We start from the raw sequence: 123,246 nt of genomic DNA, 5'->3' as shown, positions 1-123,246 counted from the left end.
TGCATTTATTTCTTTAAATACTAAGAGTAAAGCCCACAGACCGAAGACTTTTTATCTTCTCTTTTGTCCTCATTTTTTTTTATGGAAAAGATGGGTATTTTCTTTTTTGACTCTTCATGTTTAAAGACTAGTCAGCTGAATCACAAAAATTGCAAGCAAAAATAATAAGGCAGATTCAAGTGATTGTATAGGGCAGTCAGAGAAAAATATACAAATGAGAATAAAAAGATGTATAAACTAAGGGCATGTGGAACCAGGGACTGTTACATAGAGTCCTTAGGATGTAACATGGTGACAACATTTCATCCAATAAAAGGCTTTGGCAGGAGAATAGCAAGAAATTCTTCACTTTTCAGACAAGGACACCAAGGCCCAACAAGTTGTGTCTTTCCCAAGATTTTCAACTCCAGTGTCCTTCCCGGCATGAAGCCAGTTTTAGTGATTACGTTTGGGTCATGTCAAATTTTGCCTGGAAAAGTGCTATGTTAAAAAGTCCACTATATAAAAAGAAGGAAAAAAAAAAAGAGAGAGAAGAAAAGTCTATTTTAAAGTAATGTGTGTGGTATTATACTATTTTAAAATGAAAAAAACGTATATATAAGTATATAAAATACTGGAAGTGTAAGCTGATAGGGTAGGGGGGTCCCCAGAGAAAGAGAACCAGATACAGCCTTTTGACACGAGAAGCCATTTGAGGCTTAAGTCATTTTGCGATCTAAGTCTGGTCACAGTGCTTGCCCTTGAACAGGTCTCGGTAATAATGATCTTAAGGGAACAAAAGAACAAACTGTTATCAGGCAAGATAAGTAGCAATATTAAAGATAATAAATCAGTTGTAAATACTGCAGGTTCTGTTTCAAAGGTAAAGATTGGCCTGAAGCACTTTCTTGAGCTGTTTTGCAGAATTCAAACCCTGGATTCAAACCACCCCCACCACCCCCACCCTCCCCCATCAAGCGCTCATCAGATCAACTGGAATCTTAAGGGATGATGATGTTGACATCTTCTGACCCTCTTGGCTTTAATCAACTAAAGCTTGAACTCTGTTGACCTTTGTCCCAATTCTATGCTGACTTCTCTGCTCAGACCCCTTCATGAATATGCATGTACCCTTAGCTTAAACTCTTACCCAATTTTGCTGTTTGGGGAGATACTGCTTTGGGAAAGATCCCTAGTGCTCTCCACTTGCTGCAAGTAATAAATCCCTCTTTCTCCCTATCTTTGGCCTGGGTGTGTCTTTTGGCTCAACACCCACTAAGAGGCGAACCCAGTTTTCAGGTACCAGGAGGAATGACACTAGTAATATGTCTGCAGTAGTTTTTTGGGTTTTTTTGTTTTTTCTGCGGTACACGGGCCTCTCCCGTTGCGGAACACAGGCTCCGGACTCACAGGCTCCGCGGCCATGGCTCACAGGCCCAGCCGCTCCGCGGCACGTGGGATCTTCCGGGACCGGAGCACGAACCCGTGTCCCCTGCATCGGCAGGCGGACTCCCAACCACTGCGCCACCAGGGAAGCCCAGCAGTAGTTATATTTGCATGGCAATATTAAGGGAGATTTAAGTAAGTTCTTTTTTGTTTTGTGCATTTCGGGGTTTTCCAAGTTCTCTGTATTGAGTCCATATTATTTGCATTATTAGAAAAATATTTAAAATGTACACTGTTGTATATTACTGTAGCACAAATGGAAGAGATGGAGAAGGGTTGAAAAGGTGTTTTGGATATTTTTAAACGAGTATTGTCATAAACTGAAATATAGCAATAAATAAATGTACTCAAATATTTAAGCCAGTTGATAGCTCTGTCTGGGAAATTATGAGGTGGAGGAACAAATAGCACAGCAGTTAGTGGGCACTATGCCCTTTTCCCAAAATTTTTTTCTGATCTCCTTTCAAAAGGAGCCCTCCCTCAAGATTAGTTTTTAGAAAGGTGTAGGATTCTGAATTTTTTTTTTTGGCCTAATGGCTTGTGGGATGTTAGTCTGGGCAGTGAGAGCACAGAGTCCTAACCACTGGACCACCAGGGAATTCCCCAGGACTCTGATTTTATTACCCCTTAGATTGCATCAAGCTCCAGGCAGCTATACAAAAAAACCCCTGAGATAGTGAGAATTCAGATATGAAGGGACTAGCTATTGGCTCCCACTCTCAGAAACCAACTCAACCCCAACTGGCAATAAATTTTTTAAAAATTGAAGTATAGTTGATTTACAATATTGTGTTAGTTTCAGGTGTACAGCTAAGTGATTCAATTATATATATTTTTTCAGATTATTTTCCATTATATGTTATTAAAAGATATTGAATATAGCTCGCTGTGCTCTACAGTAAATCCTTGTTGCTTATCTATTTTATATATAGTGGTGTGTATCTGTTAATCCCATACTCCTAATTTATCCCTCCCCCGGCTTTCCCCTTTGTTAACCGTAAGTTTGTTCTCTATGTCTGTGAATCTGTTTCTGTTTTGTAAATAAATTCATTTGTATTATTTTTTAGATTCCACATATAAATGACATATAATATTTGTCTTTCTCTGACTTCACTTAGTATGATAATCTCTAGATCCATCCATGTTACTGCAAATGGCATTATTTCATTCTTTTTATGGCTAATATTCCATTGTATATATGAAGCACATCTTCTTATCCATTTATCTGTTGATGGACACTTAGGTTGCTTTCATGTCTTGGCTATTGTAAATAGTGCTACTGTGAACATTGGGGTGCATGTATCTTTTTGAATTAGAGGTTGTTTTTTTGTCGTTGTTTGGCCGCATGACTTGTGGGATCTTAATTCCCGGACCAGGGATCTCAAACCCGTGTCCCCTGCAGTGGAAGAATGGAGTCCTAACCACTGGACAGGCAGGGAATTCCCTGAATTAGAGTTTTCATCTTTTCCAGATATATGCCCATGAGAAGGATCGCTGGATCATATGGTAGCTGTATTTTTAAGTTTTTTGAGGACCCTCCATACTGTTCTCCATAGTGGCTGCACCAATTTACATTCCCACCAACAGTGTAGGAGGGTTCCCTTTTCTCCACACCCTCTCCAGCATTTATTATTTGTAGACTTTCTGATGATAGCCATTCTGGCTATCTGTGTGAAGCCATTCTGTGTGAAGTGATATCTCACTGTGGTTTTGACTTGTGTTTCTCTAATAACACAATAACATCTTTAATAATAAAGATGTTGAGCATCTTTTCATGTCCAAATGGCAATAAATTTAATCCCATATTTTATATTTTATAATTGAATTATTTGGGCTGTACTTTTAGCATTGTGTTGAGAATTCTGGAAAATGGTTTTGTTTTAAAAATTAAGGCCGGGCTTCCCTGGTGGCGCAGTGGTTGAGAGTCCGCCTGCCGATGCAGGGGACACGGGTTCGTGCCCCAGTCCGGGAGGATCCCACATGCCGCGGAGCTGCTGGGCCCGTGAGCCATGGCCGCTGAGCCTGCGCTCCGCAACGGAAGAGGCCACGACAGTGAGAGGCCCGCGTACCGCAAAAAAAAAAAATTAAGGCCAATAAGTCACAAACTGGGAGCAGATATTTGCAAAAGACATGTCTGATAAAGGATTGTTACCCCAAATATACGAAAAACTCTTAAAATTGTAAGGAAATGAACAACCCAATTAAACAATGAGCTGAACAGATACCCAAGAAGATATACAAATGGAAAATAAACATATGAAAGATGCCATGCATCATATGTCTTCAGGGAACTGCAAATTTAAACAACATTCAGATCCCGTTACACACCTATCAGAATGGCCAAATTCCAAAACACTGACAACACCACATGCTGGGGAGGATGTGGAGTAATAGGGACTGTCATTTATTGCTGGTGGGAACACAAAATGGTACAGCCACTTTGGGAGACAGTTTGGCAATTCCTTACAAAACTGAACATATTCTTACCATATGATCCAGCAATCATGCTTCTTGGTATTTACCCAAAGGAGTTGAAAACTTATGTCCACACAAAAACCTGCACATGGATGTTTATAGCAGCTTTATTCATAACTGCCAAAACTTGGAAGCAACCAAGTCCTTCAGTAGGTGATAGATAAATAAACTGTGGTATATCCAGACAATGGAATATTCAGTGTTAAAAAGAAATGAGCTATCAAGCTACAAAAAGACATGGAGGAACCTTAAACGCATATTGCTAAGTGAAAGAAGCCAATCTGAAAAGGCTACATACTGTATAATTCCAACTATATGACATGTGGAAAAGGCAAAACTATGGGGACAGTAAAAAGAGCAATGGTTGCCAGGGGCTAGAGAGGAGGGAGGAATGGACAGGCAGAGCACAGAGGATTTTTAGGGCAGGGAAACTATTCTGTATGATACTGTAATACTGGATACATGTCATTATATGTTGTCAAAACCCTTAGAATGTACAACGCCAAAAGTGAAACCTAATGTACTTTGGACTTTGGGTGACAATACTGTGTCTATCAAGTTTAACAAATGCAACATTCTGGTGCGGGATGTTGATGCTGGGGGTTGGATGGGGGGGTGGGGGCAGATGGAAAATCTCTGTACCTTCCATTCAATTTTACTGTGAACCTAAAACTGCTCTAAAAAAATTAAAAAGTTAAGGCCAGCACTTAGTCTTTAATTCAGGAACACTTTCCCAGTTAAAAAACTAGACTTTCCAGATATAAAGCAGTCAGGTAAAAAAATATATATACATGCATTCCAGGTTGTGTGTGAGGGTGTGAAAGTAGATGAGCATTTGTACCCTTGTCTTTTAGAAGACAAAAATTAAATGTTCCAGAAATGTTTAAAAGATACTTTAAGAAAAAATTTTTTTCTGTTCTATTAAGTACTTCTTATCAGATCTCATGAATGCGACACTAACAGCGATTATTAAAGCAAATTTTGTGTGCGTAGTTTTGGGGGGACAGTCATTACAAAACACGGGACAAGTATGGAAAATACTCCCCTGTGGGGAAAAAAATACTGCTAAAAAATTAATTTCAAGATGGTCAACTCAGATGGCTTGATTCATTTGGAATGTTTTAGAAATTAAAAACACTGAAATTGGGGAAACACTGAAATTGGGGAAACTCAGAAATCTATAATTCTCATTAATGACTGAAATTACTAAGTGAACAAGCCACAGGATCTAGAGAGCTCACTGGCTACTGAATAGAGTGCATTTCAAGTAGAAATAGGTTCTGTAATTTTCCAGCAGGTGACAGCAGAGAGCTGTGTAAAATTTAATGTTTTCTTAAATGAGGAGTGGAAATCCTCAAGGTGGGGAATTAGAAAGAGCTTTAGTTGTCACAGAACACCTTCAGTTTATAGATGAAGAAACTGAGCTACAAAAGATTACCTGACCTTCCTAAGGCAAAACTCTTCGCTAACATAAATTCCTCGAAACACATCAGGCTATGCAAATTTCACTTATAATTACATTATACTCAAAGCAAACAAATTTAATTAGATATGAAAAATATAATATTTCACGTGAAATATTAAGGTGTGATAGAAAAGCTTTTGGAGTATTTCCCTTTTTGATTAAACCTTAAAAAAAGAAAGAGGGGCCATCTGAAAGCTTTCTGATGGGAGGTGCACTGACAGGGAAAAAGTACAGATTTGGGAAGCAAACCTGAATTTGATTCTTCATCCATCTCATTTCGTTGTCTCACCTTGAATAAATTATTCAAGCTTTGTGTTCACTTTTTTAAAATTTCCTTTAAAAAATTATTTTGTATATTTAAACAAATTTTTAATTGAAGTATAGTTGATTTACAATGTTGTATTAGTTGCAGGTGTACAGCAAAGTGATTCAGTTATACCTACATATATATCTACTTTTCTTCAGATTCTTTTCCCTTCTAGGTTATTACAAAATATTGAGTATAGTTCCCTGTGCTATACTGTTCACTTTTAAATGGAGTGATAATAAGTATCCCATAGGGTTGTTGCAAGGTTTAAATGAGATCACACTTGCAATGCGCTTGGCTCATAACATATGACACTCAGTAAATATTACCTCCTTTTTCTACCCACTCCGGGGCACTCAGAGGTGGAGAAGCTGGGTACTTCCATTAACGGGGCTGCCAGGTAAAATACAGGACACCCAGTTAAATTTTAATTTCAGGTAAATGACAAGTAATTTTTTAGTATGTGTATGTCCCATGCAAAATCTGGGACGTACATACACTAAAAAAGTGTCCGTTTTTGCATGTGACATACTCATACTAAAAATTACTTGTTGTTTATCTGAAATTAAAATTAAACTGGGTATCCTGTATTTTTCTTTGCTAAACCTGGCAGCCCTAATTTTTAAAGGCTCCTGATTTATTACAAAATGAAGAAACACCAAAGCAGTGTTATACAATTAATGGTAAATTTTAACATATTTACATTTAATAAGTTAGAATGCCAAACCAAGAAATATATTGCAATATAACTGCTAGTCAGAAGATAATGGTGGGACTTATAATAAATATCAACTCACAGGGCACTACAGGAATCATGGTCTGATATTGGGACATGCACTTCAAACTACATAATAAATGTCTTTAAAAAATCTTTTTTGTGTGCCTTTGTGACTGTATTGTAATCTCATTTGGAGATGAGGTCAAAGATCTAAATTTGGGGTTCTTTGTGGCTATGAGGGCTCTGCCAAACAGCCCTCTGCGCCCCCATAATTAGCCTTACTCACTTTCTAATATAATAGTAGAGATGCTTGGTACTTTATCCTGGAAAAATGTTTCCTTTGTCAAAAATGACAGGATCTTTTATGTGGTTGTATTTTATGTATTATTCCTTTGTTGATGCTGGGGAAAAAGGCAGAGAAAGCTAATGGGATGAATGCAGCCAAGGGACATAGTGGCCCAATTTCTACCCTGCAAGGAACTGGAGGAGCTGCAGCAAAACTTTAATATACCCCAAAGGAGGGCATGTTCTCCTTTTAACCACTTGCATAAAGGAGAGTTATGGTTTATTATCTACTAGAGTTGTCTGTTCATCACATCACAAGTACTTCTTTAGACCACGGAACCACAAAGGTATTAGGAAAGAAGTAGCCTAGACAAATCTAGTTAAGTAGCTGGCCTCGGTGTTTGACACTGTGCCAAACTTACAAATAAAGCCAAAACTCTAAAATATATATTGTTAAGGATCTCAGTAAAAATTACATTTATTAAACACTGAATAAATTTAAAAGAATATTTGAAAAATATGTGTGAGGATAGAAGAATCGTGATGCAACAGACTCCTGTGTATACCTCACCACTCAGTTTTAGGAAACAAAACAAAACATCATCATGACCTCTGAAGTCCCCTAGGGTCCCCTCCCAGATCCCTGTCCTTCCCTCTCCCTCAGAGGGAACCATTATCTTGAATTGGTGTTTATAAATTCCCTTGCTTTTCATTACAGGTTTACCACATACATTTATTTTCCTCATATTTATATGTATATATGTGCTTAAAATTTTAAGAGAAATATGGCATGCATACAAAATCAGGTGTGAAAATATATATGTTTAGTTTAAACAACAACAATGAATACCTGTGAATCTATTAGCAGGCCAAGATAGAACACTGTCAAGACCCATGCCTACTTCTCTCCAACTGCATCTCCTCTCTTCCTCCCAGAGATGAATATTATCTGGAATTTTAGATTAACCATTTTTTGTTGTGGTAAAATACACACGATATTTACCATTTTAACTATCTTTGTGTGTACGGTGCAGTGGCATCAAGTGCGTTAATGTTGTTGTACAACACCACCACCATCCATCTCCAGAACTTTTTTATCTTCCAACTGAAACTCTGTACTCATTAATACTAACTCTTCATTCCCTCCTCCCCCACAGATCCTGGAAGCCATGATTCCACTTCCTCTGAGAATTTTACTACTCTAGTGCCTTATGTAAGTGGAATCATACATTATTTGTCCTTTTGTGTCTGGCTTATTTAATTTAACATAAAGTCTTTGAGCTTCATCCATGTTGTAACATAGGTTACAATTTCCTTCCTCTTAAAAAAAGGTTTAAATTCATCTGTGGAATGGGATTGCATTGAATCTATAGATCTATTTGAGGACATCTGACATTTTTATTAATGCAAATCTTACGGTCTATGAACATAGCAAAGCCCTCTGTTTATTTTGGTATTCTTTAATATCTCTTAATAAAGCTTTATAATTTTTCCCGATAGAGATCTGGTGCACCTTTTGCTAGATTTATTCCTGGGTATTTCATATTTTTAATCTATTAGTAGCTGGTGAATAGAAATGCGCTTGATTTTCATTTATTGATTTTGTTTCTAATACACTTGCTTGCTAAATTCTCTCTTTTTTAAATATAAATTTATTGATTTTTGGCTGCGTTGGGTCTTCATTGCTGCACACAGGCTTTCTCTAGTTGCGGCAAGCTAGGGCTACTCTTCGTTGCGGTACCCGGGCTTTGCATTGTGGTAGCTTCTCTTGTTGCGGAGCATGGGCTCTAGGTGTGCGGGCTTCAGTAGTTGTGGCACGCGGGCTCAGTAGTTGTGGCTCGCAGCCTTAGTTGCTCCGTGGCATGTGGGATCTTCCCAAGGGCTTGAACACGTGTATCCTGAATTGGCAGGCGGATTTTTTTTTTTTTTTTTTTTTTTTTTTTTTGCGGTATGCAGGCCTCTCACTGTTGTGGCCTCTCCCGTTGCTGCGGAGCACAGGCTCCGGACGCGCAGGCTCAGCGGCCATGGCTCACGGGCCCAGATGCTCCGTGGCATGTGGGATGAAGAGTGTGAGCCACTCTTCATCGTGGTGCGCGGGCCTTTCACTGACGCAGCCTCTCTTGTTGCGGAGCACAAGCTCCTGACGTGCAGGCTCAGTAGTTGTGGCTCACGGGCTTAGTTGCTCCGTAGCATGTGGGACCTTCCCAGACCAGGGCTCGAACCCGTGTCCCTTGCATTGGCAGGCAGATTCTCAACCACTGCGCCACCGGGGAAGCCCCTGCATGTATCTTTTTGAATTAGAGTTTTCTCTGGATATATGCCCAGGTCCCATTTGTTTATTTTTGCTTTTATTTCTATTGCCTTGGGAGACTGACCTAAGAAAACATTGCTACAATTTATGTCAGAGAGTGTTTTGCCTATGTTCTCTTCCAGGAGTTTTATGGTGTTCTGTCTATATTTAAGTCTTTAAGCCATTTTGAGTTTATTTTTGTGTATGGTGTGAGGGAGTGTTTTAACTTCATTGGTTTACATGAGGCTGTCCAGATTTCCCAACACCGCTTGCCAAAGAGACTGTTTTTTCTCCATTGTATTGAGTATATTCTTGCCTCCTTTGTTGAAAGTTAATTGACTGTAGGTGTGTGGGTTTACTTCCAAGCTCTCTCTTCTGATCCATATGTCTGTTTTTGTGCCAATACCACACTGATTTGATTACTGTAGTTTTGTAGTATTGTCTGAAGTCTGGGAGTGTTATGCCTCCAGCTTTGGTTTTTTTTCCTCAGGATCGCTTTGGCAATTCTAGGTCTTTTTTGGTTCCATATACATTTTAGGATTATTTGTTCTAGTTCTGTTGAAAATGTCATGGGTAATTTGATAGGGATCACATTAAATCTGTAGATTGCTTTGGGTAGTATGGCCATTTTAACAATATTAATTCTTCCAATCCAAGAGCATGGTATATCTTTCCATTTCTTTAAATCATCTTCAATTTCCGTTATCAATGTTTTATAGTTCTCAGCATATAAGTGTTTCACCTCCTTGGTCAGGCTTATTCCTAAGTATTGTATTCTTTTTGATGCGATTTAAAAAAGGATTGTTTTTATACTTTCCATTTCTGATATTTCATTGTTAGTGTAAAGAAATGCAACAGATTTCTGTATGCTAATCTTGTATTCTGCTACCTTACTGAATTCGTTTATCAGTTCTACTAGTTTTTGTGTGGAGCTTCACATTATATTCTATGGGACAGTGCTGGTTTCAAATAATGATTAGTCCTCATGTTTTAGATGCCTAACTAAATGCTAAGCACTTTATGTGCATTCCTTATTTAATCTTTTCATCATCTCCACAATTTCATTGTTATTCTATTGAATATTTTACAGATGAGGAAGCCATGGCTTAGAGGAGTTAAGTATATAACTATGAAAAAGGGTAAGTTAAAACTAAATGTGGGGGCTTCCCTGGTGGCGCAGTGGTTGAGAGTCCGCCTGCCAATGCAGGGGACACGGGTTCGTGCCCCGGTCCGGGAAGATCCCACATGCCCCAGAGCTGCTGGGCCTGTGAGCCATGGCCGCTGGGCCTGCGCGTCCGGAGCCTGTGCTCCGCGACGGGAGAGGCCACAACAGTGAGAGGCCGCGTACCGCAAAAAAAAAAAAAAAAAAAAAACTAAATGTGGGACTTCCCTGCTGGTCCAGTGGCTAAGATTCTGTGCTCCCAAAGCAGAGGGCCCAACTTCGATCCCTGGTCAAGAAATTAGATCCCGAAAAAAAAAAAAAAGAAATTAGATCCCGCATGCCGCAACTGCTGCAACTAAAGATCCCACATGCCGCAACGAAGATCCTGCGTGCCGCAACGAAGACCCAGTGCAGCCAAATAAATAAATTAAATAAATAAATATTAAAAACAACAAAACAAAACAAAAAAGCTAAATGTATTTCAATGGAAAGTGTCCACAATAAATTGTGTTTGTTTTTTTTTAAACAGTGATCAACCATGATCAGAAAAATAAAATATGCTTATATCATTTATTTTAAATAAGACATTAAGTGACTTGCCCATGGCCATCTAATTGCAGGGCCAGGACTTGAATCCTGGGCCTGGGATGACTCCAAGTTCATGCTCTTATCCTCATGAGAACTCATAGAGGTAAAAAGGCTTTGGAGGGCAGAGTAGCTAAACTCCCACCCATGACAGGTCTTCTCTCTGTAATATTCCTGGAAAGCAGCTAAGTAGCGCCTGCTTGAATACCTATAGTAATGGGGAGTTCATTACCTTGCTAGGCAGCATGCCCCATTGTTGGCTACATGGTTATTAAGATTTTCCTCCCTTAAATGAGGAGGAATCTGTTCATCCTAAGTTCTGTCCTTGAGTTTGGGATCCTCTTAGTGGAGGTGGCCTCCTTGAGCTAGGCTGAAAGGATGGGCTGGTTTGCACTGGTCTCTAAGGAGAGACCTCAGGAAAGGGTCCAGCAGGTTACCCACTGCTTCACAGGGAAGGGAGCCCAAACCTGGCTACACCCCTCCTCGCTCCTCGAGGCCCAGCACTTCCTGCAGACTGACCCAGGTAAAACTTGCCTGCTTGGTGTGCACCGCCTCCCTGATGTGGGACCACAGACGCAGCGAACACCTGAATGTCCATTCACGGTAGAGCCTCCATCCGCTGAAAGGACAATCATCTGCCTGCTGCTCTGACAGGTTCTCATCGGGTGAGGGCTGAATGCTGGGTCTTTAGAAAAGACACAAGAAACGGCAAGCTCCTGTCCTGGCTTTGGCAGCTTCCCTCAGCTACCCTAAAGGGAAGAAAAGAAATTGCTGGGGTTGTTGGGGGTGGGAGTAGGCACAGAGAGGGAAGAAGAAGAATTTGGGATGCTAATGAATTCCTTGTGATCTCACTTTTCTTCTTCCAGCGCAGGTCCCTCTGCAAAAATTGATGGGGCTGCTTTGCCAGCCAGAGCCTGAAAATGTGCCCAGGTAGACAGAACCCCAAGTCCCAGGACAGCCTGTGAAATGCTGGCTGCCTACAAACATATAAAAGGGCAGGACAGGGCTTCCCTGGTGGCGCAGTGGTTGAGAGTCCGCCTGCCAATGCAGGGGACATGGGTTCGAGCCCTGGTCTGGGAAGGTCCCACATGCTACGGAGCAACTAGGCCCGTGAGCCACAACTACTGAGCCTGCACGTCAGGAGCTTGTGCTCCGCAACAAGAGAGGCCGCGACAGTGAGAGGCCCGCGCACCGCGATGAAGAGTGGCCCCCGCTCGCTGCAACTAGAGAAAACCCTCGCACAGAAACGAAGACCCAACACAGCCAAAAATAAATAAATTAATTAATTAAATTAAAAAAAAAAAAAAGATACAGGCAGGACTTCCGTGGTGGCACAGTGGTTAAGGATCCACCTGCCAATGTAAGGGACACAGGTTTGATCCCTAGTCCGGGAAGATCCCACATGCCGCGGAGCAACTAAGTCCGTGCGCCACAACTACTGAGCCTGCACTAGAGCCTGTGAGCCACAACTACTGAGCCCACGTGCCACAACTACTGAAGCCCAAGTGCCTAGAACCCATGCTCTGCAACAAGAGAAGCTACCTCAATGAGAAGCACACGCACCACAATGAAGAGTAGCCCCTGCTAGCTGCAACTAGAGAAAGCCCACGCACAGCAACGAAGACCCAATGCAGCCAAAAATAAATAAATAAAAGATAAATAAATTAATTTTAAAAAAAGATACAGGCACCTCAATGTTTATAGCAGCACTGTTTACAATAGCCAAGACACGGAACCTAAGTGTCATTGACATTTAGATAAGTGGATAAAGAAGATGTGGTATATATATATATATATATATATATATATTCCATCGTGTGTGTGTGTGTGTGTGTGTGTGTGTGTGTATGTATATAGATATACACACACAATGGAATACTACTCAGCCATAAAAAGAATAAAATAATGCCGTTTGCAGCAACATGGATAGACCTAGAGATGATCATACTAAGTGAAGTAAGTCAGAGAATATCATATGATATCTCTTATATATGGAATCTAAAATATGACACAATGTTACAGAACAGAAACAGACTCACAGACTAGAAAACAAACTTATGGGAGGGATAAATTTGGAGTTTGGGATTAGCAGATACAAACTACTATATATAAAATAGATAAACAGGGCCTTACTATACAGCATTATATTCAATATCTTGTAATAACCTATAATGGAAAATAATATGTATATATAACGTATAACTGAATCACTTTGCTGTACACCAGAAACTAACAGAATGTTGTAAATCAACTATACTTGAATTAAAAAAAGAGAATATAATGCATGTCCCATATGTAATTTAAAATTTTCTAGTAGTCACATTTAAAAAGTGAAATTAATTTTACTAATTTATTTAACCCAACATACACAAAACATTATAATGTTAATGTGTAATCCTAAAAATTATTAATGTGATATATTTACAATAATTTTTTTGGTACTAAATTTTTAAAATCCAGAGTGCAGATTGAATTTATAGTACATCTCAGTTTGGACCAGCTACATTTTAAGTGCTCAGTAGTAGCATGTAGCTAGTGGCTACCAGACTGAATAGTGCAGCTCTAAATCTTCCATCTTAGTTCTCCTTTGAGCTACTGTAACTTTGAGAGTTTAGTCAGCTTACCAATTTAGGCCATAAATATGGATTCGATTGTATTGTTTTCTGTCTGGAAGGATCTTATCTTGTCTCACTGACTCTACCATGAGTACCATAAAGGCAACTACCTCCTATGTTCTGTTTTTTTTTGTGGCTGCCCCACACAGCTTGTGGGATCTTAGCTCCCTGACTAGGTATTGAACCCCGGCCCCTGGCAGTGAGAGCACCGAGTCCTAACAACTGGACCTCCAGGGAATTCCCTATATTCTGTATTTCTAAAGCTCCTGCTTTGCTGGGCCCAGGTTGATGCCTAAAAAGTGCATTTTGATTGATGTCCTTGGGAATCCAGCAGTGAGTGAAGGTCACTGCCTTCCTTTCCACTTTCTGGCTGAAATGCCTATGAGATGCTTAGTACTACTTGGACTACGAAAGATACTCCATAAACTTTAGCTGTCACTGGTATATTATTAGTGGTGGGTGGAGTTGAAGTTCTGATGTGATCTCCTGGTCCGAGGCAGCGGGGCCTGGGAAAATCATTCAGTGCTCTGAGCTTCAGTTTCCTTTATCCTTAGTATGAGATGTAGGTTTCCACCCTGTTAATCTCAAAGGAGAACTAGTATGCTCAGATGAGATACCATATTGAGAAAGTGTTTTGAACACTAAGAACATCTATCAATATAAAGTATGGTTATTCTAGTACTGAACTCGGCATCTTGTTTGGCATTGGGCTGGGGGGAGGAATGGCATCAGGAGGTCCCGACGCCCCCCGTGGCATGACTTGAACAAGTGAAAGTGTTTTGAGAGCTGTAAAGCCCTAAAGGAGCGATCCTTTCATTACGAGTGAGAGTGGAGGTGGGAGAGGGAGCCCCTTGTATGTCAAACTGGTGAGGACCTTTGTTTTATTAGAGCATAGGGAAATACAAGTGCTGTGAGAGCTGTACTCATTTAGGTTCTTGTAATTGCTGGTTGTCAAATCTACAGCCTGAAAAGAAGGAACTCATGGAACTAACAGAAATCACTGTGGTGGATATATCTTCAACCATCACTTCCAAGTAGAAGAACTAGGAGAAAACTTATAGAAGGCCCATGGGAGCTTTTCTGCTTCTCTGAGCTCTGAGAGGCAGAATGACTTCCTCAAAGGGACTTTTCAGTAAATCTTCATAAACACAGAAAAGGGGATATTCCTTTGTAGCCCTTTGGTACTTGATTCTGACCCGCCCGGGGCCATGAACCCTTCCATGCCTCCCACTCTGCTAGCGGGTTTCCACTGCAGAAAGCGATTTTCCCAGAAATTGAAAATCTGGATTAGGAAGACCTGGGCAGGAAGGAGTTTGTTCCAGAAACGTCTCTGACACTTTGCATTTCCTCATTTTGTGTCCTTTCTTTATGCAGCAGGCTGCCTATGAGTCATATATTTGGGTGCTGAGGTCTGAGAGTTAATGTGTGCCTTTTCCCCCCAAATAACCAGAAACTGGCAGACCCAGCCCTGGGGCCTGTGTGAGTGGGAAATGCTTCCATGTCCAATGACCCATTGTCCTGCTTCTGGGGTTGCCGGGAACTTCAACAGTCTCCCCTCGTGAAGGAGAGGAAGCAAGCAAGAGGGAGCGTGGAGTCTTACCCACTGACCACCAGGGAAGTCCCAAGAGAGCCATTCTCATAAACTGGGCTCTTACAGATGAGAAAACATCCGGTAAGAGTCTCTTAAGATGTGTGGCCCAAAGGATGGGAGGAGCACCCCCAAGAAGGTTCATTCCTACAGGGCTAAAGCCTAGTGAACTGGAGGTCACCCCATCTGTGGGGCCTCAGAGATTTAAAACTTCTACTTGAAACTAGGTCAGTGATGCCTCTTCCCACCCAATTTCACTTCCTGGCTGGGAAATGAGTCTTCCACAGAGACAGGGTCCATAGTGCCTTTGACAGAAGACGGGTCGAGGTGTTGAGGGTAGGAGAGTGGGCACGCTTTGGCCTCAGGAACCAAAGCTGAGGGCCAAAGTCCATCTGACTTCTAGTTACCTTTGCCGAGTTCTAGTTACATTTCCTGAGTGACCTTGCTGGTGACCTTGAGCAAATTCCCTCTCGCTCTGAGCCTCAGCGGCCTCCTCTGTAAAGTAGAGATAACAGTAGCATCTGCCCCATAGGTGATAATACAAATAACTCTCATAAAACAGTGCCTGGAACACAGTCAGCACTTAGCAAATGTGAGCTGCCACGCCCCCATCATCATCATGTCAGAGGACAAAAATAAGTAGATCGGGGCCTTTGTAAGTAAGCATTGCTAATGCCCAAAGTTGTGAGCACAGAGGCCTTGGGGCAGAAGGGCCCTGTATGGGTGGACCACTTAAGATGGCTGTTCTCTTGCTCTCTGTACATCCCCAGCCCGACCAGTGCCTATGCTTCGCCTATATCTTACACACATGACTGACCTTCCTAGGTACTTGGCCCAGGCCCCAGCTAGTGATTGTTCTAGTTAAAGGGGCAGTGAGGGGCGTGCCCTTCTACTGGTTTCCCTGGTGACTAATGAGCCCACCTGATGTCAATTTCCCTGTAACTGGCAACTCCTTCCCCCTGGGAGCAAAGACTGCCACCATGGCCTGCCCGTCTGCTGCACGTGGTGGGGTGTCGCTCCAGGACCCTGCTTCAGACGTGTAAGCTCCCCCATCCGTTAAACCATCGATGTCTCTGTTGCTGACTCCGGGCTCTTTCTTTGGTCTTGAATCTGGGCAAGCACAGGCCTTGTAGGCCTGTGGGGTGCAACCCAACCAAACCCAAGGAACAGAGAGGGGTGTCTGCAGCTCTGGCCACTGGAGACTGTGGGCCCTGGAGCAGGCTGCCCTTCTGACCTTGAGGGAGGCTCTTGGAATTACTTACTGCTCCTTGGGAGAGGGGAGTAAAGGCAAAACAATCACCATTAGGCACTGGACCCACTGCGTCCAAGTTTGTTGAGAGCAGCAAAACTGTGTATTCAAAATGGGGTCTAAACTGAGGGGAGTGTAAGGCGGATCCGTGGAGGAGAGATGGGATCTGTTATTTTTATTTATTTATTTATTTATTTTGGGGGGATCTGTTATTTTTTGAGGCTTTTCAGATCTTCTCAGCTGGACACGATGAGACATACATTTTGGCTACTCCATCTGAACCCCCGGTGGTGACAGTCAGTTTCTGAATAGAAAAATTTGAAGAGGAAACGCTGAAGCTGGAAGGAAAGGTTCTCACCCAAGCCTGGGAGTGTATGATGAGGTTTTAGTGGCTTATATTTAGATGTTTCTTTTCCCATGCTTTTAGCTTTGTGGAAAACTGTGGGTATGAGTTAGCTATCTCTAGGGACCAAATGTAAAAATGTTTTATGAACATCAGAAAAATCGTCCCCAGAAGAATTTCTCTTTGGTGTTAGCAGTTCAAGTAAGGATTCTCCCTCCCCTCCCCATCTCCCTTCTCTCCAGCCCCATGGGAAAAACGAAGGAATCAGTTGCCGTCCATTCAAGAAAATAAGCACCGAGGGGTGCCTTGGTGTTCTCTAAAGCCTTACGGAGAGTGTTTCCAAATCTTCACGTCGGAGGGTCATTGGAGTGGGGGATCTGGGTGAGAAGGAAGCAGTAAAAATGAGGATATTTTTAAGCTCTTGGGCTGTGTAAATAAATAGATGATAAGCTCATGGTTTCAGGACCCAAAAGTACATACTGTGCCGCATGGCACGCAGGATCTTAATTCCCCAACCAGGGATCGAACCCGTGTCCACTGCTTTGGAAGCGCCAAGTCTTAACCACTTGACCGCCAAGAAAGTCCCTAGAGTATGTATTTGACGTCGTTGTTCTACATCTTCTTGAGACTCTCTACAGGCCTGGAAGATCAGCTTCCCTGTTACACTGTGGCCACGTGGTTCTGGCGTCACCCCACAGTACCCGGGGAACAACCCCGGATGGGAATCCAAAGTCCTGGGTTTGGGGACTGTCTCAGCTACTCACTAGCCGTGTGACCTTGGGCAAGTCACTTAATGATGCCTGGCACACAGTATGTGCTTAATGAGTATTGATCAAATGAATAAATAAATAAGTAAACCACCTGAGCCTCAGTTTCCTCATCTGAGAAATGGGGGAATAATTCTGCCCCCCCCCCCACCTGACAGGCTGTGATCATGTCAGTAAAACTGTTGCCTAGAAATGCTTCTCAAATGTTCATGCGTTTCACTTCAGTCACCTGGGGAGTTGCTCAAATGCAGATTCTGACTCAGTAGGTCTGGGTTGGGTGGGCCTGAGTTCTGCATTTCCAGCTGACCCCCAGGGGATTCCTGTGTGGACCACACTTTGAATAGGTAAGTCCAAGACTCTGATGCTCTACAAGTACTTGAGCTTGTTAACATCTCTTCAGCCAATGGGGTTGGGATAGACTCCAAGGATAGACTAACCAATTGTCCCAGCGGGCTCTCGACTAGGGGGTTTCCTGGGACACAGGGCTCTCAGTGTTAGAGCCAGGGAAGTCCCGGGCAAACAAAGTTCATCACTTCACCAAGATAATGGAAGCGAAAGGGATGCTTCCATCTGAGCTGCTTGTGAACTAGAAAAAACCAAACAAAACAGAAACAGATGAGCGTATTTGCTAAGGAGAGGAAAACATCCCCTCCTTAGATCAATAAGTCCTCCACCCCCTGATTTCACAGAGGCTCAGAGAAGTGGGGTGACTTGGCCGACAACACACAGCTCCTCAGGGGCAGGGCTGGGGCTGCAGCTCCGCCTCCTGACGCACTGTGGAGCAGCTGGGGGGCTTTCTCACCAATCCACATGGCCTTCTCCAACACATTCCTCTTTCTTTGGCAAACACAGCATGCTTATTTATAAATTGGCTTGTTTTTGGAGCCTGAAATTTGGCATAGCTGATTTTGGCTGTAAGAAGTTCAAATTTTTCCTCTTTTTGTTTTGGTTTGCTTAACCATGTTTTGTGAGCAAAATATGCAAAGTAATAAAAACGACGAGGCTACTAAAGTGGTTCAAAGGCAAAGCCTCCAGAAATGTGGCAGTGTCAGCTTAGCACATTTATTCTGTATTTCTAGATAGTAGATTAGAAACCCATGAGGTTTACTTCCGGGGACTTACAAACCACGAATAAATAGCTGGAGTCTCTTTCCAGGCTGTTTCTCTTGAGGTGGGACAGGAGTTTGGGAAGAGCACCCCTGGTGGGCAGATTGCTGGAGGCTGTTCCTCTGCTCCTTAGCTCAGTCCTTAGAGAAGCTGGCAGTCATCAGGACTCAAGTCTGTGCGAGGATTTGTAGAATGTCACACAAAATCCTTTGCATTTAATTTTGTACACGGCAGAAGTCGTAAATGAACGTTGCCTTTTATTAACACTGAAATCCGTGCAAGGAATTTTCACGCTGAATATGTGAATACATTGCATTTAGAACAGCTAGTGTGCCCTCAGATCCCAGATCCTTCGAATTGTGCTGTAAGTTCAGGTGACTTTTCGTTGGGGGTGGGGTAGGGTGGAGATGGTGAGAGACAGGCTGATTTTATTTGTGACTCCACCTGGTGTAGGGAGTCTGGGTGTGGCCCCTGATCAGGGCTTCATGCAAATCTCTTATCTGTTCCTGTACCCAGAGAACAGAGTCTTAGCTCTGCCCACAACGAAATAAGTGATCAGCTCTGGTGGTGAACACTCTTCTTTTCACATAGTGTGATTGGCTGGCAGCTTCTGCCACTGTCTTAATATAATACAACAAGCTACAGGCTGAGCACAGCTACAAGCTTCATCCAATGTTCTTAGCAATAATCTATCTATCTATCTATAAATATAGATAGACACCGAAATATATACATACAAGAACACGTGACACAGGCAAGCCCTGGCAAAACACACACATTTTAAAGATTGTTTCCATAGGCCCACCGAGAACCTCTAACAGGGACAAAAGGACATTTTCAACCTCAGGCTCCAGGCTGAGACCTGAAGACCTGAAGAGGCAGTTTCCAGAGTCAGGGGCCGGCTGGGGTGAGTGGCTGGTGATACCTAATTATGGCGGAAGGGAGACGGCCAGTTAGTCAAGCTTGAAAAACCCCATCTGCTCTTCCTGGGGCATTTCTGGGTACTGGGGTTGGTGGCTGGGCTTATAGGCACCCATGTTCTAGAATCAGAAACCCCAGGGGCCTGACTGGACAGATCCACAAATCTAGGGGCAGCTGATTAAAGGGGAACTAAGTTGTGCTCACAGCCTGATCCAGGGGTCTCCTCTCACACTTGGCCTCTGCATTCTTCTTCTTCTTCTCATTTTCTTGTTGGCTCTCTTAAGAGTTCTGGTGTAAAACAGAGCCTCCCTGAGAGCTTCTGATTTCTGGGTACAACACAGACAGCTGTTTCAAGGGGTTGAAGCTTCCTGTCACAGTCATTGTATCTGCCTGTGGGGTGGAGGGGACCGGAAGTCTGCAAGCTCTCTGTGGTTGACTGTGCACAGAAGTACCACTTCGCTGGTTGACCGTGAAACCCCTGTCTCCTTCTGGTCACTCGCTGTGCAGGTGAGTCACTCTCTATAGTTACCCAAAGAACCCGCTCTAAACCTTGGAGTAAAACTCCTGGGTCTAAGAGATGCTTGATCTTGTGAGAGATCCTAAGGATATCTGGGAACCAGTGTTAACTCTGCGAGTTGCTGGCTGTTTCCTAGGAGCACTTTGTTGTGGCTTGAGGGACTCTTAGTGTCCAGGGGCCTCTCTTAGGGACACATCTTTAGTTCTTTGTTGCTGTTAACAAACCAGGCTACCTGCTACCAAACAGCTCCACTGCCCTCACCACTGTCATCCCAGGCGCCAGCTAGGCTTGCTGTGACTGGTCCGAGCTATCTCATGCTTTCTCTCTCTACCTGCAGTGTTACCGGCAGAGACCTCAGGACATCACCGCCCGTTTCTTCACTCTTGTGTTCTTCCCCTCCAGGAATCAGAACAATCGGAAGGGCTCCCATTGGGAAGAAGTGTGCTGGAGTTTGGGAGTGGGATCCACGGAGCTGTGCACTGCATTTGGCCACAGTGGGGACTGCCCCACTGGCCATTTTAGACACACAAAAGTCATAGATGCTCTGCTGGTCCGGCAAGGGCAAAAATCACCCTCCTGCCAGCCAGCAGTGCTGGGAGCCTGGAGTATTTCAGTGCCTGGCTGCAATTTTCCCATTAAGAGAGCTCTGTTTCAGACCTTTCTGTCCTTCAGAAGCTTGAAAAGAATCCTATTCTCTTTGCTGCATTACCTTTTCACTTTCACAAATTCTGATACGATTTCTCAAAACCATAGCTATTCCTTTGCCTGGTTTATGAAGAATTCATATAGATAGCCGAGGTCCAGCACGTTTCCCACTCTGATTGTTACCATCCTCACCAAGGATAAACCATGAAACATCTGGAAAACCTTCAGCCCAGTGTTTGGATGTGCCTGGTTATTGGCAGATTCCCTACCCCCGCCTCAGGAGGCCTTGTATTTAAACTAACTTCTTTCTTTGGCAGCATCCCGGTGACATGCATAAAAGGATGTGACTAAGTGGAGACTGTGATTTAATATTTATTTGCTGATGATGTTTTTTTACTTTGAATGAGGGTGAACTATAGGTTTTCACTTGAAATGCTCTTCAGAAGCAACCCCAACTCATCCCTGGGACAGAACTCCCTTAAAAGCAGGTTAAGTTTAGGAGCCTAAACTCTCTGCCCCAAGAACTTCCGGCAGAGCTGGGGAGATGCAAGCAACTTTCCAGGTCAAGGTCTTACGTATAAAGTCCCTCTTTCCCACACCAGCTTCCTCTATCCCAATCCCTCTGGAGGCTTTGCTTTTCAACTGAAGCTCCCTGCTGGGTATGTTTCAAGAAGCCCTCTCTCCACCTTGTTTCTCTTTAATGGCTATAAAATTCCAGCTCAGAGGAGGAAAAATATTAATCAGGCAGGCCCTGCCTTTGGAGGTACTTACTGGCACTGACAGAAGACCAGGCCAGTGAATACAGTGGACACCAAACGTGCCATTGGAATGAAGAGCCCGCAGGGTAGACGCGGCCATGCACAGCACGGCTTGCCAGGCCCGGGCTGGGCTGCAGTTGGATAAAGCCCGCAACACAGGCAACACACATGTTTGTTGCAGAAGTACTGGTTCTCAGCAGAAACGTCAAGCTGGGGTAGTGAAGCCTAAAAATACAATCTTCCCACAAGTTCTTTCTTCTCTCCTTTGGCTTTCTTCTGATGCCGGCATGCCGGTCAGTGGCTTGCCAAAAGGGCTGGGAGCAGCCACACCTGTGTTTTAACAGATGGAGAGAACTCCTTCTTCAGACTTCCAGAGCACGGAAGCTGGGGCAAATTATGCTGCATCCATAGCCTTGAGGACCAGCTCTTGAGTCTATGGACCCTGGAATACAGCGGCCCCAGTCTAGAGCTGGGTTCTCGCGTGTCATATGCAGGGGCGTTAGGTGACCGGAGCAGGGCATCTGGCCGTCTCCAGGTGGGAGGGGATCTCTGAGGCAGCTACAGAGTAGACCATTGAGAGACTCAGAAGGGGAGACCCCTGGCATCAAAGCAGGCTGAAATTAGGTTATTGTTCCTTAAAAGTTCAATGTGGTTGCTTTTCTGCCTCCTGCTTCAATAGTTGGGGTGTAATGGCCAAACTATAGCTCTGGCGCCACAGACCATGGGCTCATCTTCCCAGCCAGGGTGTGTTCAGAGGAGGCCAAGGAAGGTCACTTCTCTGCTTTGCTTTGACTCGTTTGCTGAGGTCCCCGGGTCTTCCTTCCTACCCTTCCACGGGAGACCTGGCGCTCTCAGCACTGCTCGGCCTCCACGAAGCCCTCCTTCTCGTGGCCTGAGGGCTCAACTTCTGTGTAGGTGGAGTGGTTAAGGTGGCTGCGGAACTTCATGGCCGGCCAGCGGCGAGGTCTCCGCTGCGGGGACACAGGCGCAGAGTCAGTGGGCGCGATCCCTCCCCTGGGACCCTCCCCTCCCTCCCCCTTCCCCCGGGGGACGGCTCTGAGCACTTCTCAAAGGTGCTGGTGGAGGGTGAAGTTTAGGGCCCTCTCCCCCAGAAGGCTCCCGGCTGTGATCCTTCGCCCCCCTGGGAAACCTGCTGGGAGCCCCAGGAGTTGGGAAGGAAGAGGTCATTTTATTCCTCGCCGTGTGGACTGCAGGACGCAAGGTGAAAAGCGCAGCAGCACACTGAGTGGAGTCCTGAGACTGTGGAAAGTGAGGGAGTGGGTAAGAGACGGAATGATCTGGGAGGCTCTGGAAACGCTAAGATAACCCTCCAGACAGTACAGGTCCTGCATCAGAGCTGGGGAGCTGGAGGAAATGCAGATTCCCAGGCCTCCATCGGACCTGTGGTCAGCATCCCTGTGGCTGGGGATCTGCAGGTTCCCCAGGAGAAACAAGGTTGGCCTTAGCCTCAGTAGGTCTTAATCTTAAGCTAAGAATGACTGGTTAGAATTCATAAGAAACGGGGGGCATCTAAACAGAGAGGAGGGGGCTTCCCTGGTGGCGCAGTGGTTGGGAGTCCGCCTGCCGATGCAGGGGACGCGGGTTCGTGCCCCGGTCCGGGAGGATCCTGCATGCCGTGGAGCGGCTGGGCCCATGGGACGTGGCCGCTGGGCCTGTGTGTCCGGAGCCTGTGCTCCTCAGCGGGAGAGGCCACAGCAGTGAGAGGCCCGCGTGCCGCAAAAAAAAAAAAAAAAAAAAAGAGAGGAGGGAACGACCTAGGCCTCTGGGTGATGAGGTTGGGGCTTGTGACCCATGTGGAGGACTGCAGTCCCAGAGGCCCCATCACTGTAGGATTCAGAGAGCTGGTCAGATGCCGAGAGTAGGGGGCTGGGGCAGGGGCTGCTGAGCACTGTGGCCCAGAGTGAAGGGGCGCAGGCCTTACTTCCCATGCTGCACCTCAGGCTGACTCTTCTGAATCCTGAGATGTTGCAAACTGCAGCATCCTCAACAAAAGCTCCCAGACAGAGCAACTCTTATGATTACTATGGCCTGTCAAATCGAATCGAAAATCGCACACAGCAGGCCAAGAGGCAGAGACCTCAGTTCCATTATGGCTTTGAATAAGCACTAGGCCTGGAAGTTGGGTGTGAGAGACCATAAATCATTAGGGATTGTTGCACAACACTCAAGGGGCATGTGAGGCGTTTTTGGCCTCTTTCTTTCTTCTGGGGACTGTTCTGATTTCACAAATGGGAGCGCAAAAGCAGAGGCTGTTCAACAGGACAAGAGGGCTGGAGGAGTCCTGAGGGGTCAAGCCCTGGGGGGTTAGGGACTCAGAGGGTGCCCGCCAGTGCAAGATGTGCCTGGATGGAGTCAATGAAGTCCCTCAGGTGGAAACAGGAGGCCGGCACGTGGCGGGTGAGGGATGAGATGGGGAGAGGCAGGTATTGAAAGGCTGGGGAAACACTGATGCAGATGCAGACGCCAGAGCGGTAGCTCAATCCTGCACTGACCTCGATGAAGAAGAGCGCAGTGTTGGAGGTGGGGTGGCCATTGATATAGATCCCGGCCAGGATGATGGCCGCCAAGAGGAGGACGGCCAGCACGATGCCCACGATGGTGCCCAGGTGCAAGGGGGGGCCCTTTGTCTTGGGGGACAGGTTGTTCTGAAGGCCTGTGGAGAGACCATTAGGTCAGGGGAACAAGGAAGGTGGGGTCATGGGGTCCTGGGTTCTGACAAAGTCCCAGAGATGAAAGCCGACAGAACCTTCAGGTCTACTTATCAAATACATGAAAAGGTGGAGTCGGTGGAACCATTATGAGTATGACATGAACTTTGTTCTTAGCACGGTTCAGGTGGTTTTCCGAAATCGCTTAAAAGTTGCCCAAATGTCTACTAAGGATCATAAAATTTCTCTCCAGTACCCATCCCATATAAGTTCTTTGAAGGAATTCACAAAGGGCATGTGATGGTTAAGACTTGGGATCTGGAGCCTGGCTGCCTGGATTCAAATCCAGGCTCTGCTACTTACGAGCTGTGTGACCTTGGGCAAATTATTTAACTTCTCTGTGTCTCGGTTATCGTTTCTGTAGCACAAGGATAATAATGTTAAGTACCCGGTAGGGTTATTGAGAGGGTGAAAATGAGATAATTCATGTCAACTGCTGAGGATCACGGCAGGTATCTTGGACAACTTTAAAAAGTGTTAGCTATCATGATAGCAAAATGACCACATCTTTACCTGTCACTGTCCACTACCAGATTGTGACCTCCTGTAGGGCAAGGACAATGTCTTAGTCATCTCTGTGTTTTCAACTCTTAGAAAAACCGGCAGACCCATCAGAGGAACTCAATAAAAGAAATGAACTAGACACTCGGAGGGCTAAGAAACCAGCAGACACTCTTTGTGAACATTCCAAGCATTTGAAATACATTCCCCAGGAGAAGACTGGGTATTTTCCATAGACTATCGAACTGGAAGCTCATCCAGTCCAACCCCTTTCTCGTACGGCTGAAGGAATGGAAATACAGAGAGATGAAGGGATTTGTCCAAGGACACAGTTAGTGCCAGCCTCCAAGAAACCTAGTTCCCTGATATTACCTGGGGTGGGCTTTTGCTCCTTCTCCCTGCCCTAAAAGGATGTGGAGATAACGACACAGAGAAGACAGATGAGCATGTAAGCAACACAAATGTTGAATCCACTTTACATCGCTGGTGGGTGGAATGGGAGTCAACAGTGGGTAGAGATTTTTAATAAGATGTTGTGTGCATCCACAATCATTATGTTCCCCATCCCCGTTTCTCTGTCAGCAGAAAAATAAACCAGGAGAGAAACCATCCTGGGGCACTCCTGTGCGTGGTTCATGCCTCCATCTGCCAAGAGCTGGGGGAGCTGTGATGACACGCCCCAAGCTGGCCTCTCCTGAGCTGGCCGTCAGACCTCAGCCTTCAGTGACCCTATGATCTGAGGGGCAGAGCTTGGGCTGATGAGCACATGGTGCAGAGTAAGGGGAACGTGGCCCAGGGCCCCCTGCTTCCCCACAGCCCAACAGACACACGTGTACATTCACACCCACAGCCCACAGAGCAGCAATGGCTCCGTCTCCCGTGGGAGACCCCATTAAGATGTGCTGCGTTAATAGCCCCTCCTCTCCTGCTGGAGCCCAGGTAACAGTCTCCCAGCCCCTGGGGCCGGAAGGCTCTTCCATCTCCCCTTTGTGGTAGTTGCAGCAAGGGCTTGAGCTGGCTCTGGGCAAAGGGCAGGGGAGGGGTGGGGTCACCCCATGTCCCCAGAGAGGAGGTTATCCCCCAGGCAGTCCTGGGGAAAGGGGACCCCACCTTCTGGCACCCTGTAAAAATTGTGGTGGGCAACGTTTATGTACTCTCTGGCAAGCCACTTGAGTGAGAGAAGCTGCTCTCCACCCCTCATTGGCTGGGAGGCCCCTGGAGACAGAAGCCAGGGCCACAGGCCACACAGCCATGCCTGCCCTAGCTTAGCCCTCACTTCCTCCTCTCACTCCTATCAGGGAAGCGGATACTCAAGGGCACAGAGGCCGGGAGAAGAACCACAGGAGGTTCCTGGCTGAGATGAGAAATGTCTAGATGTAGATTTGCTCCTTCAGTCTAGGGGGTCTGTTCCTGCCTTCCCACCCAGCAGGAAGTCTGGGAAGCGCAGGCTGCTGTTGTTTCCCCCTCCCCCACTCAGAGTAAAAGCAAAGAGGCCAGGTGACGGCTGCACCCTCTTCCAGGGTGGGTCCAAGAGGCAGTGGTGTGTTGAAGAGGGGCAGGCAGTTCTGTACTCACCCTCTCCTTCTGCATAGGGATTCAACTTGGTGTCATCTTCAAAGGGAAAGGAGAGAAGGCACAAGATTAGTGGAATCATGATGGTCTCTGTCACTAGGTCTAGATGAGACTTTAGGGAGGTTCAAGTCCAACCCTTCATTTTGAAGGCTGGGAAACTGAAGCACAGAGAGGGGAGGTGACTTGCTCAAAGTCACACAGCAGTGTAAAGGTAGAAGGCCAAGACAGACAAGCCAACTTTTCGTAGTGTTCATACATTCAACAAATATTTACTGAGTGTTTACTAGGAGTTGACTCCGACTGGGGGCCTCGCCCAGACAAAGGGAGTCAAGAAGGAGGGATGAGCTATGGGGCTGGGAGAAAGGGTCCCAGACAGAGGAGAGAGCGGGGCAAAGGCTGGAGTCAGCAAGAACTTGGCCATTTGAGACAAAAAAAGCAGTTCAGTGCAGCTGGAGGGTAGCGAGGATGTGAATGAAGGGTGGTGAGAGTGAAGCGGGGGCGTGGGGGGATCAGCTGTCTGGAAAGCCAAGTTGAGGGCCTAAGGGGCAGCAGGAAGCTGAGGAAGGATTTGAGGAGAGGTGTGTGTGTCACAAGATCGAATCTGCTTGGAGACTTCCCAGGGTACAACACACTCCCTCTACACCTCAAGGAGTGTATCTTGCAGCCTCCTAAATAAGTTCCAGTGGGTGACCCTTCCTGTGGCTCTTCCCCACAGATTCCTATGGGGAAAGGACAGTGAGAATTCCACGTCAGGAGAATGTTCTAGATGACTGGAGCTTACTGCTTCAAGCATCAAAACGTTAAACCAGCGGAACCTTCCACAATGTAGGGCCTGCAACACGCGCTTCGTTCCTCCTTCCCTTCCAGCACCTCCACCATCCTCCTCATTTTAAAGGCTTCCACTGGCTCCCCTTTGTTCCCAGATGTTCAAGGCCCTTCTCAGTCCCAATCTTCTTTTCTCCTACCACTGGCCACAACTCAACAGCATGTCAGTGTCTGTGACAAGCTACCCAAGGCTCTCCAGACCTTGGAGCCCTTTCAGATCTCTGAGCCACTGTATGTACTGTTCCTCCTGCAGGGGATGCCCTTCCTCCACTTCTCTTTCAAAAGTCCCAACCCTGAAATGCCCCCTGCAGGGCTGGGGCTAGGCTGATACATGTGACACAGGGTCTGATCCTGTCTTTTTAGAATTTTTTGAAATTTTGTTTATTATGGAATTTTTGGCATTAATTTTGATTTTTACAAATATTGCAAGAAAAGATTATTATCTTATTTATTGCTTTTTTTTTTTTTTGGTGCCTCCTTAAACTTGATACCTGCACTGAGTGCCTCACTTGCCTCACCCTAGTCCTGGTCCAGGCCCGTCACTTCCTGGAGGACAGATGGGTGTGTCCTCCCCTGTGTCCCATTGCATTTGGTATCTGTTTCTGTGGCATCTTGGGTCCCATTGATTCCATAGACTGTGAGCCTCTCAATACCCAGCTATTTACACTCCCAGTGCCTGGACGTGGCATACTGCCCTGCTCTACATTTCCAATAAATCTTCAAATATCAAAAAATCACATTAGATAATAAAAGAATAAACCATAAGAAAAATTTTAAATGGTCCCTTATAGAGGAAAGAGGGAATAGGGCGGAGGGGAGAAAACTAGAAACTAAACTTCTTTGAATATAGCTACTTTTGTAGATTTGACTTTGGAACCATGTTAATTATCATTTAACTGTTACATAATTTATAAAAAAGTTAAATTTAAAAAGCACCCCTCGGGACTTCCCTGGTGGCTCAGTGGTTAAGAATCCGCCTGCCAATTCAGGGGACATGGGTTCAAGCCCTGGTCTGGGAAGATCCCACATGCTGCGGAGCAACTAACCCCGTGAGCCACAACTACTGAGCCTGCGCTCTAGAGCCCACGAGCCCGCGTGCCACAACTACTGAAGACGGCGCGCCTAGGGCCCATGCTCTGCAACAAGAGAAGCCACCACAATGAGAAGCCCACGCACCGCAACGAAGAGTAGCCCCTGCTCACTGCAACTAGACAAAGCCTGCACACAGCAGTGAAGACCCAGCGCAGCCAAAAATAAATAAATAAATAAAAAATAATAATAAAATAAAATGATAAAAAGCACCCCTAAAAATTCAAAGTAAAACAAAACAAATAGAGAGTTGTAGGCATATAATAGAAAGATACGTTTTCTTCAGGAATTTCAATACACGAGGTATTTATGTATGCCTCTGAGTCTATTTTGTTACTACAAGTTGAAATGATGAATTGGTTACTCAACACTAACCAAAGTAACCCTAAACATCATTGGACAAATTAACTTGATTGGAATCAACTTGTTTTGAATCTAGACCATTGGAAATCCATTGTAGCCCAGTCCACATCTACCCTTGGCAGACAAAAGGACACCCACAGCCAGTCCCTCCCACAAGGTGACTGAAGGTGACCACCCTGTGCTCACAACGGCTTTTCTCCCACTCACTGAGGGCTGGTTGGGGTCCACAGAATGCAAACTGATTCCCTCATTAATGGACTGTGGCCCAGGCCCATGAAAACTCACAGAGAGAAGAAATGTGTGTGATGTCTCGTGAATGAGTGGTCATGTTCTGTAGTTAGTGGTCACTTCTGGCTGCTACCAACATGTTCTGTTCAGCTGCTCATCAGATGAGCCCTTATGCTGCGCACAGCTATTCCGGGTCAGTGCCTGTCTGTCCTTATAATAAACTGCATGGGCTTTGTGGCAGCTGCTCGCCACTCTGAGGTCTTTCTGGTTCACTTAAGTGGGCAGCATTTAAGCAAGTGAACAACTCTTAAAATCCAGCCCTCATACCTCCTGCTCTCCTGGTCCTCTCCATTTCTCTGGATGGCTGGTGACAGAAGGGCTCCACACGCCCTCCAGCAGCTGCTTTCACTAACTTCTCTGCTCTCCAACTCTGCTCTGACCAGGTGGGTCCCCCTGGCTGAAGTGCTGTATCCCCTCCATTCACAACATCTTCCTGGACCCCGTGATAAACTCTGCCTCCAGTAAGTCTCCCTGTGTGGGTTATAATTGCACAGGCAGGGGGTGACCCAAACCTGTCCCTCCAGACACCTTGAGAGTTTGGGGTGGGGGGAAGTCTTTATCAATTTTTCTTTTCTTTCTTTCTTTTTTTTTTTGGCTGCACCACATGGCTTGCAGGATCTTAGTTCCCTGATAGGGATCGAACCTGTGCCCCCTGCAGTGGAAGCGTGGAGTCCTAACCACTGGACCACCAGGGAAGTCCCCCCAATTTTTTTCTTATAGAGGTAACCTAACAATCTCTACCACCCGCTCCAGGACTGGAAGGACATATGTTTTTCTTTTGGGGACTATTACACAGCAAACAGAAATGACACATTCCTGGGCTGATAGAAGACACACACATGATAAAACTGATAAACAGAACACGCTGCCTTTATGTAGGGACAGCTCATCAGGGCAATAACCCGGGAGAAATGGAGAATACTTCCAAGTCAGGATTTGAATCCAGCCCCCAGATGCCGTGCGCTGGGCTCTCCACGCCCACACAGCCACCCTTCTGGCCTCAGGCACTGTGCCCCATGCAGACGTAAACCTCTGAGGGAAAGGCTGCGTTCGGATCTGGAGGATGGGGTGTGTAGCCCCCAGCCCAGCTCTGGGCTCAGACCGTGCCCTCAGTAGCACATAGGGTTAACTCAGGAGTGACTGGCCAGGGGTTCTTCTTTTTAAGTAGAGTGTCCTTTAACTGGAAGGTCACCCCTGGACTCAGTTATTAACTCCCTGAGGGCAAGATCTCCTCCTGTGTCATTTTTCATTTGGTTTATTGAATCCCTCACAGCACTAGCACAGTCTCTGCTCTCAATACCTGAGCTTTAACCAGCTACTTGTTATTCCTGGGCAAGTTCAGAGTGTTGGGACCTGTCTGAATCTGCCCACTTGTTCACCCTTCCCTATTTTTCCACCCATTGAATCCATGAAGACACTTTTCTATTTTTTTTTCAGCACTGAGAAAGGCAGTGGGGTCGAGCAAGATTGCTGCTTTTGGAGCTAGCTGAGACCTGACTCCACCTCTTCCTGGCTGTGTGACCTTGGGCAAGCCATCAACCTCTCTGAGCCATACTGTCTCCTCTGTAAAATGGGGATCAAACAGCATCAACGTACAGGATTGTTAGGAAGACTAAGTGAATATTAATGGGTGCACAATGTTACCACCCTACGTGGCGCATGGTCAGTCCCCTTAAATATTTGCTCTTTCTATCAACTGTTCACTTCCCTCCAGCCAGATCCATGGGTTCCTGCTCTCCAGTCCTCTAGGCTGCATTTAAAAAGTCAGGAGGGGGGCTTCCCTGGTGGCGCAGTGGTTGAGAGTCCGCCTGCTGATGCAGGGGACATGGGTTCGTGCCCTGGTCCGGGAAGATCCCACATGCCGCAGAGTGGCTGGGCCCATGAGCCATGGCCACTGAGCCTGTGCATCTGGAGCCTGTGCTCCACAGTGGGGGAGAGACCACAACAGTGAGAGGCCCGTATACCACAAAAATAAAAGAAAGAAAGAAAGAAAGAAAGGATAAGGGAGGAATTTCTCAGAGATAGCCAAAGAATCTGAGGAGCCTACACGGGGTTCCCCACAGGGTGGCTGGACCTCTAGCAGCTTCAATAAGACTTCAGGCCTGGGTGAAACGGAGCAGGATCCTACGGTCCTTGCCCCCCATGTCCTCAGCCTCCCTTTTGTCTGTGGAAAAACTTTAGCCAAAGAGTAAGTTTAATCAGAGATGTGAAAAGATGCAGAAACAAGGGAAATAGTCCAATAAGACTGAATAATAATAGTCTAGGCATTAAGCATAGTCAAGGACCTTAGTTCCTCTTCAAGGGCTATAGATAATATTCTGAGCCATATCATTTGAGCTGTCTTATAGATACTGAAACCCCCATCAGGTGGAAGAAGTTAACTACATGACGACCAGACTGTAGCCATGACATAAGCTGCCACAATTCTGAGAACTGGCCTCAAAGAAATGGGAAGAAACGGACCGTGGAACTAAAGACCATGTTAGGTAGCTAGTCAGACGTGAGTGGGTCCCACCCCATCCTGGATGGGGTCATCTTTCCCTCCCCACCTGGACACTGGTGACCAGAACATGCCCAGAGATCCTCCCTTTTTGTGGTTAAGGACCACTAAGTTTCCAGCCTTATGAGGACCAAGCAAGATATTGAAAACCCAACAGGGTTTTCCGAACCATCAGCACCGGTTGGCGCAGGTGCACCCAGACCTAAGAGGCGACTCAGACTAACCTGGGGTTCATTATGCGGTATTTATAATAAGTTACCATTGTGGTTCCCCACCCCCACCCCCATTTCCGATTGGGTGCTTATGGGTAAGTGTCTGCATACAAGGAGAAAAGTTATATAACCTAAAGCTGTCAATCAACTTGTCAATCCAATGATGCAGGACACAGGGAGGGACTTGCCACGATTTTGAAAAACCCAGCCCTACCCTCACTGCGGGGCTGATTCTGGTGCCTAGACAGCTCACTGTCCTCCCTTCTTGAGGGTGTACTTTTGCTTTGCTTAATAAAACTCCTGCTGCTTAAAACCACTCTACGTCTCTCAGTTGAATTCTTTCCCTCCAGAGGACCAGAACCCAGGAGTCACCGTTCCACCGGTAACATGCGGGTGGCAGAGGAGGCCCAGGGACAACCAGGCCTGAAGAAGCAGCGATGGATCAGCAGCAACCCAAGGTGGTCAGAGCTGCCCACCTACCCTCCGCCCACTGGACGCCACAGGACCGCGTAGCCAAGCCCCAGGATGGCAGGGGTGGAACTCCCCACCAGGCCAGCTCGGCGAGGGCTGGGAGCCAGAAGGGAAGTCAGAAAAATCAGGCAACCTTTCCCTGATGTCTGAGTGTGTGGACTGGGTTCATACCTGCTACCGGGATGCTAAGACCTCACAGGTTCTCTAAGGATCGCTATTAAGATGAACCGCGATATTATATAAAATACCTGGCAGTGTGCTGGGACAGTAGTTTTTCCCCTCGCCACAGTGAATTCCGTCCCACAGCCTTGATATGGGCGTGGAGTCTACTCGCTCTAAACCTGGCTTCTGCCTCTCACCAGCAAGTGTCCCCATGCTTGGAGCCTCAGGTGTGAAAGGATGGAGCAGCCCTCTTCCCTGAGATAATCCCCATCAGGGACAGTGAGGCTCCAGGGCGGTGGCTCCGCCCCACTCTTACCTTCCGTGGTGAGGCTGTCGACGAAGACGGAAGAGGAGGTGGTGGTGAGGTCTCCGTCAAAGGGGCTGAAGGAGCTGTCGGGCGAGGACGAGAAGGAGTCCTCGTCCTGGAAGTCCTCACACGTCCTGCCCTCTGCCTGCAAGAGAGATCCTGTGCTGCCCTGGACAGAGGCCTGGCCGGCGGCCATGCTGCACACAGGAGGATGGTGGGGCGCTCGCATCCCTCAGCGGCCAGAAGATTTAAGATTCCAGTGCGTGGCCCAAGCACGGTAATCTAACCAAAGCTGGGCTCTGAGTACATTTAAGCTTTCCACTTTATCCTGAAAGCGTCTTATCTTACAGGGCAATTTATCTGTCAGCTGCCTCGAAGCCCTCCTGAAAGAAGGAGCTGAGATGCCAATCTTAAATAAAGCGAATCTGTACGTTCACCAACAGCCAGCGTCAGCAGTAGGCTTCTGGATGGACAAAGTTTGTTTTTTTTCTAAGGCCAGAAACGGCTCACCCAGCCTTACTGATAAAACAGATGGTGGTGAGCACAGAGCAGTAATCCTGGGGGTTCACATTTAAACGCTGGGCCTGGCACCTTCACCATCTCGCCGGCTGCGAGCTGCAGGCCAAATCACTAAACCTCTCTGAGCCTCAGTTTCCCACTCCGGTAAGTGGGGGCACTGGCCCCCAGCTCCCGGGGACCGTGTTAGGATTAAATCAGGGCAAGTGCAGGGCAGCACGCGGTGAAGTGCTGGGTGCGTGCGCTGTGCTTGCACTGCAATGGAGGGAGGAAGGGAGGGGGAAAGGATGCGTGGATGAAAGGGTCTGTGTCAGTATAAGGTGTGAGAAGTGGAGGCTCCCCACCCAAAGTGTTGAGCATTCATGGAAAATTCCAGCAGTGAACAGGAACCTGCATGGGATTCTAAACGGGAGGTGCCAGGAACAACCCTCCTCGTTCCCAGAATCACTGCCTTCCTCAAATGCCAGAGGGCTGGAGCCGGGTAGTCGCTTTTTGAACATCACCAGGTGCACAGCCTCCCGGAGGATCCCGCTGTGGCCAAGGCCACGCCCAACGTACCCTCTGTAAGGACCAAAAGAGCCCCTGGAGAGGCTCCGGGCCAAGTCACCAGAAGTGCTTGTCTCAGGGACCCATCGAGCCCTCGGAAACCTCCCATGTGGGTCTAATTGGCTCAGAGCAGACAGGGAGACAAGCCCCAGGTGGAGGGGAGAATTTCACCAAGAGCCAGAGATGCCTTGAGAAGAGCTACCCAAGCTAGTAGCCCTGCTCCTCCCCACACCTGGCTCACTTAAGCCTCTCACCTCCTGGGCACAGCCATAGGACAGCCACTCCTGGCGGTAGCGGTCAAAGCCACTGGAGCATCTGCAGGGGAAACCAAAAGGCCAGAGGTGTGATGGGATTGACAGAGAAGCCCTCCCCTTCACCTCCCCCTATGCGGTAACAGCTCTCCAATGATAGCAAGGAGGGGGCGAACCTCCCTAAGACCACTGGGCAGGTGCCGTGGGAGCGAGAGTCAGACCCTCCTGTCCCTCTACTCCTTTCCCCAAAGGAGGGGAAGCTATTCGTGGCATCTTCTCCCTCCTCCTGACCAAGCTCCCCAGGACCAAGGCCACATCTGCCCAGATGTGGTGTGTGTAGGGAGCTGACAGATTGCATGACCTCTAATGACCTTTAAGGCCCTCCTGACTCTGGGCGGCCACGAAATTGCTGAGAATCCAGGGAATTCACACACATGTTCTCATCTGGGGAAAGTCTTACTCATTCCCCAGGCCCCACTTCTTCGTGGAGGAGCCTAAACTTGTCAAGGAGGGGCAGGGCTGAGGGTGGCCGTCAGCCAATCTGGCCAACACCCCCTGTGTGATCATTGAAGGGCAGAAGTCAGGGTCCTGCCAGAGTCTGGGAGAGAGTAAACACTGGTTGACAAGGGTTCCTGGAGGACAATGAGAGCTCAGCTGGGCTGGAAGTTGTCAAGTGCTTCCCTAGGGAAGGGGTGTGGTGCGAGGATGAACCAGAGAATGTCCTCCATGGCATCAGTTCCGCTCTTCACTCTTTGGTGCCGGGAGACTCCACCAAGCCCTACTTAAGCTCAGGAACCGCCGCATGGGAAGATAATATCCCGAGCCACCAGCGCTGCGAAAGGATTCGTAGCTGGTTAACTCTGCCCCGGCAACTGCCTGCCCATCGATCCGACACCTGGTGAGGCTGAGGCTTCCAGGCGCTGTCAGCCTTTCCTTCTGAAGATGCCTCTGAGCTGCTCCTCCTGCAGCAGCGGCAGCTGAGCTGAGCCATCCACACCCCGTCTGTCAGGTCCTCCGTGCCCCCTCCCTTGAGGGATGGAAGATTAAGGGCATTGTTGGGGGCTGGGGACTAAAGTTTCTTTTAGGCCAAACTAACTGGTTCTTTCAAGGACTGAGCCTTTGATAAATGTCTAAGAGCACTCCTTTCCAAGCTCGGGGCCAACCAACCCAGATGCAGAGGAGAAGGGCATGAGAAAGGGCCACCGTTCGAGTGCCTCCTGAATGCCAGGTGCTGCCCCAGTCCCATGCTGCTCCGGCACTATCTCATGGGACCCTCGTGACAACACTGTAAGACAAGGGTTACGTGTGACCCTCATTTTCAGAGCCAAATCCTGGAGTCAAAGTCACCCATAGACTTCAGAGTGGGTCACCGGGGGGCAAGAGGGATGAAAGGAAAATACCTGCATGATAAGTGAAATAATCTGAATCAGATCTGGCCCCAGCACGGGGAGGGGACGCTCTGGGAGGCTGCAGAGGGCAGAGTAGGTGGAGGGGAAGCCGAGAAGCCATGTGGTGGTTTCAAGCAGCTGTTGGTGGGAGAGACCATGGCGGCCGGCCCCCTGCACCAGCTCTGACCTCTGGCTTTTTAGGAACCTGGAGTCAGCTCTCAGTTGAAGCTGAGGCTCCAGAGATCTGTCAAGAAGGGGCCCGTGCTCGGTGAGCCCAGGCTCACGGACATCCGGGGACAGGATCCCTGATAGAGCGTCTTTGTCCCGTAGTTGACATAACCCAGCAAAGGCAGTATCCACACCCAAGGCCCTGCCCTCCCCCTGACCAACCCTCATTAAACTGTCATAGTTTTCTGGGTTTGGGCGTATGCATTAAGTGGGGGTGTATCAAGCCAGGGTTTTGCTTTCATGTGAGCCATTTTGCAGTTCTCATGGCTCAGCTGCTGGTGGACACTGAGTCATGCGGTGGCAGCCAGCCCCGGCGTTCCAGCCTCCTCTGCAGTCATCTGGATGATCTCCCTGTGCTCAGACAGTGACTCTCAAACTTGAAAGTGCACAAGATGGACCACACTGCAAAGCTCCACGCCAGGAAGAACCAACCTGGGGTGTGCCCTGTGTACTCTCTCTGAGGCTCTGTGCCTTTCATGTGAAGGGCCCTGAACACTTTGCAAAAATACTATCTGGTATTTGAGGAGTTAAAATAACAGGCATGTTCCTCACCCACATCTCCCCGAATCACATAACCCCAGCCCATTTTACAGGGAAAACAAACTGAGGCCCCAAGAGAGTGAATAAGAGCACAGCTGTTGGGAAGAACACCTGGGAGGCCAGATGAGCACCCCTTTCTCCTCCCGGCCCAGAGCTGTGTCTCGTGTGCTAGGCCGGCGGCCTATAAAGGCAGTGGCTTCTATTTCTGCACCAGGATACTGGAAAGGAGCAAAGGAAACACTGACAGATTCAGGACAGCTGCAAAGAACTCAGAGCCTCTATAATTTGCAATTTTTCAAGATTGCCTTAAAGGCTCTTGTGGTTCATAGCTTTTCCCACTCTCATGGGAGCCCTAGTCCCCAAAGAAATCCTTTTTTCCCCCCCCCCCGCCATTTATTTCTCTTGGACGGGAGAACAGGGCTCAGATTCTGAGTCTAATCCGTGAGGGAATGATTTCAGAACAAGGAGAGGAAGATGACTTGGATTTAAGAACTTTATGCCTGAGCCTGGATCTCATCCAGAATTTTCCCTGCTTCCAAAACCAAGCAAACACAGCTTTGTCACTTGCTCCAGCTTTCCACACACGCCTGCAATTTCCACACCCATGGTTTTCAGGCAACCCTTCTGCAGCCTGAGAAAGATCTCGAGGTGCCGATTTGGGGTCATGGGGCTCTCCTCCAATGGCGATGGGTCTTAAGCTCATCCCGTCCCTGAGCCGGCGGATCTCACGCTTGTTTGCAGATGAGGTACCGTGTTAAAATGCAGGTTCTTGGGCTTCTCTCCCAGAGACCTGATGCAGGGGGCCAGGGGTGGGCCCCGAGAATCTGCATGTTTAGCGCAAGCCCTAGGTGATTCTGGGATGCTCACAGCTGTGGACCACTCTTTGAGAAGGCCTGCCAGAGGATGAACCAACCCTCCCAGGTGCGAGGAGGGAGCTGCAGTAGCTGGAATCTCTGAATGGTCTTCCAGAAGTCTAGTGTCACCACAGGGTGACATATAGTCACCTTGATGGGTCACAAGCCTCAGGGAGACACTCACTTTCATGATATTCTTGTCCTAAGTGTCACAGTAGCGCTGGCCAGAGATACCCTCATGTTGGTAATGAGGCCCGAGGCAGGGAGTGGGGCTGTGCCACCAGCTGCCCCCCTGCACAGTCTGCCTGTGGGAATAAGAGGGTGAGCCTGGTACAAACCTCTGGAGGACATGGCACCAGCTGCAGTTGAAGATCAGGTCTGAGGACATGCAGGTGTCGCAGCTCCGATGCTGCAGGCAGGCTGCAAGAGAGAAGGCAGCGGCCCCTCAGTACCAGCCCCTCCACAGGCCTCCAAAAGGTGCAACTTTCCTGAATGCTGGGTCCTTACACAACTCTGGAGGTTCTGACTAGCAGGGACCCTAGAAGTTTTTAATGCCACCCTCACTTGAGTCCAGCCTTGATTCTCTAATTCTCCCTCTCTACCCTCCCTCCCTCCCACCCTTCTTTCCTCCCTCCCTCCCTCCCTCCCTCCCTCCCTCCCTTCCTTCCTTCCTCCCTCCCTCCCTCCCTCCCTCCCTCCCTTCCTTCCTTCCTTCCCTCCTTCCTTCCTTCCTTTCTTCCCTCCATCCTTCCTTCCTTTTGTCACCAGAGGGTCAGGCCCTGAGCTGGTGCTGGTGATTCAGCAGTAAGACCTGGTACTTTCTTGGGCCTTCCAGTCATATGGAAAGACAGACCCTAAGCAGATCATCAAACAAAAATAACTACATAATTATCATCGTGATGAGGTTTACATAGGAAAATTACAGGGTGCCACACGCGCGTACAAAGGGATCGCACCTAGTCTGGAAAGTTATACTTCTGGCCTATTGCCTACAATTACGGGGTTGCCAAGGATTTTTTTAAATCGCCATATATTGGACATATAACGTCATGTAAGTTTAAGGTGTACAACATACGGATTTGATCCATTACATCGCTGTATGATCGCCACTGTAGCGTTTGCTAACGCCACCATCACTTCACATCAGTATCATTTCTTCCAGTGCTGGGAACAATTAAGATCGAGTCTCTCGGCAAATTTAGTGTTTACAGTTGTGTTGCCTACAATCCCTGGAAAGGATTTAAGATGTCCTGGTTTGACCAGCTAGCACTCCCTGCTCCTAGGGACTGTTTGTGTGGCTGGACTGCCGTCAGAGGCCCGCTCCTGGCCTCTCCGGCTCCTCCCAGGGAAGTCTGGGGGCTGAGTTATTGAGAGTAAACCAGGCCAGGCATACGGAATTCCATTCCTTTCCTCTCCCTCTCCTCTTGGAAGTGAGCTATTCCCAGGGGGTATGCTGACCTCTGCTCATCCAAGCTTAAATCTTCCCTGGAGAGTTACCTGACCTGTTGGTGCCTTGGTACCTCACTTGTAAAAGAGGGATCGGGATGCTGTCTGTGTGGGAGGCCAGCTGTGAGAGGGTTTATAACAGAGCTGGCCACACGGTGAGCCAGTGAATATGCTATTTGTTATCGACTCTGGTCCTTCATTCCCCTCAGTATACCTATCAGGTGCTCATTCACTCATGTATTCTTTCAACAAATATTTATTGAGCGTCTACCCCAGGCCCGGCACTGTCCCAATGCTGGAGATGCAGCATGAACAGGAAAAGACAGAAGCACTGCCCACATGGAACCTGCAGTCCAGTGGAGGAGACAGCCAACGAATACACAGACAAACAGATCCACCCTAGGGTTGCCAGTGGTGAGAAGGGCTGGGAGAAAAGCGGATCAGGACAGGGAGGTGGAATGACGGTGGGGGATGTGTTTTACTCAGGGAGGTTGGGGAAGGCCTCTGAGGAGACTGAGAGAGCGAGGAAGCCAGCCTGGCAGCTCTCCCGGGAGAGAAGTCCAAGCAGAGGGACCTCTGTGTGCAGAGGCCCGGGAGGAACACATCCCAGGGATGCTCCCAACAGCGGTCAGCACGCTGGCCGGCTCAGCAGAGTGGAGAGCTGGAAGGTGGTAGGAATGGGGAGGAGGGGCAGCTGGGGCCTAGCCGGGCAGGGCAAGGGTGGAGAGCAGGCAAGCTAGTGGGAGCAGCTGCTGGAGGGTGCGTGGACCCCCGGCAGAGAGGGCCCGGGCAGCAGGAGGTATGGGGGCTGGATTTTAAGAGTTGTTCACTTGCTTAAATGCTGCCCACTTAAGTGAACCAGAAAGACCTCAGAGTGGCGAGCAGCTGCCACAAAGCCCATGCATTTTATTATAAGGACAGACAGGCACTGACCCGGAATAGCTGTGCGCAACGTAAGGGCTCATCTGACGAGCAGCTGAACAGAACATGTTGGTAGCAGCCAGAAGTGACCACTAACTACAGAACATGACCACTCATTCACGAGACATCACACACATTTCTTCTCTCTGTGAGTTTTCATGGGCCTGGGCCACAGTCCCTTAATGAGGGAATCCGTTTGTGTTCTGTGGACCCCCAACAAGGTGGCAGGTGGTAACCAGCCCTCGGTGAGTGGGAGAAAAGCTGCTGAGGGCACAGCGTGGTCACCTTCAGTCACCTTGTGGGAGGGACGAGCTGTAGATGGCACTGTGTCCTTTTGTCTACCGGGGCTCTGCAGGCTTTGGAAGGGTGGAGGAAAAGCTACCGGCAGAGAATAAGCAGGGACCGACTTGGCCCAAGAACAAGAGAGCTCTGGCGCGTCCACAGGGTCTAGAACAGCGCCCAGCACGTGGTAGGCAGTTAACAAAAGTTTATGGAATCGATGAATAGTTGCTTTTGTTATCCCCATTTTACAGAGGAGGAAACTGAGGCTTGGAGAGTCACAGAGCTAAGAGTGGCAGGTCTGGGTTTGAACGAAGGTCTGTCTGAGCCGAGAGCCTGAGCTCCTAGTCTCGAGGTCCCGCTGTGGGACTCCCCCTCCCCAGCTCCCACCTTCACCCCAGGCCACCTTTTCACGAGTCTCTTCTAGAAGAGGGACCAGCCATGGAGTGCTATGGCTTGAAAACAGTCCAGCCACACCTCTGGAAGAATTTTGGCTAAAAGTCCTCCCCTACCCAAAGGTAAGGGAGAAAGCCTGGGGCTGTGGGGTGCAGAGTTTTCTGAGGACAAAGCAAACCTGCCTCCCAGGGGTTCAAATCACAGCCCTGGTAGCACTGTCCCTTCCCCTACATGGGAGCCCATGATCATTCCCAAGGACTCTGGAGACCCCTTAAATGGCTCCAGTCAAACAGAAAAAACCCTGGGAGCCTCGTGGGATATTCATAAAACCCACTGACCTTTATTTCTCATCTGCATTTCAGATGTCCTGTGTGTTATTAAGTGTTCACAGAATTCACTGGAGGGGTGGGAAGTGGCTTCAATGTACAGACAGTGTCCCAGAAACGCGTTCCCAGGACGGTTCACGTCTTCCGCCCCAGCAGTTAGCCCTGCCCTTGGATGTCCTTGTTCCCAAATGCAGTGTATTCATTCCTGGGTTTGCTCTCACCAGTCCTCGAGGAAGCCCTGCCTAGGGGGAGGGCCACTAGGGTGGGGGCAGGGCTGGAACCGCAGGTGTCCTTGTCCTGTGACTAGGGGTCAGGGACCGGCCTCTTTTCCAGGCAAGGACACCTGCTGGGACGTGGCCTGGCATTCTAGAAGACCCTTCCTCCTCCTCTTCTTTCTTCAACCCCTGCTCCCAGAACCTCCAGGGAAGAGGAAGAGGGGGAAAGAGAGGCAAGAAATGCCCCAGAAGGCAGGGAGAAGGCCGCGGCTTCAGAGGGAAGCTGGGAGGTACCATGAAACAGGAGAAGAGATGAAAACTTTCTTTAAAACTAGAACGAGAGCGCTGTCCTTCCCTCACTCTCCCCAGACGCCCTGACCACATCCTGAAGAACATCCCACCCCGATCCCGCGGGGTCCGCAGCAGCGGCTGGGGCCCCAGCCATGGTGTGCCTTCAACGGCAGGTGAGTGGGGTACAGAAGAGGGACAGGACCAGGCCCCCTGGATCTTGGAGGGCTACTGGCTAAATCCCTCTACTGCCTCCTGCCTGTGGATGCCAGCAACATGCCTCCTCTAAGGAAAATACAATGATAAACTTATGGACCCATTCAGTTCCTGGATTATCTTTTCTGGGAGCTCAGTCTAAGTTCTCAGAGGTACCTCTTTCCTGGGTTTCAATTATGTGTTAATAACAATAGCTGTCATGTATCAAGCACAAGCCGTGCCCTGGGCCTGGGATGTGCCAGTTAATGTCTGAGCTTTCATTTACATCCTCAGCTCTGCCTACTGTAGTTCTAACCCTTACTGTAGCCCTGGGAGGGAGGTGGTGTTAGGCCCATGTTACAAATGAGAAATGGACGCCCAGAGAGGTTAGGTGGTGGTACCCAGACAGGGGACAGTGGTGGGCCTGGGATGGAACTCAGTCTGACTCCAAAGCTCTTTCCAAGATGGTGGAATGCCTCCCCCCTCATCAGTGGGAACAACCCCTAATTACTTGGTAATGGGGTGAACTCCACAGCAGATGTGCTGGTGACCTTGCTGGGGTCCAGCTCCACACGGTGGTATTCGAAGATGGTCCTTCGCCGAGATTCTGAAACATAGGCAGAGCCTGTCATCAGGAGCAGCTCATGGCCAGAGGGCTTCGGGGCCTGGACCTGGAGCCTGACAGGTGGGTAAGAGATTGTAGTGAGTGGAACCGGGAGTTAGTATGCAGCCACTGAGGGCAGGAAGTAGACCCATCATCCTGGGATAATGGTGTTGAAACTGTGGGGAGACAGGAGAACAGGAGTTGGCCTTGAGGGGAGAGCTTTGTGTTATAAGCAGATTAATAACGCAGAGGCCGGGCTGTTCCTGGGGTCAGGACACAGGGGGTCCACACTTTCCCACGCCTCTGTGACTTTACAGCTGCTGTTCCCTTGATCCATAATGCTCTTCCACCCTTTCTCTTCTTCTCCAGCTCACCCTTCCAGATCCAGCTCAGGGCCACTTCCTCTGAGCACCCACTCTAGACCAGCTGCCTCTTATCACCCCCTCTGTCCTGTGCCCTCCTCTCACTGCACTTACATTGTGTGGTCATTAGGGTTGATTTGGAGGGTGGGGACCATTCGACTATGGTCACCTGGTCCCGAACCTGACCCACAGTGAGCACTCTGCAAATGTCTGCAGATGGACAGGCTGACCTTGGAGAAACTCTCCCCTCCTTGATGCAGGGGACAGCAAGTTTCAGGGCCTGGAGCCAGGCTTATGTCCTGCCTCGCTCCCTGCAGAAACTTCCTACAGGACCTCAGAGTCAAGAGCCCTGAGTTCTGAGTCAAGTTCTGCTCCTGACAAGCAGGATAACCTTAGGGCCTCGGTTTTTTGTCTGTGAGGTGCATCTTCTTTCATGACCCTGCCTCCCTGGCCACACAGTGATTGGTCCAGGGCTGGGCATCTGATGAAGTCAGACCAATCAGAGACCTTCCCTGGGACTTTTAAACTATAACCAGAAGGCCCTTTGCTCTCCAGTAATACTGCTAAGAAGATGCAAGCTCGGCGTCCATGAATGGCCATGGTTCCAGTCTCAAGGGGAAAGCTAGAGGATGAAGCCACCTCGTGGAGAGAAACTGGTGGCATTCCAGGCTCTGGAGTCCCCACACCTGCCCTGGTCCTATCTTCCCAGTTGTTGGCTCTTCCTTTGGTTCTTTGGGCTACTTCAGTATCCCCAGTGCACTCCTTTTCTCACGCAGCTGAAGGTGATTTGAAGGAAAGTTTCCCGAGGTGGTAGCAACACTCGGTGGGGGCATCCATGAAAAGGAGGGTGTCCTGTGCAACCGCTGGGTGCCCCATCCTGAATGAAGGATCGAGGGGAGCATCCACTGCTCAAAAGAACATCTCAGCTACGTTTCTGTAATTTATTTATCCTCAATTTTGGAACCGTTCCCTCCTACTTAACCCAGGATTGAACCCCAGGTGGTCTGACCCAAAGCGTGCTCTCTTCGCACCACACCCCACTGTCCTGCCGCAGAGCCTGGAGACACCTCAGCCCCTGAAGCATCCGCGACCACAAAATACCCTTGAAACGTTCTGTGCGATGAAAAGGAAACGGCTCCGGCGCTGGTGGCCGCAGCACTACCCCGGAACTAAACAGGAATCTGCAGTCCACCTCAGAAGCTTGAAATGCAAGCACTACCCACTCACAGGTGTGCGCGTGTGCGCGCGCTCACACACGCACACACACACACACACACACACACACACACACAGATTTTTTCTAATACAAGAAAGGTCCTTTGCCAAGCAGGGGTGGGTCTGAAGGAGACTGGGGTGAGGAAGGTCACTTTTCCGTAATTCAGCTGCCCAGAAGAGGCACCAATTTTCAATTCACCAAAGGCCCACATGTGCTGCAGGGCCCTCCCTGTGTGACACCAACTGCTCTGCGAAGGTGGACTGGGCTTTGGGTGAGCCTGCAGGATGTGAGACATTGGGTGGAGGATGGGGAAGTTCCAGGCAGCCTTTCCCAGCTCCATCCCACCCACTACCCCCAGAAGCCATCTCTCCTAAAGAATTACCCCTTTTAACACTGAAATGGAATAGGATACAAAATAAAGGTGAAATTTCAGGTCTTCCGAGGTGCCTGAGGCCATGGGGTCTGGACTCTGCGTAAACATTTCTTTCTTAATCTGCCTCGTCTTTCCAGGCTGAGTTCAAATGACAGGCCCCACTTGAAGACATCCCCCACCCTTGGGTGCAGTTAGTGGCCCCTCCACAGCCTCCTGTGCACTGTCCAGTGTCACCTGTTTCACAAACATTTACTTTGCTGGCCACCTCCCCCAAGGCTATGAGCTCCCCAAGAGCAGAGCCTACAAGTTATATGTCTCTGTCCCCCAGCCCCTCGCACCAGGCCCTGCACAGAACAGGGTCTCAAGAGACGACTGTGAATGAATGAATGGCTTACAAATAGTCAGGAAAACCCCAGCAACTTATTATAACTTCAGCCCGCAGCACAAAAGAAGAATGCCCTTCTTCCTCAGCCCACCTCAGATTATGGCCTTTCTCAAAAGGGCAGCCGCCAATGGGCCACAAAAAGTCAGACCCTCCCGAAGTTAGAGTTCAAAGGAGGAGGAGAATTGGCTTTCAGGATTTCTCCACCTGCAAGGATACAGGAGAGAGCCTGCCCTTGGTCAGAAGGCAGGTGAAATAGGAGGACAAAGGGGGTCAGGGTTGGGGCATGATAGAGACACGGACTTGTCAAGGGAGTCGAATTCACGGATAGAGACACACGAACAGCAGCTGGGGAAGGCGGGGCTCCCAGCAAACCCCACACCAGAATCTCGGAATGAGTCTCCCCACCAGCCTACTGGGGAGCAGAGGTGGGGACGTGCCTCAAGTGAGGGTACGGCCAGAGATGATCAGATATCCTCCAAAAAGCAACACAGCCCTACCAGCAAGGGTGGAGGAGATGTGTGTGGTAGGAAGTGGGAGGAGGGTGGGCGGGCCGAAACATATCTCTGATTAAAAATAGCTGCTCACGGGCTCCCCTGGTGGTGCAGTGGTTAAGAATCTGCCTGCCAATGCAGGGGACATGGGTTCAAGCCCTGGGCCGGGAAGATTCCCACATGCCGTGGAGCAACTAAGCCCGTGTGCCACAACTACTGAGCCTGTGCTCTAGAGCCTGAGTGCCACAACTACTGAGCCCATGTGCCACAACTACTGAAGCCTGCTCGCCTAGAGCCCATGCTCTGCAACAAGAGAAGCCACCACAATGAGAAGCCTGCGCGCTGCAACGAAGAGTAGCCCCGGCTCGCTACCACTAAAAAGAAAGCCCGCATGCAGCAACAAAGACCCAAGGCAGCCAAAAAGAAATAAATAGATAAATAAATTTATTTTAAAAAAAATAGTTGCTCACTTCAACTGCCAACTTGTACTTTTTTAAGTGTCTGGTTTGGCAATACTTTTATTTCTTGATAAACAGATCCCTTAATATCCCTGCCTGTGTTATTTGTTTTTGGATTATCTCGCCAACATCTGGGGCTTGCCCAAGGACGATGACGTCCATCTGCCTGACCAACAGATCCCTGCTGGAACCAAGACAGTGGCCACCCCAGCGCCACATTTCTGGCAGTTTCAGACGTTTCTGTTTTATCTCTGCTTCCATTCATCAAAGATTCAAAAAACACTAAGGTCCAGACATGGAAAGCCCTGTCATGCAAGCAAGAGATGTTCATGGCTCAAAAGCGAGGTTGGCATGTCCTGTTCTGTTTCCACACCAGACACCAGCAGGGAGAGGGTTGGTTTGGTCAGAAGAAATCAGACTGACAGGTCCAGCCACAAACTTCCCTCCAAAACAGTGGTTACGATATAAAAAAATCTAAGATGGTGGCTCAGGAAAAAGTTTTCGTCTGCTCATTCACATCTTCCTTTGTTCATTTGGTTATTCTTTTACTAATCATGAATTGAGCCCCATCAGGGGACCCCAGGGATAAACACAATGAGGGTCCTGTATCCCAAGGAGCTTTCAGCCCAGCAGGGGAGGGAGGAGAGACCTCCTCGGCACAGATGCAACGTAGAAAAGGTCAGAGGGAGGAGAGGAGGTGAGAAACGGCAAGGCTCAGGGAGCAGAGTAGAGGGAAAAACAGAAAAGAAAAAAAAAAAAGTGAAAAACGGGGCGGGGGGGATGGGGAGGGGGGAGGGGAGGGGAGGGGGAGGGGAGGGGAGGGGAGGGAGGGGAGGGGAGGGGGAGGGGAGGGGAGGGGAGGGGAGGGGGAGGGGAGGGGAGGGGAGGGGGAGGGCCCCAGGATGGATAAAAAGCTACAGTGAAGAGCACTGTAAAGGATCCTTTATCAGGAGCAGGGAGAAGACAAACTGGGCCAGATCTGGTGATGACACCCCCCACCACCACCGCTTGGCTTCTCCTTCTCACTCCTCTGCAGCCAGTTCTGGGGCCTCCCCGTTCCCCACCCAGCTGCCCAGCACCAAGGTACAGCACAGGCCTCTGCCACATTTCTCAAGCCTGCTTTTGAAAGGAAAGGAAAGTTCTGGTAAAGGAGAAGGCCCAAGTGTTCAGGCCGTCCAAGGCCATTCTGGGGTCAGCCAAGGGGCGGGCTACAATAAATTAATGAATTAATACAATTCCATTAATTCAGAATCTCTGTCAGTTTTGACGCTGGCTACCCTAAAGTTGCTTTTATACTGCCCATGAAAGAAAGGGTTTCTTAAACAAACGAATAGAGGAAATTGTATTGACTTCTGGGGGCCCCTCCAGTCAAATAGTGTATCAGCTACCCTCTATGTTTTGCATGCTTCTTCAAACAGACGCTGCTAATCTGAATCTTTTCTCTGCATCAAAGCGTGCTCTGCAGACTCTGCTCCAAAGCCTGTGGAGCAGTTTCTGCAAGGAAGTAATGGTAAGAGAAACTCTGGCTGTTTTCAGCATTTCTTCCCTCAACCGCAGGAATGAGACTGTGCAGAATTCCCTCCACCCTCAGACAGGGGTGGGAGGAAAGTGTTTGGAGACTGGGGGGAGGAGAGAGTCCCCCAGACAGGGTTCAGGGACTGGGGGATTCTTGAATAGTGGGGAGTAAACTCCACTCCTCACAGGGCCGCAGGCAGGGAGGAACCGAGCTTGGGTACAAGGGCAGTGACATCACTCATTCTGTAGGACAGGTGGGTTGGGACAACGGGAATATTCGAGGTGAATATCCCGGTGATAGGGTCTGTGGACCAGAGGCCTCTACCTGAACTTCTATCATGGTTTTTTGGGATTTACTGTTATTTGCAGCTCAACCAAATTCAAACGAATTCCCTGCTTGCTGGGTTGAATATCAGACCCAGAGGAATCTGATCTCTCAGCCACATAAAAGCCATCACTCCGAAAAGCAGAGGTTGTAGCCCTTTTTTTTTTTTTTTTTTTTTTTTTTTTTGCGGTACGCGGGCCTCTCACCGCTGCGGCCTCTCCCGCCACGGAGCACAGGCTCCGGGCGCGCAGGCCCAGCGGCCACGGCCCACGGGCCCAGCCGCTCCGCGGCACGTGAGACCCTCCCGGACCGGGGCACGAACCCGCGCCCTCTGCATCAGCAGGCGGACCCCCAACCACTGCGCCACCAGGGAAGCCCTGTAGCCCATTTTAAAACCCAATGAAGGCCATGGATACTGCCCCAGAAAATGCATGCACGTGATATGCTCCACCCGTACCTCCATGTTCCTTCTAAAGTCCCTGCCTGCACCCCCAAGCTAAAAAATATCTGACAAAAAGAGATGCGATTATCAAAGCACTCACCCCCCAAACTCAGATGTCAGGTCCTGTTCCCACTTAGTGTCACCACAGGGCAGGGGACAGGGTCTCTGCTCCACCCATTCCCGTCAGCGCTCACTCTCGAGCTGCTACTCGTGTTTTGAGCACCTGCCCTGCTGCAGGCACTGGGCTAAGTGCTGGGGCCACGGCCAGCCCCCAAGGAGCTCACAGCCAGTTGGGGAGAACATGGATGAGCCAGACAGTGTCATGAGTTCTATATTAAAGCTTTTAACAAAGTGCCGGGGGGATGGAGGAGGAAGCCGTGAATTCTGCTGCATGGAGGAGGCAACATCTGAGCTGGACCAGTGAATGAGTAGGATTTGCCAAGTGGTAAAAGGACTTCGGGCGGGCGGCATTTCATACGAGGAACTGCATCAGAAAGATGCAGATAGCCCTTGGCATGTTTGGGGAACCCAGGGCATGCAGACCAGTGCTGCGTGGACAGAGTAGTGGGTGACAGGAGGGTCTGGAGATGAGCCTATAAAGGTGGGCTGTGACCATAACATACATGAGAAATATAATGAACACTTGTCTGTTACATACGGAGGTCGTTAAGAGAGTAAATCCTAAGAGTTTTCATCACGAAGGAAAAAATCTATTTTTTTCTGTCTTTAATTTTGCATCTATATGAGGTGGTGGATGTTCACTAAGCTTATTGTAATCATTTCGTGACGTATGTAAGTCAAATCATTATGCTGGACACCTGAAAGTTACACAGTGCTGTATGTCAATTACATCTCAATAAAACTGAAAGAAAAAAAAAAAAGTGGGCTGTGCCCAGAATCAAAGGACTTTGAACTGATGCTTTGGGCAACAAGGAGCCAGAGAATGACGTGACCAGATCTGTCTGGCAGTGACAAGAAGGAATGGGGGACAGAGGGCAGGGAGACTGGAGCCCGGGAGCCGCTGGGCAGAGTGTGGGAGTCAGGCGTGGGTTTCGCTTGGCGGGTGGACCCAGCACCTCCGAGAGTCACTGAATCCAGCAGCTCCCACAACAGAGCCCTTGCGTCTCCTTCTGGTCTCACAGGACAGGCGCAGCTGCCCTCCTGTTATTTCAGGTGGGCTCTGCTTCCTCCTCCGCCCCTCCTTACCCCACCTCCTCACATCTCCCTGGCTTGCTCTAAAACAGCCTTTCATTCCAGAATCACAGAGGAGCCTCAGATGCACACACTCCTGGGGGATCTGACTTCCTCTAATCCACCCTCATTTAACAGCTGGATCCAACACAGATTTCCTGAGACTCTCCCACTGGGCACAGAGAGAGCCCTGTGAGCTGTGAGGGAGGCACAGACCCCGCCCCGATGATGCATTAATGCATGGGGAGGAGGGTGGCATGGACACCAAGAATGGTCCTTCCTGCAAAGCAGCCTGGGTGGGTGCACAGCCTGGGTGTGTGTGGGTGTTTGGGGAACTGAGGAGGAAAGGAGTCACCCCTCTGGGTGGAATGGGAGTGGGTCAGATTTACAAAGTTTCAATAGTGGACCCCAGGGTTTAAAAAACAGAAGATTTGGGTTTCAGTTCTACCTTTCATAGCTGTGTGAAAGCAAGTCATGGCACCTCTCTTAGCCTCCGTGTCCTCATTTAGAAAGAAACAAATGCACAGACTTCATTTACGATGCTGCGAGGATGGTCCAATAAGATGCTGTAAAGCTCAGTGTCTAGGGATGGGATTGTAATCGTGTGGTAAGCAGCCTCTAAAATGGCCCCCAGGGCTTCCCTGGTGGCGCAGTGGTTAAGAAACCGCCTGCCAATGCAGGAGACACAGGTTCGAGCCCCAGTCCGGGAAGATCCCACATGCCGCAGAGCAACTAAGCCCGTGCGCCACAACCACTGAGCCTGCGCTCTAGAGCCCGTGAGCCACAACTACTGAAGCCCAGGCGCCTAGAGCCCGTGCTCCACAAGAAGAGAAGCCACCGCAATGAGAAGCCCACGCACCGCAACAAAGAGTAGCCCCCGCTCGCCGCAACTAGAGAAAGCCCGTGTGCAGCAACGAAGACCCAACACAGCCATAAATAAATAAATAAATAATTTTTAAAAATAAAATAAAAAAATAAAATGGCCCCCAATGATCCCTGCCTCCTGGTGTTCACACCCTGTGTAATCCTATCCTGGGTGTGGGTTGGACCTAGTGACTTGCTTCCAACCAGCAGAATATGGCAAAAGCGATAGGACCGCACTTCTAAGATGAGGTTACAAAAAGACTCTGGCTTCCATCTTGCTCACACTCTACCGCTGTCTTCCTTGCCTGCTCTGATGGAAGCCAGCTGCCACGTTGTGAGCCATCCTATGCGGAGGTCCACGTGGCAGGAACTGAAGGGGGACACTGAATCTTGCCACAACCACATGAAAGCTCTTAAAAATGGATCTCCCCCCAGCAGTGGCTGAGGTAACCCTGGGAAACACCTTGAGAACAGCCTGTGAAAGACTCTGAACCAGAGGACCCAGTTAAGTCATGCTTTGCTTCCTGATCCACAGAAACCCTGAGATAATGTGTTTGCTGTTTTAAGCCTCTAAGTTTTGGCATAATTTGTTATGCAGCAGTAGCTAACTAATACAATCAGGGTGATACTGAAACTGTTTAGTAACCAGCTCAGTACAGGCATTAACCAATCAGAGCAGATGCTGACTGCAGCAACGGAGCAGGGTCTGAGCCACTCGCTAGAGCACTGGGAGTTCAGGGTAGGGACAGTGGAGGGGCAAGTGAAGTGGTGGGAATTAATCTTATGGAAATACACAAGGGCATAAAAGTAGCTATTTGCAAGAATATTCACTGCAGTTGTTGTAGTGAAAGATTGAAACAACTGAAGTCTATGCACAGGGGACTGGTTCAATTAAGGTACATCCACACAATGGGCTATCACACAGCCATTAGGAAGAATGAGACATGTGGTGATGCAGAATGATGGGCAAGATATACTTTGTTCAGGAGCAGAACAGAGGACATCATATGACATCTTTGGTGTTAAATATACGTACGTATACTTACCTGAAGGCTTGTAGCCCTAGAAATACCCTGGTAGCCCTGGTTGCCTCCAGGAAGGGGAATTGGAAGATGGGATCAGGGACAGGAGAGAAACCTAATTTTCCTGTCTCCTGAAACCCCCTGGGATGCCCCTTCTATCAACTGGGGGTGGGGAAGCAATTATGGTTATGTTCTGGGAGGACTCATAGACCCTAATTTGGTGTCTTTGGAGATTTTCTAAATAGAGAGTGTGCTGAGTGGAAGGGCCCTGGCTCTCCTCCCCCTCCGCCACCAGAGCAGTCCCTCCCCCTGGAGATTTTATTGGAAAAACTGGTTCCTCTGCTTGAACGAAGAAAAGTTGGAACTCATTCTGCCCCTTCTCTTCCCTCAGTTCCCACTCAACTCTCCACCACCCCTCCACTCCCTGTCACTGCCATTGCCCCTGCCAACCTGGCTCAGTCTGAGCTGAGTCCAGCCCCATCCAGGGATCTCTGTGGATCCCTGGGGACTCACCTGGTACATCCGGGGATGGATTGAGAATCATGAAGGCATCTGACAGGCCTGCTTTGACGGGGTGCTGGGACGAGCTGATTTCCAGGACGGGCATAGGGATCTGCAGTGGGAAGAAGAGGCTCTGTCTACCCCCCAAACGCTCTTGGGCCAACCTAGACTTCCCCTCCGAGCTCCAGACCCATCTGCCTGCTGGGCCTTGCCTCTTGGAGGACTCAGACATCTCAAACCCAATGGGGCCCCATCCAAATTCCAAGTCTTCCCCACACTATCTCCAAACACATTTCCTTTTTCTTTTCTCCCTCTCTGTGAATGGTGCCTCCATGCAGGCCAGAGACCTGGGAGTCACCCTCAGTTCGCACCCCCCTTCATTTCCCTCCTCCTCCGTCTAATACATCTCTAATACATTAGCTTGCTAACTGGCTCTCAAATCTATCCAGTTCTCTCCATCGCCCCCTCCCTACCCCAGGCTGGCATCACCTGTCTCCCATATCATCTCCCAGCATCCCCTCTGAGCCCCAGCCCTCTGCTCTCCACTCTGAAACCAGAGCGTCCTTTTCAAAGGCAAATCCGGTTGTCCCCCTGCGCCCCCCTTCTTGCCCTCACTCTCTCCCCTCCGGCCAGGCTGCCTTCCTGCAGAGGTTTCTACCGGCCATGCTCTGTCCTGCCACAGAGCATGTGTTTTCTCGCTCCTGGAGCACACTTCATTTCTTTGCTTCCTTAGCTCCTACACATTCTGCAGATTTCAATTCTTTTCCTCGGGAGAGCCTTCCCTGACCCCTGTTCAGGTAAAGAGCCCCGTGAAAGGCTTTCCTGGCATCTCCATTTAGGAGCACTTGTCACAGTGGCAATTCTATACTTGTCCCCACAATCTATCCCTCCAGCCAGACTCTCAGCTCCACAAAGGTAGGGCCGTCAGCCATCTTATTAACTGCCGCATCCCCGGCACCACGCCCTACGTCTGGCACATTGGAGGATCTCGACAGATAACTGCTGAATGAAAGAAAGGCCGTCTCTGCAGCTGGGCCCACTCACCTCTTTGTAGCCGAATACAATGCGGCCATCTTGGTGCAGAGCTGCCTGGAAGGTGAAGCTGCCCCTGTCCTCCCGGTCCTGGAGGTAGACGTGGTCCCACTGAACAACAAAGACTGTCCCTGGTGAGGAGAGCAGAGACCTGGCTGGACAGGGAGACAGTGAGGGGAGCAGGGCCCTGCGGAAACGGTGGCCAATGGGGATGGGCCACAGCTTGGCTTCCTTAGGGATGATGGGGCAGGAGGCAGGAGCTGGGCAGCCCACAGACAGCCTGACTTCCAAGCTGAAGAGGAACCAGAAAACCCTTCTTCAGCTTCCCCACCCCCAACCAGGTACTGTGATTGACCATCTCCAACCCCAAGCACGCCCTTTCCTTCTTGCCTATCCTGACCCCTTGAGATGAAAAGGAGGAGAAATAGGAGAAACAACTGTTCTCCCGGGGTGGAAGGTAGGTGTTCAAGGGACAACCTGGTGAGAATAAGAAACAGTAAAGGTCTCTGATATTTATTTCACCTCTACTAAGAGCCAAGCGCTTTCAGTTCATTATCTCATCAGGTAGCAGGCATTTTTGTCCCCATCTTACAGGTGAGGAAAATGAACACAGAAAGTTAGGGTGGCTGTCTTGCTGTGTGACTGTGGGCAAGTCCCTTGCCCTCTCTGGGACTTGGGCTCCTCTAAACGGGCTGGACCAAGGGAGCCCTGGAGCTGGGTGACTTAAACTCTGAGCTCTGATCTCACCATTGTCAAAGTAAGCAACTGTGGAGTTGTCGGAGCGGCCAGGGTTGAAGTTGGCCATCAGAGGAGCCACATACTGAGTAGCCGTGAGCATCCGATGGACCACATCACCCATGAAGATGAAGCCTGGGGTGGGAAGAAGTGTAGACAAATCATCAGAGATGGCCCAGAGGGGTTGCTTCCTCGTGCAGGAAAGAGCAGTGTAGACGGGGCTGGAAGTGAGTTTTGGACCTCCGTCCACCAGCCTCACATAGTGGGCACGGGTCTGGCATGTATGGAGCTAAAGGGCCCCAGACCAGAAGGTTCTCTCTGCCCCTCCCACCTCTCTCTGTCCCTTGGAAAGTGCACAGGAATCAAAGACAGGCTCCTCATATCAACTGGAAGCCTGGTCCCAGGAAGCAGGCTCTCAGTGCAGTCTCCTCTCTCTCATTTACAGACTCAGAAGCACAGGGGCCAAGGGACTGCCCACAGTGGCCTGCACAGACCCAGAGGGAGAGAAAAACACACACACACAGACATACACACACACACACAAGCAAGTCAGTTGATGTGAGGAAGCTGGGCTGAAACACTGATGACCTCTCTCCTGAGAGTGGGGTCCCAAGAGAGCCACATGTGGGACCCTCCCCAGTCCATCTGTAAAATCCGGTCTCCAGGGAACCTTCCCAGATAGGTCCCAAGTTCTGGCTGAAATCTCCACACCCTCTCCCAGTCCCACAGACAAGGCCTTACCTCCGGTTGCTATGGTGATCTGCCGCAGAGGATGCCCGTAGAAAGGGAAATCAAAGGACAAGACCACTCTCTGCAGGGGATGGGAGAGAATCAGCATGGGCTAACCTGCAGGCCAGAGGGCTGGGCATCCACACTGCCCCATGCTTATCTGGATGGGACTGGTTGGGGGGTGGGCACAGGCATGTCCAGGGCAGTACCACAGGAGGGCGCTCCAACTCTGGCAAAGCCCCCCAGGGTCCCCTGGAAAGCACTTCCCAGACCACAGACCTCAGGCCACAAGCCATGCCCACTGACCAGGTGTGGCGGGCTGGCCCCCAGCCTCCCAGCCCAGGGCAGCGTTGCCAGGGACTGGGGCACTCACCGAAGCCTGCCGGTGGGTGTTGGAGAGGATTCGGTGAACTTTCACTTGGCTCTGGTTGGCCTTGGCCACGTCCACCCACAACTCCCGGCTGCGGGGCTCGCTGGGACCATAGAGACGGGACACATAGTAGCTGTGGTTGTCCTCCTGTCGTTATCCAAGACAGAGCCCACAGGAGGCATGAGGAATCAGGATGCCAAGAACTACAGAGTCTGGATACAAGAATTCATGGCCCTCCCAGGGGGGCAGACCGTGGCCCAGAGCTGGTTCAGGCCTGGGAGCCCTTTGGCCCCAGAGAGCTCAGTACCTGCTCCCTAGCCATGCCCCCAACAGCTCTGGCCCCAGCTAAATCCATACCTGCTGTAGCCATGCTCCACCCTGCCATCCCCAAGACAGGCCAGGAGGCTTTTCCTACAGCCCCTGAGTCCCCCGCAGAACACACCCAAGGCACAGCTCAACTTGGGAGGTGAGGGAGCAACAGGCAAGGCAGCCCCAAACAGAGCCCTTGTCTTCAGGGAGCTCCCAGACTGAGGGGGAGACATAGCCCCCTTCCCTGGGGAGCACCCAGTTCAGGGGAGAAGAAAAAACTGGATTCAGAAGCCACCAGTCTAAAGATGTTGATCTTGGGGCGTTGCTAGTCTGATGGAGCAGGTGGGACTTATACAAACAGAATACACAGACACAGACCCTCCAGCAGAGAGATAAGACAGGGCCCATGTTAGTCACTAAAGGCTTGAGAGACGGGAGGGAAGCGGCAATGATGCCTTCAAGACATATTTTTAAGCTTTACTATGTGCCTGATGGGGACAAAATAAAAGAACAAGCCAGAACCCAGAGGGCTGAGGGTTAACTCTGCAAAGCCTCCTACTGTACAGGAGCATTTAGGGGCAGGATTTAAAGGAGGCTGGACATGGTCAGCAGAAGGTATGGAAGAGCCCAGGGAGGAGGCAATGTCAAAGCATTTCAGCCCATCCGGGAGTACCAGCCACCAGCCGTAGGAGGAGAAGAGGCAGAGTGGGCAGGTCCACTCGGCCGCTGCCACAGAAGTGGAGCTGCTGACTCGTGCGGAGCCCTGGCGGGTCATTAATCAGGCTGTCAGGCTGCAGTGGCCGCAGACACAGCAGAGCCGACCATGTTCTCCCTGCCAAGCTGCCAGCTGCCCAGCCAGCCCTTGCCCTGGGCCCAGCACGAGCAGGGCCGAGGGATGCCTGCTCTCTCCACCCGCCCGGAGACAGACTCTGCTCTTCTGACGAGTGACACACTCTGGGGACCTGGGGTCGGGGCAGGGCTGGGGGAAGACGAGCAGGAGAAACATGGGGCTGGGGGTAGATTTCCCACCGCCACTGCCTAGTGCCTCCCCTCCAGCCTCTAGACTGCCGGCCCCTCCACCCATCCTTAGCACGGACATCAAACAAATCTAAACAAACCTAAAACACATACGAGGCCACAGCCCTCTGCTCACAAGCCGTCGGGGGCTCCCACTGCCCTCGAGACAAAATCCAAACTGCAGCCTCACATACGAGGCCTCACCGTGAGCCAGCCCCACCTCCTCTCTAGCTTCACTTCTCTCTCCCTCTCCTTCGCCTGTGCCTCCTTGTGCACCCACGCACCAGACTGACCCCCCGACAGTCTGAGGCCACCAGTGGTCACTCATGCCTTTGCACACGCTGGTCCTCCTGCCTAGAATGACCTTGCTTTCTCCCCATGGCAGATTCCTACTTCTTCAATGCACAGCTTAAACATCACCTTCTTATTGATCTCCTCCCCCAACTTGCCCAGTGAGGACCTCCACCGTCCACAGGAGTCCTCCAGGGCTGACTCATGGGTGCAGTCTGCGAGAGTCACATGGGCCCATGCTTGCTGGCTTTCTGAAATGACTCATGAAGCCACCTGAGGGGGTCACCCTGATGCCACCACCTCTGGGGTGCCCATGCCAAGGATGCTGCCTCCCCTTGCTGTCACAGTCACTTACCCTGGGGTCCCAGAAGATGCCCAGAGGAGGAACCGCTGCCCCCCAGTTTGCCCGTGGGCACCGGGGCAACTGTGCTTATGCCCTGAGCTCACAGCTTCCCTCAGGAAAGCGGCCCCTTCACCTTCTGCTTCTCCCCTGCCCCACAAGAGACCAGATGCCACGTCTTTTCTCCCTGGGTCTCCATCTCTCCTATCTCCATCCATCTCTGCTGGGGTCCCCACCTTGACCAAAAAAAAAAAAACAACCAAAAAAATTACCTGCCACCACTATTGAAAACAGTATGGAGGTCCCTCAGAAAACTAAAAACAGAATTACCATATGACCCAGCAATCCCATTCCTGGGCATATATCCAGACGAAACTGTACTTCAAAAAGATACACGCACCCCTATGTTCATAGCAGCACTATTTACAACAGCCAAGACATGGAAACAACCTAAATGTCCATCTACCGATGAATGGATAAAGATGTGGTACGTATATACAATGGAATACTACTCAGCCATAAAAAAGCATGAAATAATGTCATTTGTAGCAACATGGATGCAACTAGAGATTATCATGCCAAGTGAAGTAAGTCAGAAAGAGAAAGACAGGGCTTCCCGGGTGGCGCAGTGGTTAAAAATCTGCCTGCCAATGCAGGGGACACGGGTTCGAGCCCTGGTCCGGGAAGATCCCACATGACGCGGAGCAACAAAGCCCGCGCGCCACAACTACTGAAGCCCACGCGCCTAGAGTCCGTGCTCTGCAACAAGGGAAGCCACTGCAATGAGAAGCCCGCGCACCGCGACGAAGAGTAGCCCCCGCTCGTCACAACTAGAGAAAGCCAGTACACAGCAGGGAAGACCCAACACAGCCAAAAATAAGTAAATATATTTTTAAAAAAGAGAAAGACAAATACCACATGATATCACTAATATATGGAATCTAAAATATGACACAAATGAACCTGTCTACAAAACAGAAACAGACTCACAGACACAGAGAACAGACTTGTGGTTGCCAAGGGTGAGGGGAGGTGTGGGAGGGATGTGGGAGTTTGTGATTAGCAGATACAAACTATTATATATAGAATGGATACACAACAAGGTCCTACTGTATAGCACAGGAAACTCTATTCAATATCCTGAGATAAACCGTAATGGAAAAGAATACAAAAAAGAATGTACATGTATGTATAACTGAATCACTTTGCTGCACAGCAGAAATTAACACAACATTGTAAATCAACTTTACTTCAATTAAAAAAAAAAAAAATCACTGGCCAAGAAAAAAAGCCCCTTGCACACAAACTCATGCAAAGACATGTGAACAAAGGTGCCCAAGAGAAGAGTCTGAGGGCCCACAGCCTGCTTCCTGGGAGTCACATGGTGAGCAGTTTTTAATCCACCTCAAAGCAAAAACAACAGGGGGCCCTGACCAACACTGTGCATCTGACAGTCTGCAGGACTCCAGCGCCGAAGCCAGTTTAGGTTCAGCTGCATGGCTACAGCTCAACTCTTCTCTCCACTAGCTCCAACCAAGGAGTGGTTTATTAAAGGGCATCCGTCAGCCTAAACTTTTGCCTGAAGAAAGGAAACCAAGTTTAGATGCTATTCAGCCCATCCTTTAAATGTCTACTCCCACTGCCGCCGCCACCCCCAACCCCCAACTCTGAGCCCCTGACACACAGGGACAGGCAAGATCACCTCTGCACCCATGCCTGAGTAGTGTTTGCCAAGGTGAGGCGAGGCCTGTTCTGGGAGTCCAGAACCTTCCTTTTGCCCTTTTATAGGAGAAGAAAGAGGGACTGGTGCCTGGCACAGTCAAAATTTTGGAAGTAAACCTGCCTCTCTAATTCCTAGGCTGTCTTATTATGACCTGTCGGGGAGGGGGACGTGAGTGACCAACAGAGCAAAGTAGCGTCTAGGTGGCACTCTAGTCCTTTTGAACTCGCAGAAGGTTTAACTGTGTCCTGCAAAAAGCTTTGTTCAAGTCCTAACCCCCCCGTACCTTGAATGTGACCTTATATGGAAAGAGAGTCTTTGCAAATGTAATTAAGATGAGGTCATACTGGATGAGGGTGGGCCCGACTACAGGTGTTCTAGTAAAAGAAAGGAGAGGGAGATTTAGAGACACAGAGGGGACACAGGGAAGAAGGCCATGTGACAATAGAGGCAGCGATTGGAGTGATGCAGTTTACAAACCATGAAATGCCAAGGATGACCAGGGACCACCAGAAACTAGGGATAGTCAAGGAAGGATTCTTCCCTAGCCTTCAGAGTGAGTGTGGCCTTGCTGACACCTCAATTCAGACTTCTGGCCTCCAAAACTGTGAGACAATAAATTTCTATTGTCTTAAGCCGCCAAGTTTGTGATATTTTGTCATGGCAGCCCTAGGAGGCTAATACACAGGTGTGTGTTGCTCTGCCTCAAGTGGGGCAACGCTGAATGTTTCCCCTTTCACGTCACCACCATGTTTAGAACATTCTGCGGCTTCCCAGCTGTACTCAGATTGAAGGCCACGCTCCTCACCATGACCTACAAGGCTCTGTGGGGCCAACTCTAGACACTGCTTACCCAATATTCATTACCCCTCTTTTTTATTAATAGCACATTGATTTTGTAGCAAGCAAATTTGACTGCTTGTCCCTCTTGCCCTTGCCCTTCTCCTTATTCCTGCCTGGAATGCAGATGTGATGACTGCAGCTTCAACAGCCATCTTGTGAGCATAAGGACAAGAGCCACATCCTAACGCTAGTGGATTGGAGAGTTAGACAGAACCTAGGTCCCTGGAGGGATGCTCGTTAAGTCCTCGGATTCAGCACTCTGTTACACGCAAACATGAATTCTTCCTGATGCATAGCAGTCTGGCCCCAACCCACCACCTCTACCTTCCCCCTTGCTCTCCATACCCCAGCCCTGTTGGGCTTCTCTCAATTCCCGAAATCACCAAGTGCTTGTCTGTCTCAGGACCTTGGTACTTCCTGTATCTCCAAACCTCTTTCTCATGCAGTTCAGAAGCTGACTCTTCTCTGTCCTTCAGACCTCAGCTCAGTGGTCCTTCCTGACGCCCCCGTTACACTCTCGTTGTACCTCAGCCTTCTCCCTCTCAATGTGTTGTACACTTGTGATGACTGACTTGACTTTTTTTTTTTTTTTTTTGGCTGTGCTGTGCAGCGTGTAGGATCTTAATTCCCCAACCAGGGATTGAACCCAGGCCCTCGGCAGTGAAAGCGCAGAGTCCTAACCACTGGACCGCCGGGGAATTCCCTTGACTTGACTTTTAGATTTGTTTTCTCCACACTTGCCTTTCCTGTAAGACCATAACTTCCCCACGGGTAAGGTCAGCTTTTTCCTATGGTGTTTAAATGATAATAAATGAATGACCATTCATAGTTTCAGAGCAGGACCATTCAAAGCACAGTTCGTTGAAAGCCTTCTCATCCTTTGTTTTATTGCTACCACCATGCATTCTAGCGACCAGGATGGGATGGTATTACCAAACAAAGCAGGACAGCAGCTCATGGGGAACAGGTACTGTCAGGTACAGTGGGAGTCAATACAGCTCCCACCTAGGAACCTGAGAGGAGGCCAATGTTTAACACTGCTGCTTGGAGGCTTGGAAAGGGGTCCTGTTTCCATCACCCGATTCCTGGGACTCGCCTGGTCAGAGCGTCCACCAAACCTCCAAGCACCGGAAATGAGGGTCCCTGCACAGAAGCCACGCTCTGCAGCTGTGAAACCCAAACAGACGTTAACACGTCTCTTGCTACTCATCTAAGAGGCAAAGGGTGGGGTGGCTGGGGACGTTTAGCCCATTGCTCTGAGTCCTTGGTCCATGAAGGACAAACGGTCCACAGCCCCAGCCAGTGCCGCTCTGCTGCGGAGCCAGGCTGTGTGCTGTTGGGGGATCCTGGGACAGACCTGTCTCATTCTTTGAGTTCCCAAGGAGCCCTCCAACAGCACCTGTTAACTGACAAAAATTCTTCAACCGTGCTGACTCTAGGAGAGTCAGAAACTAATCGAGTTGCTGCCTCTAACTCCCAGGCACACACTCTCTCCAATGTGTCAGCAGATCCCCGGGTGAGCACAGGCCTCCGTACCTATGGGCCCCCTGCTCAGGCCAGGTGGGTGAGGCTGAGGCTCTGCTTCTGGCCTCAAAAGTGCCAGGTGCAGCTGGCCTGCCAGGGGAAGGACTGCCTCAGGGGGCAGCGCCAGGCAGGTCCCCAACAGGCCCCAACAGACCACCTCTCCTGGCACGGGGTGACTGCTTATCCCCAGGACAGTGAAGCCGGGAGCGGTATCTATTCCAAGCCCCGGCCTAGGGAGGCTCCATGGTGATGGGTGAGGCCAAACTGCAGCTTAGAGAGGAGGGGACAACTTGGAGCTGGGGTCACTCCTGGGCAGGGCGAAGAACGAAGCCCTCAGGGGTTGGGGAGGGCAGTGAGGTGCTTGGGAAAATGGGAGGAAAGAGAAGGGAAGTTGGCCTTTGCAGATCTGCGACAGTTGTGCGTGACAACCCTGGGAGATGAGTGCTACCATGAGTCCCATTTTATAAGTGGGGAAACCGAGGCCCACATAACTCTCTGAAACCAGGCCAGTCTCACTCAAAGGCAGTGGCTTTTCCTCTGTCCACTGTTTCTCGGGTCTTTAAGTGACCGCCCCACTGGAAGGCGACCTGGGCTGCTTATTAGTGATTAGTTAAAACGTCTCACATCAGAAGAACCAGAGTGGATCCTTTCTGGAGCACAGAGTTCAGGGACCGTGTCCCAATCCCCTCCTCACCCCTAGCACCTTCCCAGCACAGGGCTGGCACCCGGCACATGGTAGGTATTAGGGACCTGCTTGTTGAATGAGTGCAATCACCAGGACCCCACAGCTGTTGGTGCCGGAGACTGTGCTGAGAATGTGCTGTGTGACGCCAATAAGGACAGCATCCTCCCCCAGCACTGACGGCAGGTGACACAAAAGCCGCGTGTGAAGGAAGCAGCTGCCTCCTCTGGGAATTCAAGTCCGTGGAAATCATTCCCATAGCTGGGACATCCTGCCCAAAGGAATGCACCTCCAACTCCCCGTCTTCTTTTCCTGAAATGCCCGTATCATCACCTTAGGAGGCCCTTCCAGTCAGAAGACCTGAATTGCTGCACTTGAGGCTTGAAGCATGTCAGTTGGGCTGTATTCCTGTCCCAAGTGGGGCAGAGTAGGAGGAGTTTGGGATGCAGGGAAGGGGAAAGAAAAACAGTTCTCTGTCAAAGGAGGAAGGAAGGGAGGAGGGAGGGAGGGAAGGAGGAGGAAGGAGGAGGAAGTGTTAGCTTCATTTCTCCGAGGAAGCGAAGCTAACACGGGAGATGCTCTCAGGCCATGGAAGGAAACCCTGGCTCCACCTCCTCAAACTCGGAGGAAGAGTACTCGATCATGTGACTGAGAGTCCAGCAGGGCAGCAAGTGTGGAACACGGGGCCTCTGGTGTCATCAGGACCTTGTCCTGAGTGTGACTGCTGGGCCACAAAAACGAGAAGGAAGCCAGCCCTCACATCCAGCTTCAATAAATATATGCTGGGGTCTTCCCTGGTGGCACAGTGGTTAAAAATCTGCCTGCCAAAAAAAAAAAAAAAAAAAAAAATCTGCCTGCAAATACAGGGGACACGGGTTCGAGCCCTGGTCCGGGAAGATCCCACATACCACGGAGCAACTAAGCCCATGCGCTACATCTACTGAGCCTGCACTCTAGAGCCCACAAGCCACAACTACTGAAGCCTGCCTGCCTAGAGCCTGTGCTCCACAACAAGAGAAGCCACCGCAACGAGAAGCCCATGCACCCCATCGAAGAGCAGCCCCACCTCCGCTTGCTGCAACTAGAGAAAGCCCACGCGCAGCAACGAAGACCCAATGCAGCCAAAAATAAATAAATTAATAAATCATTTTTAAAAAGACCCAACGCAGCCAAAAATAAATAAATAAATTTATAATAAATAAATAAATAAATGCTGGGTGAGTAATAAAGAGACAGAATTGAGGAGGGTGTCGAAAGACAGAGAAAGCAGCCCTGGTTCCTGACAGCTTTCCAGGTCCCTGAGGTCAGGCTGTCCTTCATCTCCAGCCCTTCGATCCCGTGACAGGTCTCTGCACCGTCTCTATAAACCTGTCCCCTGAGACAGCTGGAATGGCTCCTTGGACCCAAAAGAGCCCTAATGAGTCTTTCTCACGGGGTGATCAGGGGAAGTACCTCCAGGGATACCAGCACAGACAGTGAGAATCTGCATGGAAAGAGAGAAATGAGAAACCAAATTTCTGGGAGAATTTTTTCCTGGCAACACACTAACCACCATGTTTTCTCTTCTACAAAGTCAATCACCACTGGCTTCTTGACTTGGCGGTGGCTTGGAAGTCAACAACCTTGGGGGTGCTTCCCGTCTGCCACTGCAGGTCCCTGATCATGCTGCCACCGGCACCCGCAGTTTTGAAGGCGAAGTCCACACACAGCAGATACTGATAACTGTCTCCCAATAACCACTCTCCCCTTCTTCCTTTAGTAGCAGAATCTTCCAGCTTTAGTTAGGCACGTGGGCACCGAGCTAGACTACATTTCCCAGCCCTCCTTACAGCTAGGAGACATGACTATGCCTGGCCAGTGGAAGATGAGCAGAATGACTGTCCTCAGTAGGAACTGGGGGACTCTCACCTTGCCCAGTTCTCATTGTTTGGGATGCAGATGTGATGGTGGGAGCAGAAACAGCCATTTTGGACCACAACATGCGAGGCACATGTTGTAGAGGGGAGCTGGCTCCCTAACACCATAGAGACACTACATCAACTCCTGCTTACTTATGCTCACACAATTACATGTGAGAGAGGAATAAACCTCCTTCACGTCTAAGTACCTTGTCAGTTGGCCATTTTTTACAACAGCTGAAACTGTCTCCTAAGCCCAGTCAATCCGAAGCCTTCTTCACATATTCCATATAGATATGTCTCTTGAAAAGAATTTCGAGGCCGCGCCCAGCAGTGAACTTGCCTGAGGAATTCACCCAATTCACAGATGTCACCGCATCTGACCTGCTGTCTGTGGGGCAGTCCTGATAACCCAGAGGGCAGCCCTCCAGGCACTGTGGACTGGAGGCTAGAAGCTGAGATGGGGTGACCTGACATTACAGAGGGTCAGGGAGCTTAGCGCGAGCCAGACCATTTGGCAAGTCCGCCAAAGGGAACTATGTTTCCTTGAAATGCCTGCAAGAAACCCCAGTCGATAAACCACATTCATTTTGGTAGGCGGCATGATGTGGCTTTCAAACATTTTTGACCATGAAATCCTTTCTTCCAATTAAACTTCCATGGAGGCGCGATACATAAATCACATCAAAGTAAGGCCACTCGGGGGGAAGGAAAGAGAAGGGCCTGGAGCCCAGCCTACTGTGCTACTTCCTTCCCCCCCACCCTCCATCCTACAGCAGCCCATGAAGCACCTCTGGGAACCCTTAGGGTTCCGTGGAGTGCAACTTGAAAACCACTGCTTTAGGATCAAGGGCAGGGGCTGTGGAGTTAGCAGACCCAGGTTCAAAAACTAGCTCCACTACATAATAGTTGGTGCAAAACATCCCTCTCCTCTCTGAGCATCAGTTCCCTCATCAGTAACCTTTCTTGCAGAGCTCTTGAAAGGATTAGACAAAACATAGCAACGTAAAGCTCTTAGCCCAGTGCCTGGTCCGCAGTAGGTATTTGAAACGTGGGAGCTATTAGCATGATTCTGTTGGACCTTTCCAGGAAAGGTCTTGATTGTGGAGGCTGCCTCCTCAAAACCATCCCCAGCCCCCTCTTCAGCACCTGCTGTTACAACGTCTCTTCTGCCTCAAATTATTCATGCCCAGAGCCTGCCAGGCACTCCATTTCTGACAGCAGGGCAGCATTTACCTTGGCTGGGCTCAAGACGTTTCTGGACAGGAACTCTGGCTAAGCTGTCACCGTCAGCCCATCACCTGCCAGCCAACTGGCAAGTGGAAATGCCGGGGCGAGCAACCAAGGGCATCCTGCAGGGCCTATTGGAGAGGTCTGGCCAGCCGTGCCGGTTAGAATGGCACGCCAGGAAGCTGAATCCTACCCAGGACATGCTGAGGGGAATGCTGGGGGAAAGGGCATCCTACTCCCCGCCTCCACCATTCTAGGAGGCGTGACAAGGCCAGTAGGAATGTTTCCTAGATCCCTGCTACTCAGAGTCTGGCCCAGAGACCAGCAGCATCAGCATCACCTGGGAGCTCAGCAGAAATGCAGAGTCCAGGGCCCAACCCGAAACCTGCTGGATCAAAATTCGCATCTGAACAAGCTTCGTAGGGGATTATTTTGCACAGTAAAGCTTGAAGAGCGCTGGTTAAGAAGCACCCTCTGTCTGGACCAACGCATCACTCATTTATGTTTCTGAAGACTCCAAGGACAGAAAGACCTGGGTTCTTGTCCTGGCTCTGCCACTCACTAGCTGTGCAACCTTGGGCAAGCACTTCACCTCTCTGTTCCCAGATAGTATTAGAAACACCTGCCTCCTGGGGTAGTTGGGTGGATGAAATATAAGGCCACAGAGTGAGGCCAGCGCTCAGGGAGGGCTCCTTTAGTTCCCTTACCTCATTCATCCACATGATGACCTCCATCTACCCTCTGGAGGTATTTACGCCTCAGGCTGAAATAAACCACCTGGAACACTTGTCATCACAGAAGTGCGGAAAACAGGTCCCCTGGACTAACCCGGGAAGGGAGGGACCCAGCCTAGACAAAGGGGTATTTGCATGGTGCTGAGGGCCTGGGGTAAAGAGGTGCCAGGGTGGGTGAGGCTGACCTGAGGAGGTCCTGGAAGTGGGGATTTGCACCAGGCTTGGAAAGAGCGTGTGAGCTGGCTCTCTAGACAAAGCATTTTTTAATACCCCTCACGCTTCATGGAAAGGAAAGAAGCATCTTATCCTGACACTGATTCTACATGTGGGCTTTTGGAGGATATCAGTCAACCAGAGATTTTGATAGCATCAATATATATCATATAACCACAAAGAATTAGGAAATAAGGAAAGACAAAAACAGGCCACCCCATCTCTCACCTCGTCCTGTTCTGCCGTATTTCCTTCTAGTCTTTTTCCTATGAATGTAATTTCACGCGGTTATAATCCTGCCGACTATCCAGTCGTGTGGACGGCTTCTGTCATGTTTCATGATATCTGAAGCAGTTTTTGATGTTGAACATGGTCCTTTAACCATCATCTGTAAAGGCGTCATGGCCATCTACTCAGAAGAAAACCCACAATTTTATTAACTTCTTTCTTACTCTTGGGCACTTAGGTAGTTTCCAGCTTTTATGCTCTATTTTTCTATTTTTAAATACTACTGTGATAAATTTGTTGATACACTTTCCATGTCCCGGATTATTGCCCCTGCTTCAAAGCCTTGGCTATAAAGCAGAACTTCTCAATCTTTAATGTGCATACAAATCACCTGGGAATTAGATCCTGATACTGCAGGTCTGAGGGGCCTGACCTGCATTTCTAACAAGCTCCCACCATACGTTGAGGAGTCGTGAGGATATGAAGGGTAGCCCCTGAAGTTTCAAGGCCAGGAAATCCTCTTTTGTTGCTGGGATCCCATTTTTGTACTTCCAGCTAAGATCTGGGGGAAAAAGCACTACCCTTTTTTTCCGAGACCTTTCTGGTTAACTTTTCAACAGATTAGTTCAGCCGATTTTTATAACAACTCTATGAGGCATTCTCAGTCCCACCTTACAGATGAGGAAACTGAGGTTTAGAGTGATGACATGGCAAAGATACACACTATCTTCCATATTGGGACCAGAGTAAGATGACCAACTGTCCCGATGTACCTGAGACTGAGGGGTTCAATGCCAAAATCAGGACCATCCTGGGAAAACCGAGATGGTTGGTCACCTTGACCACAGCCTAATTCAGAGTCAGCTAATGTTTATCATTTCCAACCCTGGGCGCCTTTATGTAGATTACTGTATGACACCTTTGCAAGTACACTTAGGCAATATAGCATCGCCATTTGACAATGAAGAAATGAGCTCAGAGGGGTTAAGAAATTTTCCCAAGACAAGGGAATTCCCTGGCGGTCTAGTAGTTAGGACTCCATGCTTCCACTGCAAGGAGGCACGTGTTTGACACCCGGTCGGGGAACTAAGATCCTGCAAGCAGCGTGGTGTGGGCAAAAAATTAAAAAAAAAAAAAAAAGAAAGAAAAGAAAATTTCCCGGGACTTCCCTGGTAGTCCAGTGGTAAAGAATCCACCTTCCAATGCAGGAGATGAGGGTTCAATCCCTGGTCGGGAACTAAGATCCCACATGCTGCGGGGCAACTAACCCATGCACCACAACTAGGGAGAAGCCCGAGCGCCGCAACGAAGATCCCGCATGCCTCAACGAAGGAAGATCCCGTGTGCTGCAACTAAGACCCGACGCAGGCAAAAAAATAAGGGAAAAAAATTATAAAAAAAAAGGAAGAAAGAAATTTTCCCAAGACAAACAGCCCAATTTTTTAAATGGGCAAAGGACTTAAGTAGACATTTCTCCAAAGAAGATATACAAATGGCCGACAAGCACATGAAAAGATGCTCAACATCATTAGTGATTAGGGAAACTACAAAGCAAAACCACAATGAGATACCAGCTCACATCCACCAGGATGCTATAATTAAAAAAAAAAAAAAAAAAAAGGAAAATAACAAGTGTTGGCAAAGATGCAGCAAAATGGGAACCCTCATACATTGCTGGTGGGAATGTAATATGTTTCAGTCACTGTGGAAAACAGTTTGAAAGTTCCTCCGAGTTAAACATAGACTTACCCTATGACTCAGCAATTCCACTCCTAGGTATACCCCCAAAGAGCTGAAAATAGGTACTCAAACACATACACATACACATGTTCACAGTAGCACTATTCACAAGAACCAAAAGGAAGAAACTCAGATGTCTATCAACAAATGAATAGATGAACATAGCTGTGGATATCCGTATAATGGAAAATATTATTCAGCCATAAAATGGCTGAGCCTTGAAAACATTATGCCAGGTGAAAGAAACCAGACACAAAAGGTCATATATGATATTTCATTCATATATGAACTATCCAGAACAGGTAAATTCATAGAAATAGAACACAGATTGGTGATAACCGGGGACTGAAGGGGGTGAGGGATGGGGTGCAACAGCCTGAAAGGTCCAAGATTTCCTTTTGAGGTGGTGAAAATGTTTTGGAACTCGATAGAGGTGATGGTTGCACAACATTGTGGGTATATTAAATACACTTCACTTTAAAATGGTTAATTTTTTGTTACGTGACTCTCACCTCAACAAGAAGGAAAATCAACCAACCAACCAACCAAACCACCAGCCTGCAGAAGGAAAAGGAAAAGGTCAACCAAAGGGACCTGCGTGGGAGACAGACCGCCTGGGCCTGAGCAGCCAGCAGAGGGCGCTGTGGCACGCTCACCGAGCCGGGCAAGGGAGACCACCGGGACTGAGAACCCATCACATGCCTCGCATTTTGCTCTCGAGTCTCAACCCAGGAAGATCAGTACCTACCCTCCCCTATTTGGGAAATCTGAAGCTAGTAGGGGCTTGAAACGCCAGGTTCATTAACTGAGGGTTTAAGTGTCCAGCCCAAGGTCAGCAGCTGGTACGTGCCGGATGGAAGGCCAAGACTGCGGGACCCTTTCCACAGTGCTGAAGCCTGGACGTCTGGACTCCACCTCCCACCTCCCTGGACACCCATTCTTCTCACAAAATCTCTTATTGTCTGTCGCTTCAAAATTCAGCTCACGACTTTCCCTCCACCCATTCTCACCCTCAACCCCCAGAAGTCTTCCCCTAACAGCCTTGTCACCTCATCCTTTCCCCTCAGCGCCCGCACTGCCATGGCCGGGTTCTTCCATGAGCAGCGCTTGGGGCTCTTCATGTGTCGATGCTACAAGTCTGTCTGTCCCGTCTCCCCTAGGCCCTTCTGAAGGTCTCCTTTTGGGAACTGCCTCCTTTGGGAGGGTGTAGAAACCAGGAGGGCATTGCACTCACTTGTTCCTCTCGCTGCCCGACTGTCTTGGATGATGTGGTTCCTATCCCACTGTGTGGTCCCTCAGCATTCCTGGGCCTGCCATGGTGGTTGGATGAGCTGGGAAGTTTTGCTTGGGCCAGAGAGGAGAGGAATTCAGGGAAGCTGGGCCAGGAGGAAGACTGGGGTAAGAGGAGGGGAGTCAGAATTTTCTATTAGGGTGCGAACCTGTTCTATTAGGGTGTGAACCTCCAAATTTGACTGCTCTTAAACTTGGTTCCTCCCAAACTGTGACCCAGACATGAACCACAGAACCAAGAAAACCTTTAATTTGGATTTGGAAATCCCCAGGCTTGAAGACATCCCCCTTCAGCCTCCTGGAGAATCAACTGTGGTTCTTCCCGGATTTCTAACTTACCACTATGGCTCTCCCCAATCCCTCCCTCGCCCACAAAATTTCCAGTATTCCCAGGGCCTCAGGATTGGTCTTGGTGGAAAAATCTCTGGAAAGCTTAAGTCCGGACAAGAATCCTACTTCCACAGGGATGTGGTGGTAGAGTGAGTGTGGGAATAAAATCCAAGGAGATGGCTCTGACCAGGGGCCTGCCAGCTCATCCTGGGAGCACAGCCTGGATGCCTCAAGGCCTCCAAAGCAAGAGGGTCTGAGTTGGAAGGAGCATTGTGGCGAGGTCACCAGGCAGGAAGTGCTGGGCAGAAGGGACTAGGAAGATGGGGTTGGGCCAGAGGGGTGAGAAGGGAAGATGGTCAGAGGGGCCTGGGCCAGAGAAGGCCTGGGATGGGGGTTGGGCAGAGGGGCTGAGGTGAGGGAGCTGGGCCAGAAGGGAAGCTGGGGCCAGGAGGGTGGACTGAGGAACAAAGAAGGGAGATGATGGGGCTCCGGGGTGGGCGGGGGGGAGGCAAAGGGGATGGCAGCCTACCTGCCAGGCCCGAAGCCCCTCGATAACGGCCCCAGAGCAGAGGGAACTAAAGCCTGGTTCCTGTTGGCAGAGATTAGACTGTGATATGGATAAACCGTTGAAAGCCAAGAAAACTTTATGAAACAGAGCAAATCAAACTTGCTGAAACGTCCCCTTCCTTCCACTTCCCTCTTGCTCAGCCCTCTGCTGCCAAGATCGGGTTTCCTTCGGCCAGAGAGACCCCAGCTCTCAGAGACGCTGACCAGAGACACGGGAGAAGCAGCAGTCTCTGGGCCCCTTCCCGGGGCACCTGCGGGGACCAAGGGGGCCCACCATCCAGGGGAGGGTGAGTGCACAGCCCAGGTGGTGTGGAGGTCTGGCTGTGCTGAAGGGGGCGGTCGTCACCGTGCCCCATTGACTGCTGCTCAGTGCAAGGCCTAATGGGTTCAAGGCGGGGTAGGAATGGAGCCCAGGCCCCTCTGAGGATTCCGGCACGAGGCCCCCCCGGGTCGCAGTGTGTGCGCACATGTTCCGGCATCTATGGCATGTATAAGCACTGACATTCTCTTATGTGTGTGAGAACCCGGGAGTCAGTAGAGTTTGGTCCTTTGAGGCCACTAAGTCCAACAACTCACCCCAGGCACAACCTCTTCTCTTCAACAACCCTGTCTTTCAAGGCCTCTGGAGATGGAGAAATCCCTACTTCCTTTGTTCCTTCAAAAGAGGAACACCCATCATGCACCAGGCACTGGCTACAGAGCGCTAAGACAGTCTTGGGTCTCATGGTGCCTCGGTTTCAGGGAAAGACAGGCAATAAAAACAAATAAATAGACAATTCAGGGCAGGAAGGGATATGAGCTGTGGAGGATAATAGTCTATTCCCTCTGCCCCAGTCACAGCCCTGCAGCTATTAGGAAACAGCCACATCTAGAAGCTTCTCTATACCAGGTTAAATACCCCAAACTCCTTCCACCACGTTGGACTACTCTGGTTTCTAGAAAGCCATTTGAAAGGGGGTTCAAACCCCTCAGCTGTGGTCAGGACAAGAAAAACCCCACAGGATCCCCAGAGCCCCAACCGTGGTCCCCGGGTTTCTGTGGGTTTTCGTGGGTTTCCATGAACACAGCTGGCTTTCCCACCTCCGTCCGTGGCAGCCACTCCACACTCCTGACTCATCCCAGCCCACAGGCAGTGAGGAGCCCCAAGTCTTTTCCTCATGAACTGCTGCTAAGTCACATCTCTCCCACCTTATTCTAAACGGAAGTGCCAGGATTTCTAATTATCCCAATAGTTTCCTCTGGCCTGAGGCCAGCTATCCACCAGCCTGCCAAGGAAGCCTTCCGGTTCCTAATCTGACATTCTGAGCTCTCTTCCAGCTAAGGGAGAAGCCTGGTCTAGAAGTCTGATCCTCCAATCTTCTGGGCAGGGCTGGGGACACCCCTAGCGCAGTCAGAGGGGCCTCCCGCCAGGGTGGCCTTGCTTCTTCACGTCCACTCTTAATGTGTGGCTACTGAGGGGGCCACAAAGCCCCCAGGATGGTGGAAGTCTTGTGGTCAAGTCCAGCCACATGGTGCCTGAGAAAGCCTCAGCTTCCAGTGTTCAGTTTGGCAACCGATTTTAAAATTGGTTTGAAATGTTACAGCTCCCAAGTTCCCACACCTAGAGAGCCATCAGGATCACATGGGGGGACTTTTAAAGAAACAGATTCCCAGGCTCCAGTGTTTCTCAGCCAATCAGTCCAGGGTGGAGCCCGAGAATTTGAGCTGTTTTTTTTTTTTTTGTGGTATGCAGTCCTCTCACTGTTGTGTCCTCTCCCGTTGCGGAGCAACAGGCTCCGGACGCACAGGCTCAGCGGCCATGGCTCAAGGGCCGAGCCGCTCCGCGGCACGTGGGATCCTCCTGGACCGGGGCACAAACCCATGTCCCCTGCATCGGCAGGCGGACTCTCAACCACTGCGCCACCAGGGAAGCCCTGAGCTGTTTTTTAAGCTCTGGGGTTATTGAATCCATACTGGCTCTTAACGATCCCCACTGCCCTTTCTGAACACCCACAGATAATTGCTTCCAGAAGGCCACGTCTCTGTGGCTCTCTTCTGCAGTGGCCTCTCTGCACAGACTGGACCGTGGCCCTCTGACCATGGTGTCTGGCCCAGAGCAAATACCAGTTCTTTAACCAGTAGCCCAGCAAAGCTGGGGGCTGGGGACAGGGTGAGTTTCCAAGTGTTCCCTTACTTGGGGTACCTCTCCTGCCCTGGCCCTCCATTCCATCAACTCACCATAGCTCCTTGGTTCTGCAGGATGGAGAAGACAGGGCAGCATGGCGGGATTAGGGTGAGGCGAGGGCGGCACTGACCTCGGGTGTAACAGTTAAAGTGGCACCAACAAAAAGAACTTATTTATAAAACAGAAACAGACTCACAGATTTCGAAAACAAGTTTATGGTGACCAAAGGGGAAACGTGGAGGGGAGGGATAAATTAGGAGGTTGGGATTAACATACACACACTACTACATATAAAATAGATAACCAACAAGGACCTACTGTCTAGTACTCAATATTCTGTAATAACCTATATAGGAAACGAATCTGAAAAAGAATGACTATAGGTATATGTATAACTGAATCCTTATGTTGTACACCTAAAACTAACACAACATTGTAAATCAACTATACTCCAATAAAATTTTTTTTAATAAAAACATTTAAAAAGCGGCACCTACAGACTCAGTCATCAAGAGAATATTTTAATGCCATATATTTTAAAATCAAATTAGTTAAACTGATGCAGAAAAATCCATGATGAACAAAAGATCAACATTTTAAATAAAGACAGGATCAGTAATGGGGCCAAGCCATGTCTGAGGACGAGGTAAAAGGAAAGATAAGTCACAGAAATGATGCAGAAAGAGAGAGAGTTCAGAGAGTGTATGACCTTGCTCCCTCCGCACCAGGCTGCAGGCTGGCCCTGGTCCGTCTCCCACCCGCACTGGTACAGCCCCTGTCCGGCACCCCTCCTGCAGAGGCATCACAGCTCTTGCTGCTTTGGGGACCCACCCTCCCTGCCAGCTCAGGCTCACGTGTAGAGGTCTTAGCTGCTCCCTGCTGCAGCTTTTCCTAACGTCTTCTCTTCCTTCACCCTGCCCACACCTGGCCCTCCCGTGTATACTGTCCCTGCATTAAATGGAAAGAAAGAAAGAGAGAGAGAGAGAGAGAGAGAGAGAGAGAGAGAGAGAGGGAGGGAGGGAGGGAGGGAGGGAGGGAGGAAGGAAGGAAGGAAGAAGGAAGAAAAGAAGGAAGGAAGGAAGGGAGGAAGGGAGGGAAGAAGAAAAGAAATGATGCAGGAAAAAATATTAAAATTCTAAAAATATCCTTAGAGAGAGAAGCTATTACATCCGTGACACAAGAACAATGGGAGACTGTTTTTAAGAAATGATCAGAAAAGAATAAACAGCTCTTGGAAATGAAAACTATGAAAGTAGAAAAAAAATCGGTAACGTTAAGAAAATAAGGTTGAGAATATCTCCCAGAAAGTGGATCAACAACAACAATTACAAGCAAACTAACAAATAGACAACAAAAAATGCAAAGGGATAGAAACAGAAGAGAGAAGGAAGTCTGGGGATCAATCCCCGAGATGGACATCTAATTGAGGGGTGTGGTAGAAACAGGAGAGTACGTAGAGAAAAGATGATCAAAGCAATAAAACAAGAAGACCTTCCAGAACTGGCGAATGTAAGTCTCTGGGTTGAAACAGTCCATCAAGGGTCCAGTGCAGTGAGAGAGAAAGAGCCCAAACAGGCACTTTCAGAATGCTGGGGTTAAGGGAACACCCCTGAAAGCTTCCAGAGGCGGAGAAAGCAGGCATCTACAGAGATCCGGCGTAAGCGCATCAGACCTCTCAACGGTGACATCAGAAGCCAGAAGACCATGTGAGATGCCTGCAAACTTGGGAAGGAAGATTATTTTTAATATAGAATTCTATATTCAGCCAAACCATCAATCAAGTGTGAGGATACAATAAAGGCATTTTCAGATGTGCAAGTTCTCCTCTTCTGTAACCTTTCTCAGAAAGCTAAACAAACAAGGGAATGAAGTGGGAAAGAAAAGACACAGGGTCAAGAGAACAGGGTGCCCAGCAAGGAGAGAGATAAGGGAGTTCCAGGATGAAGGAGAGGGAGGTCCCGGGATGGCTGTGGGCAGGTAGGTGAGCACCCGGCCAGGTTGGAGAAGGATGACGACGGCTGAGAGGTTTCCAAAAAAAAACCCAAAAAACAAAAACTGACAGGTTTGGCCACACCAAAAATTATATTTAAGGCCAATGGATGTTTAAGAATATATAGCAGTGGACTTCCCTGGTGGCTCAGTGGTTAAGAATCCGCCTGCCAATGCAGGGGACACAGGTTTGAGCCCTGGTCCAGGAAGATCCCACATGGCGCAGAGCATCTAAGCCTGTGCGCCACAACTACTGAGCCTGCGCTCTAGAGCCCACGAGCCACAGCTACTAAACCTGCGTGCCACAACTACTGAAGCTCGCATGCCTCGAGTCTGTGCTTCGCAACAAGAGAAGCCACTGCAATGAGAAGCCCGCGCACCACAACGAAGGGTAGCCCCCGCTTGCCGCAACTAGATAAAGCCCGCGCACAGCAACGGAGACCCAGTGCAGCCAAGAATTAATTAATTAAGAAAAAAAAAGAATATATAGCCATGGTAAGTACAAAAAACTAAGAAAGTAGGTGGGGATTGGGGGCAAGAAAGGCAAAAATGATGCAAGAAAGTAAACAGTGATATTACCCTGATTGGATTAGTGGTGAACAATATTTACCTGATTACAATAAAAAGCAGAGCATATGGATTTAACAGTTGTATTGAGAGCGTTAAACCCCGCTTGGGGGAGTAGATAAAAGGCATATAAAAGGCACTCTTCATCTACACAACAGGCAACCAACAGATAATGTCTAAATGGATTTATCGACAGGTAGCAGTGTAAGCAAATTACTTAGAAATATGGAGATGACCTCCAGGAGAAGGTGCCCAAAGTGACACCTTCTGAGAGAGGGGTGGGCAGGTCCGGAGGAGAGGGGCGGACTGATGTGTTTTGTTTTCTGATTTTAGCACTATTTGGCCTTTTTTTTTTTTTTTTTTTTTTTTTTTGCTGTACGCGGGCCTCTCACCGTTGTGGCCTCTCCCATTGCGGAGCACGGGCTCCAGACGCGCGGGCCCAGCCACTCCGCAGCACGTGGGATCTTCCCGGACCGGGGCACGAACCCGTGTCCCCTGCATCGGCAGGCGGACTCTCAACCGCTGCGCCACCAGGGAAGCCCTATTTGGCCTTTTTGACTGCATGCGCTTCTTGCATTTAAAAAATTAGTTCCTAACATAAAATAAAGAAATGCCAAGAAGCCCATCCTCTTGTTGTTTCTCTTTTCATAGTTTTTCTGCATCCTGAGAATCCATCCTCTTCACCGGCAGCCGTGCGCGCCTCCACACACAGCCATGGGCACATTCACACTCACACGGTCACACACACTCATCTCAGACACAGCAGCTCACGGTGACAGACACACAGGCAAATGTACATAATACACAATAACCCTCAGACATACACATGATTACAGATTCTCCCACAGACACAGAGGCCCCCATGAGCCTCCCAGGTAGCCAGCTGGGGAGCAGGGCCGGCTCTACAAGGGGCCAATTCCTCCCTGCATTGCCACCCCCAGAACTGCCCCAGGCAGAGGAGGTTTTCTCCTGCAGCATCACCCTAACTGCTTCCTCCACTCGGAGCGCCCTCCCCGGAGGCTGAGCAACCAGAGCCTCTGTACCATGAACCCTCTGGAGCCACATGGTCTGTAGATGGTGCAGAAATGAGGTCGGGGTGGGGCCAGAGCTGGCAGCCGGCTGTGGCTAATAATGCCACCTTCATTCAGCTTCTAGTGGAGGCCCTAAGAAGCGGAAGAGTCCAGTGTCAGGAACCCTGCGGACATGCTGTGCATCCTTGAGCAAGTCACTTCACCTCTCTGGGTCCACAAGGAGGTAGGCAAGCCTATGAAGCTCTGAGAGGCCAAGATCTTATGACCCAGGCTTGACCCCGCTTCCATCCCCTCTCCCGGGAGCCCTGTCTCCACACCGACGTCCAGGGCCAACCCCAAAGGATACACTTGTGTGTCTGACAAGTGTACATGGGGCACCTGGGGGCCCCCCCACTGCCAATTCCCTCCCGCTTCATGTCCCTCCAGCACTTACCACCACCCTGGTCCCGTTATCCGGCAGTGTGTCAATGGCCAGGGTGCCCCCACCCAGGTCCTGGCTCAGCTGAGTCCTGTCCGGCTCCGACACCTGGCCAGGGATCTCTCGGGCTCTCCGATTCCAGCCCTGCACGGTGGTCCCCTGGACGGCCCCTCCAGAGCCTCGGCCTGCATCCTGACCTGGGAGAACGGGACAGAAAGTTGAGTCCTGACAGTCAGCGTGAAGGCCCTGGAGGGGAACCAGCCTGCTTACTCTGCAGAAGCCCTGATTCCCATGCCGTCATTGACTCTGGGGACACTGACATTCAGGGCAGGAGATACCCAGCATGCACTGAGCTCCACCCACACACTTTGCACAGGAAACACTTTAGCCCTCACTCCAGCCCTCCACCGTAGGTATGATGCTCTCCATTTTGCAGACAGGAATCAGCAGCTCACAGAGGTTAAAGAAGGTCATACAGCAGGTAGGGATGGAGATAAGTTTCCCTTATCTGCCCCCAAAGGGATGATTATTCTCAACTTCACTGGAATCATCTGGGGAGTTTTAAAAATTCCTGCTGTCTGAGTTCCACCCCAGAGATTCTGATATAATTGGTCTGTGGTGTGGCCTGTGCGTGTGGATCCTTAAATGACCCCCCGGAGAGCTTTTGAGAAGACCTGGACCTTACACGGCAGACAAGGGTGAGAACAATTGCTCTGGAACATTCCAAACCAGTTCCCTATTTCTCTACCACAAGTGGCACACAATCTCACCTTCCAGGGACTAGAAGCCAGAGAGCAGAGTTCTTTTAGTTCAGGGCTTCTCATCCTTGGTACTACTGACATTTTGGACTGGATAATTCTTTGTTGTGGAGGACTGTCCTATGCATTGCAGGATTTTTTTTTTTTTTTTTTTTTTGCAGGATTTTTTAGCAGCATCCCTGGCCTCTACCCTCTAGATGCCAGTAGCACCTCCTCCCAGGTTGTGACAGTTGAAGATGTCTCCATAGCGGGGACCTCTGTTTAGTCTCATCACTACCTTCAAACACCTTGGGCAAGTCACTTTCCCCATGAAACAAGGAGCTTAGACACCATCAATGATGGCAAATAGATTTCATCTCAAAAGCCATCTCCAATCGATTAGTGACAGCCAGGAGCACTCTAATTGTGAAGAATTCTGAGGTTCCATTTGTGTTTAGCAGGAAAGGTTGTCATGATCAATTAGCAATGTCTGCTGCGGGCACAGGATTGGAGAGTGGCTGCACACAGGCCATCTAGCAGCCGTTCCTCGACTTGATGCTCTCTCCAGTTCCCTCTAGGTCATTAAATTTATTCCAAATGACACAGAAACCATGCTTTTCCATTTCAGAAAGATTTATGCCCCCAAAGATGTGTCTTATACGGTCTCTCCAATTGCCACACCCACTATGGACGTGTATATGGGACACAGACCACCAGACGGGTGGAGGCGGCATTCCCTGTGATCTCCATCAGTTTCAGGCCTGCACTGTGTCAGAGGCCCTTCTCCACCTCGACCTGCCCCACCCCCTCCCCAGAGCTCCTGGATGTAGCCCTCTCTCCTAGAGCACCTGCTGGTGGTCTAACTGTGCCTGTCTCCCTGGTAGCCTTGAGCTCCCACAGGACCCTCCCACCTTCCGTAAATGTGTATCTTCGGTGCCTCGCAAACAGTAGGTGCTCAATCACTGCATAATTGAGGACACTCTACTGGGGGTAACTTGGGAGCCATCAGAACAGAGGCTGAGAAAAGGCTTGCCCAGGACCAGGCCTGGGACCGGGGCCAGGACCCTGCTGTGGGGCTCTGGTTTGTCATTAGACATTTTATCCAATTAAGTCATTCTTGGCTGCTGGTGCCTGCTGGATCCTTGCCGGCCCCCTCTCACTCCCCTGCCCCTAATCGCAACCAGATGCTCTGGAAAAGATGAAGAGAGGGTGGTCTCCAGACCCCTTCCCCAAGATGTCCACTGGCTGAGATGGACCTGAGCCCAGTGCTGGGAAGGCAGCCTGCCTGTGGCCCAGACCCCAAGCCAGGGCTGTCTTGCCGCTCTCGGGTGGGGCCCACAGCTGCCCCTGGTGGCAGAACTACTTGTGCTGGGCTGGTCTGCCCAGCTCCCTGGGTCCTCCTGCAAGCAGCCCTCAGGCCTGGGCAGGAACCAGAACAGGAAAGGAGCATGTGCAGAGCAAGGAGAGGAGCTCAGCTGGCCCAGAAAGGGTTGCTGGGGATCTGCAGGCATCACCGTCCTGCAACCGAGAGAGGAGGGAGCCTGGGTGGTGGGGGCCTGAGGCCTGGGGAGAGGGCAGGGAGAGGGGCCTAGCCAGAGCTGGGGCCAGGGAGGGCACACCTGCCACCACAACCTGTGTGACCTTGGACCCATCAGTTTACCTCTCTAAGCCTCAGTTTCCTCATCACGAACATGGGGATGACAATCATGCCTGTGGCACAGGCCACCGTGAGCATCAAGGAAGAAAAATAAATGAGAAGGTTTTTTAAACAAGGAGGGGCTTCCCTGGTGGCGCAGTGGTTAAGAATCCGCCTGCCAATGCAGCGGACACAGGTTCGAGCCCTGGTCCGGGAAGATCCCACGTGTTGCAGAGCGTGCACCACAACTACTTGAGCCTGCGCTCTAGAGCCCGCGTGCCACAACTACGGAAGCCCACGTGCCTAGAGCTTGTGCTCCGCAATAAGAGAAGCCACCGCACATGGACCACAGGGAAGAATAGCCCCTGCTCACCTCAACCAGAGAAAGCCCGCATGAAGCAAAGAAGACCCAAAGCAGTCAAAAATTAATTAATTAATTAATTAATTTTTTTAAAAAGTTAATGATATAAACAGGGATGCTCAGGGTCAGAGGCAAAGTGTCCAGGAGGGAGACAGGGGCGCGGGACAGAGAGGGAGGTTGCCGAGGAACCTTGCCCTACTCTGTCCTAACCCTGAATCTTGCCCTCCCAACCCCCGACACCCTGCCCCCTCCCAGTTGGCTAGGATGGGACACCACCCCTTCCGCCTGCAGAAGGAGCCCACATGGCTGGTTGCTCACGCGTGTGTGTTGGGGCCCACATGCACACACACACTTGCCTGAAGGCCTGGGCCCTCCTCCTGCAGGCTCACACACATGTTACACACCTATCCAACCCTCAGCCACCCCCTGCCCTGCCTTCTGCCTTGCCCTGGAGAGCTCCCTCTTCCCAGCAAGAAGCTTCCAGAGCATACGCTAGTCATGGATTCATCCATTCCACCACCCATGGCCCTAAGTGGCATACAGTCTAGTGGGATGTCACAATAGTGACAGTAATGATAAAAATGACAGCTGACTTTTAGAGAATGGGTACTCTGTGCCGGTACTATTCCAAGGGCTTTAAACCCACTAACTCATTGAACCCTCACAGTCACCCTCTGAGAGAGGTGCTAGTTTTAGATCTATTTTACAAATTGGGACACCTAGGCACGAGGACATTAAGGAATCTCCCCAGGTCACACAACTAGTCCAGGACAGGAATTGCACTCAGGCACAGAAAAAGTGCAGGCTCTGCTCAGACCACAGAAGGTACAAGAGGTGACCGGCAATGCCAGGCTGCGTCCTAAGGTGCAGGGGCAGCCCCAGGGCAGAATGCACTGGGTGCCATTGGGTCCGAACCTGGCAGCTTCTCTGGCAGACTGTAGCCCCTGGAATGCAGGGGGACGGTCCAGTGGTAGTGCCCCAACCCTCTTCTGGTGCCCCTGCCCTGCTCCAGGGCAAAAAGCAACAGGCTGACTTCACAAGGCCTGGTCACGCAATCCCAGCGCCTGGGCCAAGCCACCTTCATCCCATGCATCACACAAGCTTGCCATTCCAGCCTCATGGCCACCACTCAGTCCTGGCCACCGTCACCTCTTTCCTGGTGGCAACTTCAGCCCCCACCCTTAATGCCCTCGGGCCAGTCTCCCACACGCCTGCCAGGGCATCCTGTCCAGAGGACAGACTTCGTTCCATCTCCCCCATGCTCCCCGCTCGCCATGACCCTTTGGCTGAAAGCCCAGCTCCTCCCCTCAGCACTTGAGCCCCTTCATGACGGGATCCCTGCTGGCTCTCCAGCCTCCCATCTTCCTAAAGCCCTTTGCAGGACGCAGCCCTACTCTCCCTGGCCACGAGGCTTCACACATGCAATTTTCTCATCCTAGATCACTCTGCTCCATAAATAAATCTTTCTCCTAATGAGCTCTTGCTCATCCTTCAAGTCTCATGAGATGTCACTTCTTCCCAGTGCCTCCTCTGACATTTCTGCCCCTCACCCCAAATGCTACATGCACCGTCCCAGCCCTGATCCTGACATATTGCTGCTACCTGTGCCACCACAGGCTCTAGGTGCCTGACATAGAGCAGATGCTCATCAAACACACATGGACGATGGAAGGAAGGAAGGAGGGAGGAAGGGAGGGAGGGAGGGAGGGAGGAAGGAAGGAAGGAAAGGAGGGAGGGAGGGAGGAAGGAAGGAAGGAAAGGAGGGAGGGAGGGAGGGAGGGAGGAAGGAAGGGAGGGAGGGAGGGAGGAAGGGAGGAAGGGAGGGAGGAAGGGAGGAAGGGAGGGAGGGAGGGAGGGAAGGAGGGAGGAAGGGAGGGAGGAAGGGAGGAAGGGAGGAAGGGAGGAAGGAAGGGAGGGAGGAAGGGAGGGAGGAAGGGAGGGAGGGGGAAGGGAGGGAGGGAGGGAGGGAGGGAGGAAAGGAGGGAGGGAGGGAGGAAGGGAGGGAGGAAGGGAGGAAGGGAGGGAGGAAGGGAGGAAGGGAGGGAGGAAGGAAGGAAGGAAGGGAGGGAGGAAGGGAGGGAGGAAGGGAGGAAGGGAGGGAGGGAGGAAGGAAGGAAGGAAGGAAAGGAGGGAGGGAGGGAGGAAGGGAGGAAGGAAGGGAGGGAGGAAGGGAGGGAGGAAGGGAGGGAGGGGGAAGGGAGGGAGGGAGGGAGGGAGGGAGGAAAGGAGGGAGGGAGGGAGGAAGGGGGGGAGGAAGGGAGGAAGGGAGGGAGGAAGGGAGGAAGGGAGGGAGGAAGGAAGGAAGGAAGGGAGGGAGGAAGGGAGGGAGGAAGGGAGGAAGGGAGGGAGGGAGGGGGAAGGGAGGGAGGGAGGGAGGGAGGAAGGAAGGAAGGAAGGAAAGGAGGGAGGGAGGGAGGGAGGGAGGAAGGAAGGGAGGGAGGAAGGGAGGGAGGAAGGGAGGGAGGGGGAAGGGAGGGAGGGAGGGAGGGAGGAAGGAAGGAAGGAAGGAAAGGAGGGAGGGAGGGAGGGAGGAAGAGAGGGAGGGAGGGAGGGAGGGAGGGAGGGAGGAAGGGAGGCATCCTTAAATGTCCTAAGTACCTGCAACCCACAGGGTTGAAAAGACTCTTCCCTCATGGCACAGCCTCACCAGAAACCCTCCCTATAGTATCACAGCAATAAAAGCACAGGTTTGGGGGCTTCCCTGGTGGCACAGTGGTTGGGAGTCCGCCTGCCGATGCAGGGGACACAGGTTCGTGCCCTGGTCCGGGAGGATCCCACATGCCGCGGAGCGGCTGGGCCTGTGAGCCATGGCTGCTGGGCCCGCGCGTCTGGAGCCTGTGCTCCGCAGCGGGAAGTTATAAAAAAAAAGCACAGGTTTGGAATCAGACAAGCTTGAGACTGAACTTTGAATCTATCGCTTATTGACTATGACTCTGGACAAACTGCATAATCTCTCTAAGCCTCAGTTTCCTCCTCTGGAAAATGGAAATGATAAAACCTACATCGGGCGAGTCATTTTGAGTCTTAAATAAAATAACGTGCACTAAGCACCCAGCAGAGTCCTCCTGCCTTTCCTGGGATTCACGTGACGAGCAACTTTCTGAGGGGCCCGGGGAAGGCTCCAGACCCTGAGCTGAAATCCTGTCCCTCAGTTACAAAGTCCCCAACTGCACCCTCTCCCCTCCTGCTGGCAGGCAGAAACCCACTGAGGACCCTGATCTGGGGAGAGAGAGGGAGGCATGAGGAAGGGGCAGGGAGAGATGGCCAGTAGCTCAGAAGAAAAGAGGGGAGGAGAGGAGAAGAGTTTGCCTCTCTGAGTTTCTCTCAAAGGGACAGACTGGGGTCTGTGACCCCCTCTGATTCATTCACTCACTCAGTACATGTTTATTGAGACCCTACTGTGTGCCAGGCACCGTGCTGGGTGCTGGGGCAATAACAGGGGACAGGCAGACACAACCCCCGTGCCCACGAAGATTCTAGTCGGGAAAGACACACACAAGATGAGTAATTCAGCAAACGAGACAACGTGAGGCAGTGAGAAGGGCTGTGAGGGAAACAGAAGGACGAGAGGGCTGGGGATTGTTGCTACTCTGGACAGAGACCTCAGGGTGAGCCTCTCTGAGAGGTGGCCCTTGAGCTGATGGAGACCTGGACAAAGAGAAGCCAGGGGACAGATCCCAGGGGACAGCAGCCTGAGGGTTTTGGGGGATGGCCGCAGGCAGAGTGAGAGCAGGGGTGGAGGTGGGGAGGGGCTGTTCGATGGCCACTGTGAGAAATCTGGATTTCAGTCTCGCTCTGCTTGGAGGTCCCTGGTGAGCAAGGAGGAGGCCGGAAGCAGAGTCAGAGCTTCAAGGGGCCCTAGAGGCAATCTGGTCCAAACCTCATTTTATGGATGGGGAAACCAAGGGTCAGAGAAAGGAGGAAGTTGCCAGGGTCACCAGGGGTCGGTGCTGGCCCTGGTCTCCTGACAGCCAGGAAGTCACGTCCAGCTGCCTTTTCCTTCTCTGTCTGCTGTAGGCACTTCCGGTTTCCCCTGGACCAGACCCTGAATGCCACCACCCCAACGCTCCCCCGTGCACCCCCGTATCTTCCTGTCTGTCCATCTGTCTATCTATCAGCCTCTGCTGGTCTCGCCACCTGACTATATCTTTGGGTCACTCATCTTTCTCCTGCTCCCATTTTAATGATAGACGAAGTTTCAAGGCTCCACTAAACAAGCCAATTCATTAAGTGGGAGGGGAGATCTCAGCTTCCTCCTGAGCCCATCCCCACCGCAGCGCGGAAGGCTTGGAGCCTTGGGGCTGGATGGCAGCACCCCTCAGGTCCAGCTCCCAGCTGCCCTTTCATCATCACCAGGGCTCCACCACCATTCGGAGCAACCCTCCCCCAGAATGTCCCACCCCACATCTCTTCTCCCCAGAAGACATTCCTCTGCCTCCACACAGGGCCCCCCTCAAATCCAGCCTTCCCTTGTGAAAAAAGCACAGCACTGGGAGTAACAGCTGCCCCCGCTGGCTTCTTAGAGCTTCCTTAGGTCTAACCAATCTCTCCTGCTGCAGAGAAAGTCCATTTCTCCTGGCTGAATGTCTGTCAAAGCCGAGGAGACAGGGTGTCCTCTACTGAGAGATGTGATTCAAATCTCTGTCTGCCCCCTCTTTTTGACCTCCCAGGGTATCTACTCTTCCAACCCAACTCTGAAAAGGCAGCCCTCAGCCAGGCCTGGGTCTGGCCCCCATGGCCCAGCACATCCTTGTTTCCTCCCAATGCCCCCTTCCCCAACCCTCTCCATGGTTCTCCCAACTCAGTCAGGTTCAGAGCCGTCTCTCATCCACCCAGTCACATCCTAAGTTCAGAAGATGCCACCAGGTTGGGTTTGCAAAGGACCTCAAAAATTGACCTGTCCAACCCATTCCTTTTTATATTGAGATCTAAAAAATTGTTTTCAATTACCCATACACATCCTAACAAATCTGAAAAGGAAAGACAAACATTAAAAAAGAAAAAAGATCTCTCATAATCCCACCACCAAGAGTTAAAAATTTTGCCCACAGCCTCACTCTATAAGGGAGGAAATAGGCCCAGAGAAGGAAAGAAACTTGCTCGAGGTCACACAGCAAGTGAGATGCTGGGACTAGAAACCAAGTCTCTGGCCACTCTCTGCGTGGTCTCTCTGAAAACTGGTGGCTCTTCACCAGCAGCCTCTTGCCATATCAGCCTCCACTGTCCTCTGCCCACACCCTCCTTCTCAACAGGGACCCAGGCCTGTCTCAGCTACATTCAGGGATCATTAAAGTCAAGCACACTGTCACTGACGCTTTGCCTGATGACAGCACACCCCTGAGACACAGCAGCCCAACTACAGCATCACCCTCGCCAAACCCTCCACCTGCTCCATCCATCTGGGGGACATGCATGCCAATGAGGCATGGAGTACTGTCTTCCCAATTCTCTCTGTCAAGAGGCTTGACTGCAGTTACCCACCTCCCCAACCCCAGAGAAGTTCTATGTACATGAGGAGGAAAGAGGCGAATGTAAAATTACTTGTTGAAAAATGCTTCTCCTTTTATAACAGGAGGGACTCAAGGTAGATCTCAGAAAGGACTTCCACGTAACAGCGATGATTGTAGAGAACTGCTGTGTGGAAGAGGAGTGTGCAAGATAGGACACCCCCACCCCCCAATCTAGAACCAGAGAAGCTAACGGCCAAGGACCACCAGGGCAGAGCAGAGCAGGAGTGACAGGAGGACCCTGGAGGCTGGGGGTGGGGGAGTGGCAAGTTGCTTCTTTCTGGGTCCTGCTCTCCGAGTACCAAACGGAGAGAGGAAGGCGTCAGGCCCGTAGTGCCCTTGTTGGAGGAAAGATGCTGGGTCTCCTCCATCCTCCTGGCTGCTCCCACCCAGCCCCCAGCCTGGGTCAGCTTGGGAGTGGGGGCAGGGAAAAGAAAAAGGAGGCAACACTGGGACAGGAGGCACCCCAGACTCCGCATCTCATCAGAATTCAGCCTCATCCGGTGTGACCAGGGGTCCCTATGTCTCGCCCACTGCCCCCTTTGGGGCCAGAGCCCACTGCCTTATAGATCCCCCTCTACTAGGGTCCCTCCAGTGTCCTTCCAGGAGGGAAGGAGAGCTCGGGGCATCAGTGTCTGACGCTTCCTCCCTCACTCATACACCCTGTGTGTTTAGAAAAGTGGGGTCCCTGTCCACCTGCCACAGTCCACAGGGCGCCCGGCCTCCCGCAGACACGACCCCCCGGCGCCCCAAACATCGCCAGCATGCCGGTACCTGCCCATGCCCACGCCCGCCTACCTGCCCCCCGACCCCCGCCCCGATCCACTTCAGCCAACTCCGGCCAGTCCTACCTGCTCCGGGCTGGGGGCTCAGCCCCCGGGCAGCCTCCCTGAGCACCAGCACGAGGAGCCAGAGCTCGGCCCTCATGGTGGGGGCCAGGCCCGCCCCCGGCCCGCAGCTGCCCCGGCCGGGCTCTGGCGGCGCGGTCCCCCGGGCTGGCAGGCGGAGGGGTGGGCGGCGGAGCGGCGGCGGAGCGCAAGGCCGGCGAGAGCGGCGAGAGCGGCGAGAGCGGCGAGAGCGGCGAGAGCGGCGAGAGCGGCGAGAGCGGCGAGAGCGGCGAGAGCGGCGGAGCGCCAGCGGGCGGCGAGCGAGCAGCGCGGCCTCCCGGAGCCGGGACCGGGGAGGGGGCGGGGCGGGGGGGCGCGGCGCCTCCAGAGCTCGCCCTGAGGCTTCCCCAGCCCTCCCAGCCCTGCCCGAGCGCTCCCCGAGAGCTCCCGCGGCCGCTCCCTAGGCGGGGGGAGGGGGGGCAGCGGACGCAGGAGGGGGACAGGGCGGGGGACCCTCGGGCTGGAAGAACCCCCGAAGAGCACCAGCTACCCCCACACCGCACCTTAGCTCCTGCCTCCCTTCCCCTCCTGACTCCCTGGGGGAAAGCGGTGGAGAAAAGGCTCGAGAGGCCAGACCTCTTCCTCGGACCATGAGCTCCTACCACCCACCCCCCGACCCAGCTCCACCAGGCTTCCCGACTTTCTGGGCTGTTCCACGGAGTTGTGTGGGTTTCTGATGCCCACCCCCACCCCAGAATCTCCCCTTGCAGCAGAGGCCTGAATTCCACGCCCTCCCGTGGCTCCTCTCCACTTTATCCCACCCCCATCCCCCATGGCCAGCAGACAATTGCCTTGTCCCCATTGTCTTGCCCCCCAGCCCAGCAGACATGGAGGTGGAGGGGGCCTGGCTCACCCCTACTTTGAAATAACCTGGACCCCTTCCCACCCCCAGGAGGTAACCGAGGCCACCCTCCTCTCCGGGGACCCCAGGCCTCCTCAGGGCCCGACCCAGTCAATCTTCAAAGCCAGTCCCAGAGCAAGGAAATGTCTCACCCCAACTGCCACCACGTTATAGCAGCCTCTGGGGATAGATTCCCCCCCACCTTTTTTTTCCTACCACAACAGAATAAAATACCTGCAATTTAGGCTATTTAATAGACGGCAGGGAATCAGGTCAGGACACGGAGGTGCCTCTTCCCTCCCCGACCTACTTCGTACGACAGCAAGAAACTCGAGCGCTGGATGGAGGGAGATAGAGGGGCGAGGGGGGCGCCCTGACATATACGGGGCTGGGGTCCTAAAGACTCTCTAATCTTTCAGAATCCCAGTTCCTCCTTCCTCGGGACCCAGGGTCCCAGAAGCGACCTCCTCCAGTCCTAAGGCCTCTATTCAATTACAATGGGACAAGACAAGGCCCATCTGTAAGTTCTTCTTCTTGTCTCATTTAAATTGCTATTTTGCCGACTCTCAGGATCAAAAAGACTGCTGCTTCCAGCTGTAGCTTCTTGCTGCCCTCTAGTGGGCACATGACGAGCCGCAACGCGCCTGTTCTGCGGTTTTCCTCACTTTTCTGGTCCTGGCCTGGAGCTGCCCGCGACCTCCTACTGCAGCCGGGCAGGTTCACAAGTCTTTGCCCCTACCTTCCGAGAGGTCAAAGTGAGAGGTCCCAGGACGAAATTCCAGCTCCGGCACTGATTTCTTTGTACATTCCCCCGTCCGGGATGCCCCGCGGTCTGTTTTAAAAGGTCTCTTAATAAGAACTCAGGCTGAAACAGCAACTTGGAAATAATTAGAAGCAAACGACCTGTAATTTTTTTTAAATGTAAGCTTCTAGAACTTGAGTGTACATCAGAATCACCTGGAGGGCTTATTAAAACATAGATTTCTGGGGCCACCCCCAAGCTCAATAGAGATAGGGACGAGAATCCGCATTTCTAACACGTTCCCAGGTGGTGGTGCTGTTCTCGGTACCACATTTCGAGAGGCACTGCTCTAGAATTCCTGTATTTCGTACTCTCGCCGCTCCTCATCTGCCCAAAATAGAGGTGGCGGAGGAAATGTCAACACAAAATTGTGGAAGGAAAAAAAAAGCTGTAAAGAAAATAGTTGCTAGAGAATCGGAGTCCGGTGCCTTTAAAAAGGTGCTGAGGGGGCACCCGGATTTGAACCGGGGACCTCTTGATCTGCAGTCAAATGCTCTACCACTGAGCTATACCCCCTCTTGTGGCAACACTAGGCAGATGACTTGTTAGTGCTTCTCTAGCGCAGGCGCTGTGCTGGACGCAAGAACAGAGGTGAGGTCCAAGAGATGGAGAGAAAATGAATCTCAAGAGATTACTCATCTGGGTGCAGGGTTTGTTTCCTGAAGCTCTGAACTAAAGAATTCTAATGATGTAAGAAACTTGCAGTTTGAGAATGTGGGAGGGGAAGTCCCTAGAGATTCCACACTTCAGGGGCCTTCCTTTGGGCCTGGGTGCCCCTTTCCTGTCCTGCTAGAGTTCCCTTAGCGTTTCTCTTAGCGCCCACTTCTCCATCCTACACGCTCTCGTAGACTCCTCTCGGCCTTCCTTCCCTAGCCCGAGCCCGGCCCTTAGAGACTCAGCTTCTCTTGTTCCCAACAGCAATTGGGGTCCCCGGGCAGGGCCACCTGCGGGTGCTCCCGCTTCCACCCTACCATTACGAGAGTGGGCCTTTGTACAATCCACCGGCAGACTGAGGACACGATCTGGCAGGGCCAGGGACTCCACTCCACCCACGCCCGACTGCAAAACGGGTCAGCAGTGCTGGAGGATCCTTCCCCTCGCGTTTGTAAGTAAACTTCAACGTGTGCATTGCAAGACCAAGAAAACGCGAAAAGTCTTGCACAGAGAGGGGGCACCCGGATTTGAACCGGGGACCTCTTGATCTGCAGTCAAATGCTCTGCCACTGAGCTATACCCCCATCCTCCTGCTACCCTCCAGTGAGAATGAATTTCCGTGCAATACGGGGATGATATTACCTTTGAACTATTGTGTTTCTCTTTGAAAATAATCTAGTGAAAGGAAAATAGAATCTGAACGGCGATGTTTAGAATTCCTGAGTTCTTTCTCCACAATCACGCCTTATGTAAACCACAAGGTTAAAAAAATCCTGAGCCCTCTATATCTGTGTCCAGCCTCTCACAGAGATGTCACTACCTGACTTGGGAAGGGAAGAGACCCCACTGATCTCAGGACCATCCCAGGTCTTCTGGGATAATAGCACTGCTCCCTGTACACAGATGGGTAGCCTGGGTTTCCATCCTGTTTCCAGCTCTGCTTTGATAGGACCCCTAGGCTTTTCCAACCCCGAAGGGCCCCTCCTCCCCTCCTCCATGAGTTAGCATCAAACCACTCTTTCCCCTAGGCCCAGGCAGAGCCCAGAGCTCTAAGTCCTGGCAAGTGCGGTATCAGTCACCTGGCAGAGGGCTGCACAGCCCAGGACCAAAGAGCCAGTCCCCTAGCCAGACAGACCCTTGAGGCAGCCCCCCTCCACTTCCAAGGTGGATTTCCCCTGCCTGAGAGCTTTGTATGAAAGCCAAAAGCCAGTCTGAGGCACAAGCAGAAGAAGAAATAAGAGGTGAGCAGTTTTCAATGACATTTATTACACCTTCATAAAATTCCTACTACAGTGTGAAAAAAATCACTACAAAAAGACAAGAAAAGCAAATGCTCTAGGAATCTGAGATATTTGGGAGGAGTAGGATTCACACAGGAAGGACACTGGGAGTGAAGGTGTGGCTTAAAGCTCAAAAGCTGTGGTCGGAGGGAAGGGGAGGGTGAGGGAGGAGTAGAAGTCCCTGCAGTGTGAGGGACTGTCCCTGGCCAGAAGGTCCTGTCCTCTGCCCTCTCCCCTCCCAGCCTTTGGTTCTGCCCTCCTTCCCCTGAGCCGACCCCTTCACCTTTCTGGAATCTCCTCTGATCAAAGGGTAGGGGACAAAGATGGCTAAGGGGCCAGAAAGCTGGAGTAGGGGGTGAGGAGCTTAGGGTTAGGGTTCTAGGAAATAAAGAAAAATTCCAGGGTTTCTTACTCTGTCCTCCATTTTTCCTACAGAGAGGTTGAGGGCTGAGGGGAGGGGGTTCCACTTCCGAATCCCCCAGCACATCCAACAGCTTCCCTGGTGTCTCCAAGAAGGATACCTGCTCCCATGGAGTGAAGGGCAGCTTTTACTGTTGTCCTGTCTGCAGCAGTTCAGGGTGCTCAGTCTAGCTCCTCAGTGCGGCTTGGGTGGATAGTGGCAATCTCACTGCCCATAGCTGTCCCTGGTCCCATCGGAGAATCGCAGAAAAATAACAAATAGTCACTTGGGTTTTCCACCCACATCGTCCATGCAAAACCCTCAAAGATTCTGGTTGGCCTCAGGCTGATGTCAGTTGACAGTGGCCCAGGACTGCATGCACTGAAGCCCGGCAGGCAGCCTGCAGGGACAGAGGAACAGGGCAAGGGTCGACATATCCCATGAGGATGATGGCCTTCCCAGCCCCCAGCCCCTGCTGACTGATGGAACGACCAAATTTGTGTGCAGTTAACAAATATAAACGGACTGTGTACCTACCACGTATCAGGTACTGTGCTAGGGGTTACTGGTGAAAAAACAGACGTGCCCTCTAGGGCTTACAGTCTAGCAGAGGAGATAGATATTAAACAAATGATCAAACAATTCTGTAACTACGTGCTGTGATAAAGGTTAGAAAGGAGATGTACAGAGGCCTCCGGATGTCTGGGAGTCAGGGAGGGCTTCTTTGAGGAAGAGGCCTGGAGACCCACCTTAGCAATGTCTTTGCGCAAGGCTCCAGTGCCCTCTTCCCACCCGCTCCATCACTGGGTCAGTACCAGGGTGGCCTCAAAGGCCTGGGAAGAGGCTCCATAAGCAAGTTCTTCCATTATACTGTGAGCAACCCCAGAGAAGGAGTAGAGTCTTGGTCATGTCTGTATCACTTGGCACAGTGCCTGGCACATGGGGGTTACTTAGGAAATGCCGATTGAATTGAACCAACTGTGGTTTGGGGGAGGGGGTCCTCCTGACCCAGGAGTTGGCAAGGACACTGCCAGAAATGTGTGGTTCCTTGGGCTGGCCTGCCTAAAGTCTCCCCTTCTTCAACTGGGCATCCATGTCCCCAGCCTGCTGTGACTCCACTTGAGAGGGAAGAGGAAGGGGAATTCTCCAGGCCTGATTCGAGGTCCTTTCTGTAGGACCATGACCTAGCTCTCACACATCCTTCAGGTGTTTAAGCAGCTACCTTCTCAGCAGCCCCTCCCTGGACACCTTATCTAAAACTGCAACATTCCCCACAACAGACATCCAGCTTCCCTTTCCTATGGGTTTTTCCCCTTTACACTTATCACTTTTTAACTTACTGTATATTTTTCTTATTTTTATTGTTTATTGTCTGTTTCCCAACCCCCCACCCCACCCCCACTGGAAAATAAGCTCCACAAGGGCAGGGATTTTTGTCTGTTTTGTTCACTGTTTTGTTCACACTCAGGTGCCTAGAACAGTGCTTGGCACAAAGTACAGTCATTTCTCCATATCCATGGGGGATTGGTTCCAGGATCCTCGCAGACACCCAAATTCTCGGATACTCAAGTCCCTTATATAAAGTGGCATATATTTGCATATAACCTAGGCATATCCTCCTATATACTATAAATCAACTCTAGATTACTTATAATACCTAATATAATGTAAATGCTATGTAAATAGTCATAAATACAATATAAATGCTACGTAAATCATTGCTGGAACACGGCAAATTCAAATTTTGCTTTTTGGAATTTTCTGGCATTTTCTTTTTCGAATATTTTCAATCTGCAGTTGGTTGAATCTGAGGATGTGGAACCCATGGATATGGAGGATGGACTGTAGGTGCCCAATGAATGTTAAATGAATGATATCATTTATTCTCTATAGGAACTCTGGGAGGGAACAGGTATAATCACCCTCCTCTTTACAGACAAGGAAACTCAAGGCCAAAAGGACTCAGAGATTCCTGCCTGGAAGGCTTGTCCCCCAGGTCTTCCCATGGCTGTCTCTTCATTCAGGTCTCAGCTCAGAAGTCACCTCCTAGGAGAGATGGTCCCTGACGACCAGAGCTAAAGCAAACCCATCCCTGTTATTCAATTTCACTTTCTTCAAGCACTTCTCAGTACCTAACATGTTTGTGTTCAGGTGGAGTGTCACCTCTCTCCCCACTAGAACAAACCCCTAGAGAGCAGGGACCCTGTCCTGTCTTGCTCACTGCTTACCCACAGCATCTTAACCATGGGTAGATGCTCAGCTGTCTTGACCCAGGAGCTAACTGTGAGCCAGATTCTGACAAGAGAGAGACAGGAGAAGGTTCTGATGGTCAGTCGTCAGCACCACTGGTTAGGCCAAGCCCTGGAGGTCCAGGTGGGACAGCCATTAACCTTTCCCCGGTGAGGGCAGAGCAGCCCTGTGTGTGCCATGTGCCACGGGTGGTCTTTCATGGCACTAAGGGTGAGGAATTGGGAGATCTCCACGGTGGTCATGGAGTCCTTCACGTCCTGCTTATTGGCAAAGATCAGGATGGAAGCATCTCACAGAGCCTGTGGACAGAGCTCTGTGGACCCAGCCCCAGTCAGCCTGCCAGGATCCAGCCCCCCTTCCCATGGCCCCATGAGTCCTCCCTACCTCCCCTGCTTTCCCAGGTGGGGTGGGGATGGAGGTCCTGCCCAACACTAACAACCACATCCAGTGACACCGACAGCTCCTGGAATGCCTTTCAGCCAGCTCATAGTATCCTTACAATGATCTCGGGAGGTAGGAATTTGATGATCCTCTCCGTTTATACTTGGGGAAATTGAGGATTAGAGAGGTGAAGTAACTTGTCTGGGGTCCCACGATGCGTGAGAAGTGGGGTCAGAACCTGAACTTGCAACTCTGGCTTCTGTGATCAGTTGTGCTGAGGGTGTTATTGCCCTTCATCTGGGATAATCTCGCCCCGCGCAAGCTGCTGGGATGGAGGTTCTCAGAGACTGGGGCATTAGGAATAATGCTCAGAGAGGCTAAGTGAGTAGACTGAGGTCACAGAGCTAGTACACCAGGTCCTCTCCCAACTGCAGGGGTCTTACCTCATGGGCCAGCATCTTACACAGCTCCGACAGAGTGGTCAGCAGTCGATCCCGGGCCGTGCTGTCAATCACAAGGATGATGAACTGACCAGCAAAGGCGAGTTGTGAGTGATGGGCTTTCCCTTCAATGAACGTGTCTCCTTGCTCACTGCACTCTGCCCTGATGTGAGTCCCACAGAAAACAAACTGTGCATTCTCAAGACCTCACTCACTGCCCTAGTCCCATTTGAGTTCCCTTTTCTATCCAGACCCAGGGTGGACTGAGCACAACTTCTGATTGTGTGCCAGAGGTTATGCCAAGCACTGGGCCTTCATGACTCCATTTAGGCCTCATCACAACCCCGTGGAACTGGAACTGTTACTATGCCCATTTACAAACTACGAGACTGAGGGTCAGGGAGGTGATGTATCTTGCCCTTGGCCACACAGCCTATGAGTAGCAGTACTGGAGCTTGAAATCAGCTCTCACTCCAGGAATGAAACCACTGGATTCTGCTGCTGCCGGAATGAGAAAATAAGGCCCCCAGGGACAAAGGGCCTGCCCCATCCAAGGCATCAAACAGACAGCTGCCAGCAAGCAGACAAAGCTGCCAGGAAGTATTAAAGAATTTTAACGGGCTTTGCACTGCGTTAAGTATTTGACACATCTGAATTAGCTCTTGTTTTATTATTTAATTTTCACAACCCAGGGAGGTCATTATTATGGTCTCCATCTCACAATGGGACAATCAAGGCCCAGAGAGGTTAAGTGACTGGCTAATATCACACAGCTCCTCCAAGCCCAGGCACCCTCCTCACCTCAGCACTGGAGGAGTATGTGTTCCAAGCGGAGCGCAGAGCCTCCTCTCCTCCTATGTCCCCCATGAAGAAGTGGGTCTTTTGCAAAACAATCTTCTCCACGTTGCTACGGATGGTGGGACATGTAGGGACCACCTCATTCTTCAGGCTGGGGAGGGAGGAGAGGGTACCAAGTGCTCAGCCCAGTCCTCTCCCAGCTCTGGTCCCCCACCTGAAGTCAGGCTGAATCTAACTTAGAACAATTCAGCCCAGGTTGACGGAGCCTCTGCTGGGCATGAGGGAATGCAGACAGGAGTGAGACCAAGTCCTGCCTGGCTTGGACCCCAGAGAGGGGAGATTTATGAGAGCAGTCTCCCCAAACTTTAATATGCAGCTGAATCACCTGGGAGTCTTGCTAAAGTGCAGATTGTGATCCAGTGGGTCTGGGCTACGGCCCAGCATTTTGCATTTCTAACAAGCTTCCAGATGATGCCAACACTGCCAGTCTGTGGACCACACTTTGAGCAGCCAGGGATCGGAAAAAGGAGACAGACATAAGTGAGGGCCATCAGAAAGGGGCTTTGTTTAAAGTGACTTAGAAAACACACACGTTTTTATACGTAGGGAATGCCTCTGGAAAATATGGGAAGTGAAACTGGGAGTTAGGGATGAGAGGGAAACTTACTTTTCACTATATATGCTTGTATTGTTTGAATTTCTCTTTTCTTCTAATTAAAAAAAAAATATATATATATATATATATATATATATATATATATTACTTTTTCAGGGGAAAATTTTCCTAAGTAAATAGGTTCCAAACAGGAGAGATGCCATCCAGAGTAAATATCGGGAAAAGCTCCGATGGATAATTACTCAGCACGTGTCCCAGACTCTGCTAGACCAGGAGCTACAGAGACCAGGCAGACCCAAAGCTGGCCCTACCTTCTGGGTTTGAAGAAGGGGGAGAAAATGAAGACACAAGACTGGGGTGCAGGAGTTAGAAGGAGAGACCTGACGCTAGGGGGAGCGAAGAGCATGCAGACCATCGGGCAGGTTCGGACAGCTTCAAGCCCGCAACCGGGTTTGGCAGGGGTAGGGCGTAGACGGAGGGAAGCAGTGGGGTTGCTCATACCGAGCAGGATTCAAAGGCCTGGCCGAGAAGTCATTGAACTGAGCGGCCACTTTACCAGGAAGGTCACACCAGGTTCCGCCAGTCAATCCTCCTGGCTACAGGGGAACCCGAGGACGCTGGGAAGGGCTCCGGTGATTGGTCCAAATGCTTGTCAGTCTGGTGGGAAGGCCCAGCCCCGCCCCCCATCCGAGAGTCGCTTACAACTGGTAGGGAATGGAGGTCTTTCCTGCATTGTCCAGTCCCACGATGATAACCCTGTGTTCTGGACGCATCCGGGGGAAGGGCAGGGTCAGGGCCAAACCCGATGACCAAGGGATTGTGTGCTCCACCAGGTCTCCCAGGAAGGAGACAAGTGTTCCCAGCAGGCTGGGGGGCCTGTCCCCACCTTACTACTTCTGCTCCCCCGCCCCCTTCCCCCACAAAAAACAACAGGGCGGGTTTCTTTCCCACCGGGCCGAGACACCTGCGCCACTCCTGAACAGTGGAAATGGGAGCTGAGCCCCACATTCCCTGCTCCACATTTCCAGAAAAGCGATTGTGCCAAAGGTCGGGGGCGCTCAGGGCTTGCCAAGAGAAGGGGTCTGAGGAAAGAGCCGAGCGAGCGTGAAGTCACAATCGCAGGAAACCGGCGACAGCGTTGAGCCGGAGGAAGGAGGCTCGCCCAACCCTGCGCCCCTGGGCGCACCGAAGCGCGCGACCACCGAGGAGTGGGCGGGGAGGGGGCAGGGGAGACTGCGGAGCAGGCGGGGAGGCCCCACTCAGGACCCTCCGAGCCCGAGGTCCCCCATCACATCCGCCCAGACGACCCCAGATCGGGGGGATGGGGGGACAGGTGGGAGCCGGATCAAAGCGGTCGCTCGGATGCCCTGTGCTCCCCTTACCCTGTTTCCCGCAGATGCTCATCAACTTGCCGATCAGTTGTCCCATGGCACGTCCCGGGTCAGACAGGGATAGGACTCGGGGGCCTTCGGGTGCCCGGGTGGGGGTCCCGGCGCTTGGAGCCCCGCCCCCTCCCACACACCTCCGGAGGGCCGGGCAAGCTTTACCTACGGGGTTGCGGACGCCCCGGGAGTCCGTCCCCTAAGGGGCTTGGGAATCCCCTGGGACGGTGGCCCCTCGAGGGCGCTATGAACCTCACAGTGACAATGAGCTACGTGTCCAGAGCCCTGGAGGTGTAAGGAAAATGGGGTCCAGACTTCACATCCTCCCCCTCGCCCTGAGAAAAGCCCGGAGTTCTCTGCATGGACTACTCCCCACTGCAAATCAAAGAGACCTAGCGCAGGGGCCCACATCGGATGCCAGCTCTCCCTTCTCCGAGTGCCATGTCTGAGGCACTAGACAAACAAAACCCTAGGCCACCCGCCTTCTGTACTTACTAGCTGTGTGAAGCAGGCAGAGCCCACCCATCCTCTCTGAGCTGGGAGAACATTCCAACCCTCTACAGGCCTCTAGTTGTTTCACCGGTGTGGGTCCTGTAGGCCTACTCAGAGTGAGTTCCCTTGGGGAAGGGCAAGGTGTCCCCTCCTTTTGCAGGCCCCTTGGTGATGAGCATCTTCTAGGAGTACAGCAGTGCTGCTTCCGTGGTTCACTGACAAAACTACTGCTCCAGCACAGCTTTCTGATTCCCAAGGGTGGGCATCTGAAGACAGTGACGGAGCAAAAAGAGAGATCTCTCAGCCGGAGACCCTGCAAAGGGGGCCAGGATACTAAGACCCAGCCAGGCAGAGCCTGGGCCAAGAGAGAGCCAGGCTGGAAGAGGGAGAGGAAAGGGGAGCTGCTTGTGGCTGTTTGTGAATTTCCTTCTTCGCTTAAACTGGGAAAAACCAGAAGACAAAAGGAGACATGGGGAAAAGGCAAACCGAACTCAGGCTGAGGGGGTGGTTAAGAGAGACCAGTCACCACACAGGAGACTCGACTCCTAGCCCACTGCCACTGCCCTCTTACATCCCATGAGTGCGCCCCTTCCCCAAGGGAACGACACTTTAACTGGTCTCCCTGCCTCCCCTTTACTCAGCATCCTCCGCACATCCCTACTAACCTTCCTAAAGCACAGCTCAGAGTCTGCTACGCCACAGCTCATAAACCTTCGATGGCTCCCACTGGAGTCAGGTCAGTCTCCTCACCTGACATTGAAGAGCCACCATGAGCAACCCCCACCTGCGTCTGCAGGTTATTCCCCCCCCCATGCTCTGCGTCCATGGTCCTTGCCCACACAGGCCCAGCTATGATTTTGCTTCTCTATTTCCTCCACCTGAATGTCCTTCACCACCTCAGAAAGGTGGGTTCCTCTGTCCCTTTAGGTGCCTGCCATAAAAGCCACCTACTTCCCAAGCCCTGGCCTGGTTCTCCAACTAAATGGGACTTCTTTCTACCCTGAGATGATAACTGGCACGTCTGCTTTCTCCAGGCAACTGTGAGTCCTAGGGAATTCCCTGGCAGTCCGGCGGTTAGGGATCCGCACTCTCACTGCCAAGGGCCTGGGTTGGATCCCTGGTGGGGGAACTAAAATCCCATGAGGTGTGGCCAAAAACACCAAAAACTGTGAGTCTTAGAGGGCGGGGTCATGTCATGCTCATCTGTGTACCCCACCCCCACTGCCTGCCCGAGCCAGCGCCTGGCATACAGTGAGGATGTGTTGTTATTGGATTGAAGGGCCGTAAGTTAAGTTACAGCCTGAGAAATGGTCTTTGGAGTATTAAAAAAAGGAATATGAGCATAAGTTGAAGAGGATTGAGGAAGGCTGGGAAGTTTGTGGAGAGAAGAGGGAACAGCTCACTAAATACAGAAATTTCATCCCACCCATGGTGGTGCCCAGAGTTACAAGGAAGGAGAACTGACTACCAGAGCCCATCTGGGCTGATTCCGTTTCAGCCCTCGTTAAAAAGGAGCTGGGGCTGCATCTGGGTGGAGTAGGATAGGGGCGCAGAGGGTGATAGGGGAAGCAGCAATGTTTAAAGCATTTTTACCATCTGTTTCCTGGAGGGGAGGCGGGAAGGAACCTCTTAGTGCACCCTGACCCCACCATCAATAGCAGAATTGAAAGTGACGTTCTGCTCGCTGGAGCACATTCAGTAAACAGACAAGAGCTGCCTCTGCTGTGAGGCCCAGAGCCTGGATCCTAGGGGGTACTCATTCATTTACTCATTCATTTGACAAGCGTGAGTCAGGAATTAGGAACATGCCAAGCAGACAAAACAGACTGTGTCCGGGAGCTTGCCATCTAGTTCGGGAGACAAATACACGCACCAAAACCCAAAAAACAACCCTGAGAGACAGTAGGCTGGAAGGCCTGATTTAGAAGGGAGCTGAGGCACACGTCTCTGAGGATGTGATTACCGGGGCTAAGACAAGATTTTTGTCAAGGGTACTGGGCTGGAAACCACACTGCTTTCCACCCTGCTCCCAGGCCCTGGTGGCCTCACCTCAGCTCACTTTTACAATGGTGGAAACCTTCAGTCTCTCCGACCTCAGCTCACTCTAGTGTAGAACCTACTCAAAAGACAGAAGCAGCTGGTCAGGGAGGGAGATAGGAGGGGTCCCCAGCATCTCCGTTCCTGAGTCCCTGAGGTGGCTGCGGTCAGAGCACCAGCCTCTCTGGGCCTAGTCCCAGCCGACTTCACGGTTGTGGAAATCCTCACCAGTTGACAACCACCAACGTGCTTATTGTGTGCTGGTTGAGGGCTTCTGGTTACCAGGAGACAAGAGTCTCTCTCTTCAGGGACTTCCCTGGTGGTCCAGCGGCAAGACTCTGCACTCCCAATGCAGGGGGCCCGGGTTCGATCCCTGGTCAGGGAACTAGATCCCACATGCCACCACTGAAGATCCCACATGCCACAGCTAAGACCCAGCGCAGCCAAATAAATAAGTAAATAAATAAATATTAAAAAATAAGTCTCTCCTCATCTCTCAATATCTCTAAGCCACCTAGAAATGCCTCTGCTGGCAAGTTCTGGGCAAATGTAATTTCAGGCAGAAGGCACGTGGAGAGAAGACAGAAACATACTCAGACACCTGCCTCCTCTTCCCCTGCACCCCTTCCCTTGCAGAAGCTAGGGCATCCTGGGTCAGGAGAATTAGCACGAGACTTGGGGGTCACGGACACCACAGAACTTGAAATCCGGTCTCAGTTCCTGTCCTTGCTTGATGGCTGTGTTACTATGGACAGACTGCTTAACCTCGCTGAGCTTTATCTGTAAACTGAAGCTAATGAGCTCTGCCTTTGATTTTAAAGTACCAGGGTCCACTGCAGATGGAGTTCCTCTGTGCAGCCCCAGACCAAGCCTGTTTTCTGCTCTTCTCCTCTTGGACGTTCTCCCACATGCACCTTAAACCCACCTTGTCCAAAGCTAAGTATCATTTCTGCCTCTGACCTGTTTTTTCACCTGCTTCCTCTATGTCTGGGAAGACCCTCACCCACAGTCACCCCAGATGCCTCCTTTTTTCTCACTAGCTGCCTCCAATCACTCTCCAAGAGCTCTCAATCGTAACTGCTAGATGTCTCTGGCAGCCACCGCCTCCTTCCCCATTCCACTGAAAACCCTCCTCATTTTTCACCTGGAGCATTGCAGCTGTTTCCAAGCTAGCCCCCCCCCCCCCTCCGATCTATGCTCCAAACTGCAACCGAGACAATCTGACCATCACTGCTTACAGTCCTTCAGTTTCTGCACACCAGCCTGAGGACAAAGCCCAAACTCCCTAATGTGACTCAAGGCCCCTGTGACTTACTCCCGATGACCCCTCTCTTACCACCACCTTGAGAGCACACTTTGCTAGCCAAGTGCCAAGAACGTGTCATGCGTGTCACCTATTTCCTCTGCCTTGAACCCTTCCCCTCCTTCTCTGCCCAGGTTAATTCCTAACCAGCCTTCTAGACTCCACTCAAGCCTCACCTCCTCCACGAAGCACCCCCTGATCTCCCCAGGTTAAGGCAGGGACCCCTCTTCCAGGTTCCCTCAGGACCCACTGCTTCCCACATCAGAGAGCTCGTTGTGCTGTCCTGAATTGTCTGTAGCTCCCACTTAGACTTGTGCCTGGTACATAGTAGATGCTCGATAAATGTTTGCTCAATGAATAAACACAGGAAAGAAAGATCGATTCCATTGAAAGGCAGTGGGAGGAGCACTATGATGGCAGGCAGACTGGGCTCCAGTCCCAGCAGTGCGGGCTTTGCCATCACCTCCCTGTTGACCATGGGCCAGTCACTCGACCTGTGGGCCTTCCCAGTTCCTCTTTCCTTGGGTTTGCTAACCCCTCATCTGGAGGGTCCTGACGTCTGTTGCCCTCTACACACACACTTTGCACAGGAGCATTCAGGTCCACCACCCCAAAAACAAGAACCATGAGAGTGGAGAAATGGTTTGTGCGTGCTGGGTGAGGCAGGATACAGGCGACAGCAGGAAGGATCAACCATCACAAGTCCACATCCGGCCAGCTGATGGTGGCAGGAACGGGCACTGTCACGTGCTGACTTTCCTCCTGGCTTTTGATCTTTCTCTCAGTCTGGGACTGGGATGGGGGTTCCTGATTCTCTGCCCTTCCCCACAAACAGACCTCTTCCCCTCCCACCAGGCTGGTTAGCAGGGCCTGGGGTGGGTAGTTGTGGAGGCATCAGTGGAGGGAGCCGGAAGCTCAGCCCATCCCTCCCTGGGAAGCTGGGGAGCAGCTGAGGCCACAGGAGCAGAGAAGCAAGCACGGGCCTCTAAGACAGTGTGCCAGTGGCTCTGGATCTGACCCCCTGAACAAAACCCAGGGCACCCCACTTCCCGTCTCAGCTTGCAGTTTTCCCTGGCTCTACTTATGGGGAGACGGACCGGACAGGCATGGGGCTGGGGGCTGAGCAGAGCCAAGACTGGCCACGGCTTTATTCCTGCACCCACCCCTTCACTCTCCCTCCCTGCACATCGGCAGCTCCCACACACCTAGGCTGGCAACCGTGCGGCGGGAACAAATAAGCAGGCTCAGGAGGTGGCCGCAAAGGACAGGATGGCGGTTTTATATGTGGCAAAATACTTCTCCTAGGGGAGTACAGACGAACAGACAGACAGATGGGGGCACAGGACACCAGACAGGAAGGGGAAAGGTTGGGCAGTGGTCTCTTCTAACCAGTAAGTGGAAGCTGCACCCCACCCCCGGGTGGGGGTGGGGGGGTGGGACAACATTGGCACAGGAGGTGGCGAGACAGGCATGAGGCACCCATCCCTGAGGCGGGCAGCCGGGCAGGGCCCAGTCCTCGTTGGCACAATCGGCTCTCTCTGGCCCAGCTGGGTGCTGGTGGGGGTGGGGGACGGGGCTGCTGGGCTACGGGATGCTAGGCAGGAGGGACGATCCAGGGCAGAGGGGGTACCAAGGCCTCTCCTGGGGGTCGTGGACATGGGTAAAGGACGGGATCACAAGAGGCAGATACAGAGCAGCAGCAGCAGCAGCTAAGCCCCCCGGGGGGATCCGAGGTCCTGAGGCCCCAGGGGTGACAATTACCCTCTCCCCTGGGGCCTCAGGGTGAAAGTGAAGCAGTTTTTTGGTTTCAAAATGAGCTGGACCAGAGTGTTCCATGGGCTCCACACCCAGGTGACAAGGGGATGGGGGGGCTCAGATGGAGAGGGGCCCCCTCTTCTGATGGCTGCAGGCAAGGGATGTTGTAGGCAAAGCTCATTCCTGGGGTAGGCAAAGCCTTGAGGCATGGAGGTGGTGGTGGGGGTAGCAGCATCTCGGGTTGCCCCCTCCTCAGGGTTCTAGGTCCTGGGCGGGCACAGGGCACTACATCTGATGCGTGCCAGCTTCTACCCAGACCACTCCCGAAGACGAGATCCCGGTGGGGTTTCCAATGCTGTAACTTTCACCTCCCAGACAATGCTGCCAGGAAGCTAGGGGGAGGGGTGGGCATGGTGAAGGACCCTGGATCTGGGGCTTGGGGAAGACAGCCCTCATGGGAAAGAGTCTGTGGTCTCCCTCACCAGGAAAAGCCCCCCTACCCTTCCCAAATACTCCAGGTTGGAAAAAGAAAGGGCCACCCCATTTTAGGACACTCATTTAAAGCCTGGAGTAGAAGGAGTTAAGGAACTGCACCTTTTCTCTGGGCGAGGGGAGAGAGCCCCCTGAGGTGGGGAAGGGGATACTGCAGGAAGGTTGTCATCCCCCCCATGCACCCACAACATGTAGGTAAAAACCTACCGCTGAGGCTTAAGGGAGTCTCAGGAGCTGGTTGGAATGCTACCACCAAAGAAACCCCGAACATTGAGCAAAGGCATCTGAAAGGAGGGGGACAGCGCCCCCTGGAGGCAAGATACATCCGCAGTGGTGAGCCCCTCTGTCCCGCCCCTCCCCTGGGCTCAGAGCCCTTCCTCCCACTGTGTGGCCCCCGCCTCTCAGCGGATGTAGACGCCCCGCCCCCAACCCTGCAGCTCATTCTTGTTGCGTCCTAGGACTGGACCCCCGCCCTCCGCGCAATAGCGCGCCTTATTCCGGCCGCGGTTCCGGTTGTTGGTCAGCTCCTCTTCATAGTCTTCCTCATCCTCCCAGGATCCCTGTCGGGCTGGTGGGGTGCTGCCCCCTGCAGGGTCTCCAAGCCCTGGCCCCTCGGAGGGGTCAGTCTCCATGTCCACACACGAGTCTCCCAGCTCCGTGTAGGCAGAGTTTCGGTTGCCAGGGGTGTCGGCATCAAACGTGTCTTGGTGGGACAGTGCGCGCAGGGTGCCCGCCCGGCCTGGCGGCTGGCTGCTGGGGTAAAGGCCTGGGGGCTGGCCCAGCTCTCCCGGGTACTCGTGCACGCTGGCGTGCTCCCCGGTGGCCCGTTCCAGTGACTGGTCCCCGGAAGCAAGGTATGGTCCCTGGTTAGCAGGCAGACGGCACACACCATGCAGATCAGGCAGGAGTGAGAGAAACACAACAAAGCAAGGCAGGTTAGTGAGGGCACCAAGACACCCAGCCTGGCTGAAGGAGAGGAGGGTGCTGACCCTAGGGGATGGGCAGCCGGCAAACGGCTCTGGAGCCCAGCCAGAGAGCCAGAGGACAGAATTCAAGGCATTTGCTCCTCCACTAGGAGAGGGGGCACCGGACCTTCCTAAGGTGGGTGAAGGCGTGAACTCTCCTGGTAACCATGGTAGAGAGCCCACGAACAATTAGTCATCAATTCCTCAAGGCACACATTAATGCTGTCTTGGGCTAAATCATCATTAACAGCTCATTAGTATTGCCACTCGTTAGTGGTTGATTGGGTTAGTCATTGCCCCCGTTTCCCAAATATACTAAGGGGGGGATTTCAGCCAGCTCCTTCAGCCCAACCAGACCCTAATCACAGGCCTCCGGAACCCCACACTTCCCCCCACCCCATTGCCTAGTCAGATGACAGAGTCTCCAAGGTTGATAGGATTCCTCCCCTGCCCCCAACAAAGACTCAAAGCTGCAGGCTGGGGAAGGCTGATGGGTCTTTATCCCCCACTGGCAACAATGAGATGGCCCAATGTCCTCAGCACCAGATGCTACATGAAGATGGCCGTAGAGGCTGCTGGGTAGCGTGCAAAGAGACCTGGGTTCTAGCCCCATTCCCTGCTACTTCAAGCTGTGTGACCCTGAGCAAGTGACTCCCGTCTCAATGGCCCAGTGTCTCTGTGGTGGTGTGATGGGGATTAGACTAGAGCAGCAATTTCCAAACTATTCCCTGGAGATCTGGGGTGGGTGGACAGGGCACAGAGTGCTTCAGGGGTCCCCGTGGAAGTGAAATGGAGGCCAAGCCACTAGCTCCCTCTGAGCAGAGCAAGGATGCCTTGTCTACATACTGAGCTTCCACATAAGATTCAGTGAACAAGTGGGCTCTGGTGCTGAAAACAAATTTGAAAAGCAATGGTCTAGAATGACTTCATGGGTTTCTTCTGGTTCTAATTGGAACCCAATACTTAATGGTTTGACCTCAGAGACAGGCCTTGGCTCCCATGGGAGGAGATCAAGAATGATTAGCAATGGTCTAGAATGACTTCATGGGTTTCTTCTGGTTCTAATCTGGAACCCAATACTTAATGGTTTGACCTCAGAGACAGGCCTTGGCTCCCATGGCAGGAGATCAAGAATGCTTAGCAGTGGTCTAGAATGATTTCATGGGTTTCTTCTGGTTCTAATCTGGAACCCAATACTTAATGGTTTGACCTCAGAGACAGGCCTTGGCTCCCATGGGGGGAGATCAAGGCAGGGTGGAGAACCCACAGGAGGGTCTTTCCTGGAATCTGTTTAACTGGGAGAAGGATGGAAGGTTCAACTCATGGAAGATGCTTCGCTTTGGGTCCCTACCGAGAAGTCTCCCGAGATTAGGGCTCTGGAGGAGGGGGCAGTTTCTCTGGTTTGAACGGCCCTGCTCTGTGGGATTCCCTGCGTCTCAGGGCCCTTGGTCTGCTGCGTCTAAAATGCTGTGACCTCTGTTGGGTCTAAAATGGGTGTAGAGTCCAGCAAACATATTGATTTTCCTGTTTCTTCCTGGTCACTTATCCTACAAGGCCCCCAAGGCAAAAGCCCCCAGGGCCGCAGATATGGTCCTTTGAGACCAGGCCCAGGGAGGCCCCACCAGCCAGCCCCAATCCCATCAAAAACCACAGACACCAGAAGCTGCCACTCACCACATTTTTTACAAAATAAAACTCTTCCCTTCCTTGCCCACGTTCACTGTGCTCAGTTCCTCAGTTCCGAGCCCTGGGCGGGAGGGGACGTGGGCGGGGCACCTACACGGTGTGCTCCTGCTGCTGGGGCACCGCCCTGGCCCTCTGCGAGGCCTCCAGCCCTCCCCAGAAGCTGAGATTTCTCCTGAGTGAGGTGAGCACCTGTACCTGGAGGTTGGAGACAGGGGCAGGGCTGGCAGCAAGGGCTGCAGTAGCCATGGTGCGGTTCAGCAGCGGATTGGGCGGAGTGCTGCTGGGCGGGTGTGTGGCCTTCCAGTAGGCTTCCAAGTACTCGGCCAAATGCTCGCAGGCATCCTCCAGTTGATTCTCATCCAGGATGATGTCAAACATTTCCTGTGGAGGCGGGGTTAAGGGCAGGGCTGGGATGAGCTGGGCTAGACCAAGGGGTGAGGGTGTGGCCTGGGGCAGTGGGTGGAGTCAAGGGGTTGAAGGACAAAGTTAAAAAGAAACCTCTGGATGTCCAGGAAGAGGAGGGCTCTTAGACATATAAATCGACAGAACTACAAGAGGTCTTGGTACCCCGATACTCCAACTCCCTCATTCTAAATATAAGGCAACCAAGGCGTGGAGAGGGGCTTAACTCCCCACAGAGAAGTGGTGCTTCTGGGACTTGAACATCCAGCACTCTTTTCCCTGCATCTCTGGACCCCGCCCAGGCATTCCCGGTCACTCTCTCAAGCAGGCCAGAGGACACGTGGAGAACCCAAACGTTGCCCCTTCCCTTCCCCTGGGTCTGAGCACTCACGGGAGGACACTGCGCGAGCTTCTCCGAGGCTGCTATTTGCACATTGAGGTGTTTGGACTGAGACTTCCCTCGAGACTTGATGAGCCTCTGAAGAACCTGGTTTGTGGGGGGAGAAGAGGAGCTAGAGGGACCCTGCAATGCACCAAGCCGGAGAGGCAGGTCCTGGCTGGAGCCAGTGTGGAGAGACAGTATCGGGGCCAGGGGATGTTCCATGACTCTCAGCCCTGGCCGCCTCTTCAGAAATGACCTCACCAGTCCTGTGTCCATCCTACACAGTGCTCAGGCTCTCTCCTGGGTCTCATGCCAGCCTGTCCTGGGAAGTTCCAGCAGTGGCTGTAATGAAGGGCAGTGATTCTCCTTCCCAACCCCTGTAACCTTTATAGGCTTCATTCTCTGGGCCAACTTCCCCTCCACGTTAGCAGCAGTAGCCGTCCTTTATAGGGACGTGTGCTATGTCCTGGCACTATTCTGTGCTTTTTACACAATCAATTCATTTAGTCCTGACAATAATGCCATTATGCAGCCACTATTATTATTCTCATCTCAATGATAACAGTAATAATGATGATAATAGCTACACATAAAGCTACAACCTTAACTAAGTGATCAAAGTTAACAGCACCAATGATACAACAAACCGACATCCTGTGCTTCCTGATGCAACGCACTCAGAAGGACACATCGCTTTGGTGATGTTCCTACCTGAAACGTAAAACCTAAATCTAGTCATGGGGAAACATCAGACAAACCCACACCGAGGAACAATCTACAAAATAAGTGATCTGTACTCTTAAAAAATGTCAGTGTATGGGGCTTCCCTGGTGGCGCAGTGGTTTGAGAGTCCGCCTGCCGATGCAGGGGACACGGGTTCGTGCCCCAGTCCTGGAAGATCCCACATGCCGCGCAGCGGCTGGGCCCGTGAGCCATGGCCGCTAAGCCTGCGCGTCCGGAGCCTGTGCTCCGCAATGGGAGAGGCCACAACAGTGAGAGGCCCACGTACCGCAGAAAAAAAAAAAAAAAAATGTCAGTGTCATGAAAATCCAAGAAAGGCTGAGGAAAATTTTCAGCTTAAAGACTATAAAGAGATATGACAACTAAATGCAACACATGATCCTGGATTGAAGGGGAAATTGCTATAAGGGGCATTATTGGGACAACTGGTGAAAACTGAAGATGGACAGTATTTTAGATAAGATTTCTTAAATTTGACAATTGTACTGTGGTTATGTAAGTTAATATCCTTGTTCTTAAGAAATACATGTTGAAATATTTAGGGATAAAGGCATACAATATCTACAACTTACTCTCTAATAGTTCAGGAAAAAAGATACACATATATAAGCGCACATATACATAATACATACATACATAAAGCAGTGGCAAAATGTTCAAAATTAGTGAGTCTGAAAAAAATTAAATTGTATACTTTAAATGGCTGAATTGAATGGCATGTGAATTTTATTTCAATAAAGCTGTTAAAAAAGTAGTGAATGTGAGTGAAGTGAATTCAAAGATAGTCCTACTATTCTTACAACTCTTCCGTAAATTTGCAATTATTTCAAGATAAAAATCTAAAAAAAAAAAAATAGAATAGATACAGTGCTTAGTAGGTACCAGGCACTTTGCACGGTTAATTTGTTTATTTAATCTTCACAAGCACCATTTGAGGATTCCTATTTTGCAGGTGAGGAAACAGAAACATAGAGAAGTTAGGTGACTTGCCTAAAGAGCACAGAGCCGGTAACTGGTGGCACTGGTACCTAAACTCAGGCAGTCTGATTCCAGAGTCCCCACCCTTAACCTCAGTCAGTGCTCAGTGGGGGCAATGGAAGTGTCTGTTAACTTTCTAGTTCACAAAGTGTTTTTGCAGCCATTGTCTCATTTGATCCTTTCAACCACCCCAGGAAGTACTTAAATCCCATCACCCCTTTTATGCTTATTAGAAACTTAGGACTCAGAAAGCTTAAGAAACTGGGTGCTCAGGGACTTCCCTGGTGGTCCAGTGGTTAAGACTCTCAACACAGGGGACCAGGGTTCGATCCCTGGTTGGGGAACTAGATCCCGCATGCCGCAACTAAAAGATCCCGTGTGCTGCTACGAAGATCCCACAGGTGGCAATGACGATTCCGTGTGCCGCAACTAAGATCCAGAGCAGCCAAATAAATAAATATTAAAAAAAAAGAAAACAAGAAACTGGGTGCTAGCATGAGATGTTAACAGTTACCACCTCTGGTTGCCTTCATCAGTCAGACAGAACTCTGGGCTCTTTACATCATTACCTCCAACCCTCTCAATAATAACATATGAGAATGATTATAATTCCCATTTTGTAGGTAAAGAAATTGAGGTGCAGGAGCTTCCCTGGTGGTGCAGTGGTTGAGAGTCCGCCTGCCGATGCAGGGGACATGGGTTCGTGCCCCGGTCCGGGAAGATCCCACATGCCGCGGAGCGGCTGGGCCCGTGAGCCATGGTCGCTGAACCTGCGCGTCCGGAGCCTGTGCTCCGCAATGGGAGAGGCCACAGCGGTGAGAAGCCCGCGTACCGCAAAAAAAAAAAAGAAATTGAGGTGCAAAGGCTAAATAATCCCCCCAAGATCACAAGCTCAATAAAATACAACCCAAAAAACCAAAACCAAGATTTAATTAATTAAATAAAAATAAGCCAATCAGAGCTAGGATTTGAACCCCATACTGTCTTCTCATTTCAAATCCTTCACCTAAGCTCACCTTCCATGTTTCTCAAACCCCTACTAATGTCTAGGAGGGAAAACTAACGGAGCCACTATATGACCAGAAAGTAAATCAGCCTTCCTACCAATTTCATCTCTATCGAGGCCTACATGAAGGCAGTGCAGCAAAAAGGGCTGAAATCGAAAGACAGGAAAGGTCTTTTCCCAGCCACCAAGCAGCTGCGTGACACTGGGACAGAAAGCACAGAATTCTTTCTGTTTTCTGGACTCAGGAGAAGTCAACAAAGTAGAGACAGGGGACTGGCCAGCATGACCCTAATAATATTTAAAATAGTTAATACATGAAAAGGGGGACTTCCCTGGTGGCGTGGTGGTTAAGAGTCCGCCTGCCAATGCAGGGGACATGGGTTCTGTCCCTGGTCTGGGAAGCTCCCACATGCCGCGGAGCAACTAAGCCCGTGCATCACAACTACTGAGCCTGTGCTCTAGAGCCCACGAGCCACAACTACTGAGCCTGCGCTCTAGAGCCCGCGAGCCACAACTACTGAGCCTGCGCTCTAGAGCCCGTGAGCCACAACTACTGAGCCCACATGCCACAACTACTGAAGCCCGTGCGCCTAGAGCCCGTGCTCCGCAACAAAAGAAGCCACTGCGATGAGAAGCCCGTGCAACGCAACGAAGAGTAGCCCCCATCACCACAACTAGAGAAAGCCCACGCGCAGCAACGAAGACCCAACGCAGCCACAAATAAATAAATAAATAAATGCTTTAAAAAACAAAACAAAAAACATGACCAGGTATATTATACCAGACCCTTTGCTAAGTGCTAAGTATTCGCATTAGGTTGAATCTTCACAATATCCAGACAATGGAGTTCGACAGAGCAGGGAATCTGGGCTCGAGGAGATTAAGCCACACGATTAGTAAGCAGCACCTGGGGTTTAAACACAGGCAGCCCAACCAGAGCACTCCTGTCTCCAATAGGGTCAGACTCCTGCACCCACCTTGGGAGAGGTGATCTTGATGTAAACAATGATGGGGGCCAGTGAGGTCTTGGAGAGCTGGGCTGGGTGGTTGATGGTATCGGCATCCAGGGCAACCAACTGAAGGGTCCGGGCCAGCTCGAAGATTCGCTCGATCTCGCTCTGAACCTCAGCTGGGGGAATGGAGTCATGGGGCAGGCGGAAATGTAAGGGGGCCTCCCAGGAGGCCGTGGGCAAACAGAGCATTTCCGGAGATGCCCCCTCCCCCCCCACATCTGGCCCCAGAGCAGGGGTGCGGGTGGGGTTACGGGGTGGGCTCACCCAGGCTGGAGCGTGTGTTTGAACGCTCGATGATGATGTGTTTGCTGGGGTTGTTGAGGACTGAGCGCTTAGCCAGGGAGATGTCCGCTGTCACACGAGTGATGGAGATCCTGGGGGATGGGACAAGAGGAGCCAGGGGTCAGGGTGGCCTAGAATGCCCTGCCTGCTCCCCAGGCTCCAGGACAGCCTCTTATCCCTCAGTCCAAGAGTTCCAGGATTGTCCTTCCAGCCATCCTGCCCATCCCCAGCAGCAGAGAACCACAGTGGGAGCGGAGAGCCAGCTCCCAGGGTCTTACCTGCCATCAAACCGATGCTTCAAGAAGTCAAATAAAGCTTTCTGCATCATGTCTGTAACCTGAGGTTGGGGGGTGGGGTGGGGGGAGGAGAAGTCAGGTGTTTAAAGCCCCTCAGGGAAGGTGGACCGCTAGGTATTTGCCCCCTGACATTCCATTTTCTTCTTAAATCCCTGAGATGAGGAAGTCCCTGTTGTGGGGAGGGGGCAGTCCTTTTGAGTCTGAGGGGCCTCCACTGGGGTCTCTGATTGCAAAGATCCTTTTAGGTGGGATCTCTGGGAGGACTTCTCTGGGGCTCTTTTGAGAGGACTAGACCCTTCTGGGGTCTCCCTGGGGGTTGGGCCCCCCATGGAGGGGGGTGTCTCTGAAGGTATGTAGCCCTCTGGGGAAGAAACCCTGGGAGGGCCCTGCTGGGGGATCTCTCTGGGGTCTGAAGACCTGTCTATGGAGTCTTTCCGGAGGTCTGGGCCCCTCTGGGTCCACTCGCCTCTAGGGGCTCCTACCTCATAGCCCTTGAGCGACGGTCCCACCAGGATGATGGGCCTCATGGAAGGTACCACGTCATAGGGGGGCACATGCTCTGTCTGGGGGGGGAAGCAGGGAGGGGAAACCCCAGAGTGGAGATGGCATTAGCCCCTCTTCCCCCACCTCCAGGCTCCCCCATGCATCCTTTCCTCCCCCTGGTCCCAAAGTCCAGATGTGGGGATCGGGGCGGGGGTGGGGAGGCATGGCGAGGAAGGGTTGGGGAAAAGGGGGGCAGATATGGGAATGGGTGTTAGAAGGTCCCCCTAGCTCATCCCAGGGGGTGGGGAGGGGGACACAGAAAGCTGTGATACTCACCAACTTCTGCTTCTGTTTGGCTGGGTCCAGAGATTGCCAAGAGGAGGGCGGGGGAGGAGAAAGGGGAAGGTACCCAGGCAGGGGCAGAGGGCAAGGGAGGAGCCAGGACAAGAGAGGGAGGGAGAGCGGGCAGACGAGGAGAGATAACAAGGCATGCGTGTTAGTGACAGACAGAGCCAGAGAGAGGGGACGGGACCCCGTGCCAAGGGGGAGCCAGAGGTGGCCCTGGATCAGGGCTGGGCGCAGGACTGACAGCCAGTCCAGTGAACTTGGGAATGTTCAGACATCCTGTACCCCCTTTCTGGGTCCTGCTCTGCAGCCAGGAGATCCCCGTGTGCCCACCCGAGCCCCGTGGAGTCCGGAAAGGGCCAAGAAGGTCACCATTCCACCTTCCCCTTCACATGTGGCAGTGGGGGCAAACACGGCCTAACCCACTGGCAGTGAGGGGGAAAAGTCAGGTCTCATGACCCAGACCCTGCTTTCAGTTGAGGGGCGGGGGCAGCCTTCCAAGAGAAAGGGTGCTTCCACTGCAAGAACCATCCCTTCCAGGGAAGTGGGCCAGGGTGGAGTTGTGTGTGGAGACAGACGTGCCTATCCTCGGTGTCATTCTACCCTTCCCTCCTCCTTGGCAGGAAGGCCTGATTCCCACAGAATCAGGCTGAGACCACGTCGGAAACCATTCCAGCCCCCTCCCCCCCCAAAGCACTGGGCTCTGACCTCCCCTATCACAAGAACCCAGCAAGAATTACCTTCTTGAAGAAGGGGATGCGCTTGCCGTGGGGTGGCGGGGTGGTGACACTGCTAACGCTAGTCTTGGCAGAGCCACTATGCTCACCGAGCTCTGCCTCCTCATCCTCTAACTCCAGGGGGTCTAGTTCAAAGGCTAAGTTAGTCATTTCATTACCTGGACCGCAGAGTCAGGATGAGGGAGGAAGGAGGCGAGGTGGGGAGGAGTGAGATGGACATGAAGACACAAGTACAAAACGCAGGGATGGGATGGGGAAAAAAGAAAGAAGAAGAGGTGAATGGAACAGGGCTGGGAGAAATGAATGGGGGGTAGGGGGCAGGGCAGTCAGGCAGAGAGATGGAGCTACCAAAGAAATGGGAGAGTAGAGACATGACAGAATGGGCGCTGAGGGACAGGCCCAGCTTGTGGGGTGTCCTGCTCTTCATGGAGGGGGTACCACCGGAGGTGTCTGGAGGACTCAGGATTGGGGTACCCCCAACTGCAGGGAAAGGAGGGGACAGGCAGTGGGGAGACCACCCCGCCCAGGAGCTCCACCCGACCCCGTGGGGTGGCGGGAGCTCTTACCACTGGCAGGGGGCGTGGGGCGGCGGGTGCCAGTCACCACGTCTCCCAGACTGGAGCTGGAGTTGTCACCTGATTTGCTGTGTGGGCAGAGAGGCAAATGGAGCCGTGAGCAAAGGAGGTGGGCGCGAGGGTGGGGGATCTGTTCTCTCACAGGCTGCCCCCCGCGCCCCGCCCTCATTTGCCAGCCCCACTGGTGATGCCACAGACAGTTTTGTGTCCTCAGGGCAACGCGTCAACCCTCAGGGCCTACTCCCGGCTGGCTGGCTGGCCTCTCCCGGAGGTGCCCTGGCCCCAGCCAAACACCTGGAGCTGAGGCGGTTCTGGCGCAGCTTCTGTTCCTGCAGCAGGCGCAGGCTGTCCAGTTTGACAGGGCTGGGGATGAAGCCAACCTCACAGCCCTCCTTCACCAGTCGCCCAATCCACCAGTCATTATTGTATTTCTGCAAACGACAACGGCAGGTGGGGTGGGGGAGACCAAGAGGGAGATTAGAGGCACAAGCCAGCAGCCAGCTCCAGGGGACACCACCCCCAGCCTTGCCTACCCCGCCCAGGGGGCGGCACCCTCAAACAGCCCTGGCACCAGCCTCTGATTACAGCCCCCAATTCTCAGGACTCTCCGGAACCAGCATCCTCTTGTGCCATGGACCACCCACACCCCCAAGCACATCCCTGTTCTGAGAGTCCTTCCTCCCCCATGTGCCAGCTCTACCCTGGAAAGGCAGGGAGAGAAGTTAATGCTGACACCTCCATGTGCCTGGCACACTGCCACCCCACTGACAGGCCTCATCACAAACCCTCCCAACAGCCTTGTGACCTAGGCATTACCATCCCATTTTACCAATGAAAAATGCAAAGCTCAGAGAGGTGGAAAGATTTGCCTCAGGTCACACAGCAGATTTAGCCCAGCTCTGCTTGGCTCAGAAGTCTTTTTCCACTAGAGGTCTGACAGCCCCTCTCCTGGCACCCACTACCCTGCCCTCCCTCCAGATGCCAACACATCCTCCCCACCTCTTTGATGTGCAGGAAGTCCTTGGGCTCAAAGGTGATGGCCACTCCCTGAACAGGCACCTCATCCCCTAGAGATGGGTTATAGCCGACATTTGTCCTCACAGCAAATGCCACTGGCTTGGTCTAGAGGAAGATGACAACCAGAGGGTTAAATCACAATGGGATGTACAACTTCCTGACTGTGGTGGTGATTACGGAGAGGTTTGTTTTGTAAATTGTTTATTAAAACATATACTGTACACCCTACTATACATAAGATAGATAAACAACAAGGACCTACTGTATAGCACAGGGAACTATATTCCAAATCTTGTAATAACCTATAATGAAAAAGAATCTGAAAAAGAATATACACATATATGTATAACTGAATCACTTTGCTGTACACCTGAAACTACACAACATTGTAAATAAACTAGACTTCAAAAAAATTTTTTTTAATAAAAACATATACTGAATGGCTTATGCAGTTTTTTACTGCATATATTAAATTTCACAATAAAAAAAAAAGCAAACCATAGAACTCAGTCCTCTCAGGGTGGAGGGGGGCATCAGGGAATGCTAAGTATAGGTGGTGGGAGAGCCTAGAATAACACCAAGAAGGAATAATAATAATAGTAACAATAACAATAAGAACAAATAATAGTAATAATAATGATAGCAGCTACTGTGTAGTGTAACAGGTACTGTGTTATATGTTTCACACCCATTATCTCATTTATTTATTACAAAAACCCTATGAAGTTAAGTACTATTACCATATTCATTTTATGGGTTTTTTTCTTTTCTTTTTCTTTTTTTTTGCTGCGCCACGTGGCTTGTGGAATCATAGTTCCCCGACGACCAGGGATTGAACCCGGGGCCACGGCAGTGAAAGTGCTGAGTCCTGACCACTGGACTGCCGGGGAACTCCCACCATATTCATTGTAATGAATGAGAAGACTAAAGTTCAGAAAGGTTAACTGACTTGCCTAATATCACACGGCTAATAAGAGCCCAGAAAATTTGACTCTAGAAATGAGTGGAAATGTTTAGCTCCTATTATGTGTAGAAATTAGGCACTTATTGTACTTCATAAGGAGGCAGGTATTACAGCTTACACTTTACAGGTGAAAGGCAGAGGCACATCAGAGGGGTACATGAGCTAGGAAGTGGCTAGGCCAAGACTTGACCCTGGGTCTGTCCAGGCTGTCTCTGAGGCCTGGGGTAAGGGAAATAATGCCAGCACAGCCCTTCCCATCTTTCTCACCTTGGCTTTCTCGAGCTGGGCTAATGCCTGGCGCTCTGCCTCCTTCCTTAAGGCTTCTCGGTCCTCCTCCAGAGACACATCGGAGTCTGACGGACGGCTGGTATAGGACTCTGCTGATCCCTGAAAACAGACAGGGCCAGCTCAGGGCCAACGCTGCCTCCCCAGCTCCTGGGCCTCGGAAGGCACCCGTCGTGGTTGCCTCAAGCCCCAGGCAGCCCAGCATGATACCACAAGGGCTAGGAGGAGGTGGTATTAGGTGGGAAGAGCCGGAGAATGAGGTCTGCAGGCCCCTGGAGAGAGTGTGGCCCTAGGAAGGGTGACAGCAGCAAACAGGGGATTACGGCAGGTCCAAGGACAGCTGCTTGGGGCCCAGGGAGGGGTAGGAACCTGATAGGGGCACAGCGCAGGGGTGGAGTGCCAAGGGACAGTCTCCACTCCCTGCTCCTCCTTCCCTCCCCTGCCCCCAGCACCGGCTGAGACAGACTCAGCACAGGCCCAGTGAGTCCTTCCAGGGGCTGTAGCCACCAGCTTAGGCCTGAGCTCTCGGCACTGGCGGCAATGGGCAGCCTGCTCCATGGGCTAGGACCACACAAAAATTTGCCATTTTCTGCTCAAGGGTGAGGGAAGATAGAATCCTACCTCCTCTTCCAGAAGCTGGGGAGCCCCAGCCCTCAGGCTCTCATAAGATACAAAAAAGAACCCAGGATTCCTGGGGTGGCGCAAGAAGAGGCAAGTTAAGAGAAGGACATGAGCAGGCCTTTCCTCAGTACTAGGGCTGCCGGCTGCCAGGGTTAAGGCAGCCTCAGGAGTCTGGGTGTGCCAGGAAGCAGGCCTTGATCACACCGACCATCCCAGAGCACAAGGAACTCCCTCAGTGATGCAGGCACAAGTGTAAGACACGCATAGCCTGTCCAGACCCAGGGCGTGAATGAACATGCTAATTCACGGACGTGCTTGGATGTGCAACTTCAAGGGTATGTTCTACGGTATGTCCTGGTGTGTATGACTGAATGCATACAGGTACACGTGCGTGCATACGGGGCGGAACGGGTGGACGCCCTCAGTGTCTGTGTCCCTGAGGGCATGTGAGGGCAAGAGCCAGGAGGTGTGGATTTGTGTGACCGTGCAGCGGCGGTGTTGCTACAAAGGGCAGGAGGGGACCTGAAGAAAGAACAAGACTGCAGAGGTGAGGGGGTTCTTTCCTGAAGACAGAAAAGGGTCACCTGGCCAGGAATGCCCATTAGCTTCGTATGGAGGGAACCTGGGAAAGACAGAAGACCAATTCCCACCTCCCCAGAGCGCCCTGGTGCATCAGTGAGAGCAGCTGCCCATCAAATCATGAAAATGGGAGAGTGGAGAGGGGAAAGGTGGGGGGTGGGTGGGGTACTACAAGAAGCTGGAAAAGAGATGCAAAGGAAAGAGAGTGAAAACCAGTTAATCTACCACTCTCCACCCCTCCTGACGGGAGCACTCAGTCAGAAAGACAGATGCCAGGAGAGCCAGGGGAACAGACCCAGAGATGGAGTGGCAGAGAGACACTTACTAACCCCAACACACACGCAAACACGCATACACACACACACACACCCCCAAGAATGGCGGGAGACAAGGAAACAGTGAGGCAAGGAGACAGGCTGGAGTGAAGGCCTCCCACCAGCTTTCCTGAGGGGCTGTTCCCACCTCCCCCCACCTTCACTCCATCCCCAGCTCACCACTACGAGGGTCCGGTTGGACGCCTCCATCCCGGCGCCCTCAGTGCCTGCCCCTGCTGGCCTAGGGGGTGGCCCAAACTGCCCGTTCCCCCAAGGGGCTCAGGTTACAAGCAGAGTTGCTACATGTGCAAACTGCTAGGGTATATTTAGCTCAGAGATGTGGCAAGGACTGCCCCCCCACTCCCTGCCACCTACGGGGGGTCAGAGCTGGGGAGCTAAGAGGAGGAAGGATTAGAGACTGGAGTTTGATCCCCTGGGTCAGCAAACACTGAAGGAATGAGGCCCTTTTCTGTCAAGAGGGGCTCCACTGAGCACAGTGTCATTCTTCCTAGCCTCGGCCCTGGCCCAGTCCTGCAACACAGGGGATGAGGGAAAGATCAAAGAAAGGACTTCGTGTTTGTATGGAGATGCTGGGATGAAGAGCCCCTTTCCTGACGCTCTCAAGTCAGGCCCGGGCTCATATGTGCCAAGTGTCGTGGAGACAGAAGAAGTGAAAAGAAGAGCCCCTCTCCAATCTGTAGTGGATCTGCCTGGCATCACCCTCTCTCTCCTGGCCCGGGGTGGGGGGGGGCACGGCTGACTTCCCTACTGTCCTCTGCCCTCATATGCTGCCCATGTTTTCTTCAACGTACTCCTTTCCTTGTCTGATCCTAAGCCCCTCTTGCCTTTTTTGGGTACCAGGCTTTGTTGAGATGCTCTGTAGTCATAGCAACTGCATGGCTCTCTCACTGCTTCTCCCTGAGCCTGAGATGGCCTGGGGTTGACAGAACAGAGATGAGAACAGCATCTTCCTGATGGGAGAATAGAAAACCCCAGAAAGCCATTCAGCTACACTACCCCCCTTCACTCAGGGATGCTGGGCTAAAGTCCTCTCTAATATCAACTTCCTCCTGCCTCTCCTCCACCTCTGTCAACACACGTTCTCTCTCTGCGTATTAAAGAAGTCACATCTGGATGTGAGGAGGGTGTTTCCCTGACCCACACCTAATCAGGGCTCCAGGGACCCAAATGTCCTGGCTCCTCATTTCTTAGGACCTGCCTCTACCCCATGCTGTCACAGATTCTGGGGGAGGACATGGAAGGAGACAGCCGGCAGGGGGAGTGGGTGACAGCCTGAAGCCAGCTAGAAGGAGGCAGGCCAGGCTGTCCCTGAATGAGATGACGCAGGTAGGCAGGCAGCAGGGGCTGGTGTCTGGTGCTGGGAGAGGGATTGGGTGGGGGCTGAAGGAGTGGGTACAGCTGACAGTATATGCAGAGGAGGTCATGGGGTGTAAGGGTATGGGGTGGTTGTGGGCAGGTGACAAATGACACGGGGGAGGGTGCCTGGAGAAAGCCTCAGACCCAGCTCACCAATCCTGGTCTCCACCAACCAGCCATCTCCCTCCTCTCAGCCCAGCCTACCCATTACCTGGCGGACAAAGCTGTTGGATGTTGTATCCGAGGATGTGCTCCCATCCGACCTTTTGAACCGCCCTTTCCTCTTGCTGTATTTGCCCTGGAGAAGCCAGGAAGGGACAAGAGTAGAATCAAAAAGGCCCTTTCCCAACCCTCATCCCATCAGGCCCAGAACCACAGCAAAGCCTTGGAAATATCATTCCCTGATCTCAACAGCCCGCCCCTCTAGCTTCTTCCTGAGATGGTACAGCCCAAGCGGGAGGGAGAACCCAGACCACAGCCGTGGGGTGGGGGACAGTGAAAGAGAGCCCTAGGAAGCACACACAGAAACCCCCAAACCAAGACAGAGAGGTTGGGAAGGGGGAGGCAGTGAGAAGCTGGAGACTCATTAGGCAGCAAAGCTAATTGAGACGCTGGGCAGGCGGCAGAGGCCTCAGGGGGAAGGGAGAGGCTGCCTGCAGTGCTGGGGGCGCTGAGAGAGCTCCTGGGAAAGTTCCCCTCCCTCTCTACCTCAGCTGGAGCAGAGCGGGGCTGAGTGTGCCTGTGGCCCCCAGAGAGAAGAGGATTCGCCAACCCAGGCCCAGCTTGGCTTTCCCCATGCCCAACTCCTGCCTTGTTTCTCGCAGAGTGGGGAGGGGAGTTGCAGCTCTCAGCTCTTGGAGACCTAAAACTAGATTCCCAGGGAAGGGTAGGGGGCGTGGAACTGTATTTGGAAAGTAAACATCTAACCCCAACCCTGACCCATGGGGGCAGATTTAGCACCCTGCCTCCAACCTGGTAGGACTTCTTCTCAGCCCGTCCTCACAGTCACAGTGATCATACTTCTCCCCAAGGGGGCAAGAGGGATCAAGCCCTCTAACCCTCAGCTGCCAATGCCCACGTCCTGTCGCCATGATATCCACCAGGCTGCAGCAATCTAAATGTCCCCTGGCCCTGCCCCAAGATGAGTCTAGGTCACAGCCCCCGCAGGGCCTTGGTGAAGAGTTGCTCAGTCCCACAGGCTGGGCTCCTGGCTTCGGTGGCGTGGACACTGCCCGACCTCTCACGCAGCCACCCATTCAGGTATTTCCAGGCCTCCTGTAAAGGGGGCTACTTCTTTGCTCTCCCCAACTCAAATATACACATTGGCCCCCAGCCTGTCTAGAGTGGGGTGGGGGGGAATCATTGATGGTTCAGGCCCTCCAAGCCCCTGCCCCCAGCCTCCATCCTAGAGTTTCTTTGCCAAAGAAGCTAGGTAAGCCATGACCAGGCTAGAGGCTCTGGTTCCTTGGGCCTGAGTACAAGGAGGAGGGTGGATAGATGGGAGAGAAGGGCACCTGGGAACCCTTTGAGAATCCTCCCTCCCATCACCTTCTCTCCAGCAAGACGTATCTCCAACCTCGAGGACTGAGGATCCCTATGAACTTAAGAGGATTCCCCCAGTGAGCCCCAGACTCTTTCAGACCACGACCACTATCCCAGGCAAGGAAAAGGGAGTGGCACCCAGAGGGACAAGGGACAGCTGAAAGGAAGGCCCCAGTCAGCTGCCTCCCAGGCTCCAAGGGGCCTGGGGTGGAGAAGGGAGGTATTTTTAGGTCTGACCTGACCCCCGCACCCCACGTGCCCACATTATCATGGTGGTTACAGTTGCTCCAGGCTCACCACAGCAAGAAAAGAGTTAATGCTATCCTAGCCTTGGGGTGTTGCCAGGTTGGATAAGGACACGTCCCAGAGAAATCCCCTGGCACGACCACCCCAGACCTTGCTGGTCACTCCATGGGCACCCTCCCTACCCAAGAATACCCCTTTCTGGGGGTAACCTGGGGGCACAGGAGAAGTGTGAGTGAGGGGGGCGGCAGACCACCCCCATCCCCGCGCCCCCCAGGTAACACAGTTTCTTCCTCTCCAGTACAGTGAGTTGGCATCCATTCAACTTTCCAAACTTTGGAGGCATTTTCTGGGGCTGGGGGGATGGGGTGGAGGAGGGACAACGTGGGTGTTTGTTGGGGGAGGGGAGGTGGTCCAATATAGGGGTGGAGCTGAAGTGGCTGGGACGGGGGCCTGGCCCGGAGCTGGCCCCTTCCCCGCCCTCGAAGGCCAGTGTCCGCAGCTCTGAAGGCCTGCTGGCACTGCCCGCTGACCACCGCCTCGGCCACCCCCGCCCCACCCACACCCGCCCGGCGCCCGTGAGCGTGCTCTGCGTCCCCCCTTTGCCTGAGCTCTCCCTCTAGCTTCCTTCAACCCCCGGGTCCCCCCGCCAGCACCCACACTCTCAACCCACTGGAGCCGGTACCCGAGCAGCAGAGACCCTGACGCGTGGGAGAGGAGGAGGCGAGGGTGACAGGCGGCCCGACCGCCTCCTCCCCGCTCTGCCAAACCGCAGCACAACTCCCGGCCAAGCGCCCATCAATCATTCACCGGCAGAGCTGGGGGGCGCACAGCCCTCTCCCCTGGGCGCCGGGCATGTAACCCCTTTTTCCCCGGCCCCCCTCGATCCGACCCCACAGGGTCCGCGGGACAGGCCCCCTTCCCTCGATCCCGGCCACCACGCCTCACCTGTGGGCTGGGGTCGAAGACCTCCATGGGGATCTCCTGGGAGGATGGGTAAGGGCCCCGGGACATGCTGGTCTTCTGGACCATGGAGAGGAGCCTCCCCTCCGGCCGCCGGTCCGGCCCAGCCGGGCGCCCTCAACGCATGAGAGAGGCCGTCGGAACCGAGAGCAGCGCAGCCAGCACCCGGTCGAGCCACCTGGCCCAGCCTTCGGTTGCCCTCTTCCTGCCTTCCCTCCCTCCTCCCGCTCTCTCCTCTGCTGCCGCCGCCTCCTCGGCCCCTGAAGGCTCAACATCTCCCCCCGCCCCCTCCGCTCCCACCCGCCCCTCCCTCTCTCCCTCCCTCTCTCCCTCTCTCCCTCCCTCCCTTCTCCGGCCCCGGCCCCGCCCCTCGCAGCCCCTCCGCTGGCTCCGCACAGACAATGGGAGGACGGCGGAAGAGACGCATGTGTCTCCCGGCGGGCGCTAGCCTCCGACTGGCCTAGGGTGAGGGTGGCCCATTATGGGGGAGATTAGAAACCCGCCAAGAGGCTGAGAGCGGGGTGGGGTGGGGGTTGCCGTATACCAGTGGATGCCAGGCGCGGATGGAACTGAAGCGCGGATTAGCATGGCTGGCACCGCCCCCCTCTTCCGTCCCAAACCGCTCTTCCTAGCTGGTCTCCCCATTCCACTCCAGCTTGGGCCACCGGAACTTCACGGCCCTGGTGATCCTGGGACCCGGCTTTAACTCTTTTCGCCCCACTGTGGTCCCAGGCCGACTTGAACCAAACGGAAAGTCCCCTCCCTCGCCAGTATGGTGGTGCTGGCCGGCTGGGGGCTGAAGCTGTGGTGGGGAGGGTGTCCAAAAGGAGTCTCAGCAGAGACAGCAACAAGAAATCCTAGGGACTCAGGAGTCCTATTGCCCTAGTGCTAATATCCCCCAAGCCCTTCCAAAAGGCCAGGGGTGGGCCTGGGTGAGGTCTGTGTTCCTCGAAAGAAAGGAAAAAGGAAGAAATGTGGAGTTGAGACAGGAAAGACTGGCAAAAATCAGATCTGTGACCTCCTTTTTTTTTTTCTTTTCCCTGTATTTTGGCCGCGCTGTTCGGCATGCAGGACGGTTCCCTGACCAGGGATCAAACCCGGGCCTCCGCAGTGAAAGCTCTGAATCCTAACCACTAGGCCACCAGGAAACTCCCAGATCTAATGACTTTTGACCTAGAATTGCTGCCGCTTCATCCTTGAATTGGGGACAGATACCCAAGGCCTGAACCCCACCCACCATGATCTATGGAGAGAAAAAGAGTAGGGGATTCTGGCAAGAGACCTTAGTGCCAACTTGGTTCAGGCTCTTTGTGGTGGTGGCCCTGGACGGATCAGCACACCTCTCCTGTAAAATGGGTTTGCCGGTACTGTGGTGTCTTTGTCACCTGGGATTACTGGGAAGAAGAGGGAAATGAAATTAAATGATGGATTGCTGGGGTGTTTGGAGATGCTGTAAGGTGCTGTGCAGGGGTCAATCATGACAGGAAAAACTTACCTCCTTGTATGACCCCTTCCAGGGCTCCACAAAGAGGAGAGATGAGAAGTAGAATGAAGAAGATTTGTGCAGGTTCAAAGACCCTAAAGTAAGCCAACCTGGGAATTCCCTGGCAGTCCAGTGGTTAGGACTCTGCCCTTTCACTGCCTAGGGCCTGGGTTCAGTCCCTGGTCTGGGGAACTAAAATCCCGTTAAGCCAGTGCGGCCAAAAGTAAAAAAAAAAATAAGGCAACATGCTATGTTCTGCTGGAGGGGAGACTGTGAACACACTGACTCCTTTTTACCCTGGGTTTTGCAACAAGTGATGGCCAGCCCCAAGAGCCAATACTGAGCAGGGCTCCCATCTTCCCCTTGGGCACAGGAGAGCCTGGCATGACAGAGAAGGCATGGGTTTTGTAGTCAGAAAGACCTAGATTTTCAATTTTTGCTACCTCAGCTGTAAAATGGCAATGACACTACTTGTGAGGAAGTGGCATAAATTTTGCATCCCTTCCTCTTTTTAATTTTATTTTGGGGGGTGGGGGCGCACCGCACGACTTGTGGGATCTTAGTTCCCCCGAGCAGAGATCGAACCCGGGCCCTTGACAGTGAAAGCACGGAGTCCTAATCACTAGACCGCCAGGGAATTCCCTTCCCTTCCTCTTTTTGACCTTCTCAGCTCTATTTAGCAGCCAGGAAAAGTTCAGATGATAGATACAGGATTATCAGCTGGAGCGAAGCAAGGAGCTGGAGCCAGAACTCAGATCAACGTTTCTTGGACCCTGGAATGTTCTCCTTGGTTTTTTGCCTTGGATGCTCCAGAGCAAGAGGAAATAACTATGAGAGGGCCTGTCATTCGATTTTTCTTTTTTAGACTTTCGCAACTGTTCATTCACTCACTCGCCATTTCTCAAGTGCTTACTACCTGCAGAGCTCCATGGCCACTGGAATACAGCGTGAGCCAAACCAAAGACTGGTTCCCGCCATCAAGGAGCTTGTCTTAATGCCTTCTTTTGCAAGTTGCAAACGTCAACTCATGTGATTTTCACAACTAGACGACGGATATATTAGAACTAGGTACACTATACATAAGAGAAAACTGAGGCACTGAGAGATTTAGAGGCGCAGTGGCTCAAAAACATACACTTATGTCTTTGGTGATCTATTCTGCACTCCAGAGGCTGCCAATTACCGGAAGAGTGAATAAAAGGTTGCTTTTGTCTGATATCTGCCCTTATTACTCTCTCTTGCTTCATTTTTTTCCCGCTGATAAATCATCCTTCCATAGAATCCAGTATGCCTGGGAGGAGTGGGCCGCTCTAGTCAAACTACTTTATCCCGCCTGCGCAATCCAGCTGACTTCCGGCTTCCACTGCCCACGTGATCAGGTACCATTGCTGCGCATGCTTAATAGGAAGTCGGACTATACCACTTTGCCATGCCGAAGGGAGATATTTTCTATGTTTTAAAGTTTAAAACCGATTCCTGATATTAGACTTCTGTTATCCCGGGTATTAACAGAATATATAAGTAAGTTTAGGGTGGCGGAAGATTAAAGGACCGGAGGGGAATACGGGCGAAAGCGGAGCGGGGGGTGGGCTCGCCCCTTCACAGATAATGGGAGGAGCCTGGGGAGAGCAAGCTCTTTCCTTTGGCCCCTGCGGTCGCAGCCATGAGGTAAGGGCTCTCGGGTCTCTGATATTGATTGATTCTGGCTGCGGCCGCACTGCGGGGCTGTGTACCGCAGCCCGTGCTGGAAGAGACGGGGTGGAGGCGGCCCTGAAGCGGCGCGTCCCGGAGCTTGGGATAGGCCGGAGCACACTAGCTCCCAGCCTCGAGAGGAGGGGGTGGGGGAGCGTTCCCGGAACTCTAGGACGGGGGAAAGGTGGGCTTCGCGCCCCACGTGTGTCTGAGGAGACCCACGCGGGCAGAGGAAAGGCGGCGGCGGGGACTGGGTTGTGGCCCCCTTACTCACTGGGCCGATCTATGGCTCCGAGCAGATCTCTGCTTCCATGTGACGTAAGACAGGTCGCGAGTAGGCCCCAAGCCTCCGACTTTATTACTGGGATAAGAAAGGGAAAAAGAGCCCAAGAAGCAAAGGACTAGATTAACTAGCACATCAGGCCCACTGGCCTCGGATTCTTCACGTTAAACACTTGTTTTTAGTGTTGGGTACCAGAAAGGGCATAAGCCCCATCTTCATTCCAATTGTATCCGTTAGTCTCATTTTCCAGAGGAGAAAACTGAGACACAGAATAAGACATAACCTAGAGGTTGTCGACATCCCAGGGTGGGCTGTTCGCCTACAGGAACGCACAGGCAAAGCTTTACAAAGGTCTTGGTATAGGGAAGATTATTAACCTGGGGCTGCGTCGTGGGTGGCCGAAGTCTGGGGGGACGTGTTTGTCTTTAGTACTAAGTGCATATACACATGCACCTCCCCCCGCCATGTTTCACGACATTAGAAGACTTGGAAGGGCAGGTCTTGTTGGGGATGCTCATTCTTGCCCAGGAATGGTTTCCAGGGCCTGATAATGTTTTCTGTTTGTCGCAGTATGCTCAGGCTTCAGAAGAGGCTTGCCTCCAGTGTCCTCCGCTGTGGCAAAAAGAAGGTCTGGTTGGACCCCAATGAGACTAATGAAATCGCCAATGCCAACTCCCGTGAGTTCTTGGGGTCTAAGTTCCTTCTTCATCCTACCCCTTTCTCATCCTTTGTGCAATGAAAGTTGACACGATTGTGTTGACTGTTAACAGACCTAGGAGAGCTCATAGTTTGGGGGGTGGTTTATAAAATGGAGGAGTCACAGAAATATGGAATGCCAGATGTTCTCTTCCTGCCACTTGCCAGAATGACAGGATGGAAGTTAATGGAACCACCCGATGTTATATTAATAAATATCGCTAGAGTGGATATTCTGTTTTATGGCTGTGAGAAGGATTTGTGAAGAGACAGTACAAGGACTGGGGCGGGGTAGAGATGGCCGATGAAATGATGAATTGGAAAGACCTGGGGCCTCAGACTTTATTAGAGACCTGTTTGCATATAATTCAAAGTAGTAAGACAGTGTCAGTCCTGCAAATAACATCAACATGCCCACATTACTTCAACATAATATTGTTACAGGGAAAAAGTATTCAATGACATTGTTTAAAATTGTAAGGCAGACTTTATTCAGAACAATTGCAGTAGTTACAGGGACCAATGGGATTTTACTTTGGGGGAGAGAGATTGAACTCAAGTCAGAATATAGTGTGGGCCAAGGAGCATGGTTTAGGGGATCCGTGGATGGAAAATTAATAAGAGGGCGATAAACTATAATGGAAAAGAATATATAAATATATAAAGAATGTATATATGTGTATAACTGAATCACTCAGCAGAAATTAACACAACATTGTCTTAATTGTTTCTTTTTTAAAAAAGAAAATTACTAAGGAAACAGGGGTAAGGGGGATTCTGGCCTGGGTGGTCAGTTATCAAGGGTAGGGGCTTCTGCTTAACTAACTTAAGCAGAGTTTTTTACTAAAACTAGAATTTACAAGGAAGCGTACAGATGGGCCTAAGAGAAGCTTCAGGAACCTGATGAAAGTTTGGTCAAGCAGGAATCTGTGAATATCAGGGAAATCCTTTACCTGTTTGGGTTTGTGGTATTGTAATGTGTGCTCAAAAAGTCCTTATTTTAGACTGGTAGCTAATAGGTGAAACAGGATCTGAAGGACTAGGCCGTATTTGTGTGCTATTTTGATCACATATCCCCAAATATGTATATTTGGAGTGTGCTGTAAAACATCTAAAAGGGTAGAGGTTTTCTGTTGTTGCTGCTGTGTTTTGTTTTTTAAGAAAGAAATAGAAGTTCCCCAATTCCCACCATTTTTGAAAACCAGGGATGTGGGCAGCGTCTCTGGCATGTCCTGTTTGGACTCTGCGTTGTGACTGGTGTACTTGGGGCTAGGCCCCACCTGACTGACCAGGTGCATTGTGGTTTCCCAGGTCAGCAGATCCGGAAACTGATCAAAGATGGGCTGATTATCCGGAAGCCTGTGACAGTCCATTCCCGGGCTCGATGCCGAAAAAACACCTTGGCTCGCCGGAAGGGCAGGCATATGGGCATAGGTAAGTACATTCTTCCCTTTTCTCCAAGACTTAGGGAATGATAAATGATTAAGTCTAGACTAGGATATATTCAGAAACCTTTCCATTCTGACTCATTTTGAGCCCTTTTCCTACTCCATGATACTTGGTGTGTTTTTCTCTCTGCAAATCAGAAAGTTGGCACTGGTGTTGGAGTTGAAGGTCTTGGTAGAAAGAGGTCACATTTATTGAGCACCTGTACCCCCGTACCCTACCCATCCATTCTACTGGATGCTTGGGAAATGTCCAATAAATCCTAAAACCGCTTTCTAGGCTCAGGATGACCTAGGGAGATGACGGTCACATCGCCTTTTTAAAGCCCTTCCAGCTTACCGTGCTGCCTTGGTGCATGCCCTGTCATATCCACATTCTGTGGAGTGAATGGGGAATAATTGCCTTGTTTGTGCTTCCTTAAAGATTGAG

General features: G+C 51.2%; 4 protein-coding genes and 2 non-coding genes across 7 annotated transcripts in view; 1 reads left to right on the top strand and 5 right to left on the bottom strand.

The window, feature by feature from the left end:
* Positions 1-20,830: 20,830 nt before the first annotated feature.
* PLXDC1 (plexin domain containing 1) lies at positions 20,831-83,538 on the bottom strand. The gene is made up of 14 exons (XM_059998464.1): positions 83,463-83,538; positions 74,386-74,567; positions 53,249-53,392; positions 52,888-52,957; positions 52,159-52,281; positions 51,424-51,542; positions 50,392-50,491; positions 41,142-41,237; positions 36,903-36,984; positions 33,558-33,618; positions 32,251-32,386; positions 26,028-26,063; positions 23,736-23,896; positions 20,831-22,193 (listed from the first exon to the last, which is right to left on the bottom strand). The coding sequence occupies exons 1-14, from the start codon at positions 83,536-83,538 to the stop codon at positions 22,074-22,076; spliced, it is 1,506 nt and encodes a 501-aa protein (XP_059854447.1). The 3' UTR covers positions 20,831-22,073.
* A 2,047-nt stretch (positions 83,539-85,585) lies between these two features.
* TRNAC-GCA (transfer RNA cysteine (anticodon GCA)) lies at positions 85,586-85,657 on the bottom strand. The gene has a single exon. It is a non-coding gene; the product is annotated as a tRNA-Cys (tRNA).
* A 650-nt stretch (positions 85,658-86,307) lies between these two features.
* TRNAC-GCA (transfer RNA cysteine (anticodon GCA)) lies at positions 86,308-86,379 on the bottom strand. The gene has a single exon. It is a non-coding gene; the product is annotated as a tRNA-Cys (tRNA).
* Positions 86,380-87,826: 1,447 nt separating this feature from the next.
* On the bottom strand, positions 87,827-93,388 carry ARL5C (ARF like GTPase 5C). Its single transcript, XM_059997156.1, is given in 7 exon segments — positions 87,827-87,875; positions 89,866-89,900; positions 89,902-90,024; positions 90,550-90,633; positions 91,348-91,495; positions 92,663-92,723; positions 93,343-93,388. Coding segments are annotated over 7 exon segments (546 nt in total).
* Positions 93,389-98,361: 4,973 nt separating this feature from the next.
* CACNB1 (calcium voltage-gated channel auxiliary subunit beta 1) lies at positions 98,362-117,459 on the bottom strand. 2 transcript variants are annotated; one of them, XM_059997313.1, is made up of 14 exons: positions 117,203-117,459; positions 114,681-114,767; positions 111,561-111,680; positions 110,312-110,434; positions 109,607-109,743; positions 109,304-109,380; positions 107,992-108,011; positions 107,655-107,735; positions 107,155-107,213; positions 106,859-106,968; positions 106,559-106,710; positions 102,866-102,961; positions 102,268-102,453; positions 98,362-100,284 (listed from the first exon to the last, which is right to left on the bottom strand). In XM_059997313.1, exons 1-14 carry the CDS (start codon positions 117,284-117,286, stop codon positions 99,823-99,825), a joined length of 1,794 nt encoding a protein of 597 aa, XP_059853296.1. In that variant the 5' UTR covers positions 117,287-117,459; the 3' UTR covers positions 98,362-99,822. The 2 variants fall into 2 exon arrangements, with proteins under 2 accessions (XP_059853296.1, XP_059853297.1); XM_059997314.1 differs by lacking the exon at positions 107,655-107,735.
* A 2,849-nt stretch (positions 117,460-120,308) lies between these two features.
* The window catches only part of RPL19 (ribosomal protein L19), a 4,201-nt gene continuing 1,263 nt past the window's right edge, over positions 120,309-123,246 (top strand). Inside the window, exons 1-3 of the mRNA XM_059997317.2 lie at positions 120,309-120,368; positions 121,246-121,352; positions 122,683-122,805. Of these exons, the coding sequence (XP_059853300.1) occupies positions 120,364-120,368; positions 121,246-121,352; positions 122,683-122,805 (235 nt within the window). The 5' untranslated portion in view covers positions 120,309-120,363. The remainder of the gene's footprint in view (positions 120,369-121,245; positions 121,353-122,682; positions 122,806-123,246) is intronic.

This window comes from Delphinus delphis, chromosome 19 (genome assembly GCF_949987515.2).
Source record: "Delphinus delphis chromosome 19, mDelDel1.2, whole genome shotgun sequence".
In the NCBI taxonomy this organism is placed as follows: domain Eukaryota; kingdom Metazoa; phylum Chordata; class Mammalia; order Artiodactyla; family Delphinidae; genus Delphinus; species Delphinus delphis.
Note: the sequence above shows the minus strand (reverse complement) of the source record. Positions and strands in the feature narration are given on the sequence as shown.

Bases quoted from the DNA above. Each gene is read 5' to 3' on its own strand.
- PLXDC1 (XM_059998464.1), bottom strand. From the start codon at position 83,538: ATGAGGGCCGAGCTCTGGCTCCTCGTGCTGGTGCTCAGGGAGGCTGCC. The intron at 52,282-52,887 runs GTAAGGCCTTGT...TTCCCACCCCAG, and splicing joins GATCACCATAGCAACCGGAG to GCTTCATCTTCATGGGTGAT. The intron at 22,194-23,735 runs GTCAGTGCAGGA...GTGTCCCCGCAG, and splicing joins CTGCGCTCTTCTTCATCGAG to CGGAGACCTCGCCGCTGGCC.
- CACNB1 (XM_059997313.1), bottom strand. From the start codon at position 117,286: ATGGTCCAGAAGACCAGCATGTCCCGGGGCCCTTACCCATCCTCCCAG. The intron at 110,435-111,560 runs GTGAGAAAGATG...ATCTTCCTCTAG, and splicing joins CCCAGCTCGAGAAAGCCAAG to ACCAAGCCAGTGGCATTTGC. The intron at 100,285-102,267 runs GTACAGGTGCTC...CCTGCTAACCAG, and splicing joins CCCCTGTCTCCAACCTCCAG to GGACCATACCTTGCTTCCGG.